Source organism: Megascapheus bottae, chromosome 3 (genome assembly GCF_031878675.1).
Source record: "Megascapheus bottae isolate mThoBot1 chromosome 3, mThoBot2.hap1, whole genome shotgun sequence".
In the NCBI taxonomy this organism is placed as follows: domain Eukaryota; kingdom Metazoa; phylum Chordata; class Mammalia; order Rodentia; family Geomyidae; genus Megascapheus; species Megascapheus bottae.
In genome coordinates this window covers 397946-519841 of record NC_143511.1, presented here as the reverse complement: position 1 = coordinate 519841, position 121896 = coordinate 397946, and the positions used below count along the sequence as shown (strand labels likewise).

The window sequence follows — 121896 nt, the reverse complement described above, 5'->3', positions numbered from 1 at the left end:
GAAAAACTTGGGGACAGTGCCAAGGCCCATAGTTCAAGCTCCATGACCAAAAGAAAGAAAAAAAAAGATGAAGAGCTCTCAAATTCATTTTATGAAGCTAATAACCTCAAAGTTTTTACAACTGTATACTAAACATGGAGTACATCTCTAATCCTAGAAGAATATTGGAGTTGGGAAGAATATTAGGAGTTCAAGTCTAGCCTGCACTACATAGTTACCCTATCTGAAAAAAAATTTTAGAGGAGCCAGGAGGATAACCTATTGATAGAATGCTCACCTAAAATGCACAGAGACCTAAGTTTGATTCCCTGTACGACGTACAGTAAAAGCCGGAAGTGATGCTGTGGTTCAAGTGGCAGAGCAGTAGCCTTGAGCAAAAGTGTCCAAGGACAGTGCCCAGGCCCTGAGTTCAAGCCCCAGGACTGGCAAAAAAATTAGAAACTTTATTTTTTATTTTATTTTATTTTTTGCCAGTCCTAGACCTTGAACTCAGAGCCTTGGGCTTTCTCAAGGCTAGAGCTCTACCACTTGAGCTACAGCACCATTTCTGGCTTTTTTTCTATGTATGAGGTACTGAGGTTTTCATGCATGCTAGGCAAGCACTCTACCACTAGGTTAAACTCCTGGCAGTATTAGGCTAAACTGGCCAGAAACTTTAAAAAAGTATAACATGCATAAAGGAAGTTTATAGTTGTAAGAGCATAGCTTGAGAATAAAAACTTATGAAAACACCTAAGCACATAGCTTAAGAAAACCAGAACATGGGGTTGGAGATCTGACTCAGTTGGTAGGATACCAACCAATAAGCAAAGCATCAGGTACTGAGTTCGTCTTGATCTTACAACAAAAATAAGTGTGAACATGCCAGAAAGGTCCCTCTGGCCCATTTCTAGACCGTGTCTTCTGCTAAAGAAATTAGCTATGCTGAACACAACATAATTTTTAATACCAGATCTATTTTAAATACTAGTGCATATGAATAATTAAATAGAAGCAGTTCAAAAATGGAAAGTGAATGATTTCATTTATATAGAAAAAAATCAAGCAAAATGTTATGAAATTAAAATCAGAAACAAATTCTAATATTACACCATAAAATATGTAATATTAATTTACCTATTCAATGGTATTTATTTCCTTTATTCTTGGCTCATGCTAAACCATATACTTTATTTTTTAATTATATTTTATTGTAATTAATAGAAGGGTTACATTATAATTGCCAGATAGAAGGTGCATTACTTAACAATCATTGCTACCCCTTCTCATGTTTTTGTCCCCATTTCCTTTCCCCACCCCTCCCCCTCATCTTGTTTTTCCCCCTTCCTTATCCTATTTCAAATAAACAAATAAAATATATACAATATATCAGATAACAAGATACTGTAACAATATGAGATAACCAAGGGACAACAAAAGAGATGAGAAATAACACAGTATATTAAGAACAACAGTCACACCTTATATGGCTTTTGTTTATCTTGGAGGTCCTTTTATTTAGCTTCATCCTATATGGCCTCATGTATCTAGGAGGAGAGTTCAAGATTTATACTAATTATGACAAATGAGGTAAACCATTGAGCCTATGTTCCTTTGAATCTGGCTTACTGCACTTAATATGTTTTTTTCTAAGTCTTTCTATTTCCTTACAAATGGGGCAATGTCATTCTTTCTGATGGCAGCATAGAATTCCATTGTGCATAAATACCACATCTTGTTGAGCCAATCATCAACTGAGGGGCATTTGGGTTGGTTTCCTATCTTCGTTATGGTAAATAGTTAAAGAATATACTTTGCTACAAGCATTTTTATTTTACTAAAGACTTATGAATAGTACATAATTTTAATTGTTTATTTTTAGCTAGGGTCTGTCTATGAAGTTGAGACTAGCCTTGAACCCATGATCTTGTCTCAGCCCCTCAAAAGCTAGGATTGCAGCCATGCACCACTTCAACTGATTATATATTTTTTACCCTCATCTTTAAAGACAATTTAGCTGGTTATAGAATTCCAGATGGGTATATTTTCCCTCTGCATGACAAATATATGATTCCCTAGACATTGTCATCAATAGTTAACTTAAGTTCCATTGTCAATGTTATTTCTTTGTAACACATCTCCCTTTGGTAAATTATATTTCCCTATGATTCTTAATTCTATGAAGTTTTCTTATTTCTGGCATAGGTATGTGTGTGTGTGTGTGTGTGTGTGCACGCATCTGTGTCCGTATGCCAGTCGTGGGTCTTGAACTTAGGGTCTGGGCACTATCCCTGATCTCTTATGTTAAGAGTTAGGACTCTACCACTTGAGCCATAACTCCATTTCCAGCTTTTTGCTCATTAACTGGAGATGATATTCTCACGGACTTTCTTGCTCAGCTGGCTTGAACAACAATCCTCAGATCCCAGCCTTTTGAGAATTTAGGATTAGTTATAAACCACCTGCACCTGGCAAGGTGAATTTTTATACTAATTGTTCACTGAGATTTTTCAACTTAAGGCCAGGTTTATCACTTCTAAAAATGATTAGTCACTTTAACTTATTTTTAATTGTTTGCAACGGTGATCATTGAAGACAGGGACTCTTGAATGTTCTATCACTGAATTACATTCTCAGTTGTGAACATTATACAACATATAAGTTTCTTCAAGTTTAATGTTAAACACCATTTTTTGTTCCCAAACATTCTATGCCCTCAACCACCCTCAAATTTTATCAATTCCTTCTGTCTTACTATTCTATGATCTAGAAGCTTTTCAGTGCTATATTCCAAATCATCAAAGCTTTCTCTTTAAATTTCAGTTTATTATTTGGATAATTTTTACTACTATTATCTTAATTCTTTTTTGGCCAGTCCTAGGGCTTAAACTCAGGGCCTGGGCACTGTCCTTGGGCTTTCTTATGCCTAGCACTCTATCACTTGAGCCATAGCACCACTTCTGGCTTTTTTCTGTGTATGTGATACTGATAAATTGAGCCCAGGGCTTCATGTGTGCTACCACTAGGCCACTCTCCCAGACCTGAATTTATTTTTCAATATAAATATTTCCAAGTTCTTACCTTTAAAATATTCCTATTACTATTCCAAGGAGATGAGTTCACCTTCCTTATACCTTTGAGCAGCTGACATAAAAATTCTCAGATCTCTATATCTAGAGGGATGAATACTTACACTAGCCAAATTCTTCAACTGGTTGAATTTATTAATTTTTCTTAGATAGGCTTTCTTCTGTGCTTAAATTGGGAAGTAGATGCTGGTAATTTAACCTAGGATCACATGTAGGCGAGAGAATGGTTTTGGAGATATTCTTTTTTTTTTGCCAGTCCTGGGGCTTGAACTCAGAGCCTGAACACTGTCCTTGAGCTTTCTTTAAGGCTAGTACTCTACCACTGGAGCCACCGCACCACTTCAGCTTTTCTATGTATGTGGTAACCGAGGAATTGAACCCAGGTCTTTGTGCATGCTAGGCAAGTATTCTACCACTAGGCCAAACTCTTGGCCCTAGAAGATATTCTTATTTACAAATTATTCCTGTTTAGACTTTGTTTTTGCTTGGACATTTTTTCTTGCATGCACAATTTTTTTCCCTTATAGTATGTGCTAGAGCCCCGATTCAAATGGGTTTTATACATTTAAACCAGGCTTGTATTAGCAGATAAACTTAAATTTCTTTTACTTAATACTAATGTTTCAACTTGAGGCTTTCTAGAGGTATTGTATTATACAGACTCAATCCAGATGTATATTGGATACCTCTTCTATATAAATTCAATGTTATCAAAAAGCAAAACTCCATATTCAAGATATTTTAATAAACCAGACTTTCCAGTTAAAAATCATGTTTCTTCTTCTTGATTACCAACTTGAGGCTAAAAAATCTTATGAAGTAGAGGAAGGAAAATAGGAGGCATATCCTGGCTCTTTACAAATCTCTTCTCAGAATCATACTTGACTTCTGTGAATGAAATTTTAGAAATCTTCTTCAACTTCACAGCCCCTGTAAAGTATTTGTATTCCAGATCGGGCAGATCGAAGAATTGTTTTTCTAAAAAGAATCATATTTACAAAGCATTACATGGTGATTTTACTTTTGATCTGAGCTGCTTTAATAAGCTCCTCCCTGTTGGGAGAAAGCAGTTTCAGAAGGTCTATAAATGAAGGGAGAAGCTATGGTTATTTGTCTCATCTACTACATTCCCTTAAGAAAGTATAGGTCTGGCATGCTGGATTTGAATGGAACCTACACAGAGCCAGAGCATGTAAAGGGAGTGTCTCCTTGGGAGTTCATACATTAGCAAATGGGGCTCATGGAGACATAATGGGCACTTACAACAACAGGGATGAGAAATTCATCCTACATGAGATGTAGAAATAAAAAGACTAGGAAGTGGTGCTGTCACTCAAGTGGTAGAGCACTAGCCTTGAGCTGAAGAGTTCAGGGTCAGTGCCCAGGTCCAGAGTTCAAGCCCCACAATCAACAACAAAAAAATTAGAAAGAAAAAGACTGATCAAAAGGCTAGAAGTGTGATCTAGTGGTAGGTGCTTGCCTAGCATGCATGAAACCCTGGATTTGATTCCTCGCTACTACATACATAGAAAAAAATGGAAGTGGTACTGTGGCACTGTGGTAGCTTTGAGAAAGCCCAAGAACAGTCTTCAGGCCCAAAGAGAGAGAGAGAGAGAGAGAGAGAGAGAGAGAGAGAGAGAGAGAGAGAGAGAGAGAGAGAGAGAGAGAGAGAGAGAGAGAGAGAGAAAGAGGGAGAGAGAGGAAGAGAGGGAGAGATCAGAAATACACAGATGTTAATCTCATTTCTTCCAAGATGGTGATATAAACCTTGAGTATAAAAAAGCAAGCAGTGGCATTGCTTCTCAGCTCTTAGGCTAATATCAAGTGCAAAAGAGTAGTGGCTTAGGTAGAATCTGGCTAATCTTAGCTAGAGCCCTTCCTTATACTTTGAGAAGCTAACATAAAAATTCTCAGATGTCTCTATCTAGAGAGATGAATATGTCCCATAATGTTTAAGAACCTATCAGCTTGAACACCATTACTCATTACATTCAAAGAGCCAATGAGCCAAGGGAAACCAAGTCAAGAAATATGCTTACCCCTCTACTCAGCAGTCATTTCTTCTTTTCTTCCTTAGAACTCTTTTCCTGCCTAAAAATCTAAAACCCAAAGCAAACAATCCGAACAAGAAAACCAAGAATAAAGATAAGGTATTGAGTGTAAAACCACAGACAGACAAGAAGACCATACAACAGATAATAATGTAGAAAAGCATTGGCAGGTATATTCTTTTGGGTGACTTCACCATTCTGTCCATATGATGAACTTTGAACAGGTCACTGTAGCTCATGAGTTGAAGAGATATACATACAGAAAAATAGATATTAGGGATTATCCCTTGAGTTAATCCCTTTCCCACTAGGATAGAGTACACCGCTACCATGATTTCAACAATTTTGTCCCCAGGGCCAAGTTACCAAGTTTCAGGGAGTTGAGATGACCTTCATAAATTTGGCGTCATTTTAGGAGAAGAAAGGGAAGAAATATTTGGCAAGATGGGGATGGCTTTGATCAAAGACATGATTTGTGGTAGACACACTAGATTGACTTCTTTTATGCTCTTTACAACTATATTTCTCAGCCTCCCTCATGGGGACAGGTGACTACTTAATATAAAAAGAAGCCCTCTGAGGGACCCTACTGCATTGCTGGTGGGAATGTAAACTAGTTCAGCCACTCTGGCAGTTTGGAGGTTTCTTGCTGTTGTTTTCTTTTGTGTGTGTGTGTGTGTGTGTGTCAATCCTGGGCCTTGAACTCAGGGCCTGAGCACTATCCGTGGGCTTTCTCAAGGCTAGAACTCTAACTTGAACCACAGCATCACTTCTGGTTTTTCTCTATGTATGTAGTACTGAGGAATCTAACCCAGGTCTTTGTGCATGCTAGACAAGCACTCTATCACTAGGCTAAATTCCCAGCCCCCAGTTTGGAGGTTTATTAAAAAACTGAAAATAGACCTTCCCTACGATCCCACCATACCACTCCTGGGCATCTACCCTGAGCATCATAACCCAGGATATGATAAGGACACCTGCTCAGCCATGTTCATCTCTGCACTAATCACAATAGCCACACAATGGAAACAATCCAAATGCCCCACTACAGATGAATGGATAGAAAAAATATGATATATATATATATATATATATATATATATATATACACACACAGAATGGAATTCTACATAGCCAACATACAAGAAAAAATAATGGCATTTGATGGGAAGTGAATGAAACTAGAGTGAATCATATTGAGTGAGGTAAGTCAAGACCAAAGGAACAAAAGGTGCATGGTCTCCTTGATTTGTGGATATTACATCTAAACAGTACAAGAGCAATGAATGATTCAATATTTGGGTACCCAAGCTTATGGACATGATCTTGGAGATATGAACATAACTACATAGACATAAAATCTATGGTGGGCTACATACACCATAGACATTATTTTATTACATAGATTAATATGTATCTATAACATACAAACCGTCAGCTTAATTTTAATTATGTTCTAAAATCTATGTGCCAGTGATTGTGTATAGAGATTCCCTTCTTGAATACTTGTTTGTTAAACATGACATTTGAAATATGATGTAAAATTCAGTGTTAGTAAAAATCTTAAAAAAAAGCCCTCTGGCCCTTGCTGATTTTTTATACTACATAACCATTCAATTACTCCACATTTCCTTATCAGTTCTGCCTCTCAGGATGAGCAAGATAAGAAAATAAGTTACTTCCTTACAGACTATTTTGGAGACCCCCAATAATATAAAATTTTCATTTCTATCATCTAGAAAAATATAAAAAATTACAAGGCATGTGACTTTTTCAAAGGATTTAAGGATGAAAAGAGAGATTCTAGATCTTCTAACATACTTTTATGATTCTTGGACAGATAACCAATCCACGCTAGGATTGGTGGTCTAACATCTGGGTCCTGAATGCTCTGGGGAGAAAGGTTAATCCCATCAACAGAGGAGATAGATTCAAAAACTGATGTTTCAAGTCATTGGCCCAATTATATATACTACCCAATTGTTCTGCCAAGACTGGAATGAAAAGAGCTGCAAAAAGTGCCTGTCTAGCAGGATGCTGGTACTCAAGCCTGGAATCCTAGAGTTGAATTCAGGTGGCTGAGATATGAGGATCCTATATGGAAGCCAGCCCTAAGCAGGAAAGGCCATAAAACTCAACTACAGGTAACCACCTAAAACCGGAAGTGAAACTGTAGCTCAAAGTAGTAGAGCACTAGCCTCAAGCAATAAAGCTCAAGGACAGTGCTCAAGTCCTAATTTCAAGCCTCATGACCAACAAAAAAAGTTTTCTTTTAAAAGGAGCTAATCTATAGAAGAAATGGAACCTTTAACATCTAAGGTACAGGAAATTATGTTTAAATTTTTCTTATGCTTTAAAAGATACAAAAATCATGACTTGAAAATTTGGGGGTATGTGTTTTTTTTCTTGAAACGTATTTTCTCTATTCTGAAGAAACAGGCATTCTCTTTCTCCCTTCATGCTCTTTACTGAAATGTACTCTCAGTGGGAGGTTGATGGTGTAAGGTTGAAATAATAGACAAAATAATAAATAAGTTGATATTATATTTGCTCCCCAAACTTATTCATAGATGTCCACATCTGCGAGCAACAAGTTTCTGCAGATGAGCTCCCTGGGGAAATTACAGCTTCAATCATTTCTCTCAAGAACAAGTCATTAGAAAAGGTCATGCTGAATCTCACATGTCAAATGGAAAAGCAGAAGCGAATCTAAGGCCAAAGTGTCAAAGTGTCAAAGTAAGACACTTCAAAATAAATCCGAAGGATCTCTCAACAATAAAATGCACTTTTTACAGGCTTCAACTTTATGCAGGAAAAGGAACACCAGTGGAAGAAACAGATCTTAAGTTGAGAGCTAAAAGAAAAGGAAGGAAAGAAAAGAAGACAAGCCTGAGACCTGAACAGTACCAGTTATCAAACAAGGCAAAAATTAAAATATATTTGGCTAATAATTCATGTCAAGATAAAAGATCAGCCTTTTGTATCACTTATATTTGCAGGCCTAATCCTGTAGCTTCAATTACAAAAACAAATGTATAAGCTACTCAGGAGGTTGAGATCTGAGGATCAAGTTTCAAAGCCAGCTCAGGCACAAAAGGACCTGAGACTCTTATCTCCAATTAACCACTAGAAAATTGGAAGTGGGGCTTGGATAAAGGGTAGGGTATTAGCCTTGAGCTGAAGAGCTCAAGGACATCGCCCAGGCCCAGAGTCCCAGCCCCATGATAAATAAATAAATAAATAAATAAATAAGAAGTATGCTTTCGCATTATCCAAAATATATTTGCTTAGGCCAGCTATTACTAAGATTTTAGAAGATTGTGTCCCAGACTTGTTGCCTTCTCTAATAGCAGACCAATTTCAGAGAAATCTCAAATTAGTATATCACAGCCAGTACCTGTTACCTACTTCCTCCCCAAATCTCTATCCCCATAGATGTTCTCCCTATTTTCATCTCTTTGATTATTTCTCCTATTGTAGTGACAGCCATCTAATTGGTCTCCTTAAACTTTCATATTTCCCTTAACCTAAAGAGTTTAGATCATCATTGAAATCGTAGAACTCTTTGATGAGAATATTAGATATATTCCTACAGAAATATACATACAGATATAAGAACATTTTTCAATAAGAACAACTTTAAGAGGATTATATATCCATAAATCCTATATTTCAGCTCTGTCCCAACTCTTGGATTTCAAGTTAATAGTTCCCTATATTTCAGCTCTGTCCCAACTCTTGGATTTCAAGTTAATAGTAAGATACTTCTAGTCTATTATGACTCTGTCCTAATAAAGTACAAGTCAAAATTTTTCACAACACACAGAAGACCTGCCATTTTCCACGCTCAGCTTTTTATTGGTAATAACTTATAGGAAAGCTGAATTGGAAGGTAACTTTCTTTGTAATTCCATATATTAATATATTGTTCTCAAGTCTTTGCCTATATCAGCTTAATATGTTCTTATATTTCAAGACAGCTTAGGTATGACCAACTTTGGTCATATTTATCTTCGCCCTAGAGGAGTTGTTATTCCTGTAAACACTCTCTGATCCAGTAATAACTTCATAGCAAACCTGTAGATTTTCAAGTAATTCGCTTAGATTCATAAATGTTTACCAAAGCTTCCTATGTCTGATTGACTTGGAGAGGGTGCAGAATGCTTTGATGGGAAGGAAAAAAAAGGAAATGGTCATTGCTTCCAGATCATTTGTCTCTCACCTTTCCTGTATTTGTATGTAGTGTTTCAGTATTATATGAAAAATGCATTGTTTCTCTCCTATTTCCAATCTGTGTTGGTGCTCATTTGAGGAAATAGTTTTCAAGTATTTAAAAAGAAAGGAAATGCTCTAAATATTTCTGGCCACAAATATTTAGCCAATGATGTCAATTGATGATGTCATTTTGCTTCCTATCCTTTTTCAGTTTTCTAATAAACAATTGGAATTGTTTAATATTTAAAAAAGCCCTCTGAGAAATAATATTCTGAGAAAACTTTGGCCTCTAAAAAATAGGACATATCTCGGTGGTGGAACACATGTATACTATGCATCAGGCCTTTGGTGTAATTTATACTATACAACAAAGAAATGAAGAACAGAAGATACCTCCCTGCCTAGACTATGGTCCTATAGCCTAGAGGCAAAGGAGGTGCTTTTGGTTATAGAGACAAAAGTCACTCTGTGTGATCCTTTGGCCTTTTATTAGTACCTCTCTATTAAAGAATCAGAAATGAAAATCTTTATTGTTTATGGTCCTTACTGAAAGTGCCGATAGAAATGTAACAATAAGTTTTCTGAATAAAATAATCTCAGGCAAGGCACCAGTGGCTCATGATTATAATCCTAAATACTCAGGAGGCTGAGATCTGAGGATCACGATTCAAACCCATCCAGGACAGGAAAATACAAGAGATTCTTATCTCCAATTTACCAACAAAAAGCCAAAAGTGGAACTATGGTTCAATTGGTAGAGTGCTAATCTTGGGGTTTGGGGGGAAGCTCAGGGAAAGAACATACACAAAACTGTAAAAATCCTTAAATCTCAGTAGAAACAAGTACCTATGGGGGAGCTGTAGTATCTGAGCATAACTGACTACATTACAAAAGAGAATTAAAGTGTCCTATCTAAATAATGTACCTTTTAGGAATGAATCTGGAACATGACTCTGTCACTGACAGCAAAAGCCATAGCCATATACCCTAGAATAAGCAATATATTTCCCTGGGTCAATATTTGATTATTTCCATTTAAGAAAGCCATCTTAATTTTAAATAAGATTTCCACTTTCTTCCTATCATGTGGATTCATCATAAATTACCTGGATTTCCTAGAAGATATGTTGGAATTTTATTTTCAATAGCCATCTCTGAGGGGCGAATAGGCAGGCCAAATAGCTTGAATATTTTGGTACGCTCACTAATTTCTGGAATCATATATTCAGGCTCAGTTTTTGGTTGATCGATAAAAATTTCATAAGGGAAAGTGTGCACAGGAGGATCAATATTACGTTTGGTCAGTCTCTTCCAAGACCTGGAGAGCTGCTCCACTGGGGCGATGGAGTGAAGTAGCAGGCTGTGATAAAGGACTTCAGTCATAGACTTTGGTGTCTCTTCTTTCTCAGTGTCTTCAGTTTCAAACACAGAACATGTGAAAACAGGATGGGAACCTCCTCTTCTAGGCCCAGCTTCATCAATGAGTGAAATGGCAGTCAGGTTTTTATTAAGTAATTTCTGTGCTTCCTTAGGTGAAATACCCCAAGTTTTTAGGAGATTTGATTTCTTGCTTTCCTTATTAAAATTCTCAATGGATATATATAACTCTGGCAGCTGTGGTGGAAAGACAAGAAAAATGGCATGAAATCTATGAAAATACAATAATCTGTGAGATCTCAGGCCCTGGAACAATATATGAACAGAAGCATTTCTCTTCAAAAGATACCTTTGCCTAAGAAAACCAAGTCAATGCTAAAATGTGGGCTCTTAGATGATATTATTTATATATGTCATTTAAATTCTTTGCTATAAAATAAGCTGACTAGTATTGGACTTCAAGGTCTAAGATAGTTCTTCTTTTTCCTTTTTGCCAGTCCTGAGGCTTGAAATCAGAGCCTGAGCACTGTCCTTCAGCTTTCTCAAGGCTAGTGCTCTACCTACTTGAGCAACAGCACCACTTCTGCCTTTTTCTGTGTATGTGGTACCAAGAAATCACACCCAGGTCTTTGTTCATGCTAGGCAAGCACTCTACCACTAGGCCAAACTCTGGCCAGTCTCAGATCTTACTGCCTCTACAATTCTGAGTGACTACCATGAAAGATAGCTCAGTGGGGCTAACTTTACTTCTTTTGACTAAGGATGGATACACACTCACACACACACACACACACACACACACACACATGAATTTTTTTTTTGTTGGTCAATTGTCCGGCTTGAACTCAGGGCCTAGGTTCTGTGGTTTAGGTGGCAGAGTGCTAGCTTTGAGCAAAAAAGTTCAGAGACAGTGACCTGGCCCAAAGTTCAAGCCCCATTAACTGACATATATATATATATATATATACTTTATGTAGAACTTATATTTTATGTATACAATACATAATCATTTGTAGATAATATAATTTATATAATATATAGTCATCTAATAAAATATAACAATTATATATAATTTATTATGATTAAAGTGTTATACAGAGGAATTACCATTTTGTAAGTCATATAATGATACCAATTGGTTTTGGACACTGTCACCCTTTCTGCTTCCTCAATTCCCTCTTCCTGTCCTTGCATAGTTCATTTTCTGCATAGTATATATTGAATACAATGAGTGCATTTGTTTACCCTTCCTCCCTCCACTTCTGTGCTCTTTCTTTGCCTAAAAAGGCCAAGAAAAAAAAAGCCCCAAAGCAAAAACAAGCACCACTACCACCAACAAACAAACAAAACCCCCACATTTTCATTCCCTGGAATTCGTTTTGATGACTAGTATTTAAAATGTTCAAAGGAGTTATACCTTTGAATTCCTCACCTACGAGTACCCTCCTTTAGTTTGTTTGTGTGTGAATGCATAGAATCCTCCAATTGTAATAATCTCAAAGTTTTTACGAATCTTGAATGTAAAATTTCTGGTGAATAATATCATAGGATTTTAAATACATACCGAATATCTCTGATATTCTGGTACCTCAGTGACTATAGTGAAATTGGAACATCCCTTGAAGGACATTGTGCTGGGAGTTTATTCTAAAAAAATCAACAAAAGGCAAAAATTAACAATAAAAATCAGATAAAATACAAAAAGAAGAGGGTAACACATAAAAATCTGAAATTTGGGGCCAAAGTTTGGTTCGATTCCTCAGTGCCACATATATAGAAAAAGCTACAAGTGGTGCTGTGGCTCAAGTGGTGGAGCTCTAGCCTTGAGAAAGCCCAAGGACAGTGCTCAGGCCCTGAGTTCAAGACCCAGGACTGATAAAAATCCTGAAATTTGTGGAAGGGCACTATATTTTACATTACATTTTTATTTTCTGTAGGATTAAGTTTTATAAATTAATTATTTTCAGTATTAGATAAACATACTACACGAGTCTAACTAAAAGACATCTCAAAAACAGGGAAGAGAAAGGGTATTAGAATAGGAATAATTAGGAATAATTTTGAAATACACCTCAACAGTAAATGAAAATAGCATAAAAAGCCTTAATTAAAAATAAAAAAGTATAGGCCAGGAGTTTGGCCTAGTGGTAGAATGCTTGCTTAGGATGCACAAAGACCCAGGTTCGATTCCTTAGTACCACATATATAGAAAAGCCAGAACTGGTGCTGTGGCTCAAGTGGTAGAGCACTAACCTTGAGGAACGTCCAAGAACAGTGCTCAGGCCCTGAGTTCAGTCCTTAGGACTCGCAAAAAAAGAAAAAGCATAAAAAGAGAAAACTGATCAACATGGTTTGAAATATCAGAAAAAAGAAACAGACTATTGAGGAGATAGGTAGTATCAGAAGAAGGTTGGGTTAATGAGGAGAGTAAATATGGTCAAGCCACCCTCCCCCCCCCAAAAAAAAGGAAAAAAAAGAATTGGCTAAGTTGGCCAACTTTACATTATGATAGGCATAATTAGGTTTAGGGGAAAAGGGTACTCCTGGGTATTGAACTCCGAGCCTGGCACGGACTTTTAGCTTTTATGCACAAGGCTGGCCTTGAGCCTCAGTTCCACTTCTGGCTTTCTAGTGGTTAATGGGAGATAAGGGTCTCATAGACTTTTCTGCCCAAACCATGATCTTCAGATCTCGGTCTACTGAGTAATTTGGAGAAGATATGTATAATACACATATCCAAATGTCTTATTTTTACTTTAGAGTTCCTGAAATCAATATACAGGACAAAAAAGAAATGCAATATTATGTGCTCACTCTTTTCCTGTTCTTCTTCTTCTTCTTCTTCTTCTTCTTCTTCTTCTTCTTCTTCTTCTTCTTCTTCCTTCCTTCCTTCCTTCCTTCCTTCCTTCCTTCCTTCCTCCCCCCCCTCCTCCTCCCCCCCCCCTCCTCCTTCTCCTCCTCCTCCTCCTCCTCCACTTCTTCTTCTTCCTCTTCTTCTTCTTCTTCTTCTTCTTCTTCTTCTTCTTCTTCTTCTTCTTCTTCTTCTGCTTTTCCTTCTTTTTCTTTTTCTTCTTTTCCTTCTCCTTCTCCTTCCGTCTTGGGGCTTGAACTCAAGGCTTAGGTGCTGTCCCTGAGCTTTTTTGCTCATGGCTAGTATTCTAACGCACTTTGAGCCACAACACCATTTCCACTTTTCTGATGGCTAACTGGAGATAAGGGCTTCAGAGACTTTTTTGCCTGGGCTGGCTTCAAATTACTATCTTCAGAACTATGTCTCCAGAATAGCTAGGATTATAGGCCTGAGCCCCTGGCAGCTGTCCTTTCTCCTGTTTTCAAGTAGTAGCTTCATAGGCCTGTCTATCATTAGCCAGTTGAAATAAGACTTTACGGTGCTTTTCTTGCTTGGTTCTTGGGGAGGAAAACTTGGTCTCACCTGTTTCACCTCAAGTTTCAGTGCTTTGTGTCAGTGTCACTGTTTGTCTCTTGGTGCTGTCTACCCTTGAAGGCTACTTTCTCTTTTCTTCAACAACCTTGCTCTCATCATTTGTGAATTGGCATTGAGTTCAGACCAAATTTCCAGCATTGCATCAGGTTATGACTATGCATGGAGGGCCTCAAGAGATGGGGCTGGTAGGCCAGTTACCAACCTCCAGAACTAAGAGTCAAACAAATCTCTCTTAATAAAGAAATAAGTCTCTGGTGATTTGTTATGGCTATACCAAAACAAACCAGGAAAGATGGTGCCCAAACACTAGGGACCCAGCCTAGCTCTCTCCCACACAAAAAAAAAGAGAGTTGGGGAGACCCAGGAGCCAACTATCCTAAGAATTCAACAACTACAAATATAGGAAGCAACAGAGAACTACACATACTGGAAAAGGAAAACAGGAAAAGCTCATAAGGAACACACTCAAAGAAAAAGAAACACGAGGATCCCTCCCCTACCCTGAGGGCCTGGGAGCCACAAAAGTGGCCCCACAGGGCCAGCAGGTGCTAGGGAGAGGAACCTGAGGATTCCAGCAGGCTGCAGTATCCAGATGGAAGAATCTCACACAGCCCGTGCTTGGCACAGCACAGACAGCAGCTGAAACCAGAGGGGAGAAACATAGACCAGGAAGGAGCTTTCAACACCATAACAAGGCCCAGGATCAGTGAGTATCCCACTAGGATCCCCCACCCCCCTCGGGAGAGCAGTGCTAGTTGGTGAGCTACAGAGCTTAACCCAGGGCCCTCTCACTCCCACCCATGAAGGATGGGAAAATGCTGGGGGGGGGGTAAAGAACCTAGAGTCCTGCTCCTCCCCCTACACCCCCCTTCCCAAGGCCATTAGACTGGAGATGGACAGGCGCTAAGACCCAGTGCCCCAACAGTGAGTCTGGGGTGTGTGTGTGTGTGTGCATGCACCCACATGCCCCAAAACCTGGGAGGGCACTCTGTTGCTGGGAGCTGGTTGCAAGCCAGCAACAGTGGGGCTACCCAGCTGAGACACAGAAGGTCACACAGCCAGGAATGGCCGAGTGCTTCCATTTTGAAACAGGTGTGCCCTCTGCTCTACTATGGAAAAACAGAAAGAGCAAGGATAGCAACCCCAAGCCACCACTGGTAACTGGAGGGCATACCAGCAAGGGCTGAGTGCTCACTCTGAGAACCAGAAAGGCACACTTCCACCCTACTGCCAAAATCCTGAAAGCGCACACCCTCAGTTGGGCCTGGCCTATACTAACTGGGTGGGAAAACCAGTGACAGTTGAACTATATGGCTGAGACGCAAGTGTGCAACTGCGAGCAACCTTTGGGAACTTGTGGGTGCACCAGCAAAGGCTGCACGCTCGGACCCAGGATCAGGGGTGCACTTCACCCTACTACAATGGTTCCATCTAGCTAAGACACAAGCATGGGCACAGCCAGCAACTGCGAGCTATTATTATGAACCAGTGGGAACCAGTGGACATTTTAGCAATAGCCATACACTCTTATTGGGAATTGAGAACATGCTCCACCTTACTGTGGAAAAACCAAAAGAGAGCACCTACAGCTAGGCCCTACTGCTAGACATCCAGGTGTCCAAGATAACCACAGCTAAGCTATCCAGCTGAAACCTAAGCATACATGCAAATAGCAAGTGAAAATCACCATTCAGAGCAGGCGGGCATGTCAACAACAGCTAGCCCCTCATACCGGGAATCAGGAGTGTGCCCCACCCCACTGCAATAGAACCAAATGTGCACATCCACAGCTGGTCCATGCTGCTGAAAATCTGGTGGACAAGCCCCAACAGTTTTGCTAGTATCTAGCACAATCCCAGGCATATACACAGATAACTATGAACCACTGCTGGGGCCTGGTAGACATGCCAGCAAAGGTGGCATGCCCTTGCTGGAAATCAGCCATACACTCCCCCTGACCCCAGAAATACCAAGAGTGCACACCCACAGCTGAACCTGGCTATCTGAAGCCAGCTATGGAGCTAATAATAATTCATTATTGGGCTGATAATCACATATATGCATAGATACCCGGAGAGAACTACCAGCCCAAAACCAAGTAAAGACTGCCAATAACAGACCGAACTAATAGCAAGCCTGAAGTCCCAATGTAGAAATCATAGAGACAAATCATGAAATTTATAAATAATCAAGGTTCCACACAAACCCCAAAAGGAACTAAGAGGTGAAGAGATGAGAGAGAAGACTCCAGGCAAAGAGATGATGCCTGAAGAGACAGGAGACAATACACCACTCAAAGAGAATTAGACATGACCCAATAAATAAAAAGAGAACTCCCCAAACAATTCCAGAAATATAAACAGGAAATTGTCAAGGAATTTCTCAATTTTAAAAGAAAAATGGAGACAAATTAGATGGAACAATGAACATCCTCAGATCAGAAATGATGGGTTCAATGCCCACAATGCAAATAGAAGCTATAGGTAATACAATAACTGAGATGGAAAATAGAATGTTGGGAATGGAAACTAAAAACACAAGAGCAGGAGCAGAGAGTCATCAATCTGGAAAAATCGGTTAGAATTCACCAAAGAGAAGTCCAAGAATGGGCAGCATAGCCAAGAAATCTAATCTTCGTATAATAGGAATTGATGAAGGGAGGAGTTTCAAACGAAGGGAATGCAACAATTATTCATCAGGATTATAACAGAAAACTTTCCCAGTTTCTAAAGAGAAATTTTCACCCACATAACAGAAGCCTATAGAACACCTAATAAACAAGACCCCAGGAGAAACTCTTCTAGACACAGCATAGTAAAATATTAGACCTGAATAGTAAAGACCTGATCTTAAATACTGAAAAAAATAAAAAAGAGAAATACTACAATGGAAAGAAAATTATAATCAATGCAGACCTCTCTATGCAAACCCTCAATGCAAGAAGAGCATGGAAAAATATCATCCAATCCCTGAAGACCAACAAGCCAATCCAGCAAAATTAGCATTCAAATTCAATGGAGAAACAAAAATATTTCATAGCAAAGAAAAATTACATGAATTCATGCACACTAATCCAGTATTACAAAAATATTAAATAATCAAGAACAAAGAACAGAACATTAGGAAATCATATAAAAAGCTACGACCTATACACCAAATTAGTAAGCACAAAGGGGAAAAAAAGAGAGAAACACAGAAGGAATAATAAAAAGACAGTAACCACTTCTCCATAATTACCTTAAATGTGAATGGACTTAACTCTCCAATCAAAAGAAGAACAGTAGATTTGATTCGAAAACAAGATCCATCAATGTGCTGTCTTCAAGACAACCACCTCACTGCCAAAGACAGAAACAAACTCCAAGTGAAGAGATGGAAAAGAATTTTTCGTTCCAACACACCATTCCAAAAAGCAGGAGTAGCAATCTTAATCTCTGACAAAATTAACCTCTTGGTAAAATCAATACATAAAGATGGCCACTACATATTAAAGCTAGTGTAGGTCTCAAGCAAGGTCTGTGATTGTGGTTTGCTTTGTAGATGCAATGACAGTTGTCTATAGGATAGAATCTAGAAATAAAAGACCTTATACCCAAAGAATGACATATAAGCCAGGCACCTATGGTTCATGCCTATAATCCTAACTACCCAAGGGGCTGAGATCTGAAGATCACAGTTCAAAGCCAGCACCATGGCACAAAAGTCCAGACTTTTATTTCCAATTAACTACCAAAAAACCAGAAGTGGTGCTGTTGCTCAATTGGTAGAATGCCTTGAGCTGAAGAGCTCAGGGACAGTGCACAGGCTCCAAGTTCAAGACCCACAACTGACAAGAAGAAGAAGAAGAGGAAGAGGAAGAGGAAGAGGAGGAAGATGAAGAAGAAGAAGAAGAAGAAGAAGAAGAAGAAGAAGAAGAAGAGGAAGAGGAAGAAGAAGAAATACAGGAGAAGGAGGAGGAGGAGGAGGAGGGGGAGGACCCAGAGTAGTATCTACACAGTGATTTAGAGAACAGATTTTCTGTCACATTGCCTATAACTCCAAATGTGCCCAACCATCACTATCTACAATTATTTTGGCTCAAGGACCTTGGTAACACAGAAAAGCCATGCATCTATAATGGGTATTGGCAAAAGTATTGAATTGGAGTTCAGTCAATCATGGCATAGATCAACAACTGTTAATTTTGCAAGTGTTGTATATGTGTGCTTACTGAGATGTAAGGTGGCATTAAAAAAGGAATGAAGGAGAAAAGATTTTGGTTGGATGGCAGTAGAGGCAGGATAATCTAGGATTGATCCAAAACAGTAAAATTCCATCAAACAGAGTTGCATGGGCCTAGTGGTGTGGATCAATGGTGGGTTACACCTACCATGCAAGGCACAAGACTCTTGGCAGTCTCCAAGGAACTGTAATGGCTTAAGGACCTCTGTGCAGGAAGACTCTGGCCTTTGTGTGGCTTTATGGACTGATAAATCTGTTGAGGAAGGAAGAGGAAAGAAGGAGAAGGAATCCATGGTAGTTTTGGATGGAATCCAGTTTAACTTATCCCCCATTCAGCTTTGGTATACTGTAAGATAGAAAGTTTAGCTGGGCACCAGTGGTTCATGTCTCTAATCTTAGCCTACTCAGGAAGCTGAGATCTGAGGATCATGGATCAAACTGAGTTAGGGTAGAAAAGTCCTTGACACTTTTACCTCCACTAAACTACATAAAAAATCATAAGTGGTGCTGTGGCTCAAGTGGTAGAGCTTGTGCTCAAACAGGCTCAGAGTGTCAGGTTGGGCACAGTGGCTCATGACTGTAATACTAGTTACTCAGGAGGATCGCAGTTAGAAGAAGTCTAGGCAGAAATGTTCCCATGAGACTCATCTCCAATTAATCACTCAAAAACCAGAAGTGGCACTTTGGCTAAGTGGTAGAATACTAGCCTTGAGCACAAAGAGCCTCAGGGACAGTGTATAGGCTCTGAGTTAAAGCCCCAACTGACAAAAATAATCATATCTCCAAAATCTGTATATCCTGTAAACTATACCTGTGTAGAAGAGAAGAAAGGGTACCACATTTGTGGAGTAATGGGTGAAGATAAAAAAAAATCTGGTCTAAGTATCCATTAGATTCCCTGGTAAGGAAGGAGTCACAGGCAGCTACAGAGGTCAGAGCTATGAGTAATGGTGAAAGGAAGATTCCGCAGGCTCAGCTAGCTTCCTATGAGAAGCTTTGAAAAAAGTCTTCCTACCCACACTGGAAGAAATGAACCCAAATATTATTTCTTAACTCTGGTTTTTTCCTCTTCCTCCTCTCTCCCCTCCCCCTGTTCCTCCTTGTTAGGCCCAGACTGGTTTCATGTTTTCTATGTCCTCATAATGCTCTATGACTACACTTGCAATTGCACTTACCACCTGTTTTATAATTATCTAATTTATATGGCCATCGCTATCACAAATCCTTGCATTCTGCATGCCATAGCCAAGTCTCATTCACTGCGCAGCATCCAGGACTATCCCAGAACCTAGCACATGCTAGTGGTTAGTGAGTGGTGGGTGAGTGAGTGACTGCCCATTGTGACACTTGAATATGCTCAAGCTTGCACAAACAGCTATGTGACAGTGAGGGACAAAGGATTATCTTGCTGTGTAAAGGTAATGGGAGGCAGAAAGCAGACAGGTGGGAAAGTGTTTTTTAAAAATGAACATTACACAGGCATGGAAGCTCATGCCCATTATCCTAGCTAATCAGGGGGCTACAATTTGAGCTCCATTACCAGCACAAAAAATTAAGTTACAATATCCTGCTGGCCACAGATGAACACAGATCATGGACAGTCTTATCTTCAGTTAACCACCAGAAAACTGGATGTGATACTGTGGCTCATAGTGATAACACTAGCTTTGAGCAAAATAGCTCAGGGACTATGCCCAGGCTCCAAGTTCAAGCCCCACAAGTGCTCCCCGAAAAGGGTAGGTCTCCTTTTCCTGGATCTGCCTAGAGTTGGGGAGCCATGAGAATTTTCCACTGAGCCATGTAGCTACACTAACAGCCTGGTCTCCATCCATGGGATATTCTCATAATAATCATTGACAATTTTTCTAAAGCAACTTGTTATGGTTCTACTCAATTCTTTGAAATAATCTGAGTTAGGTGTGGGTAGGCTTCCATGATACTATCAATGACTTTATAGGAATTGTTAACTAATTCTTGGGATGCCTTCTGTCATAATTTGAGAGCAAAAGGACTCCATATGTGGTTCCACAATTTCAGACTTCCTGTTGTAAGACATTAATTTAAAAAAAATTACCCATGGGCCAGAAGTTTGGCCTAGTGATAGAGTGCTTGCTTAGCATGCACGACGACCTGGTTTCAATTCCTCGGTACCACATACACAGAAAAAAGCTGGAAGCGATGCTGTGGCTCAAGTGGCCTTGAGAAAGTCCAAGGACAGTGGTCAGGCCCGGAACTCAAGCCCAGGACTGGCAATAAATAAATAAATAAATAAATAAATAAATGATTACCCAATGTCAGAAATTCTGTTGTAGCAACAACAAAAAAATGGACTAAGCTACCACCTCTGTCACAGAAGGGAATATGTTCGGTAATGAATTTGTCTCATTCATTGAGAGGTACTGACATTTAAAATTGTACACTGGGCAGAGTGGTTTGTGCCTGTAATCACACTAAGTCCATGGGTAGAGTTCATCAGGGTCAAGGTTTCAGGTCATGTTTGGAAAAAGGTACCAAGATCCCAACCTAACCAATAAGCTAGAATTGTGGTTTTTGCCTGTCGTACCTGTTGCGCAGTATACATGGAAGAATCACAAGAGCCTGGGCTTGCCAGGAAAGAAGGGTGAAACCATATCTGAAAAAAAGGTCAAGGAAGAAAGGATTGGGAATGTGGTGTAAATGGTAAAGTATCTGCCTTATACATAGAAGAACCCAAGTATAAACACCAGGATCATCAAAAATAAGTAAACAAATAAGTAAATAAACTGAGTAAACACTAAGTTTTGTGACACTGAGTATACCCACTCTATTGTGGGTATACCACCAGCCCACTCCAGATTTCTTCATCTTACAGATATGAACACATAGCCATTGACAACGACCCCTGCCCTCATCACTTTTAGCTTAGCACCTTAACCTCTATTCTACCTGCTGTGGGTAGTTACGACATACAGTATACTATGTAGGCTCATGCAGTATAGGTCTTTTTTCTGACTGGTTGATTACACTAGCATGATGTCCCCAGCATTCATCCATGTTGAAGTTTGTGTCAGAATTTCATTCCTTCTTAAACCTAGTAATAGTCTACTGATGTCACATCCTGCTTATCAGTTGATTTGTCAATGGACAATTAGTGAGCCTTGTAGCTACAATGAAAATCATGATTCTAAGAATGTAAGGTTATGAATAGTAAATAACAAAATTCAAAATGTATAGAAAAATGAGAAATAATGCACCTACTACCTGGTGAAATGTAATTGTAACCCCTCTATACATTACCCCAACAATAAAAAAATTTAAAAAAATGTATAGAAAATATGGTTTGATATGGTAACATGCACTAGACCATATAATTTATCAGTTATATATGGTATTAGATTGAAGAGCAGCTCCCAGACAAGGCTGGTGACTTTGGCCACCCTGTAGCTTAAATCCTGTCCTTCCTCAGTATAGCTGTGAGCATTATATGGGTAGTGAATCACCTTTGCTCTGGCTTAGTACATACATATTACCTGGTTCTGATACCTTCTCTCTGTGTATTGATTAGATTTCCATTTGGAAACATTTCTGTTTTTTTCTAATTTTTTCAAGAGAGGCTTCTCTGAAGAAGAAATAAAAATGGACTATAGACACATGAAGAATTGCTTAACATCTCCGGTCATAAAAGAAATGCAAATCAAAACAACTCTAAGATTCCACCTCACTCGAGTTAGAATGGCCAGGATCAAGAAAACTAATAACAACAGATGCTGGAGGGGATGTGGCCAGGAGGGATCACTACTACACTGTTGGTGGGAGTGCAAACTCGTTCAACCACTATGGAAAGCAGTATGGAAGTTCCTCAAAAGACTAAACATAGAGCTCCCCTATGACCCATCAATTCCACTACTTGGCATTTACCCAATTGTCCAGAAACAAGGACATACTAAATCCACTAGCACAGTGATGTTCATTGCAGCACTATTTACCATAGCAAAGATATAGAACCAACCCAGATGCCCCTCAGTTGATGAGTGGATCAACAAGATGTATTTATACACAATGGAATTCTATGCTGCTGTCAGAAAGAATGACATCGCCCCATTTATAAGGAAATGGAAAGATTTAGAAAAGATCATATTAAGTGAAGTAAGCCAGACTCAAAGAAACATAGGCCTAATTTTTTCATTTAAAATATTTTTATTAAAGAATTTATTAACATTGACTTTTATATCATATATCAAATGACATATGTAACAAATAAGTATTCAAGAAGGGAATCTCTATATACAATCACAGGCACTTAGATGTTAGAACATAATTAAAATTAGGTTTAGGGTTTGTATGTCATAGATACATATTAATCTATGTAATAAAACATTATGTCTATAGAGTCATAAGGTTTTTTTTGCCAGTCCTGGGCTTGAGGTCAGGGTCTGAGCACTGTCCTTGGACTTTCTCAAGGCTAGAGCTCTACCACTTGAGCCTCAGCACCACATACAACTTTTTTCTATGTATTTGGTACTAAGGAATCAAACTGGGTCTTTGTGCATGCTAGGCAAGCACTATACCACTAGGCCAAACTCCCAGCCTAGAGTCATAAGTTTTTATGTCTATGCAGTTGTGTTTATATTTTTATATTGACTTCTTGAACATAGCTGAGCAGGTGTCCTTATCATATCCTCGATTATGATGGTCAGGATAGATGCCCAGGAGTGGTATGGCAGGATCGTAGGGAAGGTCAATTTTCAATTCTTTAAGAAACCGCCACACTGCTTTTCAGAGTGGCTGAACTTGTTTACATTCCCACCAGCAGTGTAGTAGGGTTCCTTTTTCTCCAGCATCTGTCATTGTCTGAGTTCAAAATCTTGGCCATTCTCGTTGGGGTAAGGTGGTATCGTAGGGTTGTTTTTATTTGCATTTCCTTTATGACCATGGACAATGAGAATTTCTCATATGCTTTTCTGCCATTTTAACTTCTTCTTTTGATGTCTCTCTTTAGTTCCCTTGCCCATTTAGTGACTGGTTTGTTGGGTTTGTGGGGAGGGATTAGTTTCTTCAGTTCCCTGTAGATACTGGATATTAAGCATTTGTCTGATGTATTATTGGTAAATATCTTTTCCCAGTTGGTTGGCTGTCTCTCTACTTTAGTGGCTATGCTTTTATCCATGCAGAAACTTTTTATTTTTAGTAGTCCCATTTATTAAGTCTCTCTCCAATCTGTTGTGACCCTGGGATTCTGTTCAGGAATTTTTTGCCTGTGCCTATAAGTTCCAGCGTGTCTCCAACTCTATCATGTAGCAGTTTCAAGATTTCCGGTCTGACATTGAGGTCTTTGATCTATTTTGAGTTATTGCTAATGCATGGCAGAAGGCTAGGATCGATGTTTAGTTTTTTGCATATGGCTGCCCGGTTTTGCCAGCACCAATAATTGAATAGGCTGTGTTTGTTCCACTGTATATCTTTGGCTCCTTTGTCAAATACAAAGTTGACTATAGGTATGAGGTTTTATTTCTGAATCTTCAATTCTGTTCCATTGATCTTCTGGTCTATTTTTGTGCCAATACCCTGCTGTTTTGATTATTATGGCTCTATAGTAGAGTTTGAAGTCTGGTATTGTAATACCACCTGCATTGCTGTTTTTGCCTAGAATTGTTTTGGCTATTTTAGGTCTTTTCTTGTTCCATATGAACCTTTTGATTATATCTTCTATTTCAGTAAAGAATGTCTTTGGGATTTTGATGGGAATTGCATTGAATTTGTATATCAATTTAGGCAGTATGGTCATTTTCACTATATTGGTTCTCTCTACCCATCAATATGGGATGTCTTTCCACTTCCTGGTTTTCTTGTTTCTTTGAATATAGGCCCTGGTAGTACTTATTTATAATGGACAGAATTTCTTAGTTATAGGTTGTGCTTGTTCCCCTAGGGTCTCTAATCCTGTTTATTTGAGTCTTACCTCTCCTTTTTTTTGAATAATATTGCCAGGGGCCGATCAATTTTGTTGCCTCTTTCAAAGAACCAACCTTTTGATTTATTAATTTTATGAATAGTGGACCTTATTTCAATCAATGATAGTGCGATTTTGTTTTTGCTATTTCTGTGGTTCTAGTTGTTTTAGAATATACTTTTCCTCACTCCTCTAGGTGATTCAATTTCTTCTTTAGGATATTTACATGCTCTTCTTCTTTTTAGTATGGGTTTCTAGTGCGAGAAATTTGCCCATTAGAACTGCCTTTGCTGTGTCCCATAAGTACCTTTCTGATGTATCTTCATTGTCATTACATTCAAGAAAGTTTTGAATTTCTACTTTGATTTGTTCTGTAACCCAGAGTTATTCAAAAGTATGTTGTTCAGCTTCCAAATGTTTGAATGTTTTTTTAACTTTTATTGTGTTGTTCACCTAGTCAGACTCCACAGTGATCAGATAGAATGCAAGGGCCTCTTGAATCTCCTTAAGTTTTCTGTATGAACTATTATATGATCTATTTGGAGAATGTTGCATGTGCTGCTGAGAAGAATGTATAAGCCTCCCAGGGCAAAAGCATAAGCCACTCACCTACCAGGCATAAACCTCACTCATCCTCTGTCTTCTCTAGTTGGACAGCTCTATTTATCTACTGTTTTTTTGTAGTGATATTAGTAGTACAAAATCTGATTTTAAAGTAAACCAAGGCAAACAGTGACCTCACTGGTGAAAAGAGACAGGCATGTGCATACCTCCACAAAGAAATACAAAAACACAGACCAATTTTAATGGGTATCTAGAGTATTTCCAGGTGGTGTAGCCGCTGGTACTGTCTTCTTCAGAGCAGAGTCCTCAAACCATTCTCCTTCACAGTACCTTCCCACTCCTCTCCTGCTCGTGTGGCAACCAAGGGAGCAGACAGCCTTCCTCATTCTAGAACCATCAGTCATCCTGCTGGTGACATTTTATATGCCCATAAAGCATACATCCTCCTCTTTGCTCTTGTCCGGGAAAAGCCTGAGATTCTAGAACCGGAAGGAAGAATAGAATTCCCAGGGACTAAGAGAAAGCCTGGCCAACATAGTTGCCATCCTCCCAGGTTGGCATGGACTTTCAGAGGATGCCAGTGTACAAGGCGCAAACAAAGGGAAGGGATATGGCAGCCCTTGACCCGTCCAAGGTCGGAGTCAAGTGCCAGACCATTCCAGGAACCTGAGGCCCATGCCAAGATCCAAAGAGCAGCATTTTCACTTTGGGATCCAGGAGGAACTAACCCCCAAATTGCAGGAGGCACAAGGAGCACAGACCTCAAGGAGATTTTCTGGCCACACACTGGGAGGAGGCTTTGAAGGAACTGCTGGCCAGCACTCAGGGGAATAAAGAATGGTTGGGGGAGAATTCACCTGGGCAGGACTCTTGCTACACAGACCCGGATTAGCTGGGAGACCCAGGAGGAGGAAAATGAGGCAGAGGAGGAGGAGGAGGAGGAGGTAGAGGAGGAGGAGGAGGTGGAGCAGGAGGAGGCAGAGAAGGAGGAAGAAGAGGAGGAGGAAGAAGAAGAGGAGGAGGAGGAAGAAGAGGAAGAGGAGGAGGAGGGCAGGTTAGGTGGGCCAGATCTCTGTCTCCAAGAATGCAGGAAGCCTCCCCTACAATAAAATGAATTTAATTTGGAAAACAAACTCAAGCAAAAAAGAGAAAAGAATCAGGGAAGCCTGGCATAAACACTTCCTATCCCCTGACAAGGCAGTTGTGGGGCTCTCGAGGTGGAAAATGATACATCAACCTTACAGGGTTCACCAGGGAGCAGACACAGGGGCCCAACAATCCCTGGCCATACGTGACACACACACTGTCCCAGGAGACAAAAGGCATCCCGACAGCTGACCCAGCCGACCGGGACCCCAAGGTCCCGACCGGCTGAGCTGGGACAGAAATGCTGCCGGCCATTCCTTTCTTCACCCAGAAAGCTCAGGCTGCCATGTCTTCCTTGCGGTCCCCGTTTTCCCCGGGGAAGGGCCTGCTAGCCCCTCCACCCTGGGCTCACACTGGAGACAAAGAAACAGGCGGTGTTTCCGCTCTAAGGGCGCTCAAGGGGAGGCAGGGACTGTTCTTCCAGGGAAGGAAGGAGCTGGAACAGGGCGAGAAGAGAACTAAGCCACGCAAGGTTGGATGGCTGTCTGCTCCATAGCCACGTGTGCTCCCAAGTGGCCCAAGCCCTCCCTCTCCATCAATCCAGGCTCCCTCTTTCTCTGGTGGGTAAGACTGGTCTGAAGAGAGTTTCTGGTGGCATCATGTTTGTCTCTCTCTCTCCCCCCACCCCCGCCCCCTTGCCCCTGTCTCCCTTTCTCCTCTTCTCCACACCCCTCCGTGCAACACCACCCCAGAATTGCTTTCCAGGCTTTGCAAGCAAGGGGATCACACGCGTGATCTCATCTGGCTAACCCCAAGAGTGAAGGAGAATCCAAACGGCCCAGAACACAGATTACCGAGGGACAAGGGTGTCGGCCAATGGCGCCCTTGCCCCCAGACAAGGCTACCATCCCTCTGCCAGCCCCTGTCCCTGGCTTGCTAGCAAAACCCCCAAGCGACCAAATGACTCTGCCCTCACCCAATGCCACGATGGCCTTAGAGCATTGCAGACAACAGACTCCTTCCTTCCTTCCTTCCTTCCTCCTTCCCCTCTTCCCTCCCTCTTTGCCAGACAAACGGTTTTTCCACTCTGGAAAAACCACAGCAAAACCCCTCCTGCTCTTAGGACTCAAGCATCATTGAGGCTCAAGGGCATTCCTGAGGAGAATAAGTTCAATCTCCTCTGAACTCCCTCCAAGAGGACATGGCACAGATTGGGACGGGCGTTGGGTGTCGGTTGTGGGAGGGTGGTGTGGGCGTATGTGGGAGGAAGGAGGTACGGGGTAGTGGGAAGAAGAAGGAGAAGGAGGAGGAGGAGGAGGAGGAGGAGGAGGAGGAGGAGGAGGAGGAGAATGGGAAGGGAGGCCTGAAGAGGACACACTGCCCCCTGGATGGGAAGGGAGGCCTGAAGAGGACACACTGCCCCCTGGTGTGGGGTCCCGTGGGATCCCTAGCAGGACACCGGGTAGAAAGCATGCTGTGTCCCGTGGGTGGGCCCTGTGCCCCGGGCACGGCCCCACCCCAGACCCCCACGGGGAACGCGTGCTGACGTAGGCAAAAGGGCCCTAAAGGGCCAAGAGGTCAGAGGGCGTGGGGCCGTGGGTGGGGAAGGACGAGGGGATCTGGGCCTCTTTAAGGCCGGGGTGGGGGCAGGGCGGGGGAGGGCCCCAGCCAAGCCGGCCCGTGACCTCACTTCCTCGGTGACCAACAGCCACAGAACTCGGAACCCCAGTTACCCAGCTGACCCCGTCTGAGCAGAGGCGTCGTGCGCTCCTCCCTTTGCCCCCGAGAGAGACACACAATGTTTTGTTGTTGTTGTTTCCCCCGGGCCCGTGGCCGTGGCCGCCGGCCCGAACGCGGCCACGAGGACCCGCGTGCCCTGAGCGCCCCGCAGCGCTTGAGACGCTGGCTCAGGACCCACTCCACGCCAGCAGCGCTATTTGGCAGGCGGCGAACACGAGGGCCGCAAGGCCAGGCCCGGGCCCCGAGCCCGGAAGACCACGGGGCCGACCCCCGGGCCGGGAGTCCCGCTGGCCCGGGACTGGGCTGTGAGAGCCCGCCCGAGACCCCCGCGCTGGCCGCGCCACGTGCAGACGACGCGGCCGGATCCCGGGCCAGTCCACATGGCTGGGCCCAGAGCTCTGATAGCCCGCCTTGCTCCGGTGGCGCCCTCGCCGCCACTGCGGTCGCCGCCGCCAATACTACCGCCGCCTATGTGGCTGCGGGCGCCACCGCCGCCACCGCGGCCGCCGCCGCGCTGCTCTCGCAGCTCAGCCCCAGGGAGGTTCGCCAAGGCCGGCACACCGCTAGCCCCGTGAGTGCCCGCACCCAAGCCTCACCGGTCCTGTCCCTTCCTTCTGTGCCCGGGCCCGACACGGACTGGCAGCAGCGGGCCCCTGACGTCCCCAGGGGACGCTGGACACTGCGCCGGCTGCTGGGGCGCCGCCACCCTGGCCCTCTCTCCCTCACGTTACCAGGCCACGGCAGTCTGAAGGCCGTGGCCGCCGAGCCTCGGCCCCATCTCGCCCACCCCGCTCCCGCCCAGCCCACGCCAGCCATCGGCCCTGCCAGCCCTCGGGGTTTGGCGCTGCCCGGGGACGGCCACGGGGAGGGCCGAGTCCCCGAAGATTCCACGGGGCCACAGATGGTCCCGACGGCGGCCACACACACCGCGTCCTTCCCTCCCACCCTCGCCCTCGCCCTCACGCTCCTTGCCGGCCCCCCGTGGCCGCCCGTGTCTTGGCAGAGCGGCACGTGGGACATTGGCCGGCGCACCGGACACGCCGGCTGCAGCTCCGTCCGCATCAGGGTGACCGTGAGGCGCCGCCGCTCCTCAATCACCTGGGTGAGCCTGGCTGCGCGTTGGCTCCTCCAAGGACGCCCAGTCCCTCGGGACACACTCACCCTGGGCCGGTCGTGGACAGGGACACACGGGGGCCGGTGGCAGGGCCCGGAGGGCGGGGGGCCTTCTCTGACCGCCCCACAACGCCCAAGCTCCCCCTCCACACCCCTGCACTTTCATGGGTGGGTGGGGGAGGCCACCGCAAGAGAGTCCAGCGCCCAGCGCCACCCGGGCCTCACCTCTGTGCCCGCTCTGCAGACCCGCCCACACCTCGGGACACTCGCCACAGGGCAAGGCAGCTGGCTGGCCGCACACCCGTGCACCCACGGAGCCCAAGAGCCACCTCCACGTCACCGCGGTGCACTTGGCACCACGTTCTCACCGGGCCCCTCAGCCCTCCTGCCTGCCGGGGACCTAACCCCTCCCGCACCTTCTGTGGGCTTTCACCATCCAGCATCAGGGTGCAGGCTCGCCTCCTGCAAAATCTCAGGCCATGCTTGCTCCTGCAGGCTCCCGGTCTGTCTGCCCATGTGGGCACGCGCGCACATTCACTGGCTCACGGGCCTCCCGGGACCCTCCTTGGTGCCCCACCCTGAGGGCAGTTGGGTTTATTGAGAGCTCGCGCCCCATAGCCTCCAGCGGAGAGGGCCTTCCTCTGCCAACCGTTCTGGGTCTCCCCCGACAGAGTGCCAGCGGCATGAAGGTCCTGCACGTGGAGGAAAGCTGCAGCGTCCAGGAGAATTGGACGGTGGCACGAGGCACCCAGGGGCAAGGGCCACAGGACTGGTCACCCGATACCCTGAGCAGCCATGGCTCTCGGGCGCCCCCTGTGGAGGCGCCGTGCTGTGGCCAAGAGGCCCTGCGTGTGACCAGGTGGGCCTCCTCCAGCCGGGCTCTGGCCGAGCTGGGCCACCAAGGCTCCTTCAGGGTCTCTGGCCCGGGCGGGCGTGCAGGGAGAGCCGCCGGGACCCTCATCCTGCCGCGGGCCCTTGGCCCGCATTTTCCCTCCAGGAGCTCGCTGGCCCTCCGCCACACCCACCTCGCGCTGCAGAGCCTGGACCCGTGCCACACGCCCCGTGCGCAGGGCCTCCAGGGAGGCCCGCACGGGCCCATCCGGACCTCTCCCACCGGCTGCTCTCCCGGGAGCTGCCGCTCCCATCGTTCATCCCCGTGGTCTTTCTCCCTGGCCCGCCACGGCCTGTGAGTCCCCTCTGTCCCAGGCCCCTGTCCCTCCGTCTTTCCTCCTCTGGGGCCGGCGCCTGGGCCCTCACCCCACACTGGCAGGCCATCGGGGCCCCACCGCCACCGTCGCTGCCCCCTACAAGTGCACAGGCTGGCCCACACACTCACCTGCGGACCAGGACACCTTTCCACGGGGCCACACAGGGCCTCCACAGCGGCCACTCACCATGCTCCTCCCTCCCTGCCTTCCTCTTCTCGGCGTCCTCACGCCGCTCCCTCTCTTCACAGACCTGCACCACACTCCCAAAACCCCTGCGGGCCAAGGCCGGCCGCACCAGGCCAGAGGAGACTGTGCCGCACAGCTCCCAGCTCTCAGGTCCCTCTCTGGTCGGTTGGAGCATCTGGAGCCCACTGATGCACAGGCTGCAGGGGAGGGCCGCCACCTCCCTCCAAGGAAGGGACAGTCAGCCTTGGGCACACACACCAGTGACCACACGCCCTCACACATGCACACGCGACACGGGGCTGGGCCAGGGCAGAGGGCTGTGGGTTTCTATGTATGTGGGGGAGGACCGGGAGGAATATTGGGGGCAAAATGGGAGGGGGCGGGAGCTCCAAAATCGTGGCAGGACCCACCCCCATCACGTCGGAGTTTCCGTCTATCACCGGGAGCCATAGTTAGCAGAGCTCGGCCCAGGCCGCAAGGAAGCAGACAGGAATGTTTTGTCCCAGCACCCACACAAGCTCAGGACTGACTCTCTCTCTCTCTCTTTCTCTCTCTCTCTCTCGCTCTCTCGCTCTCTGTCCCTTTGCAGCTGAGGGGACAGCTCCTGCCCCAGCTGTGCGAGCCTCCGCTGACCTCCTACCGCCACTGCCACTGCTAGTGGCAACAGCAGGCACCACAGTCACCTTGAAGCCAAGCAGCTGTCCACACCCAGACCTGCCTGAGGATTCCTCAGACAATGCCAAGCCTAAGCCTCCCCGTGCCTCAGCTTCTTCCACTCACCTAGCAGCCCTGTTCCTCAATCATCCTCTGCCTTCCCTACTTAGGACTCCACTATTTATATACTGGGTTTTTTTTGTAGTATTAGTATTATTAAAATTGATTTCAAATGAAAACCAAGGCACACCGTAAACTCTGTGGTGAAATATGCATAGGCATGCGTGTGCCTAGGCACAGAAACACACACACACACACACACACACACACACACACACACACACCCCAATTCCAATTGGTGGCTTAAAGTTTTTCCAGGTGGTACAGCCCCTGGCACTGTCTTCTTGGGAGCAGAGTCCTCAAACCATTCCTCTTTACGGGACTCCCTCCTCGTATGGCCACCGAGGGAGCAGAAAGCCTTCCTCATTCTAGAACCATCCGCCATCGTGCTGGTGACTTTTTATCTGCACACAGCATTCGTCCTCCTCTTTGCTCTTGTCCAGGGAATAGCCTGTGATTCTCGTCCCAAGTCTGTGTCCCAAGGGGAACTGGAAAGAAGAACAGAATTCCTTGGGGCAAAGGGAAAGCCTGGCCATCCTAGTTGGCATCCTTCCGGGGTAGCACGAACTTTCAGAGGACGCCAGTGTCCAAGTCACACACAAAGGGAAGGGCCTATGGCGGCCCTTGCCCTTTCCAAGGTCGGGGTCAAGTGCCAGATCATTCCTGGGGCCCGAGGCGCACGCCAAGGTCCAAAGAACAGCGTTTCTCTCTTGGGGATCCAGGAGGGAGAGAGAGGGAGGGAAGAGCCTGTCAAGGCAAAGGACACAGGCGGCCCATGTCTCCCCTTGCTCCCCGTGTCCACACGCACATGCACGGTCAGAACCCCTAAACAACCTGGGGGCGGCCCAACACCCACGCACCATGGGCATCTTTTCTGGCCAGCACGCTGGCAGGTGGCTTTGAAGGAACTCCTGGCCAGCACTTGAGGGAATAGAGGCCTTGGAGGCAGATCCCTGGGGAGGAATCTGGCCACATAGACCGGAAGTAGCTGGGAGACCCCGGAGGATGAAGGTGAGTGGGTGGATGGAGCGGGAAGGGAAGGAGGAGGAGGAGGGAGAGTAGGAGTAGGAGGAGAGCAGGTTAGCGGGCCAGGTTTCTATCTCAGAGAGTGCAGGAAGCCTGCCCTACAGTAAAATAAATTTAATTTGGAAAATCAAATTGCAAGCAAAAAAGAGAAAAGAATCAAGGAAAAACCCTCCCTGTCCCTCTTGCACCTGTCTTCCTTTCTCCTCTTCTCTCCATCCGTCTTTGCAAGTCCTTCCAGAATTGCTTTTCTGGCATTGCAAGCAAGGCGATCACACGAGCGATAACATATGGCTACCCCTATGAGTGAAGGAGTGTCCAAACAGCACAGGATATAGACTACTGAGGGCCAGCGGTGTCTGTCTATGCACCCTTGCCCCCAGGTAAGGCCACCATCCCACACCGTCCCTCCACCAGCCTCTCCTCCCTGTCTTGCTAGCGAAACCCCCAAACGAACAAATGACTCTGCCCTCACCCACTAACTCCCATGGCATTAGGAAATTGTAGACAGCAGACTCCTTCCTTCTTTCCTTCCTTCCTTCCTTCCTTCCTTCCTTCCTTCCTTCCTTCCTTCCTCCTTCCTTTCTTCCTTCCTCCTTCCCTCCCTCTTTTCCAGACAAACAGACAAATGCTTTTTCTACTGTCAAAAGACCCCTCCTGCTCTAATGTCTCAAGTATCATTGAGGCTCAAGGGCATTCCTGAGGAGAATGTGCTAAATCTCCTCCAGACTCAGTACAAGGGGACATGGCGCAGATTGGGGCTGCCGTTGTGATTGGGGAGTGTTGGCTGGGGGAGGTTTGCTGAGGGTGGCATTCTCATTCAGGAAAGAAGGAGCTGGAACAGGGCCTGAAGATAGCTGAGCCAGGGAAGGTTGGATGGCTGTCTGCTCCACAGCTACGTGTGCTCCCAAAGTAAGAATTTTATCCAATCCCTGTCTCTTCATCAATCCAGGGTCCCTCTTTCTCTGGTGGGTAGGACAGGGTCTGAATAGTTTCTGGAGGCATTTGCTTTGTGTGTACACACCCTTTCCTTCCCATCTGCTTCCCTCTTTCTCTCTCTCTTCCTTTTTCCCTTTTCTGCAAGAGAACCTCTGAATTAGTTTCCCAGCTTTGCAAGCGAGGGGATCACACACAATATCTCGTCTGCCTAAACCCAAGAATGAAGGAGAGTCCACACTGTATAGGACACACACTATGGACGGACAAGCATGATGGTCAATGGCCCCTGTCCCCTCAGATAGATGAATTAAAATCATGGCAGAGGGGTGGTTATGGTTCTGAACTGTTCATATCTGTATATGTAAGTTGTACTGTGAAAATGAAACTCTCTTGTTCAACTAATAGATGTCAATACAAGAAAAACATGCGATCAGAAAACAAATCACTATTTGTTTGCAGCTTATGCCTGTTATTCTATGTACTCAGCAAGCTGAGATCAGAAAAGCAAAGCCTGTCTAGGCAAAATAGAACATACAAATATCTCAACATAGAAAATAATCCAGAAGTGGATCTGTGTCTGAAGTGGTCAAGTGCTATCTTGGACAGTAAAGCTCACTGCCAGTGTCCAGGCTCTGAGGTCAAACCCAAGATGGGGGCACACAGGCACACACCCACACTCTCGACACATACACACTCTGAAACATACCCATGGAAATAGATTCACCAACACAGACACACACAAAAGCTCCATTAGCACTCAAATAAGTCAGAGTAAGAGACTGAAAACTTGCATCACCAAAAGTGAGAAGATTTGATTTCAGTAATTTCAGGAGATTTAATACTCATTGAAACTTCAATTGCTTGAAAACCCAGGCTCTGTCTTACTTTTTACACTGAGCTTGAAGGCAAGCTTCAACATAAACAACTCTACACACATGACAGACATTTAATGACTACTTATTACTCACAATTTTCAAATGTCATTTCAAATAAAATGTTGGATGTGACTGTACAATAAGAAACCCCAGGAGTGGTGGCACATGCCAATATTCCCAGAAAACAGAAGGCCTATGAAGTCAAACCAAGCCTGGACTATGGGCTACTGGTAACACATTATCTAAAAAAATTCAAGAATATGCTTGCCAATGCCAAGCCAAGAGAAAGAGCCACACTGCTGTATGATGGTACTCAAGTGACATGGAGAGACAAGCCACAGAGACAGAAAGTAAATCAGTGGCCACCTGCTGAGAAAGGGACTGTTGAATGCCTTACCTTGTTAATCATGCCACTCACAACACTGGCTGTGTACAATCTTCTGAATACACTAAATGGCACTAAAGCCAACCCTACCCAAAAGTGAAAATCTTATCTAAAAAATGATAAGGTGAAGAAAAGCTGGAGGAAGGTTTAAATCATCCCTATCACGGTAAATGGGTTACATTTCAAATTTTAAAACGTCATGAAAATTAAAGTGCGAGCTGCAGACGGGCTGGCAACGTGGCGAAGACATATCTCATACTGAAAGACCTGTCTTCAAAAGAAAGAGAGTGCAAAAATTAATAACAACAACAACTGCAGCAGTTATCATCTATAAGCCAGAGCAGCTGCACATGCAAGTACAACAGGGAAATTACATGAAAGTCTATAGGGGACCAACATTCTTTTTTTTGTTTGCCAGTCCTGGGGCTTGAACTCGGGGCCTGAGCACTGTTCTTTAGCTTTGTCCTCAAGGTTAGCTCTCTGTCACTTGAGCCACAACACCATTTCTGGCTTTTTTCTATGCATGTGGTACCGAGGAATTGAACCCAGGTCTTCATGCATGCTAGGCAAGCACTCTATCACTAGGCCAAACTCCTGGCCCCTGGACCAACATTCTTAACAATACCAAAATCCAGTGATGTTCCAGTCATTTTTATAAAACAGCCTATTGTGTTCACATAGCACACATACCTTCTCCTATATGCTTTAAATTATCTATAGTTTACATATCACAAAACAGCATGTACATTATATTAAATGCATGTTATACATTATTTTGTAAGGGATGGATTATGACAAGGATAAAGGGTTGTATAGGTCAGCACAGTTGCAAGCATCTTTTCTGAATTATTTTGAATTACATTCTTTGGACCCAGAAATACAGAAGCCACTGAGACAAAAACCACAATCCAATGAAATTAAAAGTGCCATTTATAATTAGACAGGGTAATTCAGTCTACCCTAAGTCAGGCCTGGTATATAAATTAATAAACCACTAGCAAGCTTGAATGAGGCCCTGGGTTCTAGATGGAATATAAGAAAAAGACAAGGCAAAAGGAAGGCAAGAGCATAAGCAAAGGTAGAGACAGGGCAGTGCCAAAGGCCAAGGCAAGGAAAAGGCAAGGCAAAGACAAGGACCAAAGAAAAGAAAAGAAAATAGTCAAAGGAAAAGAAGGAAATACAATTAAAGAAAAATAAATAAGAATAAAAACTTAGGCTTGCATTAAGTATGTCTTTGGTATTATGTCATCTTTCCAGTGATCCATTTTCATTGTATACTATAAACGTATTGGAGACAGGACAGACTGGTCCCTTGTCACAACAGTTTAAAATTTTCTGGTCTAACACAAGATCCACTGTGCAGCCATGTTCTAATACATAATGATCCATGGAAATACAATTGAACTATAGGGGGCTCTTTATCTGTCTGAGCATTATTTCTGGATGTGCCTAGTCAGATGGCTCAGAATGAGATTTCCTGTGAAAACAGTGCACTCAGTAAAGAAGATGGCCCTTCCCACGTGAGTTAATCTTATCTAGCTCCTACATAAAATGACGGAAAATGGCTGAGGAAAGCAGAAAATACTCTTTTTACTTGGCCTGCCTACAGGACATCTATCTATTTCTATCCTCACAATGAGACATGAGTATTTAAGTGAAACAAAAATCAATCATCTGAAACCACATTGAGGCAATCTTCTTATCAAAAAACATCACTCCAATCCCTCCCCTAAAGAAGACAGCACAAATCTAATTTGCAACATCATTCAAAATTACACATCTCTAATATCTCCCATCATCCTACCTTCTGGGGAACTCAGTGATACTCCTGGTGGTACTTTTCCATAGCAGGTCTGCTCAAAGGTTGCTCTGCCTGCCACTGTTAGGAAAAACAGATTCCATTAGAATAAATATGAGACATAATGGTAACTTTCATCTGGTATATACATCCATTAACTTGCCAGTTTCTTAACAAGTTGTCTTGTAGTGAATCAAGTATTAGACATAATTTATTTGACAATGTGTCACGTTCTTGTGCAAAACATTTGTACTCTCAAGGCACATATTATGATCTCTCCACTTGGTCCTAATCATCACAGCCCCCTCATCTCTCTTTAGTAACCGTTCGTGATTTGGAAGTTTTCATTAGAAGCACATCCCAGTCTAAAGTAGATTAGACTGCCCTTGCTTGTGATATGCAAAACAGAGAACTCAGCTCTGTGAGCAGGCTATCAAAATAAAGCCTGGTGGATGCACTAAGTTACTGGTAATCCTCCCTACCAGTAAGCATTGCCTCTCCTAACCTCTGCGGGGGCTGGGATAATAAGACACGTCTGGATTTGGGGGTCAAAGGGAGATTATACAATGAGGAAGCCCATGGGTAGAGAAGGATCCTACCTTAACCCCACACTGCCCCAAAAGTTAACAGGTAAGACTCATGACTGTGTGTCAGGAACTCACCTGTATACTGAGGGGCAAAGGTGGGAGAAGTGTCTGGGATCACTCATGTTCTTCACAACTCCGTAGGCTCATGGTGAGGATAACATTCTTTCACTTTCCTTTATCATTGTTTAAAAACTCTAAAGATAGCTAAGTACACTAGCTCAGTCCTGTAATCTCTGCTACTTGGCAGGCAGCGATGAGGAGCATCACAGTTCAGGGCCAGCCAGAGAAAAACGTTAGTGAGACTTCATTTTTCACAGTAAAAGCTGAGACGGGAGCTCCATGCTACTTAAAAACTGGGGCGAGCTGTGCGGGGCGCTGCGTGTGTCGGCGCTCGGGGTCTCTGCTCGCGGGGGTTGCGCTCTGGGCGGCCTTTCCCGTCGGATCTGGCAGGCGGCTGCAGTTTCAGCCTTGGGCCGGACCCGTCCGGACCATGGCTTCGGCTTTGGAGGAGCTGCAGAAAGACCTAGAAGAAGTAAAAGCATTACTGGAAAAGTCCACTAGGAAAAGAATACGTGATGCCCTTACATCTGAAAAATCTAAGATTGAGATGGAAATGAAGAACAAGCTGCAGCGGAAATCACAGAAGACACCGCAGGTTGACAATGAAAAGCCAGCTGCTGTTGTTGCTCCCATCACAACTGGATATGCAGTGAAAATCAGCAATTATGGATGGGATCAGTCAGGTAAGTTTGTGAAAATCTACATTACTTTAACTGGAGTTCATCAGGTTCCCACTGAGAATGCACAGGGGCATTTCACAGGCAGGTCCTTTGATCTTTTGGTAAAGAATCTAAATGGGACGAGTTACTCCATGATAGTGAACAATCTCTTGAAGCCCAGCTCTGTAGAAGGCAGTTCAAGAAAAGTCAAGACGGATACAGTTCTTATGTAGAAAGAAAGCAGAAAATGTACGATGGGATTACTTGACTCAAGTGGAAAAGGAGTGCGAAGAGAAAGAAAAGCCTTCATATGACACTGAAGCGGATCCTAGTGAGGGATTAATGAATGTTCTAAAGAAAATTTATGAAGATGGAGACGATGATATGAAGTGCACCATTAATAAAGCCTGGGTGGAATCAAGAGAGAAGCAAGCCAAAGGAGACCCAGAATTTTGAGACTGTTAAATCCTCTTGGAACTGTATGTGGAATTACTGATGTTTCCAATAATGGAATGTTGGGCAGATATTTACACAGCCTTCTAAGTTAAAGGCAGTGAATTCTCCATTTCCTACTGGAGGATTTATTTAAATAAAATATGCTTATTAAACACTTCCTCCAAAGATGCTTTCATTAGTATCCTGGTTATTTTTTTAAGAAGGGTTGGTTATGTGACAGTCTCATTGAAATAAATTTTGCCTAAGGAAAAAAAAAACTGGGGTCTGTTATGCTAATTATAAAATGGAAGACGTAGGCCAGGCCAGTCTCCACACAAACACAAGATCCTAACTCAAAACAAACTGAAGCAGCAAGGTTAGAACTATGACAGAAATGCTTGATTCAGAACCTGCCTGCCAACACAGTGCACTGAGTTCAAACCACAGCAACAAAGAAACCACACAAAAAAGCAAAGCCACCATAAAAGAAAAACAGAACCTTAAAAGATTTTAAAGATTCTGTACATATTCTGACTTGCTTCTAGATGGAGGGAGCTTTGCCCCAGCATTGATTCACTCATTAATCCTCAACTGAGAGGGGGCAGTAGACCACACCTGAAATCCTTCCCATTCAGAAAGTGGAGATCAGGAGGACAGTAGTTTGAGGCCAGTTAAAAATTCCCAAGATCTAACCTCAACCAATAAAGACTGGTGTGGTCTTATTCAAAGACAGCCTTTCCACGATTTTTCTTCCACACCCAGAGGGAGAGCTGACTATGAGGCCTCCAGCCCAACACCACCAGTATCCATTATTGGGGAGATGGAGCAGGCATCTCTGGTGACTGAAGTCATGTCTCTTCAATAAGGGCCTGAGCTATTCCTGACCACCACTGGGGAGGGCTGCCGGGAGGGTGTGACATAGCAAAGCAAAGTAGAGAACCGAGATGTATTTGTCTGGTTCAAGACATCAGCAAGCTACAAATATGGGCAAATTACAATTAGCCCTCAGATCACTGAGCCCAGGTAAAAAATGGATACCTGGGGCTGGGAGTTTAGCCTAGTGGTAGAGTGCTTGCCTAGCTTGCACGAAGACCTGGGTTTGATTCCTTGGTACCACATATATAGAAAAAAAGGCAGAAATCGTGCTGTGGCTCATGTGGTAGAGCTCTAGCCTTGAGAAAGCCCAAGGACAGTTCCCAGGCCCTGAGTTCAAGTCCCAGGACTGGAAAAAAGTGGATATCTGAGGTGGCTGCAGAGTCTCCAGTACAGTCTGGTACATATGCTAGTCTATTACTAAACTACTCAGAGTTAAGTAGCCTCCAAATCAGACAGTAAGTCAGGAAGCTCTGCTCTTAGTTCAGAAGTAATGAATGAAGAAACCCACTCAAAAAAGCAAGCAAGAAAGGAAACAAAGAAAACCAAATTGTGATAGTCTACGATTCCAACATGCCTGTGTTCCTATCAACCACAGGAAAAGATTTTACTCCCTTAGAGGTCTGGCACAATTTGGAATGCTTGCCTGTGAAAACGTTGTGTGTGTGTGTGTGTGTGTGTGTGTGTGTGTGTGCGCGCGCGCGCGCGCGCACAAGCATATTACTTCTCTACCTTTGGCCCACATTCTGGGGCTACACCTGCCAATCTCTATATCTTCCACCTGAAGACCTAGCTCTTAGTGTCTGGTGACAAGAATCTGTCTAACATGACATTCAAGATCCTGCAGGGTGAGATATCAATACTGTCTACCTCAGCACTTTGCCAGGTCTCACATAGGCTGGCATGCTGTTGGAGGCATTCTCCATGGATGACACCTCCTGTAGCAGTTACAGATTGAACATGTAGACTTTCATTGTTCAGTCTGCAAGAACTGAGAACTCATGGGGACTGTCTTCTGGCTGCGCCTACAACTCTCACACACTCTGGGTCCCCCAATGAACCCCCATTGCCCACAATTTCCTATGAATATAGGCCCCAATTCCCCATTGAACCATGAGAGTAAAGAAGGCAGAGTATACACCTCTGCTTTCTATTCTATGACCCCTGGTACTCAGCCTTAACATGACTCATATGTTGAAGCAAGTACAAACAACTGGGGACCCAAAGGCTCCACACAAGATTATTTGTAAAGCCTGATTCTACTTAAGAAGTGCTCTGGAAATAACGGGGATTCTGCAACTGGTTCACACAACACTTTCTGACCTGGATGCAAGGCAAGAGGCATCACACGCTTTTTATTGCTTTTATCTCAACAGCCAAACATGGCTCTGACAGCACCAAACAGACCCATAACATGAAGAGAAAGCTGCAGAGCCAAAGTCACTCAGGTAACCAGATTGAGCCTCCTCTAGTCTATTGGGGTTTCAGCTGAGCAGCCAAAAAGGGCCATTTGATGTCAGCTCCATGCCACCTCAACCAGTGTCTCCTGTGCCTTCAGGCCCCCAGACGCCATCTCTTTTCGCCACCAGCTGCCAGAGTATAAAGTCCTGGACACTAGCACCTGGACTGCAGCAGATGATCTCAGCAAGAAGCCACACCTGTCCTGTTCCCTGCCACTGGTCAACATCTCCCACAAGATGGGGGTAGGGTATGGCAGCCGATCCATGTCCACTTGTCAGAAGTGGGGATTGCAGGGCCAATATGATTAAAAGGGGTGAGCCAGGGGTGGGGTGCTCAGACCCTGCTCTGCAGTGCTAAGATGTCTCCTGAAGGCCTTATTCATCTATCAGCAAGGGAAAGTAGAAACATGTTTCAGGAAAATCCCCAGCCAAAGGCCTATGTTTACTGAGAAACTGGAATGCTGAAGGAATAGTGAGGCACACACCTAGAGGAAAATGTAGAGGCTGAGGGCAAGCAGGGAACCATCCCCATCTCACATATGATGAGTCCTCCTGCTGCATATGAGAAATTCCCTGAAAGTTGCTTGACTGCACCCTTCCCACAATGTTGGCATAGAGCTTGTGTGCAGGTAGGCTAGGTCCCTTGTTTCATACTTCTCACAACCAAGGAGTCCTTCCAGACACACACGGACAGAGTACAAGCAGAGAGGACAGCTGTCAGTTTGGGCTGTGGATAGGATACTGCAAAAGATCCAGCCCAATGGGCAGTGACTCTGGGAAAGGAACCCAGGTGAGCAGACTATGCCTGATAACCAGAAGGCCTTCAATGAGGCAGTGGGAAAGAGTCTCTGGAAGGCTGCTTCTGGGGAACCAGGTGGGGTAACAGTGACAGCCCAGAGGAGTAAGGGGAGTACCTGAGTGCATCCACTTCCTCTAGGAACAACAGAAGCTTGGCTCCAAAGAGCTGGGCTGGGATTTCAGCATCTTCAGCTCCACCTCTAACTACCACAAAACACCAACTGATAGGAAACACCAACTGCTGGGAAACAGACTGTGCAGTGAGCAGAGACTTGGCTGAGAAGACCTGCTGAGAGCCAGAAGTCCAGGCCCAGGGCCTATCCCCCACAAAGTCTACAACAACTGTAGGCATTCTAGCTTGTGTACAAACAGCCCTTTCTCTTCCTGTATGCCATCTGCATGTCAGCCATGGAAGCACATGATCACCTGGGAATGCTAAAATTTACTTTCAGATCACTTCCAGACCCCGCACACAGCTTTGACAGCACTTGCCTTCTGCCTGGTCCAGCAAGTCAAACAACCATCAACATCCATCTGGATGAGCCAGGAAGTGGAATAGCAAATGACCACAGCTACCTACTAAGTATTTTTGTCCACTTGATGGAATTTCCAGCCACTCAAACCTGATACTACCATCCTTCCTATCTCAAGTACAGGGTACAGAGACTCTGTGCTTTCCGCTTGGACTTCTCTCAGTTCCTCTGGAAGGTAAGAAATCATTCCTGTCTGGTGAGCCCTGGAAAACTTCAGAGTTACCACTGTGACCACATACAGAATTAGGACACCTACACACAAGCTGGGAGAGGAGGGTTTTGCTATGTTGCTGATAGTGCTGGGACTGCATACTGTCCCAAGGTGATGATCCCACAAAACCTTACTTGGGTCAGGAACTGCTAGGAAAAGCCAAGATCTATAAAAGCCAAGTCCAAAGATATATTCAAATTATCCAGAGGAAAAATAAAACAGAAATAAGACATATCAGATACAAATCTTGTTAGTCAAATAGACCCATTGCCCCTAATGCTCCATTCTCAGGACCTTGCAGGCACCTTTCCCAGACAGTTCATCATTAGGCCCATTTGGTGCAGGCAGTAAAGAGAGCATTGGGCAGTTACAACCATATAAGGTAACAAGACTCCTGAAAGTGACCTTCAGTCTGGGCACCCGGGGACCCCTTACCAACATTTCCAAGGAGACTAGTGGCCCCTTTCTTTAGAAAGTCATTGCAGCTCAACAGCTGGTGCAACAACAGCTGGATTTAGGGTACATAACCCCTTTCAACTCTCCATGGAATTCTCCAATTTTTGTTGTAAAGAAAAAAATTAGGTAAATGGAGGCTCTAACAAGATTTAAGAAAAGTAAATGCAACTATGGAACTCATGGGGGCATTACAGCCTGTTGCCTTCCCCATGGTAACCCCAACGGATACTTACAAAATTATTATAGATTTAAAAGATTGCTTTTATACTATACCCCTGGCGCCTCAAGACTGTATGCGTTTTGCTTTCAGTATTCCTTTTATTAATTTCAAAGAACCCATGAAACGGTATCATTGGCTTGTGCTCCCACAAGGCATGGCAAATAGCCCAACTTTATGTCAAAGTTTTGTAGCCAGAGCTATTTCTTCTACCCGCACAAAATACTCTTCTGCTTATATTGTTCATTATATGGATGACATTTTGTCGGCTCATTCTAACCCTACTATTGTGCGACAAGATTTTGGGCAATTAAAACAAAAATCTGAGCCTTTTTGGCCTCATAATAGCAGCAGAAAAGTTTCAGGAATACCCCCCTTTTACATATTTGGGCCACACATTGGGCCCTCACTATTTTCAACTCAGAAAATATGCTTAAAAACCTCTCACTTGAGTAATTCTGCATTGTTTTCAACAATTTGGGGGGGGGGGATATAAACTGGCTGCGACCTTATTTGAAACTATCCACTGCAGAGTTAAAAACCCTCTTTGATCTCCTGAAGGGAGACACAGATCCTATGTCTTTGTGCCATTTGAATCCTGAAGCCAGGAAGGGTATTCTAATTGTAGAAGATGCACTTTCTCAGCAGCACATGAACTATTATTCATTACTCTGGGGAGCCTATATTTTATCTACTTCTCATTCCCCAATTGCTGTGTTATGGCAGAATGGTCCACTCTTGTGGCTCTCTTTGCCATCAACACCCAGCAAAGTGTTGGCTCCTTATTATGAATTGGTGGCCACTCTAGTGCACATGTACCGAGCGGACTCCTAGAAATATTTAGGCCAGGAACCTCATTTTATTTGTGTTCCATGTGATTTACAACAACAAGATTGGTTACTTGCCCATTGTGATTCTTGGGCCATTGCTTGGGCCAACTATATAGGAAAAAATTTGCATCACTACCCATCTAAAAACTTTTCCGATTTGCTGCATCCCATACATTTCTTTTTCCTTTCATAGTACGGGCCTTGCCTTTGCCTTCTGCCACCTTACTTTTTACAGATGGCTCCTCCAATGGAATGGCTGCTTTAACCATTAATGGAAAAACCCAGTCTTGGGCTACAGGTTTTTCCTCCGCCTAAGAGGTGGAATTACAGGCTGTTTTACAGGCACTTGTCCTATTACAAAGGGAGCCCTTTAACTTATACTCAGCCAATATGTAATGCGCGCTTTTCAAGTCATAGAAACTGTTCCTTTTATTGGAACTACTAACTACAACATTCAGACCCAATTCCACCAAGTACAGACTTTGCTTAGTTCCCGTAATCACCCCTGTTTTTTTTTTTTTTGCTTTGTTTGAGCTCACACTAACCTTCCTGCCCCCTAAGTGAGGGCAATGCAGTTACTGACTCTGCCATTGGAATATATTTAAGTCAGATTCAACTTGCAAAGCAGACATATGCCATCCATTATCAAAATAGTCCAGCGTTGCGCCATCAGTTTAAATTATCTTGAGAAGCAGCATGACAGAGAGTTAAAACTTGCTCCAACTGTGTGCCTTTCTCACCAGCTCCTCATATAGGTGTGAATCCATGGGGTCTGCTATCTAATCACATTTGACAGATGTATGTCCTTCATTTGGCCAGTTAAAACATGTTCATGTTACAGTAGACACCTATTCTGATCTTATCTTGGCCACCCTTCTTGCAGGGGAAGCTACTAAATATTGTATTTCTCACTGCCTTCGTTGCTTTGCTGTTATGGGGATTCCCTCACAAATTAAGACAGATAACAGCCCTAGTTATGCGGGCCACACATTTCGCTCCTTTTTGCCATTCTTACAACATCACTCATATCACAGGCATTCCTTATAACCAAGAGGGTCAGGGTATTATGGAGTGAGCTAACAGATTATTAAAACATCAGATTGCTAAAATTAAGACGGGGGAGTTGTATCCTGCTACCCCTGCAAATATACTTAATCATGCTTTGTTTGTTTTAAATGTTTAAAATTTGGACTCAAATAATTTATCTGCAGCACAATGATTCTGGGGGAAAAAAGAGCAACGTGCTTTTACTCTAGTAAAATGAAAGGATCTCCTAACCAGTGCTTGGCACAAACCCGATACAATTCTAACATGAAGTCGAGGGCATGTATCTGATTTTTCACAGAAGGAAATGACGCCCACTGGCTACCTGAATGCTGCGTTGGATTGTGGAGAGTAGCAATGGTCATACAAGCAGCAACTCACTGGGCCTATATCTCCGACTCGCCACTGGTGCATCCTGCAACGTGGGAGGGACCTAAGTTATTCGTACATGTCAACCTATCAGCATATAGGACTGCTCCAGATCCATTTATTCAGCATAGTCAAATGGCTACTAGATTGGTCAGGAGCCAATTCTATCCAACATTTCAATCCTGGACTGTGATGAATGAATGGTTGTCCTCAACATCAAGCATGGTTGCCACAGCCCTTAGTAATATGACCTGGTTCAGCTCCTCCTATCAGAAGAACATTCTCTTCCTTTTGACATTATTATATATAGACCTTTTAAATATCCATTGATTCTACACAGTTCAATATGACATGTGATAATTGTTCTTCTGAAAATTGTATGTATAGTGGATTAGCTACCTCTACCACCTTTTATTATGTTATCTTTGAATATGTCTGGACCCTGGTATGATCTTGGTTTTACAACAGTTAAAAGACCTAAAGCACTCTAGGAGGTTTATTGGATTAATAGTAGCAGGTATTCTAGTTTTTAGTTCCTTAGAGCCTACTGCTGTATCTGCTGTATCTGCTACTGTTGCCTTGATGCAGGAAAGACTTAAAGCATCATATGAGACAGTAATCCTCCTGGGGGAATGGGTTCACAAACTACAGACTCTTCAAAGAGTCCGTTGCCATGTTAGATTTGATTTTATTTGCGTTATATACAATGGATCCATTTATTCCTGGGATTGTACTGTGGCCCACCTAAACAGAATTTGGCATCATGCAAACTTATCTCTAGATTTCTTTCAGCTTCATAGACAAATCATTGGATTTGAACATGCACCATCACTTGACGTTGGGATGATACAGATCGCCAGAAAGCTGTTTGAACAGTCTCAGCACTATGTTCCTTTCTTGAACAACTTAAAAGGCTTGCTGATGGCCTTTGTTGGTCCGGGAATATTGGTTATAATTATTATTTGCCTACCTTGTGTGGTGGAGATCTTGCAAAATTCATTACTAAACTTTGCAGATCAACTCCATAAAATCAGGCTCCAGATAAATGAGTTTCCCCTGAGAGGAATCGCAGCCAGGGATGAGTACGAGGGGATGCTGCTCTGACCAACCTAAGACAGGGCCTTCAGCTTGATCTGAAGAAATTCTCCATGACGGGTAAGGCAGAGTTAGTGACCCACCCAACCTAAGACAGGGGGATTCAATTCTTTTAAAATAAAGATGGGAGAGATGTTGGGAGCCAAGAGCAGGGTCAGGCTGGCCCATGAATCTGCATCACTGAGTAGGATAACCACACAGAGAAATGAGCTGTCGTTTATGAAGCCTTGCCTATGAACGTTGAGCTATATCATCTGAGCAAGGAGTCAGCCCAGCAGGTCTGGCCAGCCAGGGGCAAATATTAGAGAGCCATCTAGGCTCTCAAGGAAGCCACAGGCGATGGCCAAGGCTGTGTCTAAGATCCCAGCAGTGCAGAGAGCATGCAGTTTGTGGTTCTTAGGGTGAAAAGACCACAAGAGGAGGAGCTGCCTGAGCAGCTTCAGCTCTAGCCCACCATGGCCCCAGTGCACTGCAAGGATCACAATCACTCACATCTGCCCTGCTGTGCCCCCACCGACTCTTCTTGAGATTCACACTAGTGCCCAAAAGGAAGAAATGGACAAGGGGCAGTGTAGACCAATGATGGTCAGGATAGGGTAACTTCTATTCTGTGAACAAGAATTAACACATGATCCCTCAGTGGCACATCCATGGCTATACCCAAAAGAGGTGACCATGGGATCCTGAAGGGAGATAGTCACTTTTAGGTCTGAGTGGAAGAAATGACTTCTTCCCTTGGCTCTCTCCACCTGCACTCTGGAAATACCTGCCCAGCACCTGTAACCCTGGCAACTGGCATGCCTGGGGGTAGTGGGAGGTCCCTACTGAAGTATTTCCCTATCCTCTGAGATCACATCCACTTTTGCTGTGTCTATACCCGCCCCTATATGATCTCTCACTTCCTGCCCTAAGCCCTCTTGCTTGCCCGACTTCATCTTGGGTGGCAGGAGTCTGCTCTTTCTTCATGCAATAAACCCTCTTCTCCTGAAATGCGTGGAGTTTCCTTTCCACAGACCTTACAATCACTCTCAAGGTCACTGTAGAACCACTCACTACACATAAGCACAGATGCGTTACAAGTGTCTGGAAAGACATGCACTGAAAACAGAAGGCTGCATGGACACACAGCAGTTTATGTGATACCAAGGAGTTGAACCTGAGTCTTCGTGCATGCTAGGCAAGTACTCTACCACTAGGCCAAACTCCTGGCTGGAAGTATTTTTTTTAATCCTTCCTAAGGAAAGGTGGAGAGAATGGCTTTACTCCCCTCACATTCTCTAGCGTGCTCCTAAATCAAGGAAACAAGAGAAGAGGCTGTCATTACTTTAAGTTCATTTTTTTCAGTGGTGCTAAAAAGTCTTCAAAAATACATCTATAATTAGATTTTAAGTCTAAAAAATCCTTCTCATGGGATAATCAGACTTCAAAAACCTCATTTTAGTTCTCAGATTTTAACAAGGACATTTATAAGTAAGCCCATTTCATTTTTAAAAGGGGGAGAAATGTAATTTTAACACAAAACATATTCAAGCTTCACCTTAGGACATAACAAACCTAATTTGGCAAGGGTTGTTAGTAAATGGAAAGGCTGCATAGAGTCACTCTCATTTTTGATAGAAACAAAAGCAAGTTTTACTGTACTGACTGCTGCTGGATAAAGAGGGACCTCATGTAGCCTTTTCAGAGCTGTGAGGTAGAACATCCTAAACCCCAGCCCTCAGCACTGAGCAATAGGGACCTGGAGAAGAGATGGTGGGCAAAGGAAAGCTCAAATCCTCCCCAGGAGAGCTCCGGAATGTCATCCAGAATCAACACACTCAGACATACAGGGAGCAGCCTCCTCATAGATACACATGCACCTGTGGCACCCCCTACCCTCTTACCTGGGTAAGACAAGCACTATGCAGCCAGCTCCAAGAGCCCACCCCTTCTACAAGAATGCTTTACTCTCAGAGGGCTTTCCCAGATTTAATCGGTCTTAATGAATCCTACTCTTGCTTCCTAGAACCACAGAACTGGGTTCATATGCCCTCATTTCTCAGCTCTGGAGCCCACCTACAAGGCTGTGGCATCATCCTCCTTCACAACTTTTTATTTCTCCAAGGGGAAGGGAAGTCCCAGGGCTTGAACTCTGGGCCTGATTACTCTCCCTGAGCCTTTAGGATGCTCAAGGCCAGCCAGTTCTCTAAGAATGGAGCCACAACTCTACTCCCAGCTTTTTTCGTAGTTAATTGGAGGTAAGAATCTCCCTGGCTTTCTTTTCTGATCAGGCTGGCTTTCGATGACAATCTTCAAATCTTAGTCTCCTGAGTAGCTAGATTTATAGATGTGAGCCACTGGAGCCTGCCTCATCCTTTACAGATCTTCATGACAGGACAATACTTCCAGGTCCCTAGAGCAGATCTTGACTTCTAGCATCAAGACTCTAGCCAGAGTAGGGGTTTCTCACAAACTTGAGCAGCTCACACTACTGGCTTGCTACTTAGTTAAAGGAGAGCAAGGCTCTTCTCTGGCTGAAATCATATCCCCAGCTCTCTGCTCAGAGTACTGTTACTCAGGTTTTGCCCCTCAAGCCACATGGATTCATCTGTTTATGAAAAATCAAGGTGGTTTATTTCTAGTAGTGGGGATGAAATCCAGAGTTTCCCCTACACCAGGCAAGTGCTCTTCCCCAGCCCAAGGACAGTTTCATTGGACATAAGCATGTCCATTCACACACCATGGACAACCATGCCCCTGTTTTGCCCCCAGTTGGCCTGGTGTTAGGTTGGTAAGCAAAGTCTTGCTTTCCCAGGGGAAACTCCACAGCCCCTTTCTGCCCTACTGTGACAGAAATTTTAAGGCCTCCCAGCCAACCGCAACATTACATGCATCCCATGATATCCAAGGTACCCCAATGCCTACTTACAAAAATACAAAAAGAAACCAAGCTGACTAAATGGATGAAACAAACAAGACAAAGTACATTTCAAGTCTAAGCATCAGCCACCCCTGCTGGAATATCTACAAGAATGCAGCCAGACTGCAAAAAAAAACAATACAAATGTCCAAACCAGAGAAACAACAGTGACTCTCTTATCTTCAGTTTTTTTCATGTCAATAATAATATAAAATCTGATTTACAGGAAACTACTATTAAAATCAAGGTGACACAACTTGTCTAGTCTAAAAGATGACTTCTTTCTACATTTTGGAATTGCGATTCCAATAAAAGGCACAATAATCCAGAGACTAGCAAGAAGGAAAAACCAGAGGTAGCAAATGGGAATACACAGAACTTTGCATCTGAATGTCTTCCACAGAGACACTTAAACAACTCCTATCAATTCAAAAGCAGACAAACAGCAGAACAATAACAACAGAAAGGTTAGCGTGACCTTCCCTCACTGTGGGAGGGCCATTTGCTATCACAGAACTGAAAAGGAGTTAATTGCCCCTCTTCTTCCTCACATAATGAGACATTTCCTCTCCAAATGATGAATGGTTCTTGCTCAGCTTGAAGCTTCCTGTGCCAAGAAGCAAACCCAGATCCAGGCCAGAGTTGGGCACTTTTCAAAAGCCTGAGAGGTCCAGGCTCCCCAAGGCCTATGACAAGTTTCAGGCTGGCCTGAAGTAGGATGGCTTAGTCAGGACCCTTCCTCTCCCTAATACAAACTAAGTCACTGCAGAAGTCTTTCTGTTCTTTCTCAGAGACACCTCTTCATGTGGGTGCACATCACCTCAATGAAACATGCCTGTTTTAAAGCTTCACCATCATTACATATGCATCCATGTAGTGAGAGCAGTTCTTACAATCCGGAAGATTCCCAGCTTGGACTGGAGGAACTTTGATTTCCTGTTACTCTATGTCAGTGTCACCTTTTAGCAACACTTTAGGTAAATAGAATCACAAACAGCATGAATAAAAGCCTGGCCTCTCACCATGAGTTGCTCATATGTCAGCTCCTCAGTGCTCTGTGTTACTCCCTGGTGTTGATGGACCACGCTCACACAACCCGTCACCTGCTGATACACACCTGAAGACTCTACTTTTTGCCTGATGCTACAAGTCCTCAAGAGGCCATATTGTAGCCTGGGTAAATATCCAGGACCAAATTTGCTAGGTTATTTATTTATTTATTTGCTAGTCCTGGTGCTTGAATTCAAGGCCAGGGCACTGTTCTTGGGATTTCTCAAGGCTACCACTCTACCACTTGAGCCACAACACCACTTCTAGCTTTTTATGTGTATGTGGTACCTGGGAATTGAGCCTAGGGCTTCGTGCATGCTAGGCAAGCACTCTACCACTAGGCTCGGCTACTGGCCCTGCTAGGTTACATTCTAAGGCATAAAAAACTGCCCAACTACTTCCAGAGTGACTATCTGAACCATTTTCTATGCTCAAGAGCAACACACATGTCCTATATTGTTTTATGCCAACAGTAAGATGATCACTCATTAGTGGTATCAGTCTATGCCAGTTGGTACCTCGGCATTGGTTGGGGCTGTGCCACAACCTAGCAGAAGTGAACCTGCTCAATTCCTAGCAGCTGGGTGGCAAAGACAGAGAGGGAAGAGAGCCCAAGTAACTCCTTCATGGAACACCCCAATAACATAACATCCTTCCACCAAGCCCTACATCTCAAGGATCCTACTCCCTCCCACTAGCACCACGAGTCTTTGTGGGGTACTCATCCCAGTCTAGCACTCTAATCTTAACATGTGACTCCCTATGACTACTGATGCTCAGGGGTTTTTGTGTCCTTATTTAACAATCATATATCACATTTCATAAAACAACTGTTCAAAAAAGGATTTTGTCCTTTGTTGGTTGTGCTAGGGCTCAATGCCTGGACTATGTAACATACTGAGTAGATGCTCCATCCACCACTGAGCCCCATCTTCTGCCTTTTCTAATCTGGCTTCAGCAAGTACTGAAGTCCTGAGTTCAATCCTCAATACTAGGGGAAAGAAATCCTTAGACAGATTTGGTATATGTCTTCAGCCAGATAGGTCTATAGATCTATGTTTCTGTCCTTTTATTGGGTCTATTTGGAAGCAAACTAAGTCTAATGCATCTTATTTTTTCCCAAGTGTAATTAATTCATGCTCTGTGTGTCCTTCTTGACAGACACCAGCTTTCAGAGTTCTGGCTTCTCTCTAAAGGCCCACATGGCAATGAAGCTCTTTCGGTGTAGAGGCCACATGTTAGGTTCATCCCAGTGTCATGCCTTGTACCACCATTTGAAGTGATCATCTTTCTCTCAGAAAATTATCACAACACTTTTGACTTTTTAAAAGTCAGTGGGCCTGGGAGCATAGCCTGGTAGTAGAGTACTTGGTTAGTATGTCCAATGCCCTGGGTTCAATTCCTTGGTATCACTTATACAGAAAATGCCAAAACTGGTGCCATGGCTCAAGTGGTAGCATGTTAGCCTTTTGAAACCTCAAGGACAGTCCCAGCTGGACCCTGAGAACAAACCCCAGGGCTGGCAAAAAATTTAAAAAAATTAAAAATCAATGAGAGCCAAGAGTTTACCCTAGTTGTAGAGTGCTTGCCTTGTATGCACAAAGACCAGGGTTTGATTTCTTGGTACCGCATAGATATAAAAAAATCCAGAAGTGGCACTGTAGCACAAGTGGTAGAGCTCTAGCCTTAAGAAAGCCCGAAGACAGTGCTTAGGACCTAAGTTCAAGCCCCAGGATTGGCAAACAATCAATGAACACTATATTCTTCAATTACTTCTGAACTTTCCATTGTGTTCTATTCATTTACCTATCATTGTCCCAAGCACATGGCAACATTTCTTGAACTTGATCCTTTTCAAAATTACCCTGCCCATTCCTGATCCTGTATACAAGGATAGAAAATTCAGAAATTAGTTTGGTGATTCCTACCCCGAAATCCTGCTAGGACATGGTTAAACAAACTACCACCCTGGTAACACTGGACATTCACTGCATGAATGTGGTGTCTTGTGATAATGTGAGGCAGACCTGGTCTGTGTGCAGCTGCTAGTATTCTTGAGACCCCTAGTGATGATGTTTGATGCGTGTTGCTGAGCTGGCTGATGAGTGGTAGCACATGGATTAGGGGGCTCGTCCCCAGAAAGCCAAAGCCTGGATCAAAAGGCTGGGGCTTTTCAACTGGAAAAACAGAGTCTACGGCAGTGCTTATCACCAGTGGCCAATCACGTAGCTGCTCAGGCCTACATGATGAACCTACCATGAAAACCAAAAACCATGGGGTTCACAGCACTCAGACAGTGCTCTGAGATAAGGGAGAGCACTGACAAAGGAGGTGCCATTCACCAAAGCAGTTTATGAATATGTTCCATTTTGATCAATGTCACTCCTTCCAACATTCTTACCCACCCTGTCCAGCCCACCCAATCCCTCTTCCCTTACCATTTTAGGTTATGTATTGGGGTTTTTTCCATGTAACAAAAAGTTTCCATGTACAATGCATCTCCATGTGTCACTACTTCAATATCTTCATCCTCTTTCAATCCACCCTCTTCCGCTGTATTTCTCAATTCTGTGGTATATACACTGAATTCCTCCCTGCATTCTCTCTATATATTAACCAAAGTAAGCCAACTCTGAGAAACTTAAGTTGCATAGTTTCTCTCATTTTGGTAGTTAGAATGTGCCTAGAAATCTACAAATAAACACACTGGGCAGTAAGCTAGAGATTTCAAATGAACAAACTGAAGTGTAATAGACTCTATAGAGAGCACAGATAGCATAATTCTTTAAAAAGACTAAGTCAAAGCCAACAAAATAAGTACCAGCAAATAGGTACTTGCAAAAGGGGAGGATGCAGCCAAGGAGAGAAGGGTATTTCATGGGTTTGATCCAATTGCAAGCTAGATGTTCTTTAAGCACTTCACCATGTACACACTATCTATATGTAAACACACTATCTATATGTAAATACAATCTATTTTTGTCCAGTGTCCCTGGTCCCTGTGACTTCATTAACCCTGTTCATTAGTGCTAATAGATTTTACTGATACCAGGGAAGTTCCTACATAATTACGTAGTCTCTAAATAGAGATAGTTTTACCTCTTTCTCTGGTCTGACATAACCTTCTTTCCCTTACCAGACTGCACAAGTTAGGATCAGTACAGCTTTGTTACATCCTCAGTATCAGGGCAGCAGTGAATCAGTACTATAGTCAATACCTGTAGTTCACTATGTAAGAGTCTGAAATCTAAGGACTGCAGGTTGAAACCAGCCCCTTATTAAAATCTGTGAGGTTCTTATTTCCAATTAACTGCAAAAAAAGGTCAGAAGTAGAGTTCAAGTGTCACCAGCTTTGAGAAAAAAAAGGGACAGTGCCCAAGCACTGAGTTCAGTTGTAAGTACTGGAATCGATTGGATAAGCAATTAATATGCAGTTGTCCAATGGAATTTCCCTCCTTTCCATGTGCTGAGTTTTCGATCATAAAAGAGTGGCATTTTGTTAAAGCTGTGAGATATGTGCAGGTCTCTGCCTTATTCTACTAACGTAGCTAATTTTCTCCAGAACAGCACCTGTATTCCTGGATGAACCGCAATGGCTCATTTTTCCTACAGGCCTGCCTCCACTCTTCCTCCAGATCCCCACAAACCCTGTGTGGTTAATACTATCTATGTGCATACTTTCTATACTTATCACTCACAAGACAAAGCAACCTAATCCGTCTGGCTTTCTCAGACATCAGAAACCCAAATTGTGAAGATGACCAGTGTCACACTTTGGGAAATGGTGTTAGGTCAGAGTGCCATTCCCAATCTAGAGCTCAGAACACACAGCATCTGGGAATCTCAGGAAAGACAGAGCCTTGCCCACAGAGAAGAGCCACACTTACTTCAAGGATCCTCACAATCTTGTCATCCAGACCTCTGGAGTTAGCTCCAAGTCCCTTGTAGGAAAGCTGTGGCGCTGAAAAAGGCTTGAAAGGTGGCCATTAGGATTCCTAAGGAAGCCAGGTCTGTCAGGTGCTGGTGGCTCAGGCCTGTAATCCTAACTAGCTACTCAAAAGACTAACAGCTGAGGATCTTAGCCATAGGTCAATGCCAGCCTTGGCAAGAAAATCCAATTAATAACTGAAAACCAGAAGTGGCACTTAAGTGGTAGCTCTTGAGCAAAAGAGCTTAGGGGCAATGGCCAAGCCCGGAGTTCAGGCCCCAACCAACAACAAAAAAAGCCAGATCATAAAGGGAGCTGTGCCACCTAGTGGTGGCAATACCCCAGGCCCCACAATGCTGGATCAGACTACCAAAAATGAGGGCAAGACCTTAAAACACCAAATAAGTGACATTGTACTCAAAATGAATGGCAGTCATTTTGACAACTAAAGATAATACTTAAAAACTATGCAGAAAAAAATGAGCCAGGTTCCAGTGACTCAAACATGTAAATCTCACCTTCTTAAGAGGCTGAGATATCACAATTATGGTTCAAAGCCAGCCCAGGCAAGAAAGTCTGTGAGACTCTTATCTCCAATTTACCACCCAAAATGCTAAAACGAGTAATGTGGCTCAAGTGGTAGAGTGCCAGCCTTGAGTAAAAAAGTATAAGGGAGATTTCCCAAGCTCTACTACTGGTACACACACATACACATACACCATATAGCAGGCTCCCAGGTCACTCATGCAACTGCTTTGAGGCAACTTTAGGAACTAGCAATCACACATGTGAACTAGCAATCACACATGCCTGGGCATGACTTGCCAACGTTCTAATGTGCCACTTCTCCTGCAAGGACACAACCCACAGCAGAATGATAAACTCTTCCCTGCTCCTACAAGCCCTTCCACCCATTGCCAGCACCATGTTCAATCTCACTGAGCACAGGCTTACTCAGGACACTGAACTTGCACAGAAGGTTCCAACAGGTGCTCCCAAACTGCCAACCACCTACCCCCAAGAAAAGCAACAGAAGGAAAATCACATGCTTTTGCTCCAGACTCCATGGGGCTTCATTCCTAGGCCGGTATGGGAATCCTAAGCTCAAGCAGTCCTCCTGCCTCAACCTCCCAAGTAGCTGGGACTACAGAAATGCCACCTTAGAATGGAAACCTTTTTATTTCCCTGCCTGGTGCTGTGACAAGAAGCATGTAATGCATATGCCCTGCCTGTCCTCAAGCTCAAGATGATTCTGTTCAGACTCAATAGAGTAGGTTTGTTTTCAGTGTGTGAAGAACATAACATGGGAGTGGACCCCAAGTTTATTGATTCAAGCCTCACGAGACAATTAGGACATAGTAAGGCTGAACAAAGAGCCAGGCACACAGCACTGAGGCCTCCAAGATACTAGGCTCCCCACAGTGAGCTGCAAAGCTACAGTACAACAGGTAAGCCACAGGGGAATCTTCCCTAAACACAAGCCAATCTCCAAAGAGCTTGAAGAGACCAGGGCCACCACAAGGCTCACTCCCTTGGCCTCCCAGAAAGCCCACTCAGGCCTTGAGGCCCTTCCTTAGGACAGGATGTGACTTTGCCAGTTCTCACAGCAGGATCCAGGAACAATACTGTGTTCCTCTGCTTCTCTGCCACAGAAGCAGGGCAGCAACTGAGGGAGGCGGTGTCTCATCACCTGAGGGAACCCCATCATCTGGAGAAGGTCTCAATACCTTTCTTTTTGGTGCCAATACCAAAAGTTTTGCAAGTTCATTGGAGATAGAATCTCCCAGACTTTCTGTCCTGCTCAGCTTCTAAACACACTTGTATAGATGACGTGACTTCAGTCTCCTGAGGAGCTGGGAGGACAGGCAGGTGTTACTACAACCTAGCAGATATTTTCCTCAATGAAGATAATACAGCAGAGAAACTCCAGCTCCTCCCTACTGCTCAGTCCTGGAGGAGATACAGTCAGTCCTACTAAGGGCCTAGACCAGGGCAGAGGGGAGAATGTTAAGACATGATGTTGCACATGGCCTCCTAAGGACCAGCCATGCTTACAACAGGGTCCTTGGACATAGAAATAGTAGCAAAGAACACAAGAAGAAAGTGGAAGTTCCAGCTGGCTGTGGAAGCCTATGCTACTTTGGCCAGATCAACAGATCCTAGTACTTGACGCCCAGTGCTATGGGCAGACACTGGGCACATCAGCATACCATCTATTCAACAGGGCTGGTCCAGATGGGCACACACGGCCTGTGCTCTTCCTAACAAGAAACACAGCTGAGAGGCTTCTCACCAGATTAACTGTGGCCCCCGTTGCAGAAGGGACACCTAGTTAACGCTCACAGAGAAGAGGAGGAAGCCCCAGCAACAGCCTGCTAGGACAGCCTCCACTAGCCTCAGTTCTACAGGTGGAGTTCAAATTCGAACCGGGACCTAGGCGGCACCCTGTGACCTCTCAAGGCAAAAAGAAAATGTAGCGGTATTGTCAAGAGATGGAGAACTGAAGCCAGTTCTGCCATGGGGAGGTAGTAGACAGTCTCAGTCCTGGCCTCCTTTACCAGAACAGCAGGAAAAAATAACCAGGAAGGTGGAAGTCTTAAATCCTGAGCACACACAACAAACTCCATGGACAGGAAAGATGGCTAAGGAGAACAGCCTTGTGCTGTGACACACACCAGCACTTAGGGGTGGGCCACTCCATCTACCTACCTGCTGTCAATCAATAACAGTCTGCTACTGGGCTCAGAGTGGGACAAGAATCCTCCATCATGACAAGATTCTTTAGTCCTAAGCTCAGTTTATTCCCACTGATTACCATTATTAAAAGGAATGAATATTCCCCAAAGTGATTACTTTCTCAGCATGCATCATCCTATAACAAACAGTACAGGACAGACAGTAGCTCACCTCTGCTGGGGCTTCAACAAGGATGTTACAACTTGAACAAGTTGAATAATTCAGCTCTATTCCCCTCCTGCTGTCAAAACACCATGATCAAAATGGGCAGTGTGGAACAAAGCTCCTGCCCCATTCAGAGAGAACACAAATGAGGAGGTGAGGATTCCTGGCAGAGGGGGACTGCCAAAGGGGTGAGGTGAGGGCAGCCCCCCACCCACCTTAAGTGTAAGCCCATGGTCTGGTCCAATCTCTCCCCTCTCTATAGCTTCACCAGCAGCTTCTGAAAACACAAGAACAGCTATGGACCCCTTACCACAGACAAAACAATTATTATATTAGACTGACCATGACAATGCCAAGTCCCTTGACATTGAGTGCTGACAATGGAATGCTCTAAGCAGTTTTGTTGGTCTGAGCTGCTGAAATACTGAAGCCTTCTTCAGTCTCACTCCTTCCTGGACTCACAGACTCAAGTACAAATCACAGGGAAACCATGGCACGATGGTCCTGTAGCACACTATGCCCACAGTGCAGACCCAGCCCTGAGCCTTGAACATCCATTGCTCTTCATCCTGCATCTATCTGACAGGATGCCAAGTCCCATACAGATGGATTTAAGGCACAGACAGATTTAATGCCATAGCAAAATTTCTCACAACCCCAGGGCAGCCTAGGACCAGCCAGAGCATTAGGCCCACACTTGCCCACATGCTTCACATTGCCACTCATACTCCAGCTACTCCTCACTGCTTCTCTGGAATGGAAGTAGGCCATGAAGACCATGCGCACTGGATCAGCCTCCCATCACTCCCGAGGTGCCCAGCACAGGCCTGAGTTCCGTGCTTCTTAAATTTATGGTGCCTTCGATGGGCCAGCAGGTACAGGGTAGGTAAAGCCAGTGCTCTTACATCACTACATGGCAGATCTGATCTGAACACTTAGTGTGAGCAGATGCTGTTACTACTCCTCACTGTGCACACAGAACAGATGTCACACAGCCAGCAAGCATTCCTGCAGGACTTCAGACAATGACTTTAGAGCCCTAACCTTTTCTAATCAATTTCTAACCAAACAATATTATGGGTAGAGAAACAGAAAGGTACTTAGTGTGGAGCCATTTTGGCCACTGGTGAACCAGCTGTCTGTGAGGCACAGAAGGGTCAAAGGCTTTGTGGTAGACCCAAGTCTTCAGCTGTCCTGATAGACTCTTCACCATCCAAATGAGGGCAGCTCAGGAACTGGCAGTGGGGTGAGGACAGCTGACAAGGGCCAACATGGTGAACAGATACTAGCAACTTTCCAATGCTGCCAGCATGGGCACCAGGCAAGTGCCAGTAGAGGCTGGAAGAAGAAACACAGTAGTCTACTACATCTCTCTCACAGATGCCATGTGCCTTTCTTTCCCTGAGTCAGGTCTCTGCTAATGGGAGGGCAACTGCACACATTCAGCAGCCTCAATAAATCCAGTCTTTTACTGCTGCACTTGAGAAATTCATAATGTGTTTCACTGGGCTAAACACTGGTATCAGTTTGGTTGTGATCCTTTTGGAAACCCCAGAGAGGATTCACCTTCTGCTTTCCAACAGTGTGAAGCACCTATATCCTTTGGCTCAAGGACCCTTCCCACTAGCACACAGTTAGCAGAGGCTGGAGCAGGCCTTCCTCCCCACCTCCCTGAAGCCATTGGCCCACCCAGACAACCCCGAATCATCCCTGGCCACAACCCAGCTCCCAGACAAACTCATACAGGAACACATTCCCACCAGCACAGCACCAGCCAAACTTCAGGTGAGCAGATTTTGAGTGTGACGAGATCACCAGGGTCACATGGGCAGGGCAGAAGGCAGCCCCACAGGTACAGCTCACCCACTTGACCCTTACCTCCTCACCAGAGATTCCTTCAGCTTCTCTCAGTGGTCCAGCTTCCTCTGTGAGGAGCCCATTGTTCTCCCTCATCAGGACTGGCCGTAGTCACTCCAACAGCCACATATTGAAAAGGAACCCAGTGACCCAAGATCAACTGGAGGCAGCTCAGCCACACCAGACTCCTCAACACAGTGAACATTCTTCTCCTGGCATCAGTTCAGCTCCCAGTTCACCCAGGACAGCTGCAGCAACTTGAACTTCATGTTCCTCATGACAAGTGTGTCTTGCTCCTTCATACAGGCACAGCTTCTGCTTCAGATCCTTTGGGAGACAGACACAGAGGACAAAGGACAGTATGCACTAGGAAACAGGAAAACTGCCTCTACTGGTAGAGAAGCCAGGAGGCTGAGATCTGAGAATTTGCAGAAAGTCAGAAGTGAAGGTGTGGCTCAAGTAATAGAACACTAGCCTTGAGCAAAATGCTAAGTAGAGCAAGAGGTTTCTGAGTTTTAAGCTTCCATATCTGCATGCACAAACATTGGATTTCCCTTGTCCACATGTGTCTGGAGACCCCGGTTTGGGCCCTTTGAGAGTTTTAAATAAAACCAGAAATCGCTGGTTACATGCGTGGATGTTTTACCAAGGACGTTTCTAGTAGTTTCTAGCACGGCTGGCTGTCCCAGGTCTCAGGTCTGGCGTGGGTGAGGACCTGCTACTCTAGGCTGCCTCCCTGTTGGTTCTAGAGCCCAGGGCAACTCTGGAAAGGTATCTGCGAAGACCTGGGCAAGAGGAAGGTTGGAAAGGGAGATGGATAGGGTCTGAGGGCGGCCCTGGAAGAGGGACCAGGAGGCAGCTGGAATCTTGGGGTAGCAGAGGCCGACCGCTAAGTGCATCTCAGGATGAGGGGCTGGATGGGGTCTTAGGGTGGCGTGGGGCTGGGGGCGGGAAGCCAGACAAGTTTCCAGGGAGCCCAGGGGAAGGGGCAGGAGGGCCGGCTGGGGTCTCCAGGCAATCCCGGACCAAGGGAAGAGGACCGGCCCCAATCACAGGACTGCCTGGGGCGAGAGAACAGAATCCTGCCTGGATCTCAAGGCAACTGGAGGCAAAAGGCCCCGGGCCGGAGCTTCTGGGGCCCAGCAGGCGAGTGCCGGGGACGCAACAGACCCCGCCAAGGGGCCCGGGCCCGGATCGGGCCTCGAGGAAACACCAGGCCAAGAGCCAAGAGCCGGGGTGGGAACTGCGGGGCAGCACCGGGCCAGAGACGGGATCGGGCCGGGGTCTCGGGGCGACAGGGGGCGCGCGGCCGCGGGCCGGGCCATGTCTCACGACTCCTCCGGACGAGGACCGAGGGCCGGCTGGGGTCCCGGGGCAGACCTGGAGGAGGGGCCGAGGGTTCGGTGAACGGTCCCTGGGAGCCTGGGATAAGGAACAGCGAGGTATCCTGGGGTGTGGAGGCAGAGGCAGCCCGGGGCCACAGTCACCTCAGCCTCCGCTCCCGAGCTCCGCGCCGCGGACTCCCTCCGCCCCGCCCCGCCCCGCCCCGCCCGGCCCCGCCCCGCCCCCCCGCCCGGCCCCGCCCCGCCCCGCCCGGCCCCGCCCCGCCCCGCCCGGCCCCGCCCACCGGGCTCACGATTCGCGCTTGCGCCCTGCGAGAACCAGAAGTAACCCATTACTGGCGTGGTGGCTTAGTCCGAGCGAGTTTCCAGCGGGAGCGGCGCGGGGTTGGGGGGTGGGGGGAACGGACAGGGTCGGGGGCAGCAGCCCGAGGCAAAGGGCCAAAGGCAGGCTGAGGTCTCTGGCAGCCCGGGAAGCGCGGCCCAGAGCCGGCCTGGGCCTCCGGGAGGAGGGAACGAGGCCCGTCCCGCATCTCCAGATAGCCCGGAGTGTCGGGACTGGCCGGGCAGAGCTGGAATCCGGACAGGGTTTGGAGGAACCCGGAGGAACCCAGAGACGGTAGTCTAGGAACATCCGGGAAGAAGGGCGATGGCCGGCTGGGGTCTCTGGCAGCTCCGGAGGAGGAAACGAGGGCCGGCCCCAATTTGGAACCTCCCACCGCGAAGGGCCAAGCGCTGTCTGGGTCGTGGCGCTGAGATCCGCATGGAGTGCCCGGGTCTAGGGGCGAGGGGCCTGAAGCCCGAGGAAAGCAGCCCGACGAGGGGGCGGTCGGGCGGGTCTCGGGGTTGCCTCCCCTGCGCCCATGTCCCTGGGCTCGGCCCAGTCCACCTGTCTCAGGATTCCCGTATCTGTTAAAGACAGGAACTTCTCACCCACCAAACTTCTGGGAGCTTCTCTTAGAGCCGCTGGCAGGCCGAGATCTGTTTTTCTTGATGCTAATCCTGGAGCTTGAACTCAGAGCCTGGGTCCATCCCTGAGCTTTTGTGCTCAAGGCTAGCACTCTCCCCTTGGAACAAAATTTTCCTAATTCTTTACCAGCCATCATTCCACTGGAGTTTATACCCTCTTGATTTTGATTACTTATATTTGGATGAGGATAAGGATCCACTTGGCACCTTTGGTCAAAAGTGCTATCAGTACACACAATGTGGTTTCCAATAAGACATCCAAATGCCAGGAAGACTTCTGAGAGTCCCTGTTCACCCTGCTTCCTAGCATTCACATGTGTGTTATTTCATTTCCTCCTCAGTGCGTCAAAAATTAATGTATTTGCTTACATATTTGGATTTAGATATCTAACCAGTTAGAGAAGGGAAAGGTGATGAGATGTTACTTGCATTTTCAGCAGGCAAACAATTGTGATTTTTGTCTTGCTATCAGCATTTCTGCTTTCCTGGATTTGATGAAACAAGCTGCTGCCACATTGGAGAATTTTACAAGAAAGACAGCAAGGCCTCCAACCAACTCTAGCCATTCGTTAGCAAGAAATTGAGAACCTCAGCTCAATAGGATGGAGGAACTAAATTCTGTCAGCAGCTACCCAGTGAACATTGGAAATGTATCACTTCTCTGGTCAAGCCTTCAGATGAGACACCAGACGGAGTCAACAGCTTGATTACAATCTTGGGAAGAATGTTGATGAGGAAACCCAAATTGACTATTCCTGGACTCCTGATCCACAAAAATTGTGAGTAGTTATTAAATGAGTAAGTTTATAGTTTCTATAACATGCCCTAAGTGATTATAAACTTTGTACGAAAAACTTCACAGCTGGCAGATAGAGCCCAAAATCTTCAAAGAGGGTAATATAGAATCTGACATCTCTGCACATGATGTCTTTGTATTGTCTTCACGTTGAGAAGGGCATCCCTGTACTTCTATCATGAAATGGTAGTGTCTTTCTGTAGAAAGTCCTTACTAGCTTCCAGAGGTTAGGTAAGAGGCTGATGGTAGATAGAATGACCAACACAAGGTCATTGTTTTTTATTCTTATTCTATTGCTATAGCTAACTTCCTCTATGTCTCTTTTGTTCTACAATTCTTCAAGGTACCCTGATGTGCAGTGAGACATAATTGTTGAGCTCAAAATATGAATAAGGGGAGGTCAAGATAAAGTAACATGAGATGTTTTTGGATGGCTTCTGTGCAGCTTCCACACCACCAATACCTATCCCTCACTCCACATACTTAACACATCACACACAGCACTTACCTGTGTAATATGTGAATCAAGAGTTGTTTTACTTTTGGGCCTCACAAGAGTAGTTGCCTTGCTCTGCTGATTCTCTACCACCTGAGCCACACCTTCAGCCCTTGTAAAATCAAGGGCCAATTATTTTTTTTTGCCAGTCTTGAGCTCAGGGCCTGAGCACTGTCCTTGGACTTTATCACTTGGGCCTTAGCACCATTTCCGGCTTTTTTTTAATGTATGTGGGACCGAGGAATCAAACCCAGGCCTTTGTGCATGCTGGGCAAGCACTCTACCACTAGGCCAAAGTCCCAGCATGGGCTAATTACTTTTGAGAGAGGATCTTGCCTTCTACTCAAGTAGGCACATCAACCACAACCTCCTTACTTTAGGCTTCCCATCATTGCTTGGGTCACAGATATATGCCACTGCTTCCAGCTTCCCTCTGTGGAGATGAAGTCTCTGGGACTTTTCTGCTTGGACTGGCCTAAACAATCCTCCTTATTGCTCACAATAAAATAGGTTGAGAAGGCAGGAACATACCACTGTTGCCAGCATGGGTTCTGCCTTGGCTAACCTCAAACCATAATTCCCTAATTTCAGCCTCCCAATAGCAAGGATTACAGGTGTAAACCACTAGTGACAGCTCAAATCTGGTTTTGTTTGTTTTTTAGGAATGAGAATGAGACAATTTCTAGGAAAACATTCTTATACCTGGCCACTTTCACAGTTCCATTCTTTGTACTGTTATAAAAAGAATAGTTGGAATAGGTGACATGAAACCCTTTCTCGCACACTTGTTCTTATGACTGATTTCAGGTTGGGCTAATGTCTAATCAATACCATAATTACAGTTCCAAGACTTCCTGGAGTCAGCAAGGGGAATTTGTGGCTCTATTGTAGAATAACTCATCTTACCTACAATTGTTTGTAGTTTGGAATATTGAGAAGTAGGTAAAAAGATGATCTGAGCCACATTCTTGATTTTTGGAAATGTGTGTCTGAACACTTGGAGTTATTTTTCTTTTCATGAAAAGTGTGTGTGTGTGTGCCCGTGTGCACGTGGGGGGTGTGTGTGCACACACTTGCGCTCAGGTGCACCCTGAGGCTAGAACTCAAGATCTGTGTATTATTCCTGAGCTATTCTTTTGCTCAAGGCTAGTATTCTACCACTTGAGCCACAGCTCCATTTCCAGCTGTTTTGATGGAAGATAAGAGTCTCATAGAGTTTCCTGGCTTGGGCTGGCTTTGAACCACAATCTTCAGATTTCAGCCTCCTGAGTAGCTAAGATTACCAGTGTGAGCCACCAGTGCCTAGCACAAAAAATTATTTTAGATGAAATATATCTGAAAATGGTGAAGTTAAAGATGTGGGATAAAGCTGAGAAAGCTATTGTCAGGCTCCTTAAACAGAATTGGCCATCTACTTTAGAAGTGAAATAAGACAAATCTCATTAACAGCTACTGTAATTCCTTCATTTCCCTGTGCATATATCCAGGATCCCCAAACCCTAGTGCAGACGACAGAGAAAGTAATTCTATTAAAAGAAACATTTATTCTTGATTTGCTATTAGAGTGGTTATTCCCATCACAGGATGTGTTATACTGAAGAAATTTTTAAACAGAAATTTGAGTTCCTTTATGAATGTTTTCCTTCTTGTAAATGCTGCAAAAGCACTTCTTTTCAAAGATGAATTAGCCTTCAAGGTGTTCAAAAATATGAGAGCATGTACAAATATCTGGCATGCTTGCTTGCAGGTAAAGCTTGGATAGGACTTTGGCATTTTTGAGGGTGCAGGGAGGAAGAAAGTTTCCGGACTCATAACTGTTCTCTGAAGGCTGTAATCTTTTGAGGAGGTCTGTTATTCTCATAGACCCATCCCACAGTTGAACAGTAACTCGGGCGAGGAGAGATAGCTTCTTGCTGTGAGTCCGAGGTAGAAGGTTGTTCTTTGTTGAGCTTTGTCCAGTCCTGCAATTCTTTCTCCTGACTCATCCCCATGTCCTGAGGTGCCTGTCTACATGCCAGTTTCTTCTCCAATAGCTTTCCAAGAGTTTCCATTAGCTCATGGGCTTCAGGAGGCCCACAACTCATAAAGAGAGCTTTATCTTTCTCAGATCTTTCCTCTCCTGTGCTTTTCTTCCTAAAATGAATCCACTGAAAAAATTGGCTTATTTTTTTTCTGAAGTTGCTTTCAGAAGGATTCTCTGCTTTCCTTTCCTGATCATCGTGGCTCTTACTTGTTGCTGTGGATATCTCTAACCCCGAGTCCTCCCTTATAAATTCTTCTTTTTTGGATTCTGGTGAGATCAGTCTTCTCTCAGGTAGTGTGTAACATTTGCCCTGGAACTTGGCATGCTTACCAGTGTCCCATTGCTCTGTATTGCGCCTTATGCCATCCAGGTAAGTATGCAGTTCCTGGAAAGCTTCCACGTCCCCACTGGAGATACTGTTGTCATAAGACAACGATGATTCAGAAGTAAGGCTGCCTGAAGGAAAGGACATGTCACTGGAAGAAGACTCATCCTGGTTATGTGACCCAGTATTCAACTTAAACTTTAGTGTAGGATCTTTCAGAATTGATAGGCTTATTGGGTCATATTCAGTGGTCAAGGTAGTTTCCACTTTACTTAAATGTGTATTTGTCATTTGTGTACTTCCCAACTGGTTGGGTTTTGTAAAATGTTCTAGATTCTCATGCACCATATTTTGTTTCTGAAGCACTCCTCTTCTGTGGTGAGAATTCCCATCCTCTGATGTATGCTCATCTCCATTTTGTCTCCTACACTTTGGGCTGTATCTGTTGGCTAATACAGTTTTTTTCTCATTAACTCTGTCTATATCGGATGTTGGAAAATGTTCTGAGATTTCCCCCATGCTTTTGTCCTGAAGCATTTTTTCTGTGTGGCTAAAACTTACCCTTTCATCTCTTGGATTAGGCCCAGCCACATCTTGCTTTGTGAACTGCCCTGGACTGTATCTACTTTCTAATTCACTTTTATTCAGATTCACTTTTTCTACGGTATTGTGTGTACAGAGCAAAAAAGTCTGATCTACAAGCTCATGCTCAATATTAGAAGGTAATCGTGTCAGGAGCCCATGTCCTTTCTGATCTACATGTAAGTTGGCAGAGAGAGAATGATACAAGATAGGGATTGAATTTGTTGTCCCTACCACATCTTCTTGAAAAGATGTAGCACTGCGTGCAAGGTGCCTGGAGGTTGAGAGGAAGTCAAATTGGGGAAGGGGCCATGTTTTTGCTTCTCTCAACATGTAGAATTTAATAGATTCAAGAACCTTGAGGGGAAGGCCCCACCTCTGACTCATCTGAAACCTTATAATATGGGCTTCTAGCATCTGTTGTGTTTTTTGATCAAGAAAGGGAAGTTCCAGTGTAGTAACAGAGCAGAAGCTTCTGCTTAATAGTGGTAGCAAATTTGTTTTTTCCATATGTGTATGAGAACTCCCAGAATGAGGTACCATATTGTCACCAACCAGCCACGAACGACACACCATCAAAGGAATCTGACCTACACTGATCTGCCAAAATTTTCTGATCACGTGCAGCCTAAGAATGCTTCTTATTTGAAGCTCATTCAAATTATTCCTTGGGAGCCTTAGTAATGTATTACCTGAACTATTCCTTGAATTATACACCCATTTATTTTGTCTCTCAGGTGCAGCTGTTGGACAGTTCAACACATCGTATTCTGAATCCATTGGTAAATTATTTAATGGGTATTTCCCTAAGATGTGTCCAAGATTCTGTGCTGTATCCCTTCTCAGCTGTGAGCTTGTAGCAACACTCTCATAGAAAGTTCCCAGTTGACTCACTTGACTCTTCCTTTGGTCATTGCAAATATGGCCGTGATACTCAAAGGGTTGCAAGGAAACAGGATTGCAATTGTGGTGAGCTATCTGTGTTGAATTGCATTGTGGTTCCATTAGTACCAAAGATCCTGGGCTGAGATAGGCCTGGAAGCACCAGGGTGGGATTAGCCTATTTGGCACATGGAGCTGCAGGTTCTGGGGTTCACAAAAATGGCCAGAAAAGGCAGACACTGGGACATAGGATTGTGGGGTTTGCCTCACACATTTTACATTGGAAGCTAGAGGGCAAATAGATTCTTGACGATTTTGGACCTCAGGAACTGAACCCCATGAACTATCTTGATGTTTCTGTACCATGTGACATTCCAGGTATTGATTTCCATGTAAGGTGACAGGGTTATTCCTGTTCTGTGGACTGTGGGAAGTATTTCCACAGGGTGGAGAATACAGTGGTATCGTGAGAAGAGGAGGGTTCACACAGGTATGGAAATGGGTCCGTGTAAAAGGTAGAGTCTGAGATTGTGTCATGGGTTGGGTATGCACATTGGCCAGAGGAAGAGGGATGGATTGAGGAAGTGGTGGTGGTCGTCTGCCCTGCATTTGGGCTACAGGATCTTTACAAATTTCATTGAATAAGATAAGATGAGGTTCTATTGAGCCACCTTCCCTAGACACCAAGAACGTAGCCACTATTGACTCACTGTGCAGAGATGGAAGACCCCAGAAAAGTTGACTGTCTTTCTGCTCTAAGTTCTTCCCCATGGTCTTCATATATAGGAGCTGCTGATGAATTCCTAAATGCTCTGTTTTGCCTTTCATGTCCCAGTCAGTTTGGGGGGCTATGGTATCCTGCTCACCAACAAGAGAATGCATAGAGTTCCATGAAGATGTCAATTGCTTTTCTGACCACTTTTGTTCAAAAACTGGTCTATCATCCTCCTTTCCTGCCTTTTCCAAAGTTTCAAAAATCGTTTTCTTCTTCTTTTGTCTCTTTAAAAGTTCCTGTATATTAAGGTCAAGAAAGGGAATATGTCTGTTCTCCACATGTGATGCATTAGAGTGTCTCCAGAAATAGGAATCCGGAGGATGGAAGGAAACATTTTCTTGCTGAAAATCACAGTGTGGCAATCTTGGGAGAAATGTGTTCTTGTTATGAGCCTGCCACCAAGAGAATTGAGAAATCTCCATGTTTTAATACTCTTTGCCTTTGATCGTTGGGACATAAAGAGGACATCAGCAGGACTACCTACCAGAAACAAAATGGCCTGTGGTTAGAGAATAGAATCTATTCTCTTGAGTGTGATGTGTTGAAGGATGAAGATGCGTGCAGTTAGCGAGGGAAACTTGGGATGAAGGAGAGGGCTAAGCTTTTGTGGTAGAGAGTTTGTTACCCAGTTGTGAGGATGAAAGAAATTCAACCAAACAGGAACGTGATCTGGTTAAGTGAGAGGATGGAAGGGCAAGTCGAGAAAGCTCAGGCAGAGAAGCTGGCATTAGGTGTGGAGGAGGGATTTCTGAGTAAGCAGATTGCAGAGGAGGTGATGACTGAGTCACAGGAGTATGTGAAGAGCTGTGGGAGCCAAAGGCAACAAAGAGGGCACATAATTTAGGAATGCCTGTGAAAGCAAATGACTGGCCCCAGCAGTTGCTTTTATTACATACCTTATGAATGGGATTGGCATGGTGTTGAAAGGTGGTATTTCTACACTGGCCTGGAGGGCTGAAAGAGAGAAAACACAAAGCTGTAGCCAAATGGAAGACATGGGAGCCTAGCAGAGTAAAGCCTGAGACCTTCTTTACTTTCTCCCATGTTCATTGTCTCTCAGTTTTCTATAATCTCTCTCCAGGAGCTTCCTTTTCCTAGACAAGTAGCACTGATAACCCTAGTATAACAGAACATATAAAATAAAGGGCATAGAAAAAAAAGACCAATCACTTTTTCAGAACATAAAGAAGCTTCTTGCTGCTCTTCTTTTTTCCATGTATTTTTATTGTAATTAATTGAAGGGTTACATTATATTCACCAGATAGAAGGTGCATTACTTAATAAACATTGGTACCCTTTCTCATGTCTTGGTCTACTTCAGTATGGCAATTTCTCTGACCTAGACAACCAGGAGAGTGATATACATAATGAAAGTAGAGACATACAGGAGTCCATTTATGGGAATCTCATGTGATATTTAAATCAGAAAGCACCAAGAATCAGGGACAAGATAACTACAATTTTTTGTTTTGGTGATTTTTTTTGTGCTTGCTAGGCAGGAGCTCCATCACCTGAGTCATACCCATAGCCTTTGGCTTTGTTTTATTTTTTGTTTGTTTGTTAAAATAGGGTTTTTTGTTTGGGCCTATGGTGGCCTAGTCAGTGATTATTGAGCTCGGATGACAGAAGAGTGCCACCACATTTATCTCTTTTTTTTTTTTGAGATGGGATCTAACTTTTGCCTAAGTAGCTGGCTTGACAGGCAGCTGCACTTGGTGAGGTTATGAGGAAAGTTCACATACTTATGTGGCTTCATTTATAAAGTACTGTGATACTCAGAATCACCACAGGAGGTTACCGCAGAGATGAGTCTGAGCATCCCAAAATAAAGCATGGAACACAGAAGTTGTGACTCCAAAGCAACCACTAAACTTTCCTTGCCAGGCTATGTGTTCCTCACTTGACCAGCACCCACTCTTCAGGCTCATCACTGCTTCATGCCTGTGGCTGGGCAGAATACAGACTGAGAAGTGTTGAGTTTGACTGCCCTTCCTCCTTACTTCTCCTCCACAGGCTTTATTTTCTGAAAGACACTGCTTAAAACTGATGTCGTCAGCTGAGGACTAGTGGCTACTAGTTAGCTACTCAGAAGCTGAGATCTGAGGATTGTGGTTCAAAGCCATCCCAGTGATACTCTTCTTACCTTCAATGAAAGAAAACCGGAAGTGGTGCTGTGGCTCAATTTGGTAACAAAAAAGCTCAGGAACAGCACTCAGACCCTAAGGAAGTTCAAGCCTCACAACTGACAAAAAAACCCCCAAATATTCATATCCTCAGAGATGATCAACCTAGGATCTCATCGAAAGACAGGCAAGTCACCTTTGAGGTGCTAGGTCAAACAAGTGGCACCTTACCTTAAAATTTCCTACCTTTCTTTTCTTGGTTCTTCCCTGATGCTAAGAAGAAAAGAAACATAAAGAAGCTACTCTTAGGAAATATAGATATCCATTATCTAAAAATATTATTCCCAATTTTAAATAATAGTTTATTCCTTTCTTGATTAATTTTATAAGATGATCAGATATTTCAATTTATTTTTTTTGAGAATCTAAAAGAAGGACTTGAGTTCATACTTGAAGTTTAGTCAGAAGTCTCTCCTCTCTAGATTTGCCCAACATGGAGGAAGGCTTGGTGAAAATGCTTGACATTAAGTGAAACATAGGATCAAGTGGTACAAAGAGTCCATTCCCCTTTAGAGCACTTGTAATCTGTAACTAAGATAAGTCAGAATCATGGAACTGGTGCTTGGAATCTCTCATACCCAGATTAGTTGGCTGTGAACTGCAAATGTAAACATTATCCCTACCTGAATCTCTTGCCTGATCTATTGCTCTAGAGGAATGATCTCCTGGTCTCTCCTAGCCTTCTTATCTCTGATATCTCTCTGGGCCAATCAAAAGTCATCTAGCAATGTGAGAAGGTGAATAGGAAGCTAAAGAATCATCCTGTGAGAAAAGAGTCAATTATGGCATTAAGGAGCTTTGGAAAACTGAATAAGCTAAAAAAAATTTTTTTTAGTGCTATCAGAGAATGGAGCTCCCAAGTAAAACCACCTCCCACCTCTTCACAGAAAGCATAATCAAGGCAAAATCCAATGGAATCGTAAACTGGAAAGAACATTTAAGTGGACAATTTGATGAATTGCCAAAGAATGTTTGTGAACTATCATTAGAGTGAGGCTGTTCCATAGGTTTTAATCTTACACAGTTTCCTATATTTTATTTCGTGCAAGATTCCCCGTCAGGCTCTCCTAGTGAAGATCCATGGGAAAACCTTCATATTGCCATCAGGAAGAGAGAAAAGGAACCATTTTCAAACAGACCCCAATTATTCTCTTTAACAGGAGCCTTCTTAGTAGAAGACATCAGCACTAGGTGCTATGTCATATGGGAGAAGGAAAGTTGCCTATCTCCAGCCTCTTCTACCCACCCTGTGTTACCCTAAGATTCAGAAAAACAAACCTAAAGTCATGAATGAACCCCACTGCCCAGGGACTCATACCTACTAGAAATAGGAGATTTAAACCCAATATGAGCTGTGTCATGAATGCTCTACTTAAGGAAGTAACCTTATGAAAAACTAAAGCACCAGAGATAAAACCTGGGTACTAGAAGAAATTTGAAACTCTGATGGTTATAACTATAGAAAACATTAAACACAGCGCAGTTCCTAGGAACTTTTACATAAATTCTACCACTAGTAGTTCCTATTAGTGAACATCATTAATGGCTTTCAAAAAATCAAAACAACAACAGAAAACTCACAAAGTGCCCAAGGCTATTTCCTGGGATCCTACAAAATAGAATGATCACATGTTTTATCACTGAAACCAAGACCTCTCTGGGAGTGAAAAAGAACATTGCTAGGTGCCAGGGTCTTACAGCCATAATCTTAACTTACTCAGGATGCTGAGATCTGAGGCTTTTGGTTTGAAGGCAGCTACAGGTGGAAAATCAATGAGACTCTTATATCCAATTAACCATCAAAAAAGCTCAAATGGTAGAGTGCAAGCCTTGAGCAACAAAGCTAAGGGACAGACAGTTCCCAAGCCCCAAGTTCAAGCCTTAGTACCGTATCATTTTGAGCCACAGTGCCATTTAAAATATTCTTGTGATTAATTGGAGATAAACATCTCACAGACTTTCCTGCCTAGACTTTGAACAGTGATCCTCCGATCTTAGCCTTCTGAGTAGCTAGGACTATAGGTGTGAGTCACTAGTGCCTGGCAGGAATTATTTTAAAAACACTGAATACATATAAATAGAGAGTAAGACTGTAAGAGTGGTCACCACGGTATGGGAAAAGGAAATGGGGAGATAAATAGGAAAGAATACTCAGCATCATGTTATATACCCTAAAAATACACAGTTAGAATTTCTAGAAAAAGGGATCCAAATAAAATTAAACAAAATTCCTGTTTAAGATAACGTAAAGGAGAAAAAAAGGGAAAATAAAAAGGAAGATTGGGTATAATGAATATTAAAGTTGAAGATATGAGATAATACTCTTAACATATAAATCCTATATATATTTGCCATGAAATATTGCCATGAATCAAAAGAAAACAGGCTGAGTGTGGTGGCTCATGCCTGTAATCCTAGCTACTCAGGAGGCTCAGATCTGAGGACCAAGATTCAAAGCCAGTCCAGGCACAAAAGACCTAAGATTCTTTTCTTCAGTTAACCTCTTGACAATGGGAAGTGGGGCTTGGATCAAGGGTAGGGTGGTAAGCCTTGAGCTGAAGAGCTCAGGGACAGCACCCAGGCCCAGTTCAAGCCCCATGACCCACAAAGGAAAAAAGGAAAGGAAACAGAAATAGTATTAATTTCAAGCAAAGCATACTGAAGAATAAGAAAAGTTACCAGTGATAAAAGAAGTATCAAATAATAATGAAGGGTTCAATTTTCCAACAACATAAGAAAAACATTGTGCATATATCTAATAACAGATTGTCAAAATGTATGACAAACTGTTAGAAATAGGAAAGGAAATAGATGAACCTACTGATACTGTTAACAGCTTCAACAAACTTTATAACAGAAATTGAAGCTTGGTTGTGCTGCAAATCATCAGGACATAGTCTGAAACAACACATTCAATCACTTGGATATCATTAATATTATCAAATAATCTCCCCAAGCTGAACAGAATACATAATCATTTCCCCATGCTCAAGTGGTACATCCTCCAGGATATAACACATTTTGGGAAATAAGCTATGCCTTAATAAATAAAAAAGAACAGTAGCCATATGAAATATACTTTTAGGCCGAAAGCTGTTAAAATAGAAATCAGTAAAGGAAAGGTAGTTAGAAAAATCCCAAAATGTTCTGAGATTAAACAAAGCATTAACTCATTGATCAAATTTTTTGAGAGGTTTAAAATATGTAAAAGTAAATAAAATGAAAATGCAACTTAGAAAAATGTGTTGGATGCAGCAAAGGTAGTGTTTAAAGGGAAGTTTATCACATTAAATCCATGTATTACACTCGGAGCAGCTCTAGTTTTATTACCTGTTTGATATCTCTCTGTTTCTAGGCTATTGGGAAATACAAATTCCTCTTCTGTTAGCACAGAGAGAGAAGGAGAAACCCAAACAGGAAGTCGGAGATAGGAATACTCAAGAAGTCAAGTTGAAGTTCAGTTATGCTGTGGTATGGCTTTGAGGTCAAAGAAGAAGATCTACATCAGAATCCAGGCACTGAGTACACATTCTAAATTACACACAGTTCCACGCCACATCACAGAGCCTGAGCAGAAAGCAAAGATTCTTAAGGCTGGTGGTGGAGAAAACAACATAAGGGAATTGAACCTACAGCTTCCCTCCATCACCCAGATATGCTAATCTGTTCATCCCTCTTGTGTCCTATAGATCCCTTCACTACACCCTTTCAATAGAGTGTGTTTACCTCAATATTTTAATCATTCTACCTACTACCTAGATATTATAAGAGATCCTTTTATTGCATTGTGATCTCCCTTTGGATAACATGTAATCTTTGAAAGCTTTGCATGCTCAGGGACTTACAAGTTCTATTCTGCTCTCACCTACAGCTCCTCAAATACACAATGCTTTTTACCTGCACAAAAACAGAAACCTTGAACACAAAACCCCTTGAGATTTCTCAAAAGGTTCAGTGATAATGCTAAAAGCCTGTAGAGAGCACAGTACTTTACACCAATGAACAGAATCCAAAAAAGCATAAAAGGGAGACGACACAACAAACATTTTCAACATGTTTTCAATCATTCTTTCTCTCTCCAACCCTGCTTCCTCCTCATTCTGCCTTCCCTCTCCCATAGACCCCTCTCAACCGTTCTTAGTTTTGCATCAGTTGTACAGAGCAATTGTACATGTCCAAAGCCCACACAACCAGATCCATCCTGATGTGAGGGGTAGGCTTCACCTTAGCATCATGGGTCTTCTAATTAGGCTGATTGAACTTCATTTGGCAAGGCCCTTTGCTTTAAACCACATTTATGGTTACTTTATGAGCTTTTTCCTCCATCTACTTTGTAACTTTTCACCAAAATTTCCATTGGTTCATATAGAGAGAGAGAGATGTTATTTTGGTGGCTATTGTATAGTATATCTATTATCCTTTCATATTATTTGTTCACTTAACCCTTAAAACTCTTAAAACTTATGTATTTACAGCCAGGCTCTGATAGTTCAAACCTGCAATCCTCACTATATGGGATACTGAGGACCAGAGGATTGCAGTTCAAAGCTAGCTAGAGCAGAATCCCAAGTTAGAAGGGACGCTGAGATTGGGAGGACTGCAGTGGCAGGACAGCACAGTCAGGAAAATCCATGAGGTTCTTCCTCCATGGCGGAAACTGGACCGTGGCACATTCCTGTGATCCACGATGGAGGCAGATTGTGGCTCAGATGCATACCTAGACAGGAACAAAACCAAACCAAACGAAACAGTGAAAAACAGAGTTGTAAGCAGTATTGCACCTGAGGCCTCCAAATTCCAGCTCCAGTACCACCAAAAATAGATCTTTTAGCTTCAGAAGTTTATAAACTGGTTAAGCCCTGTGTTGTTCCCTCATAGTATTGTTTAGCCATCAGGTTTGATGAATCCACCTTCACCCCAGACACCCAATCCTTGCTTTTTCTTACAATGAAAGCTTACCAGAAATACTAGACTGTTCTTTGTCCTGTCCTGCATGCGTAGCTTCTCCATTGTCTTGTCAAGCCGACTTCCTCCCATCTGCCTTCCCTTGACTAGAGGAGGTCTGTTCAGAAATACCTCTTATATAGCCTTGCATTCCTGGTGTTGCTTTGTTGTTGTTTGTAACAAGCAAACTCACAAACACAAAAATATCCTTTAATATATGACCAGGAGAAACCTCATCACAAAAGTGAACGTATCTGATTTTGTTACCTGGTATAGTATGTATATATGTTTGTTTGTTTATTTGAAATAAGGAAGGGAAGGGGGAAACAAGATGATTGGGAGGGAGTGGGGGGCAGGAAAACAGGGACAAAAATATGAAAAGGGGTATCCATGTGTGAGAAGTAATGCACCTACTACCTGATTACAACTGTAATCCCTCTATACATTACCCCAACAATAAAATTTAAAAAAACGAAAAGTAAACCTGGGGGAGGGGTCATAAAACTGAAACAATAGGTATATTCCTCAAAAGAGATCAGGTCATAAAAAAGTACTAGGCCAGATTAAAAGAGACTGATGTCACACAGCTAAACACAATAGGAAATTACAGACTGCCCTTGTAATGGAGATGTTAAAAAAATAAAAAGAAAAGAAAAGAGGAAACAGCTGGGTGTAGTAACTCATGCCTATAATCCCAGCTACTCCAGGAGGCTGAGATCTGAGCATCATGATTGCAAGCCAGATGGGCAGAGAAGCCTCCATAAGACTCTTATTCTCCAATTAACCTCTTATCTCTAAAAAACAGAAGTGGCACTGTAACTCAAGTGGTAGAGCACTTGCCTTGAACACAATGAGGCTCACAGATAGCACCCAGTCCCTGAGTTCAAGCCCCACAACTGGAAAAGAAGAGAAAAGCACAAATACATACTACATATACAATAAGGATGAATGATTTAAAATTTTATAACTACTTAAAGATAATAAAAATTGTAACTGTGTTAATGTTACTGAAAGATAATCAAGTATTAAGTGTTCAATTTAGTATTATTTTAATAGATGAAATATATCCATTCATACGTATGAAATTTCTCAAGTATATAAATTTATTTGTTGTATATATGTTCTTGCCTACATATATGTGTGTACAAAGATACACATATATACATGTAAACAAATAACATGTCATATACACATATGCATATAAATATACATGAGGGAAGAGAGAAAAACCAGCAAATGGGTTAAACATTAGCAAGAAGTAAATCCAGTTAAAGTATACATTGTTATTTACGATCAATTTAACTTTTTGCAAGTTTGTTTTAAATACATTTTTTTCTTGATAATAGGATTTGATCTGAGGGCCTTTTACTATGTGGATGCTCTGCCACTGAGCCACACTCTTCACTTTAAACTACCTTCCTTTTGTTGGTCGTGAACATTAAACTCTGGGCCTGGGTGCTTTTGCTCAAAGCTAGCACTCAACCACTTGTGCCACAAGATCACTTCTGGCTTTTTCTGTGATTAACTGAAAATAAGAGTCTCACAAATTTTTCTGCCCGAGCTGGTTTCAAACCACGATCTTCAGATCTCAGCCTCCTCAGTAGCTAGTATTGCAGATGTGAGCCACTGGTGCCCAGCTTTAAACAACTATATTTTTAACTTGACCATTGACTACATTGTACTGAGCCTGGCATAACTTTTAAAATTTTTGGCTTTGGTTCCCACAACTTCCTCACACCACAGGTACACCCAACACCATTTTGGAAATGGTTGTCTCAACTCTGTTCCAAGGAAAATCTTGATTCCTTGAAACCAAAATTTCAAGGAATCACATCCAAAATATGTAACAATTGGGTTCTTTCTTCCTTCCTTTTTTTCTTTTTTCTTTCTTTCCTTTCTTTCTTTCTTTACTTCTTTCTGTCTTTCTTTTCCTTCCTTCCTTCCTTCCTTCCTTCCTTCCTTCCTTCCTTCCTTCCTTCCTTCCTTCCTTCCTTCCTTCCTTTTCTTCTTCTTCTTCTTCTTCTTCTTCTTCTTCTTCTTCTTCTTCTTCCTCTTCCTCTTCCTCTTCCTCTTCCTCTTCCTCTTCCTCCTCCTCCTCCTCCTCCTCCTCCTCCTCTTCTCCTCCTCCTCCTCCTCCTCCTCCTTTCCTTCCTTCCTTCCTTCCTTCCTTCCTTCCTTCCTTCCTTCCTTCCTTCCTTCCTTCCTTCCCTCCCTCCCTCCCTCCTTCCTTCCTTCCTTCCTTCCTTCCTTCCTTCCTTCCTTCCTTCCTTCCTTCTTTCCTTTCGTTCTTTCTATTTTGCCAGTCCTGAGGGTTGACCTCAAGGCCTGGGCACTGTCCTTGGAATTTCTCAAGGGTAACACTCTACTGCTTGAGCCACAGCATCACTTGTGGCTTTTTCTATGTATGGGGTACTGGGGAATCAACCCAGGGCTTCGTGCATGCTAGGCAAGCACTGTACCACTAGGCCACATTCCCAGCCCCAGGTCTCTTTCTTATTGGTTCCTACTGAATCATCTGTCTTCAGGGATTCATGGTAGAATCTAGCTTGAAGGTGCTTTTCTGTTTTGCTAAGTCATTACCTCTCCTCCAGATTTCAAAAATATATTGAGCTCTTCTGTAATAGCCTCTCCTATTCCTGACATTCACTTTTAAAAAAAAAAGATTTTATTAATACTGATTTTTTTACATCAAATTTCAAATGTCAAGTTTAACAAACAATATTCAAGAAGGGAATCTCTATATGCAATCACAGGCACATAAATTTAGGAACAAAATTAAAGTTAAGCTGAAACTGCGTCATAGATATACATTGATCTATACAATATAACATAATGTCTTTAGAGTATATATCCCACCATAGATTTATATGTCCATATAGTTATATTCATATCTCAAAGACCATGTCATGACCATGAGTAACCAAAAGTATTGAGTCATCACTCTTGTACTGTTTGAATCTAAGATCCACATATCAGGAGACAGTATGACTTTTGTTCCTTTGGTCTTGATTTATCTCGCTCAGCATGATTCACTCTAATTTCATCCACCTCACAGTGAATGCCATTATTTTATCTTATCTGGTGGTTATATAGAATTCCATTGTATATATACATACCACATTTTTTGTATCCATTCATCTCTAGTAGGGTATCTGGGTTGTTTCCATCTCTTGGGTATTGTGAATAGTGCAGCTATGATCATGGCTGAGCAGATGTCCTTATCATGTCCTGGGTTATGATGCTTAGAGTAGATATCCAGGAGTGGTATGGCTGGATTGTAGGAGAGGTCTATATTTAGTTTGTTGAGGAACCTCCAAACTGCCTTCCAGAGTGGCTGAACTTGCTTCCATTCCCTCCAGCAGTGCAGTAGGGTTCCTCTTTCTCCACATCCCCACCAGCATTTGTTGCTGTCTGAGTTCAGAATATTGGTTATGCTGATTGGGGTAAGATGGTATCTTAGGGTTGTTTTTATTTTCATTTCCTTTGTGTCCATGGATGATGAGCATTTTCTCATATGTTTCTTTGCCATCTTAACCTCTTCTTGTGATAAGTCTCTGTTTAGATCCCTTTCCCACTTTGTGACTGGTTTATTGGCTTTGGGGGAATTAGTTCCTTGAATTCCCTTTAGATATTGAGTATTAGGCATTTGTCTGATGTATTATTGGTAAATATCTTTTGCCAGTTGGTTGGCTATCTTTCTATTTTAGTAGCTATGTTTTCCTCTGTGCAGAAACTTTTTATTTTTAGGTAGTTCCACTTGTCAAATCTCTCCACTCTGTTGTGATCTGGGACTCTGTTCAGGAAGGCTTTGCCTGTGTCTATGTGTTCCAATGTCTCTCCTACTCTATCATGTAACGCTTTCAGAGTTTCAGGTCTGATATTGAGATCTTTGATCCATTTTGAGTTAACATTTATGCATGGCAACAGGCTGAGATCAATTTCAGTTTTCTGAATGTGGCTACCCAGTTTTGCCAACACCAATAATTGAATAGGCTGTGTTTGTTCCACGGTAGATCTCTAGCTCCTTTGTCAAATATAAGATGACTATAGATATGTGGTTTTATTTCTGGATCTTCTGTTCCATTGATCTTCTGGTCTATGTTGTTTTTGTTATTTGGCTCTATAGTAGAGTTTGAAGTCTGGTATTATAGTACCACCTGCATTACTCTTTTTGCCTAGAATTGCTTTGGCTATTCTAGGTCTTTTGTTGCTCCATATGAACCTTTGGATTGTATCTTCTATTTCAGTAAAGAATTGTCTTTGGGATTTTGATGGGGATTGCATTGAATTTGTATATCAATTTTGGCAATATGGCCATTTTCACTATATTGGTTCTTCCTATCCATGAGCGTGGGATGTTGTTCCATGTCCTGGTATCCTCTTCGATTTCTTTCATTAGGCTTTTATAGTTTTCATGAAATAATTCCTTTACATCTTTGGTTAAGTTAATCTCTAAACATTTTACTCTTTTGCAAAAGGGATCATTTTCTTGATTTTTCCCACTGTTTGTGTATTTTTGGCATATAGAAAGGCTACTGACTTTTGCAGGTTGATTTTGTATCCTGCCATTTTGCTAAAGTGATTTATTAGTTCTAGGAGTTTAGGAGTGGAGTTTATTGGGTTGTTCAGATATAGGATCATGTCATCTGCAAGTAGGGATAGTTTGATTTCTTCTTTCCCTATGTGGATCCCTTTGATGTCCTTCTCTTGTCTTATTTCTATAGCTAAGGGTTCCAGCACTATATTGAAGAGAAGTGGAGGAAGTGGGCATCCCTGTCTAGTTCCTGATTTTAAAGTAAATGATTCTAGTCTTTCTCCATTTAATATGATACTGGCTGTAGTTTGTCATATATGGCTTTAATTATTTTAAGGAATGTACCTGCTATTCCTATTTTTTCTAGTGCTTTCAAGATGAATGGATGTTGTATTTTGTCAAATGCCTTCTCGGTGTCCAGAGAAATTATCATATGATTCTTAACCTTAGCTCTATTGATATGATGTATTATATTAGTTGATTTGCAAATGTTAAACCAACCTTGCATCTGTGGGATGAAGCCTACTTGATCGTGGTGTATAATTTTTGAAATTTGTCTCTGGATTCTGTTGGTTAGTATTTTATTGAGGAGCTTTGTGTCTGTGTTCATCAGAGAGATTGGTCTGTAGTTCTCTTTTTTGGGGGAGGGGTCTTTCCCTGGTTTGGAGATGAATGTGATTTTGGCTTCATAGAATGATTTTGGGATGGCTTCCTCTGCTTCTAGCTGTCGTTCACTTTTTAAGCACTTCTACTTTTTATATCACTTAAGTTGTATTGAAATGTACCATAACACATACCATACCACCCACCTCGGTCATGTATAATTTTTATGCCGTACAAACATACCAGAGTCAAATTCAAAGTATTTTCATGACTTTAAAAGGGGACTCTGTGACCTTGAGATTTTATTCACACTTATCCCTCCTCATCTCTCATCGACCATTAGTCTTTCTGTCTCTGTAAATGTAATGTTCATTTTCTGGGTGTAATGGAATCATATATAGTCAATTGCATGTGACTTCCTTTAGCTAACATAGTGTTTTCAAAGTTCATCCATATTGTGGCATGTATCAATATTTTATTCCTTTTTATTACTAAAAGCTATTTTCTGCTCCAATAAACATTTTGTTCATCTATTCTTTAGTTGGATAAGTGAGCTGTTTCTGGTCTGGGCTGTGATGCAGCTATAAACATTTACATACAAGTTTCTGTGTGAACTTAGGCATTTTTCTCAGGCATAGAAATAGAAATGGAATTGCTGTGTGATATGGCCACGCTATGCTTAACATGTGAGGAAATGGCAAAATGATTTTTAAAACAGCTGGATCATTTTACATTTTTACTGGCTGTGAGAGATACTTCCAATTTCTCCAGGATTTTAGCCTTTACCTACTCATTTTTGTTAATCCTGGTGCGAACTATCTCACCATGAAAGTTATTTGCACAAGGTAATGATTTGTGGAATAAAAGATTGCGAATAGTGCTTTTGCCCCTCATGCCAGAAGTTGCATCACCACAGCTAGACTTAAATATATATATATATATATCCAGCTAAAGTGTCACATAGGTTTATGATTCTATTATACAAATGACAGAGAAAAATTCCCTCCCTGAAAATAATTCATTCTTTTCCCCAATATACATGCACAGAGCTGGGAGAGGGCAGAGCCTGAGAGCTGACCATAAATTCATGATTCCAGTAGATTTTCAACATGTGTATTTTTTCAGACAAAAGATATAAAGGGAATTGATAAAGCCTATCTGAAGTTAACATTTAGAAATGTTGATTACATATAAAGCCTTTAGGATAAAGGAAACAAGTATAAGAGCATAGCATATGAAATAGTAGAAAAATAATAAAGTTAATTTAATCTAGAATTGAAAATTTTGGCTAATATTGGAAATAGAAAAAATGAGATAAAGGGGCAGAATGTCAAACTATATCACCACAGAAAACAGATTATTCTGTTTCTCTTTTGGCGATATGTCTAAAATTAAGGCATAAACTGACTTCCGTAGAAGTAAAGGACCCTAAAAACCAACAATAGGGGAATTGATTCTAAAATGGATATTGAGGTCCTCCAAAATGTCCCCACTTCCTCTTCTGAGGAGGAGCATGTTCATATAATCTGCACTTTTTTTGGAGTCCTAGGAGTCAGAGTGGTAGGGTCAATGGCAAAACTCTGGAGATAAAGATATATTGAGAGGAAATAGCAGAAATCTTTTACTTTGACACACCCAAATTAGGAGGAAAAAATCATCCATAGATGACTTGCCAGAAATCTTTACAAGAAGGTCAAAGAATGCTTCTGAATCTCAGCATGTGACATATGACACATTCTTCAGCAATACTCGCTCCATTCCCAGACTCTTCCCCCTCCCAGCTCTGCGCACATTTATTGGGGGAAAGAATGAATTATTTTCAGGGAGGAAACTTGTCTGCCAAACACCACAGAATAGAATCAAAACCTTATGTGACAATCTAGCTGTGGTGATGTAACTTCCATCATGAGGGGCAAAAGCCAGGAAGGTGAGCTCAGGAGCGAGTATATAGCAGGCAGCCAGATGGAGAGACTGGGTAGACTGGGGTACAGGTGGACTGGGCAGATGGAGGCAAGAATGAACAAGCAGTGAAAAAGCCAGTGAGTGTGACCAGGTCCTGAGGGCAGCTGAGATACCTCAGGTTCCTCTGGTCCTCTTCCCCAGAGCCTCTGGTCTCTAGCAGAGTGTCCAGCTGGGCCATGGCCTCATCACTGAAGGTAGATCAGGAAGTGAAGCCCAAGGATGATTCTTTCACAGAGTTTATCACAAGCCAGGTGGAAGACGTGGTACAACTTTTCACAAAGTATCCAAACCTTAAAGAACCAATCCTAGACATCCATGACCAAACTCATCTACTTAGACCTGATTCTCCCTGTTCCTGACCCCATTCTTCTCACCAATATCCACGATGGTTTGGATAGTCTCACTTATAGGAAGTGAAGTTCAGACAGATGTGAAGAGATATTCTAAGATATTTGTGATGTTCAATGGGATGTGAAAAGGCAACCAGCAGCTGGTGGACATTCTTGAGAAAATGAAACCTGAGATCTGGCTGCTTCCCCGGAAATGTAACACAGTCTAAATGTGTGTCCAGCTCTTGAGTCTCAGGATGGACAATGAGAACTACTTTGGGATATCTATTGAAGAAGAGACAAGTTGCAAAGCTAAAATGGATTGGGAATGAAGCTCCATTTCTGGGCCAGATTTCTAAACTGTAAGAGCCAAATTGTTTTCTAAAATAGCTAAACATGCCCATGTGGAGAACTATCGCTACACTGTGGCAGAGACTGATGAGAAAAAAATGTCATCAGCCTTCAGTTTATCATATACAGAGCTGAGAAATCAGTATATAAACTCTATAGGACATGATCCCCAAAATATCAAGAGGATAAAATGACCCAGAAGCAATAACAAAGTTATATTGTACCAAGGTCAGGGCCAGGGGACTCTGTGATTCTCCGTTCAAGACCAATATTGCCTTGGTTTGTGTATTACTCTTGTGATGGGAACACTGGAAATAAAACCAGAGTTTAATGGAAGTCTTATCTAGTTCTGTGATGTGTGTTCTCTCTTCTCTTTCCCTAGTGCCTCACACGCAGCCTGCCATAATTTCTGGAGAAATTAGAAAAATCTGCACACAGATGTTTCTGTGTGCAGAATTTTTAGTATGAGAATACTTTTTTCTCTCCTCCTTTGTCTTAAGCTTTGTGTTTTCTTCCTTTTGATGATTGGGTTTTTTTTAAAGTTGAGGAGCTAGGATGGCGGGGGAGCTAGGATGGCGGGGGTGGGAAAGACTATCTTACTTCTTGTGAGGCCGAGTTTCTTGTTTCTGTCCTTCCTGCCACAATTTCCCTGTTGACTTAGGGTTTCCAATCTATATTAATCCCCCCTTGAACCTGATCTAACAAAGAACATAACAAAGAACATGGAGGTCCTTCAGCTGTGTCCCCTAGTTCGTTCTATAACTGGATTTTTCTCATACATATGTATCTACATGTACATACTCATACAGATATGAGTATATATCTTCCTACTCCATTACCTAACCTATCCTCTTTCCTCACCACCATTTTCTTGCCCCAGTTCCTGTCAGAGATACAACTTTTGGCAGGTGATAGTTATCTTACTTTTCCGTTACCCAGGCAAAAGTTCTGGTCCCATCCTTCTTCCTGATATTGTAGCCACTTGGTGCCCAGGATAAGTTGGAAAAGAACCAATAGCTGAGAAGCAGAGGGCTGGGGAAGACCTTTTCCTCCTAGTCAAGGACTTTTTGCCTTCTTCCAGGTCAGGTGAACAGAGGCGGGGGATGTTAGCCTGTGTGAGGTCCAGATGCTGCTGCTCCCATTGTGCTTTCCTTTGGAAATATTTTTGTGCTTCCAAGAAAAGCAGTAATCGGTATATATGTGTATGTATGTACACTTATCGATGTGTCCATGTTTATGTTTAAAAAACTATAGGTCAAAACGGTTGGAAAGTTGACTCCTCTTGAATCTTCCAGGGATATCACTGTTGCAGCTTTTATGTTAACCCTTCAGCTTTTTTATTCTTTAATGAGTCTTGCTATCTGTGGTCAGCCTGCCAGTGGCTCAGTGTCTACTTATGACTTTCACTCATTTTTGCCTTCAATCCTATTTCCACCCAGGCTGCATCATTTTGCTCCCAATATTCCATAGAAAAGGAATGTGGAGGCTTTCTTCCCAAGAGTATGCAAACCAATTGCACTTTAGTTTGGCGGAAGCCCTGCCTATCTTTCGGATCTCTTCTTCACTTCCATTAGGTATTGTTTCCCTTTTGATTGTTCTACTGCCCCTCTTTACCCTACAACCCATAGATCAAGACCCATAGTGTCAAGAAATTATTAAAAAAATACACATATTTTGACCTCTTTAAAAAAAAGTCAAGCTGTCTACTGGTTGCTGGTGGTTCACACTTGTAATCCTAGAAGCCAATCTGTGCAGGAAAGTCATGAGACTTTTTGGTGTGTGTGTGGGGGAGATCATGGGGCTTGAACTCAGGGCCTTGGTGATATTCCTGAGATTTTCCTTTTTATTGTCTGGGTAATGTATAAAGGGGTTACAGTTACATTCACCAGGTAGTAGGTGCATTACTACTCACACATTGATACCCTTTCTCATGTTTTTGTCCCCATTTCCCTCCCTCTGTCCCCTCCCAATCCTCTTGTTTTCTCCCCTGCCCTTTCCTATTTCAAATAAACAAACTTGTATACAATGTACTAGGTAACAAAGTCAGAATGAATAACAATTCCTGAGATTTTTTTGTTCGAGGCTAATACTCTATCATGTTGAGCTACAGCTCTACTTCTGGTTTTCTGGTCGTTAATTGGAGATACAAGTCTTAAATTTTCTTGCCTGGGCTGGCTTTGAACTATCTTCTCAGATCTCAGCTTCTTGAGTATCTAGGTACAGAAACAAGCCAGCTCCATGAGACTCTTATCTCTAATTAACTACCAAAAAAAAGCCAGAAATGTACCTGTGGCTCTAATGGAACACTAGCCTTCAGGAAAAGTTTAAGGACATTGCTCAGGCCCTGAGTTTAAGCCCCAGGACCAACACACACACACACACACACACACACACACACACACACACACACACACACAGAGTAAAGTTGTTCTGAAACACATACTTGCATTTAATCCCTTGTACAGATATGCTAATTCTTCCCTACTATATTGGAAGATGGAAAATAAGCTTTATTAGGTAGGGAAGGAGATTTTTGGATTATAGTCATAGATTTCTCAGCAAGGGCTCCAACAATCAACTCATCAAAGACAACAGAGAAAATCAGTAAGAACAAACTGCTCCCTAGTCCTAAGTACCAGCCATGAGTTACACAAAACTCATATGCACAAGATGCAAAATGCAGAACTACTGTCAGAACATTTATTGCAGGTGAAAATAAGGCAATGTGTTGAAGGTTTATTGGGGGAAAGGAAACGAATTACGTTGAGGGAGGAGAACTTTTGTCCTGGAGAATGATGAAGATTTTCTCTTTCAATAGGGAAACGTTTTCCAACACACTGCCATTAGGAATGGAAGGGGCAGCCGGAGGCACCTGATGCATTTGACGTTTGCAGGTGGGTCTGCCATGGAGTCCTGGCTCCCTGTGTGCCATGGCTGTGAGATGCCTGTGGTTAGCAAATAGCACATTTGTTGGCTCTCCATGGCAGCCTGTGCCCTTCCTGTTCTTCTCAAGGTTACTCTGACCAGGACAAGCAGCTTCTTGCATCCTGGACTTGACACATGACACTCTAGAGCAGGAAGCTTTCTTGTTGAGGTTCTGGCCCTGAATATGATCTGTCTGGGTTTGCTTTTCTGCCTTCTGTTGAGTTTTCCCAGACTTCACGGAAGACAAAAAGGGTCCTGGGGAGCATGTAGTATCTACTCCATGCCTCTGCACTCCTTTCACCCCTGGGACTTTCCCAGTGTCTCTGGGGACTTTCTGATGTTCAGTGTTGGCCGGAATAGCAGCTCTCCCTTTACCTAGGCTTCTGGCTTGCACAGATGGAGAACTGCCCTTTCCCAGGGAACTTTGTCCTTTACTGTTTTTACCTGTACTAAGCCACTGAAAAAACTGCTTCATGTGGGTTCTGAAGCGGTTTTCATGAGGAGGCCGTACCTTCTGTGACAGTGGGTGGGAGGATTTTGTCCCAGGCCTCTCCTTTGCTTTCTCTTGAGGATGCTGGGTCTGCTTTCTGGGTTGTGATGGTGCCAGCCCTGTATCTCCTCCACCAAAGTCCCTTGATTTGGGTGTTGCAGGGCTCATGCCCTTCTTAACTTGTGGCAAATTCTTGCCTCGGCTCTTGTGGAGGTCACTGGTGGTGCAAGGCTTCTGTGCCTGCTCCCTGCTGATCTTTGACTTGTCCTGTAGAGCATGTAGCACATGGGAAGTTGCCACATCCCCACTGGAATCACCAGAGTCAAAAGTAAACAAACTCGGGTTTTTCAAGTTATCTGACTCCAGAGGCTGGTCATCCTGAAGACCCTGGGCCTTTCCTTTCTTTCTGCTCTCCATTTTCAATTTCAACTCATCAAAAAGTTGATATTTTAAGTCTGGGAGATCAGGACCACGGGGACCCAATGTTCCCTTTAAGGGACATTGAGTAGTCAGTGCCGTTTCCACGTTTCTCATATCAACATCTGTCGTTAGGGAGCTCTTGCACTTGCTGACCTTTAAGGTGGTACTGGCTTGTGATTGATAAAAACAGAGATCCTCCACCTTAGATAGCTCCCTAGATTTTTCTGTGCTAGCCATGGAAATATTTCCCAACCTCATGCTTTTTTCCTGAGGTGGTTTTACCCTTTTATCAGAAATTTCTCTCTTACTCAGTGGCTCAGATACAGCTTCAGTTGACCTTATTTTTACTTTCTGAATGGCTTTGTTGGTGATGTTTTGTGTTTGGCAAAGCAAAGGATAATTTCTATCGATTTTGTGAAGATCTACAGGATCATGCTTCATATCACGGAGTGGTTGGGATCCTTCCTCTTGTTTACTTTCAGGTAAGGCATCAGGATCAGGAAAATCAACACGGAGAGGTTGGGATCCTTCCTCTTGTTTATTTTCAGGTAAGGCATCAGTATCAGGAAAATCTACGACGTAGGTTGAATTTGTTGATCTTATCTTCTCTTCACTATCAGAATTTTTGCTAAGAGGCTGAGAGACACTAAGTTGAGAATCCTCCCCAGAAATGGAACTGGATGGGGAGGGAAGTTTCAAGTTGGAACAGGCCTGGTATGGACTTTCTTTTTCATTAACAATTTCTATGGTTTCCCGGATTTTCTGGAGAAGACCATGCATCATCTTCATATAGAAAAACTTAATACGGTCTTCCAAAATAGTTTGCTTGCTGGAATCATGGAAGGAAATGTTGGGGGGTATGCTCAAGCTGCTCTCCACCCCCATTAACGGTTCCAGTGCCGTCTGTTTCATTTGGCTAGGGGATTTTTCCCGGGAGGGAAATTGCATGTTGTTGAACTGATGTGAACCAGTTGCAGTGCCAGGAATCTGACCTTTACTGATTTCTGCAAATTTCTTGTCCCAGTGTTTTTCCAGGGCATCTTTGAGTTGTTTATGACTCAGTGAGGTATTTACAGTATTCCTTGACATACTCTCTGTGTAACTTTCTGGGCTTGACTCTGAGTCAGATCCTGAACTACTATGAGAATCACCCTCTGAATCACTGGATAGATGGTCTGTGGGGCCAATCTCTGGACTGTATCCCTGTTCCTTCCCCACTTCCTCTTCTAGCAGAGGTATTTCTTAGTTCTTCTCGTCAACGCTTTCTGGTTCAATCGATTCAAAGTTTGGATGTGTGCTGCTCTGACATTTCAGGGAGGAAAACCATGAGAGTCCCTGACTGCTCTTAGACTCAGAGCTCTGGGGAATGTCTGCCCTAGAGCCCTGGGGAATGTCTGTCCTAGGACTTATCCATGACAGAGACTCTTGGATCCTGTGTGGCAGGCCCCAGCGGTGCTGGATGAGCCTCTTTCGAAGGTGATGCTCTAGTTTTTGCCGCAGTTCACTGGTGAGGGGGAAATCACCAGGAAGGATGGACACTGTAACATTGGCCTGGGAATATTGTCTGGCCAATGAAAGTTGTGGAGCTGGAGAACAAAAGTCTTCCTGAGATCCCCGGACCACAGAGGGTAAACCCCACACATTCTCTTGCTTTTTCCGCAGTATATTATGTTCCATGTGATGAATTTCAGAGGTTGTAAGGATCTGTGTCTCACTCTGTGGTCCATGAAAACAGACTCCACAGGCCCTAACCTGGGGTAAGAGAGAAGGTGGTAGGACTGGAAGTGGAGATTGAAACTGGGCCTGGGCCTGGGCCTGGGACATTGGAAGATCTTGGCACAAGGTTTCAGGTAAGACTTGAGACTGGATATCAGATAATGGCAAAGGTTTAGGGTTAGGGAAGATGGGGGATTCATGGGCTGTGGCGACGTTGGAGATTATATTAAAGAAGACAAGTTTTAGGGTACAGTCACCTAAGGCAACAACAGCAGGGCTCAGGGACTCACTGTGTAGTGATGGGAGGCCCCAGAAGTGCTTAGCAGATGATTTTTGTCGTGAGTGGTCCTCATAGGGATTTGGACCTGGGGCCTGCACGTACTTGTGTAGCTCCTCTTGCTTGCCTTTGGTCATCCCAAATGGAAGGGAAATTGCCAGGTCCTGCTCCTCAGCAACAGACCCTAACACTTTCCCTACAGAACTCAATAGCGTATCATGTTTTGAAAAGGAAGCAATTTTGTTTTCCCTTTCTTTCCACATCAATATGCCTTCTCTCTTCTTAATTTGTGATTCCAGGAATTTAAGGACATCAAGTCCAACAAATGAGAGGTTACAAGGTTCTACATAGTAGGTTGGAGTGCTATCTCCTGCAGAGGCCTCAGAAGAATGAAGGTCAAGACAATTCTGCCTGGCCTTATGTTCTACCAAATCAGAAGAGAGTGTGTTTTTCACAATAGGCTCACTGCAGGAGAATCCTGACACCTCTAAGCTGGAAGAGTTAGGGTCTCTCATTGTTGAGTCACAGGTGGACAACCTATCAGGGCTGTCCACAGTAGACAAAGGGCAAACTTGTTGGAGAACAAGTTCTCCTCCCTGAGTAGGATGTGCTAGGGGAGGGGAAATTAAGGCAAGTTGCTCAGATGGTGAGGGGTCCACTGGGAATTTGATCTCTGTCTGAGAAATTGGTTTGGATGGTTCAGACTCTTCCAGTGGTGAGGATGAACTGAAGTCCTTCAAGGGAATGTCTTGGTTTGGTGAGGGTACAGAAAAGGTAGGCGTAGGGGCTCGAATTGGTTGTTCTGAAGGAATTGCTGAAAGAGCAGTAGTCAGAGATGATGACTTTTTCATGGGAGCTGGGGAAGCGGATGGGGACAGAGCACATGCAGTTTCCTTCAGGTATGCCTGGGAGAGCAGACGACTGACCTCAGCAGTTGTTCTGTTGCATACCTCACAGAAAGGGTCAGGGCAGAGCAGTTGCCGAAAGTGGGTGGTATCATGTTGTAGGTTCAGGGGGCTGCAGGAGACAGAAGGGACCAAGCTGTATCTATGATTAGCACAAGGATGAGCGGGCCCACTGACCCCGTGGTTGTTGGGCTGCCTGCTACTTTCTTCATGTTCTCTAACATCTAGGACCTCTCAACACAGACTAGAGCTTCTCCCCAGAACCTTCCTTCACATACCTTTTCTGGCTATCCCTCCCATGACTGAGATGGGTGGCACTTCATCCCCAGGACACAGAGATCAGAATAGAATGGGAAATCATAATCACCGTTTCAGAATAGAAAGAAGCTTCCTCCCTTCCTCTACTTCTTCCCGGTGACTTCTCCGATCTGGAAAACCTGGACAATGGATTACATGTAACAAAAGTAGGAACATAAGAATCCTATCAATCTCTAGGATATAAATGCTAAAATCCCCAAATATGAGTAGACAAAGTCAAATGATCAGTTTCCTTCATTAAGAAGGTTCATATGAAGCTAGCGTCATGTATAAAATACCTTCTACCTCATCCCATGTGATGCACAAATCCACCATGTGAAGCCCTGAAGTCAGTGGTTACCTCAGACATAAATCTGAGCACCCAGGAGTAATGCTCTCCACAATGCCTGGACACTGAAGTTGTGGCTTGACATATCACCTGGCCCCCTAGTGAGCAGAACCCACTGCCTGGGTGTAGAACTGCCTCATGCTCATGGTTGGCAGAGTATGGACTCTGAGCTGTGTGTCTGGTCTGCCTTTCTGTGAGCCTCTCCTTGGAGGGCTCATTTTCTGAGAGAAACCTAGTAGCCTAGTAGCTAATGTCCTGAGAAACTATGAGAACAAGAGAATGACAAAAGGCATTTTTTTAAATGTTTATTAACACTGAGGTTTTACATCATATTTCAAATGTCATGTTGTATAAACAAGTATGCAAAAAAGGAATCTCTACATGCAACCACTGACACATAAATTTAGGAACATAATTAAATTAAGCTGAGTGTTTTTTATGGCATAGATATGTCTATAGAATATATATCCCATCATAAACTTGTATGTCTATCTAGACATATTTATATCTCCAAATTCATGTCAATGAGCTGGAGTATGTTAGTATTGAGTCATGCATTATTTGGATCTAACATCCATATTGAAAGAGACGGTGCACCCTCTGTTCTGACAAAAATCATTTTTGGAGAGCTTAAATCAGATAGGAAAACAACGTACCTCGAAATGCTCTCCTCCTCTTCCTCTTCATTATTCCCTGTCATTGAGAGCAAAAAGAAAAGCATGAGGTCTCAGGACTCATTTCTATTGCTCCTCTTTGTAGCGATTTCTGCTAAGCATTATTCAATAATAAGATGTCTCCACATTAAATTCAGATTTGATTCTTCCTTTTATTTTTTTATTATTTTTCGCCAGTTGTGGGGCTTGAACTCAGGGCCTGAGCACTGTCCTTGGACATTTCTCAAGGTTAGTACTCTACCATTTGAGCTACAGCACCATTTGCAGCTTTTTTCCATATAGTGGTACCAAGGAATCGAACCTGGGCCTTCATGCATGCTAGGCAAGCACTCTACCACTAGGCCAAATTCCAGGCCCTGATTCTTCCTTTTATTAGCTTCTAAAGATGATCAAGTATGTTTACTTTGTCTTCTTAAAGAAGGTCTTATCACTGGGGTTTTGGGCTAGAGGTCCTCTGCTAGAGGAGGGCATAGAATCTGCAGCCAACAGCCACACTGTACTCCCCACACTGTACTCCCCCTCAGAGGATTCTGAACTGTGGGCATAACTCAGGTGCCAGGCTCTGCTCAGAGGATCTCAAGAGGTCAGCGCTGCTCTCGTGACCATCTCAACAGGAAGAAAAGCCTGGTGATGTGTAGTACAGGGGCACCCAGGACCAAATGTTAGGAGCCACTGTTCTTCACATCACTAAACAAATGAGAGCCACAGTGTCACCCTGTAAGCCCTTTCTCTAAGACCCTCCAACACAGAGAGGTGGTCTATGGATTTCAGATGGAAACTTTAATCCTCCGTAAGTCCTCCATGCCAGGCAGCATGCCCTATGACATGGGTGCTCTGTCTTCTTTTCGGACTTTCTCTTAGATCTCTGTAAGATAGACTGACTCATTCATTCAGTGATGTCAAGCTAGAGATGGGAAACCCAAAAGAATCTCTGGGGGATTCTCTCGTATTTCCTTACCCGTTGGATGTCCTTTTTCAGGAGTTTTGGTGATGGAGGTTTCAATAACCGGTAGCACAGACATAGGAGTAGAAACCACAAGGCACTTAGAAAGGTGAACCTGGGGTCTCCATTTAAGAGAAGTGAGCCAAAGCTCAGCCATGACTCAATATGACTCTTCAGAAAAGAGAAACCATTTTCCATGTTCTGGATCTTATGGCTGCCTGAGGCATCTGAGCCCCTACAGGGCAGGGGCTCATCAATACCCCCTGGGCTGCATCACAGTGCAAGGCAGAGTCACAGAGGCTTCTGAGGGTAGGGGAGGGGCAGTGTGAAGAGGGATTGCCCACAGCTCCGCCCTCCCAGCCCATGCTATTGCTCCACTTCCAACTCTTGTGTATATCCTCCTGTTGTGCATTTACCCAGGGAACTTTCTGAGTTGTTCATCTATGACCAAGTTATTACCTGAACACTTCTAACTGTTTGTAACCTTGACTTGCATGCCATATCTTGAAAGTTTGGATATTTTGCTTTTAAACATTTTCACTCTCAGGACATCATGTCCCACTCTCTTTTAGAGAACACTCTTCTATTCTTCTCTAGAACTATTCCAGAGACTAGTTCTTTTACATTTCTATTTAGTCTAAAGACTATTGAATACACATTTTGTTTCTTTGAGCCTGTACTCTTCAGATATCTTAACAGATAATTAAGCCTAATAATTCATTTTCAGCATTTGCAAAACCAAAATAAGTATTAAAACATGTAACTTGGGGCTGGGAACGTGGCTTCATGGTAGAGTGCTTGCCTAACCACATAAACAGAAAAAGCTGGAAGTAGCTCTGTGGCTCAAGTCATACAGTGCTAGCCTTGAACAAAAAGCAGCTCAGGAGCCAGTGCCTAGGCCCTGCGTTTGAGCCCCACGACCGGCAAAAACAAAACAAAACAAAAAAACATATAACTATCACTTTACTCATTTAGTGATCGTCTTATAGGACTTACGACTTATTTTCAATAACATAAACTACAAATGTAAATTATTTTCAATAACAAACCATAATGACGTACACACATACACCCTTTGACAAAGCTACCTAGCATTTTCAATCAGAGTCAAGTTCCTCCTTTTATTTCAGCCTTTTACCCATTATTTTATTCTGCATCCCCTAACGCTACTTAAAAATGCTGCCCAGATCAGCTTCAAACTGTGACGCTCAAATCCCAGCCTACCGAGTAGTTAACAGTTCCAGGCATGAGACACCAGCAAGATATTTTATCCACCTTTACTTTATATCATGATAGGAAGAGAGTGTATATTGTGCATGTGTGTGTCTGTGTGTGTGTGTCTGTGTGTGTGTGTGTGTGTGTGTGAGAGAGAGAGAGAGAGAGAGAGAGAGAGAGAGAGAGAGAGAGAGAGAGAGAGAGGGAGAGAGAGAGGGAGATTCTCACAGATAGGAAACTATTCTCTTCCTGCTTTCTAAATGAAGCATAGGGACTTTACACTTCCACATTAAGTTAGGAGCTGGAATGATGAGGGACTGTTTATCACCAGCCCCTTCACACACCTGTCAGGTGGACTGGAAGTGCTTTTGTGTATTTAAAACTGAGAAGGCATCGTGCAAGCACCAGAAACACAAGAGTGGGCTCAGAAACAGAACAGTAGGTTCTGCTTAATTGGGGGGGGAAGGGTTTGTGTGGAATAGATTCCATTACAAAGACTCTGTTGCTGCCTAACTTATCTTCCTAGGAAAGAATCTGTCTTATGTTTTAATGATTTGGCACCACACATACGGGAGGCTTTCAGGAAGCTCTGTGTCTCCAGGTTCTTGCTCATGATCTGGCCTGGTGATCTCAGTCCTTCATGTAAGGTGGTTATATTTCTATCCTTGATTCTTGAATTCAGTTATCATTTATCTTCTCTGTCTGTCAATCTCTCTGAATGCTACTGATTTTAGAGCTAGCTACGCCCCTTTTGTCTCTGTCATTAATGATCTCTGCCATGTATTACAAGAAAAAGGATTTCTATTGTGCAAATATCTATTATTGCCAGGACAAACATGATACCTTCAGAAATCATTTGACAGTCCTATTTCCTCCCCGGTGGCTGGGGATAGGATGGGTGGTATTTAAGGTGGAAACATGGCACTCACTCAGTTCCTTGGGAGTATCCTTGCTATTTGCCAGTTGACCACTAGGGGGCAACCTTGTCATATATTCCGAATCATTCCCCAGGAGGAATCTAGTGAATTTTGTCTCACCTGAAAGTGGAGTTTATGGAGCCATTCCATTTCTGTGAGTCCTGTGAGTCTTCTCTGTTACTGGATGATCTGATGGGATTTCAGGACTGATATGGAGACCCAGGATTTTGCTGGCCAGGTCTCGAGGGCCTCATAAGCTGTATCTGCCTACTTCAGGAGGCAATATGAGGCTGAAGTTAGACCCCCTTTACACTCACGATCTTCCACACAGTATAATCCTCATGACCATAACATTGATGCCTGTAGTATTTTCACAGCCCTTCTTAGAAGCTTAGGGGAAGCTCTGCTCACCAGAATGGAATAATCTGTGGTCTCTAGTAATAAGTACTAGAAACTTATTGCCAAACAGAGGTTAGGGGGCTGAGAAAGGACCAAATAGGTAGATTACAATGTTGTTTTCCACTGTCAAATAAGTGTCTACTGCTTTGTTCAATGAGATCCATGTTCAGAATTTTGGCAAATTAATGTGTGTGTCAGGTTAAGCTTACAATATTAAGTATTGCTCACATTTATTCCCATGGACTATTTCTCCTAACTGATCTGCTGACCATACTTTGAGAAACTCTTTTTTTTTTTTGCCAGTCCTGGGCTTGAGCTCAGGGCCTGAGCACTGTCCTTGGACTTTCTCAAGGCTAGAGCTCTACCACTTGAGTCTCAGCACCACTTCTGGCTTTTTTCTATGTATGTGGTACCGAGGAATCGAACCAGGGTTTTCGTGCATGTAAGACAGTGCAACAGGGATATTCGCTAGACAGTATGTTAGAAATGAACCTTACAATTTGGAGAGGAGGGGAGTTCAGGAGGAGGGAAAACAGGAGAAAACAAAGGAGAGGATAACACGGTTCAAAACCAAATGTTCTCATTACCTTACTTATGTAACTGTGTCCTCTTTGTAATCACCTTTACAATAAAATACAATTAAGGGGGATTTTTGTTCTGCTAGAAACACAGATGGAAAACCTTAATCAAGAAAAAGCATTGAAATCAAAGAAAACCAACCCTCCTTAGATAGAAAGAAACGTTGAATGGGATAGAGCACATGTCTTCTTCTTGCTTGGGGAACTGATGAAGCTGATGAAGGTATCATTTATGTAGTTTTCTACCAGAAGGACACAGGCGCTCTACCACTTGAGCCACAGCACCACTTCTAGATTTTTCTATATTTATGGTACTGAGAAATCAAACCTGAGTCTTTGTGCATGTTAGACAAGCCCTCTACCACTAAGCAAAACTCCCTGCCCCAGGCCCTTTCATTTAAGCTGAAATTAGCATATCAAAAGGATTTAGCTAAGGTTAAATTACCTGAATTGTTGGGGGAGCAGCAAAGGGCATTTTAAGTGGTCTCCAAGGAAAAAGAGCATTTCTCACCTAATTTAAATTGTTTTATTTTATAATTTCTTTATTATTGTATTTCATTGTCAGAGTAATGTATAAAGGGGTTACAGTTGCATTTGTCAAGTACTGACAAATGTACTTCTTAAACATTGACATGCCTTCTCATGTTTTTCTCCTCCTTTCCCTACCCCTCCCCCTCCCAATCATCTTGTTTCCTCCCCTTCCTTTTCTTATTTCAAATAAACAAATAAATGTATAAACAACATGCCAGGTAACAAAGCCAGATACAGTAAACACATGAGATAAGGGGAAAAAAGGAGAAAAGAAATAGCTTCCCATAGTACATTAAAAAAAAACAATCACAAAGATAAACCTCTTGTTCCCATATACTGGAGTTTGTTTTGCTTAGCCTCATCCTATATGGTCATATGTACATAGCTTTTGAGCTATTGTGATCCTCTGCTAGGAGAGACCTAGATGTGTATTAATTATTACAAATGAGCGAAATCATTGCTATTCCTTTGGGTCTGGCTTACTTCACTTAGTATGATTTTTTTTCCAAGTCTTCCCATTTTCTTACAAATAGAGTGATGTCTTTCTGATGGCAACATAGAATTCCATTGTGTATAAATACCATATCTTCTTGATCCACTCATCAACTGTGGGACATCTGGGTTGGTTCCATATCTTTGCTATGGTAAATAGTGCTGCAATGAATATTGTTGTGATGGTGGATTTAGTATGTCCTTGTTTCTGGATGGTTGGGTAAATGCCAAGTAGTGGAATTGCTGGGTCATAGGGGAGCTCTATGTTTAGTCTTTTTAGGAACTGCCATACTGCTTTCCATAGTGGTTGAAGGAGTTTGCACTCCCACCAACAGTGTAGCGGTGATCCCTCCTGGCCACATCCCTGCCAGCATTTGTTGTTATTAGTTTTCTTGATCCTGGCCATTCTAACTGGAGTGAGGTGGAATCTCAAAGTTGTTTTGATTTGCATTTCTTTTATGGCCAGAGATGTCGAGTGTTTCTTCATGTGTTTATAGGCCATTCTTATCTTTTCTTCAGAGAAGTCTCTCTGTAAGTCTTTAGACCACCCTTTAATGGGATGGTTGTTTCTTTTGAGGATTTACTTTTGAGACATTTGATTTTTCGAGCTATACATATGTTTTAGATGAGAGGCCCTTGTCTGTTGTATGGTTAGTGAATATCTTCTCCCGCTCTGTGGGCTTTCTATTTAACTTGCTAGCTATGTCCTTTACCATCTAGAAGCTCTGCAGTTTAATGCAGTTCCATTTGTCCAAACTTTCTTTAATTTGTTGTGTTTCTGGGCCTTTATTAAGAAAATTTCGACCTGTGCCAAGGAGCCCCTCTTCTTCCTTCTTGTAAAGTGTTCAGTGTCTCTGCTTTTACTTCATCTTTGATCCATTTGGAATTCATTCTTCGCCTAATTTAAATTTGATCTGGATATTACAGGCCAAATTTTTGGAAGCCTAAACCTCTGGCAGGATCTGTGGGCCGGTGCCAGAGATCTGATAATCCATGCCATTTACAGAAGCCAAAATTCAACAGTGGTGGTGGCGGGGGGAAGCTGACTCTGAATGTACTTGAGCCAAAACAAGGGACCCTGCCAAGAGGCCTCTGCCATGGCCAACAGCTGATCGGAGGCAGGATTCCAAATCTGTGTATGAAGAATTAGAGGCTTGCAGCCAACTTAGATTCCTGAACATCTGAGGAGAGAAATGTCATGCTGCCAGTGAACGAAGGTCTTCCCCAAATGAAAGCTCTGAATTGCCATTGCAAAGGCAGACTGGAAGGCAGAAAGCTTAGGATAATGACAGATAATAACAGATGGGCTATGTTTCATTGTGACAGACTATGCAGAGAACATTCTGTGAGGTCCTCTGCTCAATCTCTTTACTGGAGGCTGAAGAATTTAACATTGTTTCATTCAGAAGCAATACAAGTCTAAACTTAACATTGGTTATTCCTGGGAGGTAAGATCACAGGCAATTTCCATTTAACTCCTTTCAATTTTCTTTTTTTTAAGTGGCATGCCATGGATTTGAGGGGATACACAATAGGATAAGGCTATTCTTTTTTAAAGACAGAAGACAAAAATGCAGGAAAGAACAAAGGAAAGAAAGAAGGAGGAGTGAGAGAAGGAGCAAAAGAGAAAGGGAGGGAATGGAGAAGGGAAAGAGAGAAGAAGGGAAAGGAAGAGAAAATAGAAGGAGGAAAAGAAAGAGGGAAAGAAGAAAGGAAAGAGAAAAAGAAGAGGAGGCCGGGAGCATGGCCTACTGATAATATCCTTACCTAGCATGCACGAAGCCCTGGGTTCGATTCCACATACACAGAAGAAGCTGGAAATGGCGCTGTGGCTCAAGTGGCAGAGTGCTAGCTTTGAGCAAAATGTGTTCAAGGACAGTGCCTAGGCCCTGAATTAAAGCCCCAACACTGGCCAAAAAAAAAAAAAAAAGAAAAGAAAAGAAAAGAAGAGGGCCGGGAGTTTGGCCTAGTGGTTAAAGTGCTTGCCTAGCATGCATGAAGACCCGGGTTCCATTCCTCAGTACCGCATACATAGAAAAAAGTCAGAAGTGGTGCTGAGGCTCAAGTGGTAGAGCTCTAGCCTTGAGAAAGTCCAAGGACAGTGTTCAGGCCCTGAGCTCAAGCCCAGGACTGGCAAAAAAAGAAGAAAAAAAAAGAAAAGAAGAAGAAAGAAGAAAAAAAATAATGCTTCAGGAAGACTTACAACTGCCTGAAAAAACTAACCTAAGAAGAGGAAAAGAAGGGAGGTTAACAGGTCTGTTCAGAGCCTCCTGAAAGTGCCAATAGGAAAAAAATACTTGCAGATAGTTGGACTACATTTCTGAGGTCTTTCATGTCACTTTTCTAACTCATGGAGCCATATCACACAACCAATATCCAGAGGTCTGACTGCTAAACAATAACAACAAAAATTAATTAACCATGGGTCTCCATCTATAATATTAGCTTATCAGGAGGCTGAGACCTCAGAATCAAGGTTCAGAGTAGAAAAAAATCCATGAAATTTGTATCTCCAATTAGCCAGCAAAAAGTTGGAAGTGAGTGGGGTGTGACTAATGCTGTAGAACTCTAGCCTTGAGCAAGAAAAGCTACTTAAGAGCACAATGCCCTGAGTTCAAGTCCCAGAACCAGCAGAAAAATAAAAGAATATATACATATTAATAACATTGGTATATGTCTGAAAATTGATCTGGGATATAAATATATCCAGAGATGTATTAAAATTCTTGCAGAATATATTCTTTGGAAATAATTTTTTAAGAATTAATTTTTGTAAATCTAAATTTTGTTTTAAATAATCATTTATATAATACCATTTTAATGTTCCTCTGACATTTCCCAAACCTTGTTTTGCAATAAGAAAAAATGATTTCATGATTACTATCTAACTAGTGTTTGTGAATTCTAACATTATCCCCCAATTACAAGGAAAATTAACCCATAGAAACTCCTTGATATTCGTTATTGCAAACATCTTTGCATGCATTTTTATTTCATAATAATGAGAAAATTTACTCCCAAATCAGTGGTGGTTCCTGTCCCAGCACTCAGACCTGGAGGTTTCATATGTTTGCACATGCTTCAGGGATGGAATCCAGAGACTACTGGGCAAGCTAGCATTCTTCCCTAAGTTCTATTGCAGTCGCGGGGCTAGCCTGGGCTGCCACCATTGTCAATAATTTGGGCTCATGTTCTGATGTAAGTAGCATCTATGATTCCCCTACAGCCTCAGCTACACACCAGGCATTCTGAGAGCAGGGGCCCAGGTAATGTGTTCTTAAAACAAGCCTTGAATTGAGTGATTTTTGCCTTGGATTCTCTTGTGTTCATTTCCAATTAAGCCTCTGAAAAGAAGTGGGCAGAATTCTTCTAATAAGAATCCATAGTAATAGAAACAGCCCAGATGCCCCACAATAGGTGAGTGGATCCCCAAAATGGGGTACCCATACACAATAGAATTTTACACAATAAATTAGAAAGAATAAAATGTTGTTTTCAGGGAAATGAATGGAACTAGAACAAGTTATGTTAAGAGAAGTAAAGCTCAGAGAAAAATGGAGCATGTTCTCTTGATATGTGGACATTAGTCTAAAATGCACCCTAATATGATAAATTATACAAGATTTTAGATACACCCAGGGAGACCAGAAGAAGATACTCTTTGGAGAGAAATACAAAGTCACAATGCCTAAGTGCTTATTTATACTTATATAAAATAATACTGAAAAAGAACTCCAAGTTATGGAAACAAGAGACCTTTCTTTTCTTTTTTTCTTTTGTTTTTTAATTTACAGCCATCCTTCCTTCCTTCCTTTCTTTCTTTCTTTCTTTCTTTCTTTCTTTCTTTCTTTCTTTCTTTCTTTCTTTCTTTCATTCTTTCTTTCTTTCTTTCTTTCTTGCCAGTCCTGGGCTTGAACTCAAGGTTTGAGCACTGTCCTTGGATTTTCTCAAGGCTGGAGTTCTACCACTTGAGCCTCAGCACCATTTCTGGCTTTTTCTATGTATGTGGTACCAAGGAATCGAATCTGGAACTTCATGCATGCTAGGCAAGCACTCTACTACTATGCCAAACCCCTGGCCCACAACCTTTATATTTGATGATTTTGTCTTCCTTTTATATAGTGTATTCAAGTGTTTATCTTCAGAAGGGCTGGCGGGAAGATACAGAGACAGAGTGAAAAAAGATGAAAAACTTCAGCAGTGGAACTCATTGGGCACTGATGAAAATGAACTATCCGACTTGTGAATGGAGACAGGAGGGAGGAACTGGGAAAGAGCTAGCAAACAGAAGACACTGTAGAAAAGGAAATATACTCATTACCTGACTCATGTAATTGTAATCCCTCTGTATATTACCTCTATAATAATAAAGTAAATTAATAAAAATATCCATAGTAGACCCTCTGACCCAGGTCCAGCACTATTAAGCACAGGAAGCTACCTAATGCTCTCTATGGAAAGATTCTCTCCAGGAGACTCCAATTTGAGCAATTGTTACACCTGCTTTTCAGCTCTATTTTCATTTCTTGGAATAAGTAGCCGAATGAATACTGGAAGAAAGGAATGCTGACAGCCACTGACCTGGAAATTACCCAGCTAAGGCTTTGTTGCTCAAGTTACAGTCCAAGATGAATCCAGCTTTGAGTCATACAAGGGCACAAGTTACCAAGCATCTCTAAAGTCCTCACATTGTGGCTTAAAGGTCACTGTGGGTGTTGACATCAATGACAGAGGTTTACACCTAGTCCAAGGTCTGGAAGCAATACAGTTTATTTCTCATTGAAATTCCATTAACTCTGTCAGGAAATGGCTGTATCTTAGCTTATGGGGGATGGAATATAATCTTAATTCAGAGGTAGATTGAAGGAAAAAGGTTGTAGTAATCAGATTGCTAGCCTCTAGGCCCCCAAATTTGTAAAACTCTTCCAGGACTGTCGGTGGCATACCTCCTAGCAGTGTTCCTTGTACTCACTGACAGTGCTTGCTTTACATTGTAGCTAATGTTCATTAAAGCGGCCTCTGGCATCCAACAGTTGTCTAGAAAACTGGCCCTTCTCATTACAAATGACCAAGTTGGCTTTCTTTGAAACTTAGACTTGGTTGTCTTCAGTGTGAATCAGTTGTTCACAGCTAAGTTTATTACAAAATGTGATTCTAAAGGTCAGATTCAGAAGTGCAGGAGTAAAAGCAGTGTAGGTCACTTTTATCTTTTCTACACCATTAAACAAGAAATTGAGCATTGCTAATGGCAAAAATAATTTAGTGTGTGGCAGTAGTTTCACTTAAAATTATTTTCTCTGTCATTTATAATCTCATGCCAAAAACATAATTCATTTTAGTAAATTTTAATCTGACTGATAACAAGTAGGAAATCTATGACTATAAAGTAACAATCTGCCCATATTTCTCTGTATCACGTAATTGTAATTCCTCTGTACCTCTATAATAACAATAAAGCAAATTAATTAAAAAGTTCATAGTAGACCCTCTGACCCAGGTCTAGCACTGTTAAGCACAGGAAGCTACCTAATGCTCTCTATGGAAAGATTCTTTTCAGGAGACTCCAGTTGACAGCAATTGTTACATCCGCTTTCAGCTCATTTCTTGGGAGAAGTAGCGAAATGAATACAGAAACACAGGAAAGCGTGGAGACTTTCCTTTTATAATCAGGATAACATGGCTTTGGTTCCCTTGCCAAATAGCTATTTGGTATAATTTCTACTAAGGGTACAAATAGGGCTGTATGGCCATCTTCTATTCTATTCTGCTATTTTATTTTAATTTTTTTCCTTTTTTGTTTTTATTGTAATTAGTAAAAGGGTTACATGATATTTGCCAGATAGAAGGTGCATTAATTCACATACATTGATACCCTTTCACATGTCTTGGTACCCATTTCCCTCCCCCCACACACACCCCTCCCATCTTGGTTTTCCCCCCTTCCCTATCAAATTTCAAATAACCAAATACAAATAAATTCAATATATCAGATAACAAAGTGAGATACTATACCAATATGAGATAACCAAGGGATAGCAAAGGAGATGAGAGACAACATAGTACATTAAAGACAACAATTATTCATTATATGACTTTTGTTTCAATATCCTGGAGGTCCTTTCAATTAGCTTCACATTATATGGCCTTATGTATCAAGATTTTGCTCTATTGCAGATCTCTGCTAGTAGAGCCCAAGGTTTCTACTGATTATGACGAATGAGGGAAACCATTGAGCCTAAGTTCCTTTGAGTCTGGCTTACTTCACTTAATATGACTTTTTCTAAGTCTTTCCATTTCCTAACAAATGGGGTGATGTCATTCTTTCTGACAGCAGCATAGAATTCCATTGTGTACAAATACCACAACTTGTTGATCCACTCATCAACTGAGGGACATCTTCTCCCACTCTGTATTTATTTTAATTTTTATTGTATAGGTAATGTACAGTTATATAAGTCAGGTATTAAGTACATTTCATTTTCTCCCAGTTTTTTCCCCCTCCGGGTCCCTCCTTCCTCCAAACTCTCTCTCATTAGTGAGTCCTGTGAGCACTGAGGTCAATGTCAGATGTCCTGTGATGCCTGAGGCCCGGATGTAAACCCACTCCCCACTCCTTCCTTGATTATAACATTGGAGTTCGGGATCCTAAATATGAACCACCATTTCTCAGTAGATAGATAACACAATGGCCAGAAGAGGGTTAAAATCAGTTTTATTGATGGATTGCAGTATAATATAGCTGGAATCGGAAGCTGTGAGCTTGCTTTCCTTCTCCCGAAAGTGATGGCAGCTGAGTCCTCTGGCAGTTCTTTGGCAGGCTTGCCAAACTTACCCACCCAGTCACAGACAGAGGCTGGAACATGGAGAGTGGAGTCTTAGCTGGGCCCACTACAGGAAGGTCCTGCTGGGTCTGTTTACAGCATGGAGACTGGAAGCCCAAGACAGAAAGAGAGAAGAAGAAGCAGGAGGACAAGTAAGCAGAGACCTTTAGCACATTATCTCCACCCAGTAGAGAATAAATGGCCCAAGAGGCTGGCTCCCCACCAGCCACAAGCACCCCAGAAATCACCCTGAGGCAGACTTAGCTCTACTTTTACCTATGGACTTTCTTTCCTGGTTGAGAATGTCAAGGAAAAAAAACCATTCCTCCATTTGACTCAACAGAAAAGAATGTAGCAATAAAAGAAAGGCTGTTCCCAAGTGGGAAGGCTGGCTCAGGAGCCCAGTAAACTACACAATAAATAAGCCACCAGAGAGAGTTTTGTGTGAGTCTTTTAGAATTAGCAGACACTGAAACCTCCCAAAAGGCACTGGCCAGAGCTAGCAGAACCAGAACTCTAGGTTCACAAATCACCTCACACCTGAGCCCTAACTACTTTTGCCCTATAAGCTGTAGCCTGGGTTCTGAAGACTAACAACTAAGAAGAGCTTTTCAATTCCTCTTAACCCCAACCACAGTTCTCCCATGAAAAGCACCCCACCCCTTCTGATTTACCTTCTGGGGTGAAGTTAGAGTCTTTGTGGTACATATCCCTAGGAGACCTATCAAGGCTACTGTTATGGAAGGAAAATGACATAAACCAGTGAGCTTCTTCTAAGACATGTGACAGAAATAGAAGTCTCATGGCAAATAATTACACAATACAGTCTGACAAAGTTATCTTGCACTAGACGACTCCCTGTTCTGGCCAGTGATGGTGACCTCTTAATTTTTAGAGCTCTGAAATCTTTCCTCTTCTCCTATTTTTCCTATGCTTTTGAATTTCCCTAGTTAAAAGTAATATCATTAATTAAACCACAGTTTTCTTCTGTTTTTGTTTTTTTTATAAGCATTTTAGAGTTAATGTCCCTGCTTTTGGTCTGGATTAATCTCCTTGGTTACCTATGATTGATTTTGGATTAGCACTATTAAACAGTGACCGGATGTCATAATTCTAAAGTGCACCCTCTCTCTCTCTCTCTCTCTCTCTCTCTCTCTCTCTCTCTCTCTCTCTCTCTCTCTCTCTCTCTTCTCTCAATCTCTCTCTCTGTCTCACTCTCTGTCCCTTTGCAGCTGAGGGGACAGCTCCTGCCCCAGCTGTGCGAGCATCCGCTGACCTCCTACCGCCACTGCCACTGCTAGTGGCAACAGCAGGCCCCACAGTCACCTTGAAGCCGAGCAGCTGTCCACACCTGACCTGCCTGAGGATTCCTCAGACAATGCCAAGCCTAAGCCTCCCCGTGCCTCAGCTTCTTCCACTCACCTAGCAGCCTTCCCCATTTAGGACCCCACTATTTATATACTGTTTTTTGTAGTATTAGTATTAGTATTATTAAAATTGATTTCAAATGAAAACCAAGGCAAACCGTGAGCTCTGTGGTGAAAGATGCACAGGCATACATGTGCCTACGTGCAGAAACACACACACACACACACACACACCATTTCCAAATGGTGGCCTAAAGTTTTTCCAGGTGGTACAGCCCCTGGCACTGTCTCCTTGGGAGCAGAGTCCTCAAACCATTCCTCTTTACGGGACTCCCTCCTCGTGTGGCCATCGAGGGAGCAGACAGCCTTCCTTATTCTAGAACCATCCGCCATCATGCTGGTGATGTTTTATCTGCACACAGCATTCGTCGTCCTCTTTGCTCTTGTCCAGGGAATAGCCTGTGATTCTCGTCCCAAGTCTGTGTCCCAAGGGGAACTGGAAAGAAGAACAGAATTCCTTGGGCCAAAGGGAAAGCCTGGCCATCCTAGTTGGCATTCTTCCGGGGTAGCATGAACTTTCAGAGGACGCCAGTGTCCAAGTCACACACAAAGGGAAGGGCCTATGGCGGCCCTTGCCCCTTCCAAGGTCGGGGTCAAGTGTCAGATCATTCCTGGGGCCCGAGGCACACGCCAAGGTCCAAAGAACAGCGTTTCTCTCTTGGGGATCCAGGAGGGAGAGAGAGGGAGGGAAGAGCCTGTCAAGGCAAAGGACACGGGCGGCCCACGTCTCCTCTTGCTCCCCGTGTCCACGCGCACATGCACGGTCAGAACCCCCAAACAACCTGGGGGCAGCCCAACACCCACGCACCACGGGCATCTTTTCTGGCCAGCACGCTGGCAGGTGGCTTTGAAGGAACTGCTGGCCAGCACTCAAGGGAAGAAAGAATGGTTGGGGGAGAATTCACCTGGGCAGGACTCTAGCTACACAGACCCGGATTAGCTGGGAGACCCAGGAGGAGGCAGATGAGACAGTGGAGAAGAAGGAGGTGGAGGAGGAGGAGGAGGTGGAGGAGGAGGAGGAAGAGGAGGAGGAGGAGGAGGGCAGGTTAGGTGGGCCAGATGTCTGTCTCCGAGAATGCAGGAAGCCTCCCCTACAATAAAATGAATTTAATTTGGAAAACTGTCGCTATCCCCTCGGCCGGCAAGGAAGACGCAACAAGTGAGACTTCTTCTCGAGCAGCAGTTTATTCAGCAAGCTTACAGATATGCCGGGTCGACCCCGACTTCCTCAAAACCCTGGGCTTTTATAGGCCCATCATCCAATCACATTTGCTTTCTTACAATTCTATAGCCAATAATATAAATACACCTCTATAGCACATTCTAAACAAGTAGCAATATGGCATTACACATACTTCCAATCATGCATAAAGCTCATGAACAATCACATTTTTTCCTGGAAACTTTCAGACAAACAACTCAGTGGCGCAACCACAAAGGCGGATGCCAGCGCCATCTTGTAATGGCGAATGTAATAGCTCTCTACATCTCCCCCTTTTTTCTTTTGGCTGAAAGCGAAGAGAATTTGAGTAGGAATCCAGAGATTGATCAGGTCTCCAAACGCCTTCCCAATTTTCTCATTCAAAGGGTAAGGGATCATGCCTGTCTTAGGTTGGAGAGATGCCTCTTGGTTCTTACCCGTCTTCATCATCCGATAGTCGAGGATCGGAGTCTGTCTTAGGTTGATACCAAGACCAATCTCTACTCTTACCCGTCGTTGACTACTGATCTAGCATACCCAGCCATGCTTGGGGGGATTCCTGTTGCTGGAGAGTCATAAGAGCTTGTTTAATGACCATGTGATCGCCCTTTCTCTGTCTGATAATTTGTCAGCGCAGAACAAAAACAAACCAACACAATGATCCTAATCCAACACATAATATAACAATCAAGGACACTCTTCCAGCCCATTCCTTAACCCAATTTAGGGATTGGGAAATCCAATCTACTAATTCTCCCACAGTAGTAATATTTACACGGGTGGAATTAACAATCATAATTTCCTGTCGTAATTGATTAGTAAGATTTTCAAACTCTTGAGTCCAAGATCCTTGAAGCATACGACCCAATTCTCGGGATAAATTTGCAGCATGTGAAAAATTATAATAATTCAAGGAAGTAATACATAAACCAGACGTGGTTCCTACACACATTAATTGAGCAAATTGAAACATATAGTCCATTTGTTCCTGCAACAAATCTACTCTTTGATTTAAAATCATACGTCCTCGGGCTAAAAGCTGATTTACTTGTACTTGAGTATCCATAGCTTTTGAAACCGCTTCGGAGAAAATATTTACAGCAGTCGCAGTCTGAATGGAGGTAACCATAGCGGCAGCAGACGCAGCGGCAGTTGCAATTAATGAAGACACTAAAACAATTAATGCAGTCACTCCAAAATCACGCTTTGGTCTTCTTCTCAATTTCACTATTAAATTCTTTTCTGTTGCTTCTACTGGAATTGGAATAAAGGTAGGCATGCGCATAACCACAGTAGAATCAAATTCACTAACATTCCAACACTGACTTAAATAACATTCAGAAAGGGAACAATTTATAATTCCATCAACAACATCAGATGAATTGAAAATAACAAACATAAAAGGAAACCATACACATACAGGGGTAGGGCCATAAGTACCATTAAATTCACAATAATCTAGGGTAACATTATTTCTTGATGCCACAGCAGGACACCCTGATTTTGAACCGGAATTACATGACTCTGAACTGGGACAACATGGCCCTGAACCGGGACAAACAATCATAATCTCACGTTTAATGGTACTATTACAATGCCTAAACTCTCCTCCATTAATAAAAGCCAAAGCATTACTAACACTACAAGCATATTTCCCACAAATTAACCAAACATCAAAGGGGTTCTCAGTATCTGCATCTGCTCTTTAAAAAATATAATCACGTCTACATAAAGCATGGGTAATATTCCCAAAATCAGCAATAGCAGGGGAAAAACGAAAGCCAGAGGCAACATGAGCATATCTAGAACTCTGACAACCTGTCCACTCCCAGGGCCACCAAGCACTACTAGTACATTTTGGAAACAATAAAGGAAAATTTTTTGTAAATCCATTTTGAGTTTCCCCAATTTTCACATGATCTCCATAAGATGGAACATACCCCGAATATCCCACCAGCCTTGCCTTTTGAATTAACGTTGAAACTGTTGTCGAATCACCATTTGGCTGGGGATAAAACATTCCCATATTTTATCGATGAAAAATTATACAGGCACTCAAATTCATAGATAAAGTAAAACACAAGGTTCGAGTTAAATTCAAACTTAAGGAAAAATTTCCACGTCCCGAATCATAAGGAATAGAAGGTAATTTCAAGGAACTGTTAGTTGTGAATATATATGGGTATACTTTAGAAGTACTAGTCACTGGCATTGGCAGAGGAAACGTCTTCATTATTGCCCACAATACTCGAGTCTCCACCAATGGCCACAACAGCATCATCAGTAACAGCATCATCGACAGGATTTTCAGGACGATCATCCTTCTGCTCTTTCCTCACCAAACGTTCCGGCACCCAAATGGGATCTTGTGATTTCTGTGGAAACACACAAACAGCTCCTCGTACTCAAGAGAGCACGGGGTCTGGCCCATTCCATTGGCCAGTTAATACATCCTTCCATTTCACAAGTCCTTTATGCAGTCCTATAGCTGGTGAAACATGTCTATCAGCGGCAGAATGGCTTTGAATATCCAAATTTAAAAAATTTAAAGTAAAAAGAACAAGGGAAATTCTATCTTTAGGTGTTTTCTTATATCCAATTCCCTCTTTTTGTTTATGTAAGTAGAATTTTAAGGTGCGATGAGCACGTTCCACAATACCTTGTCCTTGAGGATTATAAGGCAATTCATGTAATAATTGTACTCCCATAGTCTGGCAAAAGGTAAGAAATTGCTTACTAGTGTAAGCAGGGCCATTATCAGTCTTTATTAAATAAGGTATGCCCCAGGAAGCCCAAGCTTCCAAGCAGTGAGTTACATGATGAATTGTTTCTCCACTTAAAGGAGTGGCATGAATAATTCCTGAACATGTATCAATTGAAACATGTAAAAATTTTAACTTTCCAAACTCCATAACATGGGCAACATCCATTTGCCAGATTTTTAAAGGAAGGAGGCCACGAGGATTAACACCTAATGACACAACCGGAAGGTGGGTAACACATTTTGGGCAATTTAATACAATTTGTCTGGCCACTTGCCGAGTTAATTTAAACCGAGATTGTAGGGTGCGGGCATTAACATGAAAATGATTATGAAACTCTTGAGCTTGTTGTTCCGGGGTAAAGACAATAAAAGCCATTTGCATGCGTGCACACTTATCTACTACATCATTGCCCAAACTGAGGGGTCCGGGCAATCCTGTATGTGCACGTATGTGTACTGAAAAAATGGGGCCTTGCGGGCACAAATTAATTCTTGCAATTGTGCAAATAAATTGCATACATTACTACTTTTACTTATAGACCCAGTAAGTTCTAAATATTTCAAAGCATTAACTACATAAAGGGAATCAGAAATAATATTAAAAGAAAAGGAACAATTCTTAAAAACAGAAATAACAACTTGTAAGTCTACCTTCTGTGCTGATCCAGGTTGAAACTGACACAAAACTGGTTCGTGTCCTTCAATTAAATAGGCCCCTAATCCATTCTTAGAGCCATCAGTAAAAATATTAACTGCTCCAGAAATAGGTTGCTTTGCTGTAACTACCGGGAAAACTACAGGATGTTCTTTAAAAAACTGTAAAAAAGGACTCTTAGGATAATGATTATCTATCTTTCCTGTAAACATACAATTTAAAATAGCCCATTCATCAATGGTGGCACTTAAAACCTGAATTTGATCAGAAGTATATGGAACTATAAGAAGATTAGGTTAACAACCAAAGTGTTGTATACTAAATTTAATACCCAAAATGGACAAATTTGCAACGGCTGTGGGATAGTATTCAATTGATTTTGCAGGTGACAATTTAGGGTGAACCCACGCCAAAGGTCCAGCCTGCCACAAGACTCCTGAAGGCTGTTTAAAAGAAGCCAAAATAATTAAAGAAATTTCTAGTCCTGGTTCTATTCTTTGTAAAAATGCTGAATCTAATCTTTCTTCCAAAACTTCTAAAACTCTTCTGGCTGCAGGGGTTAACATTCTTGGTGAGTCTAAGGCAGAATCACCTTGCAATAAATCAAATAAGGGCTTTAATTCACTATTGCTCATAGGGAGGGAGGTTCTAATCCAATTAATATCTCCCAACAATTTTTGGAAATTATTTAAGGTCTTAAGGTTATCTTTTCGCAACTGCCATTTCAATGGCCATATTTTCTGAGATGTTATAATGCTTCCTAAATACTGGGATATTCTATTTTTCTGAACCTTTTCAGGGGCTATAATTAATCCTTTATATTCAAGGCACTTTACTAATAAACTAAAAGCCTCATTCAACATTTCCTGGTCTTTGGAAGCCAACAAGATATCATCCATACCGTGTAAGCATCTCACTGATGGAAATTCCTTTCGCAGGGGGGGGGGGGCAAAGCTGCGTGTACATACAGTTGACACAAGGTGGGGCTATTGGCCATTCCCTGAGGCAATACCACCCATTCAAAACGTAGGGGGGGGTCAGCGCCTCGAAAAAAGGAACTTCCTGTCCTGCATTAAGGTCTGCTTTCTTGCACGACCTCTTCCAGTCTGATGTAATACAAACTCGAGATACTGTGCCTAGCACAGGCTCCTCTAAATTAGACTCCTCCTGCATATTTTCAGGTGGCAAGGGGGGATAAATAGAAGAAACCTTTCGATCCTCCCCTGAATTCTCACTCCTTGATTCTGATCTTTCCTCCTTAAATTCCTCCAATGCTATTTTTCCTTCCACTAGCGCGCCGGAGCAACGCTCATCAGTCAAATAGCTCCTAACTAGTTTCCATATGGGCTTTACTCCTGGTCCAAGTCTGCCTTTCTCCGCAGCTCTATCTAAATCTTTTCCTAACTTATCCCAGGCAGGAAGGGAGAGGTTCCCCGAAATGGAGAACCAAGGAGCTACCCCTTCCACATTTAACAGAAAAAGTTTCAATGTACTTTGTTTCACCTTCAATTCCTTTGCACGCAATAAGGCGTCTAAAGCTGCCACCAACTGAGATGATTCTGAGGCTCCCATAACTTGAACCTGGAGCTTTTCCCCGCGATTTCTTTATTTACAGAAAAGAGCAGAAGTAATCGGTCCCCTTTTACCCAGGACTTTAATCGGTCCCTTGCCGGGGCCAACCGGCAGCAAACCAGGGTTCGCAGATTGGGGTTCCTGAAATAGGGGACAAGGACTAGGAAGAAAAAGAAGAGAGACAGACACACCGGGTCCGGGATGTCCGCAGTCCAGGCAAAGACTGCCGAGACTGCCGCGTTTATTTTCCACTCCCCTTCTTCCCTCCTCCTCTCCCAGGGAAACTCCAGGTGTTACATTCATATGGTAATTCTCAGGTCATTTACATAGAATAGGGCCAGAAAGCAATAAGACAATATAGCCATCGTTGATGCAAGTCAAGGTACAGTTTGATTCCACTCTGGCTCCCAACATGTCCCCCATTTTTTATTTTAAAAGAAACACAAATGCAATTTTTACTCTTTTCTATACCCCTAATTTATCCTGTCACATTTTCCAAAAATGACTTTGGTCCCTTGGTTCAACGGGGATTTGATGGGCGGAGATTCAACTTCCGTGACTTCTTCAAGCTGACTCAGGGGCGCCGTCTCCACGCTTGACCAGGGACCTTAAGAAGCCCAGCCTGTTTTATCAAGGGGTTGCAAGGATTAGACACCAGGAACAACAATCTACTCCAAACTAGAGATCATACTTGACATTCAACAACTGCACAAACCATCCTTGGCCACAACAGCGCAGCCTACCTAGCACCCATTTGCAAAGGCTTTTTCTTGATTGTCTGGGGAACTAAATTTCTGCAACCTTAACAATGCTTCAGTTGTCAGATCTAAACAGATTAATAGAGACACAAGCCTCAGATCCACAAACTTTTCCTGAATTTGTGGCTGGTGTCAAAAATAAAAAATAAAAATTTTACTCAATTAGGACTTTAAACTACCCGCTATCACAGAAGATTGACAAGTTCCTGCCCAGTTATGAAAGGCACGGGCATTAGTAAGGCATGCTTACAAACTATTCTATGACCTCCCGGCTCTGATTAATTTGATTGGCCAAGCACAAGTGACTAAGATCTGACACCATCTCTGCCATCCAAGCAGAGGCTTTCGTGTCCCAGTAGTGTCTCTCCACACAGGGATAAACATGCCATTGGCATTTCACTTTGTTGGTTGCTGTACTTGAACTCGGGGCCTGGGTACTGTCTCTCAGCTCTCCAGCTCAAGGCTAGCACCCTACCACTATGAGTCCCGAGCTAGGTGCTTGAGTGCTTCCCCCCAGCTTTTCAGCTCAGAGCTAGCACTCTGCCACTTCAAGCTCCAGAACAACTCTGTCCTAGCATCCTGCTGGCAGATTAGACACCATAGTCTCACAGGGACTTTGCTTTGCCTGGGCAGGCTCAAAGCTGTGGCTTTCAGATCAATGAGTCCTACAAAAGGCCACGTTACTCCCAATTAAAGCAACAAGGTGGTCAACACAGAAATAGTCTCTAAGCATGAGCTTACCTAGAACCTGGTAAAAGCCAAAGTTACATCTGAATAAGGATTGCTGTCCTTCTCCATGGGCTAGCTGGAAGTTGCTATAAGGTAACTTACAAGAGCAAGCTGAAATAGCAATTAAGCAATTACTTTGGTAGTCCTAATTTTCCTTTTTTCTCTTTCTTTAAACATTTAAGACAACTTCACTTTCAAATATTGTTTAGAAACCCATTTCCAATGTTCTTAATAACTTTTACTGATACTGGCTTAAACAATTAACACCTTAGCCTTTATTTGCAATTGAAAAACCTTTAAGGGCACAAAGAACTCCTTCTGCCTTCAGGCCCCCTAAGGCTCAAGGCACTCCTCTTGCCTTTTAGAAAAAAGGGCTCTTTTGCAGTTTAGATTACTGTCTAGAACTCCAACAACAGTTTAAACTCAAATAACAGTTTTTCCCTAATTCAAGAACTATAGACATCAGTGCACCAAAAGTCTAAGTCTGGACTTAGTTTCCTCTCCTTTTTTAAAATACACCCAACAGCATGGAGATAAACCTTTAAACATTCCTTTAAAATACTAATCACATTATCCACATTTTACCATCAGATTTCTAGTGTCAGTTTGCAAAAAAGGACAGGCAAAATTTCTGACGTTAATGAACAATTTTACATTTAAATTTCTAATACATGTTTCCAAACTTTAACTTAAAGTAATAAATCCCAAATTCCCTAACACCTCTGTGCTGAACAGGATACAATGTTTACAATGTAAACAGCTGTATGTATTGCAATACCAGATTTTTTAAAATGCAGATTTCAGGATCTTTAGAAAAATACTTTTTACCAGTTTTTCTTTAAAACAATGCAATAATACTTTTAAGACATAGGAAACATTCAAGCATAATAATTTTCTTGAAGTTTAGACTTAGATTTACCCAATTGCCTTTGTTTCAAATGAGTTCAACCATTGTTTTATACAGCATGCTGACAATTTAACCTTGAACATGTTCACTCACTCATTCACACACATTCATACTCAAAGATCATAAAGTGCGCAAAATTAATATTGGCCGTTCGTTTTCCAGAAGTTTGTGTCAAGAGAGTTTTGCCAATTTTACTCTTACAGGTGAGAACCAGGTTCAAAACAAAACTTTTTGCAAGGCAACTTAGCTGGAATTTATTTTTCCAGGGCTTGTCACAACTGCAGACATGGGGGAGCGGCCATGCTAGGCCCAGAAATGTTCAAATAAATAACAAGGATGTGTGCTTGAGTACGCACAGAAAAACCATAAGGATCCATACTTAGAAATGGTACCAATTTTAAAGACAAAACTGGACAAGAAAAAATATGTAACATGAACAAGACAGAGAAACGGAGACTTTTAAATAATCAGACATTGACATATAACAAGAAAATTGGACTCAATCAGATACACTTAACACAAAAAATATGAGCTCAAATGAATGTTTTCACCAAACAGTTATTTTTAGATTTAGACATGTCTTGCTGGTGGGACTCTCAGGTATGCCTTGTTATCGACAAGAAACTCAGAAGGGGAGGGGGGGTCAAGGCGTCCCTTGACCACCCAGGCCTCTGTTTTAGGCCCACAGTGCACCTTTTCAAACAAACAAACAAACAAAAATAAAATAAAATAAAATAAAATAAAACGCAGACATACAGGGGGTCGGCCGACTTCTACTTACCTCTGGAGGCCTTTGCTTTTCACCTGGGCATCTTTTACAAAAAAGGTTATTAAGAAGAGGGCTGGTAAAGACAAAATAATGTCACATATTAAATTGTGTAGAGTCAATAAATATGTTAAAAGGTCCCTACATAATAGTAAAAGGAGGAGAAACACAGCTCATATGAATGTGTGGAAAAAGTGGATCAGTAGCAGTCCCGACTGACATGCACAAATAACTCAGGTCCTTCCCACGTCGCAGGATGCACCACTGGAGGGTTGGGGGTGTAGGCCCAGTGAGTCGCTGCTTGGATGGCCACTGTCACTCTCCACGATCCGAACGCAGCGTTCAGGCAGCCAGCGGGCGTCATTTTCTCCTTGTGAAAAAACACATACATGCCCTCGACCCCAGGTTAGAACAGGATCGGGTCCATGCCAAGCACCAGTTAGGGGATCCTTCCATTTTACTAAGGCAAAAGGACGCTGCGCTCTTTTTTCCCAGAATCGCTGAGCAGCAGATAAATTATTTGAATCCAAATTCAAAAAATTTAAAACAAATAAAGCATGATTAAGTATATTCACAGGGGTAGCGGGATATGACTCTCCTTTCTGTATTTTAGCAATTTGATGTTTTAATAATCCATTAGCTCTCTCCACGATGCCTTGACCTTGAGGATTGTAAGGAATGCCTGAAATATGAGTGATATTATAGGAATGGCAGAAGGATTGAAATGCTCGGCTTGCATAGCCAGGGCCATTATCTGTTTTTATTTGCGAGGGAATCCCCATCTCAGCAAAGCATCGAATGCAGTGAGAGATACAATGTTTAGTGGCTTCCCCAGCAAGGGGGGTGGCCAAGATAAAATTAGAATAAGTATCTACAGTAACATGAACATATTTTAATCGGCCAAATGATGGAACATGTGTGACATCCATCTGCCAAATGTGATTAGAAAGCAGTCCTCGTGGATTTATGCCTAAATGGGGGGCTGGTGAAAAAGGGACACAGTTGGAGCAAGTCTTAACTATTTGTCGTGCTGCTTCTCTAGATAATTTAAACTGTCGGCGCAAGGCTCGACTGTTTTGATGATGGATGGCATGTGACTGCTTAGCAAGTTCAACCTGAGTTAAGTAAACTCTGGTGGCGGAGTCAGTAACTGCATTGCCCTCACTTAAAGGGCCAGGAAGATTAGTGTGAGCTCGAACAAAGCCAAAAAAACAGGGGTGGTTGCGAGAACAAAGCAAAGTTTGTACTTGGCAAAATTGGGTCTGAATATTGGAGTTAGTAGTTCCAATAAAGGGAACAGTTTCTATGACTTGAAGAGCACGAATTACATATTGACTGTCTGAGTATAAGTTAAAGGGCTCGTCTTGTAACAGGACGAGTGCTTGTAAAACAGCCTCTAATTCCACCTCTTGGGCGGAGGAAAAACCTGTAACCCAAGATTGAGTTTTCCCATTAATGGTCAAAGCAGCCTTTCCATTAGAGGATCCATCTGTAAATACCAAAGCAGCAGAAGATAAAGGCGAGGCCTGTACTATGGAAGGAAATAGAAACGTATGACACGCAGCAAATTGGAGAAGTTTGTTAGACGGGTAGTGATGCAAAATTTTCCCCGTATAATTGGCCCAAGCAATGGCCCAAGAATCGCAATGGGCGAATAGCCAATCTTGTTGTTGTAGATTATATGGGACACAGATAAAATGAGGTTCCTGACCTAAATATTTACGGGAATCCACTCGGCACATATGTATCAAATTAGCTACCAATTCGTAGTAGGGGGTCAGCACTTTGCCGGGTGTTGATGGTAGATAAAGCCATAAAAGTGGGCCATCCTGCCACAATACAGCAGTTGGGGAGTGAGAAGTAGCTAAAATGTAAACTCCCCATGGTTTAGAATAGTCACAATAGGTCACTTGTTGCTGGGAAATTGCCTTTTCTACAATTTGGATGGCCCTCCTGGCGTCAGGATTTAATTCGCGCAAGGATGTAGGGTTGGTATCTCCTTTTAAGAGATCAAAAAGGGGTTTTAACTCTCCTGTGGAGAGCTTTAGATAAGGCCGAAGCCAATTTATATCTCCTAAGAATTGCTGAAAATCATGAAGAGTTCTTAAGTGTGAAGTTTTTAATTGTATTTTTTGGCTTTTAAAATAGTGTGGGCCTAATATATGGCCTAGATATGTAAAAGGGGGGTGTTCCTGAACCTTTTCAGCTGCTATTATAAGGCCAAAGAGGCTCAGATCTTGCTTTAGTTGTCCAAAGGCTTGTCGTACGACGATAGGGTCAGAACAAGCCAACAAGATGTCATCCATATAATGAACAATATAAACAGAAGAAAATTTTTCACGAGTGGAAGAAATGGCTCTAGCTACAAAACTCTGACATAAAGTTGGGCTATTTGCCATGCCCTGTGGGAGCACAAGCCAGTGATATCGCTTCATGGGTTCTTTAAAATTAACAGAGGGGACGCTGAAGGCAAAGCGCTTACAGTCTTGAGGCGCCAGGGGTATAGTATAGAAACAATCCTTCAAATCTATAATAATCTTATAAGTATCCTTTGGGATTGCCATGGGTGAAGGCAAGCCAGGCTGTAGGGCCCCCATCAGTTCCATTGTGGCGTTGACCTTTCTCAAATCCTGTAACAGCCTCCATTTACCTGACTTTTTCTTTATAACAAAAATTGGAGAATTCCATGGAGAGTTAGAAGGGGCCATATGTCCCAAGTCCAGCTGTTCCTGTACCAGCTGCTGAACTGCAATGATCTTTTCTAGAGAAAGAGGCCACTGTTCAACCCATACCGGTTGTTCAGAGAGCCAATTTATGGGATCAGCATGAGGGGGAGGGCAAACGACAGCTCCCGTCAAGGGATACCCTAATCCTTGTCTCGTAGGGTGAGACTGGGGTTGGAGTGGCTCTAGCTCCCCCTGTGCTGCTCGGCCTAGTCCCCTAAAGGGGAGGAGGCCTTGATCAAGTAACTGCTTAGTGACCGCAGCACTAGGACTAAACATATACACTCCCATTTTTTCCATGATATCACGACCCCATAAATTAATTGGCAGATGATCCAAGACAAATGGCTGAAAATGACCAGAGTGCCCTTCCTCATCTCTCTAGACAAGGATCGCACTGCTCTGCTGTGGGTCAGTTGCTTGCCCAACCCCCTGTAGGGAAGTCATAGAGGTTGTCAGGGGCCATTGGGCTGGCCAGTGTTTTTTAGATATCACAGACACATCTGCTCCAGTGTCTAATATTCCTTTAAAGGGCTTTTCTTGTATAAATATAGTCATCTCAGGCCTCTCTTGTTTTATGCTTTGTACCCAATAGATATCAGAAGATCTAAATCCTCTCTGTCCACATGGGGAATTAGCAGTCTCCCCGGGAGGTAAAGGCACAAGTATTAATTGTGCTAATTTTTGACCGGCTGGGATCGATACCACGTGTTTCGGGGCAGAGGCCATAACTTTGATTTCTCCAGTAAAATCCTGGTCAATTTTGCCAGGTGTAATCTGTATCCCTTTAAGGGCTGAGCTACTTCGCCCTAACAGCAATCCAGCCACTCCCGGGGGAAGGGGGCCGAAGACCCCCGTGGGGAGAGCTTGTGTCCCCATCTCTGGGGTCAATACTGAGCAGGTGGAGGAACAGAGGTCCAATCCTGCACTTCCTGGGGTGGCACGGAGGAGGCCGGAGACTGATCTTGGGGGGTTGTTAGAAGATGCACTTGTGGCCGAGAAGAGGGAGGGACTGCCCCATGGTTTTGCGGGGCCAGGGGCTGGCCCCTTCTCTCCAGTTTCCCAAATACGGGCGGCCATTGCGATTTGTTGCTGACTTGCAATCTTTAGCCCAGTGCTTCCCTTTACCACAGCGTGGACATGTGCCAGGTGATTTTTCTCTCTTTTGCCTGGCCTGGCGTGGGCATTGCGTCATCCAATGTCCTATTTGTCCACAAGAAAAGCAACGCCCTGGGGGTCTAGCATCCCGAGAATGCCGCTGACCTCTATATTTTAGAGACTCAGTAACAGTCTTTCCTTGAGGAGCGGCGGCTAAAGTAAGGCCTTGTACATGGGAGGGTCCAATATCAGCACACAGTGAAATAAAGTCCGTGATTCCTCCCTTATTCCTATGGGGTCTGATAGCCGCCTGACAGGCGGCGTTGGCATTTTCATAGGCTATGTGTCTAACTATACTCTTCCTTGCGTTCTTATCTTGTACTAGGCAGTCTGCAGTCTCCATTAATCGAGACAAAAATTCTAGATAAGGTTCATTCGGTCCCTGTTTAACTTCTACTAGATTTTTTGTACGATTGGAATTGCGTAACTTTTTCCAAGCCTCTCTCGCCGCAGCATTTATTTGTAAATAGGCCTCCTTTGCATAACCCAATTGATCTTCGGTGTTTTTATAGGTTCCCTCTCCTAACAACTGATCAACAGTGTAAGGCAGGTTCTTAGACCTATTTGTTTCAATTTTAGCCCGACACTGTGCAGTGAACTCTGTCTCCCATAATAAGTACTCTCCTGCACTAAGGCATGCTCTGGCAAGCCGCTTCCAGTCATTTGGGCATGCAATACCAGCACATGCGGCCTCCAATATTACTTGAGTAAAAGGGGCAGTTGGCCCATATTGGGAGCAGGCATTTTTTAAATCCTGTAATAGTTTAACAGGAACAGGTTGATGGTATACTTGTTCATCATGATCAACTAAACTAGGGAAGCATCGAGGCCCTGAAATACCTTCCCTCTCTCTAGCAGCCTGAGTCAGGTTTAATTGCGATGCACTGTGCCTGGTTGTAGTGCCTGTTAAAAGGGACTTGTTGCTAGGGCCTTTAGGCTTGCCTAAAGGTTGAGAAAGGGATTGAGGCCGTAAGGCTGCAGCCGGAGGCGGTGGGTGTGAGGGGTAAGGTTTAGAATCAGACACCATAGTGGCCTGAGGGTCATATTTCTTTCCTACTTCTGGGGGGGCTCTCTGCTCTGTCCCCATTTTCGATAGAAGATGTAGCATTTCTTCTAACTTCTTCTCTATCATAGCCACCCGGCCCTCCAATGACTCATCATAACTTTCCTCCTTGGTATTCAAACCTGAATTCTGATTCTCAATATCTACTGGTTGTTGTTCCCTTTTCAAGATCTCACTTAGACTCTCTTGGGCTGCGGCATATGGCTCAGCCTCAGGTTCTTCAGAAGGGTCCTTTAACTCATAAAGTTCCCTTAATTCAAGATTAAGTTCAGCATTTTCATGTAGAGGATCTATGTATTCACTTACTAAATTCCATACAGTAGCAGCCTCTACTGGGGTCTTTTCGGGGCCATATACATCATAATAATCTTGAATTCTTTTTCCTATCCGCTGCCAGGCTTTTTGGAATTCCTCCTCTATAGACCTCGGGCATGCCTCCTCGACAAACTGTAGGAAGCTCTGAAGCACCCCTTTTTCCACCCACGTTCCGTGGGCTTCAAATAGGCCTGTTAAGATCGGTAGAAATAACCCATGGCTATTAGCTTGACCCATAATTTTTACTCCTGACTATACTCTCTTAATAGTCCTACGATGTGTTACTCACCACAGGGAGGGGTCCTTCACCTTCGTCCCAGATTTTCAGGGTCCCTGTTCGGGCGCCAGATGCCGGGGCCAACTGGCAGCAAACCAGGGTTCGCAGATTGGGGTTCCTGAAATAGGGGACAAGGACTAGGAAGAAAAAGAAGAGAGACAGACACACCGGGTCCGGGATGTCCGCAGTCCAGGCAAAGACTGCCGAGACTGCCGCGTTTATTTTCCACTCCCCTTCTTCCCTCCTCCTCTCCCAGGGAAACTCCAGGTGTTACATTCATATGGTAATTCTCAGGTCATTTACATAGAATAGGGCCAGAAAGCAATAAGACAATATAGCCATCGTTGATGCAAGTCAAGGTACAGTTTGATTCCACTCTGGCTCCCAACAGTCCCTCTTACCTGGGACTTTAATTGGTCCCTCTTACCTGGGACTTTCCGGTGCACCACCTCGAGTTCTGAAGTCTGTTGGAAGTGAAGGTCTTGGCGTACGGGCGTCCCCGTACGGGCCACAAGTTGTCCCTATCCCCTTGGCCGGCAAGGAAGACGCAACAAGTGAGACTTCTTCTCGAGCAGCAGTTTATTCAGCAAGCTTACAGCTTTGCCGGGTCAACCCCGACTTCCTCAAAACCCTGGGCTTTTATAGGCCCATCATCCAATCACATTTGCTTTCTTACAATTCTATAGCCAATAATATAAGTACACCTCTATAGCACATTCTAAACAAGTAGCAATATGGCATTACACATACTTCCAATCATGCATAAAGCTCATGAACAATCACATTTTTTCCTGGAAACTTTCAGACAAACAACTCAGTGGCGCAACCACAAAGGCGGATGCCAGCGCCATCTTGTAATGGCGAATGTAATAGCTCTCTACAGAAAACAAACTGCAAGCAAAAAAAGAGAAAAGAATCAGGGAAGCCTGGCATAAACACTTCCTATCCCCTGACAAGGCAGTTGTGGGGCTCTCGAGGTGGAAAACGCTACATCGACCTTACAGGGTTCACCTGGGAGCAGACACAGGGGAGCAACAATCCCTGGCCATACATGACACAGACACACTATCCCAGGAGACAAAAGCCATCCCGACAGCTGACCCAGCCGACGGGACCCCAAAGTCCCGACTGGCTGAGCTGGGACAGAAATGCTGCCGGCTGTTCCTTTCTTCACCCAGAAAGCTCAGGCTGCCATGTCTTCCTTGTGGTCCCCGTTTTCCCCGGGGAAGGGCCTGCTAGCCCCTCCACGCTGGGCTCACACTGGAGACGAAGAAACAGGCGGTGTTTCCGCTCTAGGGGCGCACAAGGGGAGGCAGGGACTGTTCTTCCAGGAAAAGAAGGAGCTGGAACAGGGCGAGAAGAGAACTAAGCCACGCAAGGTTGGATGGCTGTCTGCTCCATAGCCATGTGTGCTCCCAAGTGGAGTTTTGGCCCAAGCCCTCCCTCTCCATCAATCAAGGCTACCTCTGTCTCTGGTGGGTAAGACTGGTCTGAAGAGAGTTTCTGGTGGCATCGTGTTTGTCTCTCGCTCTCCCCCTCCCCCCCCCCGCCCCCTTGACCCTGTCTTCCTTTCTCCTCTTCTCCACACCCCTCCGTGCAACACCACCCCAAAATTGCTTTCCAGGCTTTGCAAGCTAGGGGATCACATGTGTGATCTCATCTGGCTAACCCCAAGAGTGAAGGAGAATCCAAACGGCCCAGGACACAGACTACCGAGGGCCAAGGGTGTCAGCCAATGGCGCCCTTGCTCCAAGACAAGGCTACCATCCCTCTGCCAGCCCCTGTCCCTGGCTTGCTAGCAAAACCCCCAAGCGACCAAATGACTCTGCCCTCACCCAATGCCACGATGGGATCCCTAGCAGGACACTGGGTAGAAAGCATGCTGTGTCCCGTGGGTGGGCCCTGTGGCCCGGGCACGGCCCCACCCCAGACCCCCACGGGGAACGCGTGCTGACGTAGGCAAAAGGGCCCTAAAGGGCCAAGAGGTCAGAGGGCGTGGGGCCGTGGGTGGGGAAGGACGAGGGGATCTGGGCCTCTTTAAGGCCGGGGTGGGGGCAGGGCGGGGGAGGGCCCCAGCCGAGCCAGCCCGTGACCTCACTTCCTCGGTGACCAACAGCCACAGAACTTGGAACCCCAGTTACCCAGCTGACCCCGTCTGAGCAGACGGCGTCGTGCGCTCCTCCCTTTGCCCCCGAGAGAGACACACAATGTTTTGTTGTTGTTGTTTCCCCCGGGCCCGTGGCCGTGGCTGCCGGCCCGAACGCGGCCACGAGGACCCGCGTGCCCCGAGTGCCCCACAGCGCTTGAGACGCTGGCTCAGGACCCACTCCACGCCAGCAGCGCTATTTGGCAGGCGGCGAACACGAGGGCCACAAGGCCAGGCCCGGGCCCCAATCCCGGAAGACCACGGGGCCGACCCCCGGGCCGGGAGTCCCACTGGCCCAGGACTGGGCTGTGAGAGCCCGCCCGAGACCCCCGCGCTGGCCGCGCCACGTGCAGACGACCTGGCCCAAACCCGGGCCGGTCCAGATGGCTGGGCCCAGATCTCTGAGAGCCCATCTTGGGCCCATGGCGCCGTCGCCTCCGCTGCGGTCGCCGCCGCCAATACCGCAGCCACCTATGTGGCTGCGGGCGCCACTGCGGCCACGGCCGCCCCCTCCACTACCACCGCTGCGCTGCTCTCCCCTCTCAGCCCCAGGTAGGTTCGCCAAGGCCCGCACACCGCTAGCCCCATGAGTGCCCACACCCAAGCCTCGCCCGTCCTGTCCCTTGCTCCTCTGCCCGGGCCCGACACGGGCTGGCAGCAGCGGGCCCCTGACGTCCCCAGGGGACGCTGGACACTGCGCCGGCTGCTGGGGCGTTGCCACCACGGCCCACTCTCCCTCATGTTACCAGGCCACGGCAGTCTGAAGGCCGTGGCCGCCGGCCTCGGCCCCATCTCGCCCACCCCGCTCCCGCCCAGCCCACGCCAGCCATCAGCCCTGCTAGCCCTCGGGGTTTGGCGCTGCCCGGGGACAGCCACGGGGAGGGCCGAGTCCCCGAAGATTCCACAGGGCCACAGATGGTCCTGACGGCGGCCACACACACCGCGTCCTTCCCTCCCACCCTCACCCTCGCCTTCACGCTCCTTGCTGGTCACCCGTGGCCTGCCCGTGTCTTGGCAGAGCGGCACGTGGGACGTCGGCCGGCACACCGGACACGCCGGCTGCAACTCCGTCCGCATCAGGGTGACCGTGAGTCGGCGCCGCTGCTCACTCACCTGGGTGAGCCTGGCTGCGCGTTGGCTCCTCCCAGGACGGCCAGTTCCCCAGGCCACACTCACCCTGGGCTGGGCGTGGACAGGGACACACGGGGGTCGGTGGGAGGGCCCGGAAGGCGGGGGACCTTCTCTGACCGCCCCACGACGCCCAAGCTCCCCCTCCGCACCCCTGCACTTTCATGGGTGGGTGGGGGAGGCCACCGCCAGCGAGTCCAGCGCCCAGTGCCACCCGGGCCCCACCTCTGTGCCCGCTCTGCAGAACCGCCCATATCAGGGCAAGTCAGCTGGCTGGCTGCACACCCGTGCACCCACGGAGCCCAAGAGCCACCTCCACGTGACCACGGTGCACTTGGCACAATGTTCTCACCGGGCCCCACAGCCCTCCTGCCTGCCGGGGACCTAATGCCTCCAGCACCTTCTGTGGGCTTTCACCATCCAGCATCAGGGTGCAGGCTCGCCTCCTGCAAAATCTCAGGCCATGCTTGCTCCTGCAGGCTCCCGGTCTGTCTGCCCATGTGGGCACACGTGCACATTCACTGGCTCACGGGCCTCCCGGGACCCTCCTTGGTGCCCCACCCTGAGGGCAGTTGGGTTTATTGAGAGCTTGCGCCCCATAGCCTCCAGCGGAGCAGGCCTTCCTCTGCCAACCGTTCTGGGTCTCCCCCACAGAGCGCCAGTGGCATGAATGTCCTGCATGTGGAGGAAAGCTGCAGTGTTGTGGAGAATTGGATGGTGACACGAGGCACCCCAGGGCCAGGGGCACACGACGGATCACCCGCACCCCTGAGCAGCCATGGCTCTGGGGCGCCCCCGTGGAGGTGCTGTGCTGTGCCCAAGAGGGCCTGCGTGTGACCAGGTGGGCCTCCTCCAGCCGGGCTCAGGCCGAGCTGGCCCACCGCGGCTCCTTCAGGGTCTCTCGCCCGGGCGTGCGTGCGGGGAGAGCCACCGGGACCCTCATGCTGCCATGGGCCCTTGGCCCGCATTTTCCCTCCAGGAGCTCGCTGGCCCTCCGCCACACCC

The 121896-nt window shown here is 43.9% G+C and overlaps 2 protein-coding genes and 2 pseudogenes across 8 annotated transcripts; 2 read left to right on the top strand and 2 right to left on the bottom strand.

Annotated features, from left to right (window-relative positions):
- Positions 1-3792: 3792 nt before the first annotated feature.
- On the bottom strand, positions 3793-59053 carry LOC150064754 (uncharacterized). 7 transcript variants are annotated; one of them, XM_090329425.1, is made up of 9 exons: positions 58906-59053; positions 58281-58586; positions 56618-56679; positions 36660-37107; positions 36004-36078; positions 17394-17494; positions 12276-12358; positions 10441-10948; positions 3793-4046 (listed from the first exon to the last, which is right to left on the bottom strand). In XM_090329425.1, exons 7-9 carry the CDS (start codon positions 12339-12341, stop codon positions 3871-3873), a joined length of 750 nt encoding a protein of 249 aa, XP_090185551.1. In that variant the 5' UTR covers positions 12342-12358; positions 17394-17494; positions 36004-36078; positions 36660-37107; positions 56618-56679; positions 58281-58586; positions 58906-59053; the 3' UTR covers positions 3793-3870. The 7 variants fall into 7 exon arrangements, with proteins under 7 accessions (XP_090185551.1, XP_090185552.1, XP_090185549.1 ...); XM_090329426.1 differs by having other exon boundaries at positions 36660-37095; XM_090329423.1 differs by lacking the exon at positions 56618-56679.
- On the top strand, positions 37075-38016 carry LOC150064755 (calcyclin-binding protein pseudogene; annotated as a pseudogene).
- Positions 59054-63668: 4615 nt separating the features above from the next.
- LOC150064753 (spermatogenesis-associated protein 31D1-like) lies at positions 63669-66922 on the bottom strand. Its single transcript, XM_090329014.1, has one exon. The coding sequence runs from the start codon at positions 66867-66869 to the stop codon at positions 63669-63671; it is 3201 nt and encodes a 1066-aa protein (XP_090185140.1). The 5' UTR covers positions 66870-66922.
- A 13927-nt stretch (positions 66923-80849) lies between these two features.
- Positions 80850-81547, top strand: LOC150064752 (proteasome activator complex subunit 3 pseudogene; annotated as a pseudogene).
- The last annotated feature ends 40349 nt before the right edge of the window (positions 81548-121896 follow it).

Excerpts from the sequence above, each read along its gene's own strand:
- LOC150064754 (XM_090329425.1), bottom strand. The coding sequence starts at position 12,341 with ATGTCCTTCAAGGGATGTTCCAATTTCACTATAGTCACTGAGGTACCA. Across the intron at positions 10,949-12,275 it reads CAGAATATCAGAGATATTCG|CTGCCAGAGTTATATATATC; the intron begins GTATGTATTTAA and ends TTTCCACCACAG. Across the intron at positions 4,047-10,440 it reads ATATCTTCTAGGAAATCCAG|AAAAACAATTCTTCGATCTG; the intron begins GTAATTTATGAT and ends GATTCTTTTTAG.
- LOC150064753 (XM_090329014.1), bottom strand. The coding sequence starts at position 66,869 with ATGGAGATTTCTCAATTCTCTTGGTGGCAGGCTCATAACAAGAACACA.